The 115,520-nt window shown below is 35.6% G+C and overlaps 8 protein-coding genes and 1 non-coding gene across 9 annotated transcripts; 2 read left to right on the top strand and 7 right to left on the bottom strand.

The window, feature by feature from the left end:
• Positions 1–6,972: 6,972 nt before the first annotated feature.
• On the top strand, positions 6,973–19,030 carry LOC132555848 (prolyl 4-hydroxylase subunit alpha-3-like). The gene is made up of 13 exons (XM_060220208.1): positions 6,973–7,169; positions 10,903–11,057; positions 11,604–11,935; positions 12,740–12,791; positions 13,258–13,409; positions 14,459–14,626; positions 15,002–15,051; positions 15,744–15,846; positions 16,207–16,254; positions 16,520–16,558; positions 18,202–18,270; positions 18,680–18,749; positions 18,957–19,030. The coding sequence occupies exons 1-13, from the start codon at positions 6,973–6,975 to the stop codon at positions 19,028–19,030; spliced, it is 1,509 nt and encodes a 502-aa protein (XP_060076191.1).
• Positions 19,031–20,572: 1,542 nt separating this feature from the next.
• On the bottom strand, positions 20,573–45,008 carry LOC132555868 (fibronectin type III domain-containing protein 1-like). The gene is made up of 8 exons (XM_060220228.1): positions 44,681–45,008; positions 28,156–28,467; positions 25,915–26,199; positions 24,861–25,154; positions 23,848–24,045; positions 23,209–23,301; positions 21,742–22,497; positions 20,573–21,639 (listed from the first exon to the last, which is right to left on the bottom strand). The coding sequence occupies exons 1-8, from the start codon at positions 45,006–45,008 to the stop codon at positions 20,573–20,575; spliced, it is 3,333 nt and encodes a 1,110-aa protein (XP_060076211.1).
• A 2,263-nt stretch (positions 45,009–47,271) lies between these two features.
• LOC132555867 (seminal vesicle secretory protein 2-like) lies at positions 47,272–47,763 on the bottom strand. Its single transcript, XM_060220227.1, has one exon. It carries the CDS (start codon positions 47,761–47,763, stop codon positions 47,272–47,274), a length of 492 nt encoding a protein of 163 aa, XP_060076210.1.
• A 15-nt stretch (positions 47,764–47,778) lies between these two features.
• LOC132555866 (TATA-binding protein-associated factor 2N-like) lies at positions 47,779–48,726 on the bottom strand. The gene has a single exon (XM_060220226.1). The coding sequence runs from the start codon at positions 48,724–48,726 to the stop codon at positions 47,779–47,781; it is 948 nt and encodes a 315-aa protein (XP_060076209.1).
• Positions 48,727–48,738: 12 nt separating this feature from the next.
• Positions 48,739–49,788, bottom strand: LOC132555865 (RNA-binding protein EWS-like). The gene has a single exon (XM_060220225.1). The coding sequence runs from the start codon at positions 49,786–49,788 to the stop codon at positions 48,739–48,741; it is 1,050 nt and encodes a 349-aa protein (XP_060076208.1).
• A 6,814-nt stretch (positions 49,789–56,602) lies between these two features.
• LOC132555864 (uncharacterized) lies at positions 56,603–71,551 on the bottom strand. The gene is made up of 8 exons (XM_060220223.1): positions 71,495–71,551; positions 68,966–69,098; positions 61,443–62,972; positions 60,160–60,330; positions 58,861–59,033; positions 58,454–58,697; positions 57,677–57,773; positions 56,603–57,536 (listed from the first exon to the last, which is right to left on the bottom strand). The coding sequence occupies exons 1-8, from the start codon at positions 71,549–71,551 to the stop codon at positions 56,603–56,605; spliced, it is 3,339 nt and encodes a 1,112-aa protein (XP_060076206.1).
• Positions 71,552–73,904: 2,353 nt separating this feature from the next.
• LOC132555835 (uncharacterized) lies at positions 73,905–98,898 on the bottom strand. Its single transcript, XM_060220195.1, has 12 exons — positions 98,774–98,898; positions 87,241–87,388; positions 85,921–86,074; positions 84,153–84,514; positions 83,249–83,499; positions 82,300–82,388; positions 81,783–81,925; positions 80,647–80,814; positions 80,298–80,434; positions 79,995–80,101; positions 79,378–79,472; positions 73,905–78,407 (listed from the first exon to the last, which is right to left on the bottom strand). Exons 1-12 carry the CDS (start codon positions 98,883–98,885, stop codon positions 78,389–78,391), a joined length of 1,785 nt encoding a protein of 594 aa, XP_060076178.1. The 5' UTR covers positions 98,886–98,898; the 3' UTR covers positions 73,905–78,388.
• A 7,106-nt stretch (positions 98,899–106,004) lies between these two features.
• Trnad-guc (transfer RNA aspartic acid (anticodon GUC)) lies at positions 106,005–106,076 on the bottom strand. Its single transcript has one exon. It is a non-coding gene; the product is annotated as a tRNA-Asp (tRNA).
• Positions 106,077–111,716: 5,640 nt separating this feature from the next.
• Positions 111,717–112,352, top strand: LOC132555863 (putative uncharacterized protein DDB_G0286901). The gene has a single exon (XM_060220222.1). The coding sequence runs from the start codon at positions 111,717–111,719 to the stop codon at positions 112,350–112,352; it is 636 nt and encodes a 211-aa protein (XP_060076205.1).
• The last annotated feature ends 3,168 nt before the right edge of the window (positions 112,353–115,520 follow it).

The raw sequence follows: 115,520 nt of genomic DNA, 5'->3' as shown, positions 1-115,520 counted from the left end.
TCATACCGGTTTAAACAGAATTTGTGGATTCATCTGGTCCTGTATCGCTTTACATTCAAATCCGCTATGCACGAAATGTAGTTGATGTCATATCACTGTGGCAAGCCTACTTGTTAATGGTCATAATCATGAGAGAAAAAACAGTCGTTTTTGTGTGAACTTTTCTTTGACTTACTCAGTGTTTCTTTTATATCACTAATTCACCCAATCGTTTACTTTGATATATATACACTGTTGTTGTATTATTTATATTCTTACCCATAACCTTCTAATAAACAATTTACTGTCTTGTTTCGGTCAGTCTATCCACGTTGAATAACATAATAAATGATTGCTGATATTTTCATTTAAGTATTCTTCTAAGAAATTGTTGTAGGTAACTTTTGTTCTTTACAATAAATCAGTTCAGTTTTACACATGAATGATTCACTTAGAGCCGAATTGATATCATATGTATCGTACGAGTGAGATTAAAATGCAAACTAGAACAACCACATACATGTAATCTTGAGTTTGTCCATCAAACGTCTTTTATGTTTTGAGCAGTCCCTGTTTATACTAATATCGAAAGATATGCATACAAATGGCACAACTGTTAAACAGTGACAGCATCAGTAGAGAGGAGAACTCGAAATTTAAGTTAAGATAGATTGGCTATGATATTTTTAGATATAAATTATTGAAACATTCGTGCATATTCACCGATTGATATCATGCGTAGACTTAATATGTGATGCTAAATGCAGATTTTCTATGTTATAAAGTAGTAAATTAGGTAATTATGACAGCTGCATTTTAATTAATCTTTTCCGATAAGTACTAACTCATCTTTGTCATTTTAGACGTTTTCTTTGGATTTCTTTCTCACGTTAACACACTATGATATATGATAGCGTACTTTTGTATGGGTACATTTAAAGTTTGATACAGTTGAGAGTTTGTATGTATATCAGCGGATCTGCCTTGTGTGTAGGTATTGATATGTGCCATTTAATCTACTACCGTTGTCAAGGATCATTATAGATATAATTTAATAAATAGATAGATCAATAGATAGATACTATGTTGTTTCTTTTCAGCAAATATCATGTATACATCTGAAGTTATATCGGTTTTTTAGAAAGGTTAGTTTTAAAGTTTAATTGTAATACCATTTTGTCATATATCTCATTTGTAAATTATTTTCCACAATAGCCGCATCACCAGAGCCCGCGGAAAAAAAAGAGGATGTAGTGGAAGAAGAAACTCAACAAATAAAAGGTTTTTTCATCTGAATTACTTGCACGCCATCTTTAACTAAACCTTTGTGTATCAATGCATGCGTCTTGCCAGTTTCTTCTGCGTGTGATGTTATTAAGTCCTCCATACACTCTATACTCTGCTTAAATGGAAATATGTGTCCATTTATTCATGCCATCACATTTATACAACTATATAACCTGCCCGAGATGCTGCAAGAGTTGGGGTTGTAAATATATATTACATTATACAATGAAATTAAACTTACTATGAGAAACAGATGTAGGTATATATACTGTATCTCAATCGGAATAACATATTTTTTGAGAATGCATGCTTATAATTTTGTGTGTCTTACTTGATTAAAACTGTGACAATTACATTACAGAATTTCGCTGAAGGTCATTGTTTTATATATCATTACAAACTAATCTCTACTTTCAACTTGGTTTCTATGATTTTGACATTGCATGGGCAGAGTTGTACCAGCTCACAACAGCTTAATGAAAAAGTCAAGGTATATAGATTGGCACCAGCTTACAGAACCTGTGTGGGACAACAATACAAACATCGGGTTCAAAGCATTGTATTGAAGATGTTGATTAACTAGAATATATTCTCTTTCTCCAAACACACAGATTTTGCAAAGGCTGAACTGCCACTTCTTTCGGTTATTAATTTTCCCTATCACAGATCCAATCATTTCTGAGACTAATATTGGACCGGTTTTATAAATCCAATAATACATAAACCCTGGTGTAGGATTCTTTACATTACATAGCTGATCTTGATCAGAGAATGAGCGAAAATTCACTGCCAGGAGAATAATGATACGTCATGTATTTTTGACATCAACATATTGTTGTTGGTTTGTAAAACATACTATGAAATGTCAGCTGTACGATTAAGTACATGCAGTAAAGGAAATGATGCTTCAGTGTATATCGTGTCCATACGCTGCGCATAATACATGTATTTAACAGTAGCTTCCTTTTTCCTTTAATATGGTTTCGTTTTCAAAGTTATCCATGTACTACATGTAATTATATACATGTATATCAGCTAGGACATTTATGTGGATCACAGCTAGACAGAAACTATTATATTTGAAACCATATCCGCCTGTGTTGAGAGTCTTGAGTATTACATGTTGTATTTCCTTTGTCTTGAAGACTGGCACTCAACTTCCAAAATATGTCCTTGTTTTGTCCTTACCTGCTGGAGCACATATTCTGACTGCATGATGGAAATGTTCTTTCTCTTACGAATGCATCTGTGATCCTGTATACTCACATGGGTCGGAATATTTTAAAGATAAATGTCATTTATTTGACGATTAAACGATTGACGTCGATATAAATTCGACAATGGAACTTTTCATTCCTAATCTCTTAAAATCTTACATTAATAATGATCATTATCGTCTTAAAAAGTTCCTCATAATGCGCCGACTCAAAGTCGTACTCTTCTTCCATTTGCCAGGGTAATCCTGTTCCATTATCGCTATGACATCACCACACGGGATGTCTTTATGATGTACATTGTATGATTCTTTTTCTTGCATTTGTAAACAAGAATTAATTCTTCTGTACATGACGTTTGTGAATGCTTGTACTAACGGTGTTACGTGTAGGGTGTGGAAATTAACTGTTGATTCACAATTTATTTATATACTATATAACTTTCTCGTTGATTCTATCAGCGAAAATGGATTAAACACACTTCAGATACTGATTTCTTAATGAAACATTAATTCACTTGGTGAGTCAGAATGGGTTGTATACTATGATTTGTTCATATATGTATCTATCTACATATATATATTTGGGAAATACACGTTGCATAATAAATCCATTGTCGTACAAAAAGACAGATGTATTATTATAAGTGTCTTCTTGAATACACATGTATGTTCTTTACAACGTACAAACCAGAGGATAAGTGGAGTGCGTTATACAGTATCATGATACAAAATGTTTTTCATGTAAATTGTTGATAATTCTGTAATTATTTGTTGGTTTAGTATGTTCTTTAGATTAGGTAAATATGAACAGGTTGTCTTTTAAAATTCAGTTGATTATTTTGCATCATTTGCAGCATTCTACTCAGAATACCAACGTGATTAGTTTGGAAAATTACTTTAAGTAAAGCTCCGCTTCATTGTTCAAAATCTGATTAGCACAATATGAATTGTCTTAAGAGTTCCATTTTTCATCATTTTATTTGCTTTGATATTAAGCTAATAATTTTAATGTAATTTGCTGACGATAGTCAAATAATGCCCGATAAATGTTTATATATCATGAAGCTAATCAGAATTTGAAAAAAATGGCATTTTTGTAGCCCTTTCTGATAGATGTAAATAATTAATATTTGAAATCCAAACAAGTATCTTATGTGTTTCTCTATCATTTCAGGGCAAGATTAGAGGTACGGCGGTAGGCGAGTAATTGCTTGCTGACCAGTGTTGACAGGACCGCGAGTGAAAACTGTGATATAGACATTTATTACGCATACCTGGCGTCATGGGACATTAACAGGAAGACAATACATAGGCACTTTACGTGCTATTATATATCGTTAAAGAGAAAACAAATCTTCAGAAGAAAGGAAAGCGGAGTCATTAGTACATATAAAACAGATTTGTGTTTTTGAGTAAAGAATTCAGAAGATTCTGAAAAAATATGTACAAACAGCTATTTTTGGACAAGGTTTTCGTGATTGTGCGGAAAGATTCACTTTTGCCACTTCGACGGGAAGACTGAATGTGTGGAATGTTAATTAAGAAAGGTGAACATGTGCGTTGCGTGCTATTGGAAGGATGAATTTTATGTAATTGAAAAGGTTGAACTTCTATCATGTTCAATGGAAATGGCGAATGGTATTTATGTATTTTAACCTACGCAACTGCCAGTGTTTCTATATTTATTCATATATTGTATACATGTACGTATAAAAATGCGAAATAGGGAGAGAGAGAGAGAGGGAGGGAGCAGGAAAAAGGATGAAGGCAGTAATCTGAATTGTAATCGAATATGTCAGAATCTGATGTTTAACTTTATAGAAGTTTGTCTTTGATTTTAACAGCAATAATTCTAAATGTGATATGCACAAAACAACGCAGAATATACTGAATTTACAAATGTATTACGAAGTACTATCTTGACTAATTGAGTTTTTTTTAATATACATGTATACGCAAACTAATTTTGAATTTAAGCCGGTTGTTTTGTAAGATAATCATGCAACTGTGAAACACTGTTAAACGAGAACCGCAAGTTAATTGATAAAATAGGACATTTTATTAATCTTTCAAGAGAAGTTATATTAGAAGGCTACTCAAGGAAATGTTATTTCAGGTAACAGGCAATTAAAATGTTAGCAAATCTTTGAATATTACTTATTAGATGTTATTTTTTATCTCTTTTACTGAAATTAAATTAAGACACCATCGTATTCAAACTGCTTTTGTCGTCATTTAGCATTAGATAAACAAAATTAGAGAAAATTCAGATATAACCATTAATACCTACACATTAAATGAAATATTCGAAATATTTTAGTTTTTTTTTCGAAAAATACTGGTTGATGCAATCATTGCGATGCCGGCGCCCCTAGGCTATAGCTTATTGACCGGTTAAACATTACTATGAATTGTCTTGATACGGGGTTCAAAAGGGGTAAATCATAGTGTAGATTTTTGTTTTGTTTTTGTGTTTATTTCAATGACTTGTGTTATTGAAGTTTTGATACATTTCGGCAGCAATGAGTCAACTATTTTAATAATATATATATATAGCCCCGTCTTTGAAAGAGTGGTCGGGTGGTGCATTGGTAATGTATTCGCCTTTTAAATAAGTGTCCGAAGTTCAAACCCTCGAACGGTCGTGAAAAGGTATGGGAGCCATATGTCCGATCACGTGGGTTTTCACCGGGTACTCTGGTTTTCCACCACTGTAAAACCTCTAGAGTATAGATATAAGTTGGAATGACTTGTTTTGCAATTGTCGTAAAATAAATGCCGAACCAGATTTATGGTTCCAAAATTGGCTTAATTGGACATAATTAGTTTTTATGCAAGCGATAAATTTCCTTTTTTATAAATATGTTTGCAATTCATTTATTTTAGACTTGAAATTCTGATTTAATTTACAACTTGAATAAAAAGAAACAAAAGTTCTAACCCATGGTTATAAAGGCGGTGGAGAGCAAAAGTTTTGGTGGTTTGACAGGGAGTAGACATAAAAATAACGGAGATGGATAGACGTTTGAACGGTTTAGACCTAACCAAAACTTCATATCAACATGAAGTGATTTAGAAGCTGCGCTTTGCACAATTAAGAACGATGTTGGCGTTGCTCCACTTTGGGGTCACGTGAGTCAACGAGGACGTGATCTCAAATGACAGACATATACGTACAGCCATGCAGCTAATTACCACAACATTTACATCAACAGAATAAGTGTCTAGTCGACATTAAAGAACATACTGACCTGAATGGCATAATATGAAGAAAACTGACATACTAACAGCATCAACCTTAAGAATCGGCACTAGATGTATTTTCGGTTTCAAAGCACAATGTCACCTCGGCTTCAAAACATTTAAATCTCATGTCAAAATACAATTAATGAACCTTCTTAAAAATATAAGTAATGAATACACATACATATATGATAGGACAAATTATCTTAATTTTGATAAGGGACGTGTTTGAATGATACTTGTAGCAGCTGACATTAAGCGTTTATGGCCAAGAAGTGCGAAAATAAAGTACACTGTCTGATGATTACATGTATAACTGTACATTTGATCGAACTTATTGAAGAATCGGGTAATAGTGGAAAACGCCAGTATTACTATCTAAATCAATATCTATGTCTTATATCAATTAGAACATTCCGTGCATATAAGGTGATTTTCAAAACTACCGAGCAAAATTGCAGCAAAATCCGTCACACCCATCCTGGACCAAGGCGGTACGAAATCGTGACATGTTGCAGCCTGATTACCAAGAGGGTAAGAGGGGAAAGCCACCATCGAACGAAACGGCCAAACTTTGTTTGCAATCCCTTGAGATATCAGAACTTCTTTCAAAGTTGTGGAGCTCTATGAAATTTGTAAAATTCCAGGCCTACCCTGCCCCTGCTAATGTGAAACTCTGGTTTTTCTTGTCCCACGGTGCCACGTAGTGAGGGGGTAAACTTTACAATAGATTACATAGGAAATTGACATTTTTGATATTTGTACCACTGGCCACAAACATCCTTTTAGAAGATAGTTTAAAATAGCGAAACTCGGGACTGAACAGAATGGAACTCTAAAGGGACAAATAAGCCGAAATATTTGAAATCTTTACAAGACCTAGAAAATGTTAGAAAAAAATCATTACAATGAACCGACATTGATATCATTACTTAATTTAAAGCTGTAATTTAGTGTCGTTAAAGGCAATGAACCCCATTACTAAATCATTTACAGCAGTGCACCATCTGATGCTAAATATTGATTGAATACCGGTGAATACGGTTACTTCAATCACGTGGTCAGTTAACTACAGCTCTGCCGTGAGGAGATGTGTCGTGTGATCTATATAATACAGTGATGCGACATCTTGTCTTGTCCGATATGAGGTAAAGATTTAATCGATGGTTCAGCACAGATGTTACTTACCCATCCACGTTGTACCTGACAGCAAGTCTACGTTAACATCACATTTTATTTTGTTTAAAATGGCATTGTTTCTTTATATAATTTCTATATTTGTTGTCATACAAAATGTTTATGGATCAGATTTATTTTCCTATGTTAATATGGAAAAATACTACTTCATAGAGGAGGAACTAATAGGTCTAACCAATGCTATCGTTGAAATTGAAAGGAAAGGTCACAGTGAGGGAGATGTACACGACATTTTTCAGCATTCAAGGTAAGATACAGATATCTGTTCTAAAACAAAAAAGGCATTTTATAGCATAGTGTTTAAAAAAAAAACAAGCTATTAGGTAATCACTTCATGAATTGTCACGATTTAGATATAATTGTATAAGCGTCAGTGATTTGCAAATACCACTTATAGAACTGGCACCTGAATACATTTTGTAATATATTTGCTAACATTAAATAGTAAATAATGCATTTGATGCTTAAAAAACACGCTTTTGTCCCATTTATTTCATGGTAACGTCACGCGTCACAAGCGGTTAAATTTATCATACACGTCAGCAGTAGAATTATGCTCGCTGTATCTGATACAACATTAACTACAATACAGACGTTTGGGGACATTTGCTTAAACCAACTAGATAAAATCAGTCAGAACGTTCCCAAATAGATTTTGATTATAAAGTATATAAAGTTCGAATGTTTAAACACACTGAATAAAATCAGCTAGTACATTTTCAAAAAGTTGTTGATCATAACAAACATAGAATTATAATTAATGCAGGCTCTTCATCTGCGGTAGTCATTGACTGTTTAAAGGATATAATTATATTTATGAGAAGCTCTCTAAAAGTAAAAGAAAATAAACTTAACTATGCATGGATTTTGCACATTAGATACAAAGATAGGATAGCAAAATGATCAATCGGTTATTCCTCAATAATAGTGTTTTCCTTCATGTGCCGATACCCATGACATATATAGGTAAAATGAGAAGTAGCTGTTCATATAATACTGTAACTGCAAATCTGTCACTGACTGTAGATTTAAAACCCGAGCACGCACAATTATTAGAATTCAATTCATTTAAAATAGTATGAAACAAAGAAAGCCAATCATCGCCCTTTAAACATATATATATTTGAAAAAGGGATTGGGCAGAAGTTATTGAAATGGTGTTTAGCCCTCTCCGGCATTATTACAAACAAGCAGTTACAAGTGATCCGATAGCAAACTTACACATAAATAATTTACATATATATCAAAAGGCTACAACCATATATCAGATTAATTAAATTTAATTTACCACAAAACTTTCCTATAATTTGGCATGGTACATACGCCCGAGACTTTGGTAATTTAAGACGCTGTCAGAAGTATTAGGTCGATGTTGACACTGCATTGCACAAGTGAAACAACCATCAATATAAATGGTTCATAATTTAATGTTTCCTTTCGAAAAAACACCATGTTATCTCCCAAGCGTGAAACTGTTGGTAGGTACAGTTTAATCTGGCTCTGCTCTATCCAACTGTCTTATCTAAGAATATAGTGTCGGCCAAAGGCTTCTTTCTGGAAGTTGAGAAACGCCCACCATCCACCCTTTTGTGAATTTCTTTTATACGGCCCATCAAGTCGGCTGTGTAGGTAACGCTCATTTGCATATATAGTACACAGTTTTGTTCAAACTCCGATGCAACTAATAAAACCAACCTGTCGAAAGGTATTCATGTCTCATATAACAAATTATGTAGCAATATTTTCATGAAAAAAAATGAAATAGGGTGAGATATTGAAGCTATTTGGTTCCTTTTCAAATACATTAATTTCTACGCGATACCATAGGTTATGTCCCCTTATCGCTAGTCGAGTCGTGGACATGTGAGCGCACAGGTAGAATGGGATCAGTCATGGATGAATGATTTTATCAGGCTTAGACAATGAGACCCGTGCAGTCATGGTTATATAGGTATCTATTGTAGCCTACATAGAGGTTACACACCTAGTAGTCCGTACTATATCCATGTTAAAAATCACAGACAAAATATAACCACTTTCAATGATTATTATAAAAAAAAATAGGGTGTTTTAATTCAGTTCAACAATATCCGTTGCATGAATATATCACATTTTATTATATGAGTGCACATGATCACTTATTTCGAAGATGGTGCTAATGAAATCGAAACCGTCTTGAAATTAGATGATTTCTTTTTTTAATTATTTTTTTTTTCTGATAAAAAATGTTATCATGACGTAATTATTTTGATTTTAATGAAAACGATGTAGCATTACTATGATTGATCTGCCACTGAACATTACAACTAGCTGTTTAGAAAAATACCATGTGATCTCCCGTCCAAAAAAGACCCGATCGGAGCATTCAATCCCAGAACTTTGCAGCTGAGAATTTTAACACAAGGAACAATCGTGCAATGTCTTTTGATCACTTTTTGGATTTTCCTTAGTCGGCTCTTGGACTTAATAGTTTTAACCCCTAAAGGGCGGAACAGTTGCAAGGTACAGTTTATTTGGCTCTACTGTATCTAGCTTTCTTATCTAAGAATATAGTGACAGTTGAAGGCTTCTTTTTGGGAGGAGGACACTCCCACCATCCACCCTTTTGTGAATTTGTTATATCCGGACCGTAAAGTCGGCTGTGTGGGTAACACTCATTTGCATATATAGTACACAGTTTTGCTCAAACTCCGATGCAACTAATAAAACCAACTTGTCGAAAGGTATTCATGTCTCATATAACAAATTATGTAGCAATATTTTCACGAAAAGAATGAAATATGGTGAGATATTGAAGCTATTTGGTTCATTTGCAACTACATTAATTTCTACGCGATACCATGGGTTATGTCCCCTTATCGCTAGTCGAGTCGTGGTCATGTGAGCGCTCAGGTAGAATGGGATCAGTCATGGATGAATGATTTTATCAGGCTAAGACACGGAGACCCGTGCAGTCATGGTTATATAGGTATCTATTGTAGCGTACATAGAGGTTACACACCTAGTAGTCCGTACTATATCCATGCTCAAAATCACAGACAAAATATAACCACTTTCAATGATTATTATAAAAAAATAGAGTGTTACAATTCAGGTAAACAATATCTGTTACAAAAAAAAAAAAAATCACATTTCATTATATGAGTGCACTTGATCACTTATTTCGAAGATGGTGCGAATGAAATCGAAACCGTCTTGAAATTAGATGATTTTTTTTTAAATTACTTTTTTTTTCTGATAAAAACGGTTATCATGACGTAATTAATTTCACTTTAATGAAAACAATGTAAAATTGCTATGATTGCTCTGCCACTGAACATTACAACTAGCTGTTTAGAAAAATACCATGTGGGTATCAGTTGTAGCCTACATAGAGGTTACATACCTAGTAGTCCGTACTATATCCATGCTGAAAATCACAAACAAAACATATCCACTTTCAATGATTATTATTAATGATCAAATAAATGATTTTTACAAGTCAGTTCAACAATATATGTTGCATAAAAATATCACATTTTATTATATGAGTGCACATGGTCACTTATTTCGAAGGACGTGTTAGTAAAATTGAAAATCTTGAAATCGAATGATATTTGTTCATTTTTTTAAAAATTCTAATACAAAAGGTTATCATGACATAATTAATTTCACTCTAATGAAAACGATGTAACATTACTATGATTGCTATGCAACTGAACATTACAACTAGCTGTTGAGCAAAATGAGAGAGAATCCTGAAAATAGTCAGATAAGCCTAAAAATATGCCGTCATTACCCCATGAAATGTACTCGTATACTGTGTTAAATTGTACACCTCTTGACTGATCATTTCATAAAGTTGATACCTTTCAATCTATTTATTTCTTGTAGACATTATAATTTCATATTCAATTAGCTAATCTCCATTCATGTCCTTTATTTCTGTATATATCAATATAAATATATATATCTAATTTTATTCATTTGCTTTTTCCCAGAATAATTCAACACACGAAGCATATACATGTGGATGTAAGTCATTTAGAGGACTATTTGGCTCATCCTATCAACATATTCCATCTCACAAAGAGACTAGCGACAACCTGGAGAACCACTATAGAATCCCTTCTTGAGAGTTCTCTCTGTGTAAATGGTACTCTATTTATGTCATATAGAACACAAATCACCGAAAAAAACTTCAGCATTTTCAAAGCCCAATAAATACTCTCTATAAGAAACTTTGAAAGCTTGAAACCATCTGATATGATGTGCAAGTTTCGTAATCTAAAATTAATATGCATAATCCATGAGATATCATATAAATTAGTAATGATGAGAACTTTTATATTTATTTATTAATAAAATAAATAATTCTGTGCTTTCAAGTACAGATACAAAAGCGAATGCCTGATTTCATGTTCAGGTCTATGTAAAAAGATAATTTTACTTTGTTTGAAAGTATCGATTTTCATATCCAGCTGCCGTGCGGAAAATAGCGTCGTTTGATTTTACTGACATCAGTTTGCGTGTATACAACATGACCTCAACTTTTCGATAAATTATAGCTTATTAACTTGTCCTTGGCATATCCATCGATACAGTATGTTTGTTATTTCCAGTAAGGATTTTTTTTAATGATTATTCATTTTCATGCTTTTGATTTTATTGGCACGTTTTTTATCTTTCTTTTTCCTGTCAGATTTAAAATTTAAATTACTGGATATTGAAGACAATATTCCATCAGAAAGCCATTTCAACAATATAACATACGCAGTCCTGGGCCTACAAATTTTCCGTGGCTACTCCATCGTAGACATGATGAATGGCTCTGTTAACGGTGTCCAGCCACACGAGCCTGTAACTTTAGAAGATGCCGTGGACTTTGGAATGTCCGCATATGCAATCGGCGATCTTAAACGTTCGATAAGCTGGCTCGAATTCGTTATAAATGAAATTGGAAACAGCACGGACGATGTTGGAAGGCATTCCATAGGCAAGCTATACAGCAGCCTAGCCACAGTGTATTCACAGGTAATGTATAGATAGATAAATATATATAGTTGTTAAATGTATCATTCATTTACCACGGAAATACACAGCCCGATCAAATAGATACAGTTATTGATATGTTTAGGTCGCGTTCATGGTCAAAATGATACATCATGTCACATGATCGTTTTATTTGACAAAGCAGTAACTGGATCGAATACATATGTTGGCAAATGTTTCGGTATCTAAAGTACCGTTTTACTGATTAAATTGAAAAGGAAGTTTGCGTACATTTATGTAACATTTCTTCACCAGTTGTACTCAAGGTATGCTTATGTATTTAAAGCCTATTTGCGAGTTACAAAGCTTCCAGGCGGAGTAAAGGAAAAAAATAAAACAACAAAGTTTCCGTTTTCGCATGGGAGATTCCCCCTGTGAAGACGATTTATCCCGGTTATTGTACTTGAAATGTAATGTGAAAAAAAAACCCTGGCTTAGAAAAGAGTACGGGAATTCCAGAGTATAGAAGATATTCAAAATGTCAAAGTTGTTCGTACTAAAATGTCTGTCACTTTCTTAGATAAGTTTGTACGATGACCGAAAGATATCGTTAGCATAGGTAAAAGGATCTTCGAAGCATCTTTAAAAATAATATTTATATCTCAACATTTCGGTGTATTATTTTCCAAATTAAATGTCATATAATGAAATACTAGTACAAAGATATTATTTGAAATGTACTTTTTATTTCTAAAATGTTTCTTTAATTATAAATGGAGGCAATTGATTATTGTGCACATGTAGCCTATATATAGTGATTTTTTTCAATACTTATTATGATTACAGAATAACAATATTGATAAAGCGTTGGAAACTTTAGGCCGATATCTAAATTTAGGTATGTATTCAAATGGTTTTCTTCGGTGTGTGAGAACGATTGTTTATATATATATAGCGATCAGTATCCTAGCATCCTTTTATGTAATAATTCCTGTTTAAAGTTGCAGAGATATTTTGTTGTTCCATTCGTTTTTAATGTAAGGGTTGAAATATCCTTCCGGTGGTCACGTTAAAAATTAGAATGTGTAAGCATAGCGCGTTTATTACGTGAACATTTTGAAAGCGAGGCTGAAAACAGTAAAATACGTTGTCCCCGTCATATCTGTCGATGACAACACAAACTATGTTGGAAAAAAACTACTTACATGTATTGATATTCCTGTAGGAAAATTAAGTGTGGCTACAATAAGTACTGATTTCAATATTTTCGATGCAAGTACTGAAATAAATATACCTCTAAAGTTTTCTGCCAAACTGGTGAAATGTAGACAGATTATAAAAACAATTGTAAATACATATTTTAGTGCCTGACAGCGTAACCGCGAAACAGAGCGAAGAGTATTTTCGAATGAAGAAGTCCACAGGAAGCAGTAAAAAGAAAACACGGATCACAGCATCAAAGTTCAAACGGCTGAGAGAGGGCCTATGTTCAGGGAGCATCTCCATGACCAATCAGGTACATAACTTCCACGTGTTGACACCAGAAAGTAATGTTCTTACACATATCCTGAATGTTACTACGTATAGCGAATCTGCATATAAAAATAAATTGCATGTTGCTTGTAAACAGATTTTTATCTTTCCTGACAAAATATATTCATGACATGTTTATGTTTTGGTAGACATCCTTTACCTGTCAATTATGCACCAAGATCATAAAAGCAGGTGTTGTTTCTTTGTCTACATATAATGATTCATTGTTATTACTTTCTGAACATTTTAAATCGATGTAACTGTTTAGATTGAAATGCAGCTAATTGTGCAGTTGGCATGGTTTATCAAACTAATTTTGTAATCAAATGCATGTTTCCTAACAACTAAAATCTTTATACTAAGTGATATCTTCTATATGCTAAATGTATCGCCGATTAAAGCATCGAATATCTTTCATTAAAGGTTGAAATCACGAAAGGGTTATGACAATATAGCACTGTTTTGAATATGGTTGTGACTTTCATACCAAATAGCATATCTGATAATGTTATAACAAAGTTATTATTGACAATTCTTATTGTAAAATGTTAGTAATTATCGTATGGCTTAGAATATTGTACAATTTTGTACAGTCGTTAAGATAGCAGATGGTTTACACTGCCGGTGGTCTTTAAATCCCCGAGGTTTGCCGTTACCTGCTTCAGAAAATACAATTAAACTTGACGCTTTTTTAAAATTACCTGATGTATAAAAGTCCGACATTTATCTAATTATAGAACTGCTGCACCTCTCCGTCCAAACTTTTACTTTTCTTTTGATCACTTTGGATATTCCTTAGTCGCCTCCTAGGCTTTAAACATTAGACCTTTAGTTTCACTGACGACTCATAGAAGGACGAAACAGCTGTATGATGCAGTTTAATTCATTGTTTGGCTTATGTGTTTCTCATTCAAAATTATGAAAAGGTGCTATTCACTTGTGTGTCTTTTGTACAATTTTTAATTGTATGCCTGCCATCAATTGAAATCGCAATTTTAGATATGAATTTGTTTATTTATACCTATAACATAGAAAGCAAAAGGACGGACAGTTACGTTGAATACGTGGGACGAATCGTTCCTCACAAGAAAGGTGTATTTTGACGCCATCGTGATGAGACGACGGCCTTTGATAGTACTGATCCCCGGAATGATTGACAAAGACACTGCAACAAACATTACTAACCTGGGATATGACAAGGTATTCAATACACTGGTTAATTCATATTAATATCATGTCAATAAAAATGGATAACAGAATCAGAGAATATTTCAAAACTCTAAAATCAATAAGAGAGATTATTTGATTTCTAAAAATTGTCTTCGGGAAATTTAATCATTAAATTTTCAGATAAAGAGTGTGCTTAATTTTACTAGTCACAAAAAGATAAATTCTGTTTATTTATAAAGAAGGAAGTAGATTTTTTAAGTAGAAGTGAGAGATAGCAGGAACAACATTGTATTCCAACATCTTACTGAGATAAATGAAGTATGGGTAATATTAGTGAATCTTTCTGTTTTATATATCTACCAGCAACGTCCATGCAATGCAATTTACCACTTTTATCTGTTACAGATGTTTGATAAAATTATACCAGCTAACAAATACGGTAATCCAAAATACAGGTAAGTTTTATTCAATTATTAATTACTATTATTATTATTACGCGCGCCTTCATTTCAAAGGCATATTATTAGAATGATTCATTGCTGTCCTCAAAGGAATTTGTTCATAAAATGACAATAATCTTGCTTGCCATGTTATTAGCTCAGACTGTTTACTTTACATTGGAATATATTTCATTAAACTGTCGTAAACTTGCTTGAGACATTTAATGTATTTCTGAACGGAATGAATAACTTTAGGACACTATGGTGTGCTTTATATCCACAAGTATAGGATGTGGTTAAATCAGTAATATACAATGTGTTTGATAGATGATGTTTCGATATATATATAATATATTGCTTAACGCAAACTTGATCAAAACTTAGAAAGATGACACTTTTTACAGCTATAGAATGGTATAGGTATTGTACTAGATACAATGTATCGGCGATAATTATATCATACTTAGTGTTATTTATGCCACTGAATGCTGTAAAAGTCCTAATTCGTCAATTGGTCTTCATATATCGCAGTCTCTTCCTTTGTTTCAATCTTCTACATTTGATCCATAAACAAGCATAAATAATCTACCAATCGCGAAGTTGAAAAGTGTATCCAGTGTATGGATATGGTATACGAGAAGACATTGATTTCTGACAAAAAATTCTATCGATGTCTATTTTCAATAAGAGGAATTTATCTGCTTCAGAGTTAAAGTGAATGACACCTCTGGATCCTACACTATAGCAGTGCAAGAAGATCTGTCTCAGATCAAACTGACACGATACCCACCACAGAAAACCAGGTTTGAGGTTTGTGTACATTATATCTATATAGGTTTATAGCATTGCTATATTATGGATGTTTTGAAAGATGTAAAAAGATGATTTGAAAGAGTAGAATAATTGATAAAGTTGTTCCATCCTTTGATGTTTTAACGCCTTTATTAAAGGTCTAAGGTTTAGAACCTTGAGATCGGTTGAAAAATTCCAAGTTGTCCAAAAGAGATGTCACAAAAATAGAAGAAGTCAACATTAATGACGTCATCAAATTTGATTCATAACTTTCAGATACATGAATCTTTCTACAGAATTCCATGTAGTTCTGATTTTTGTTTCTCTACATACAATGTACATATATGTCACACTAATTGCTTATTACATTATATGTAGGTTTTTAACATTGGATTAGATGGAGTCCACTCTACACCTGCCAAAAAGGTAAGCTTTAGTTATTGGAAGAATTTAAGAACAGAAAGTTTTTTAATAAGTATGAAAAAGGTTCTATTTCAACAAGCAACAGATGCATCGAATGAATATGTGTCATATAAATATATAACCTTTTGCAGTCTTTTTATTTAGTTATGTCCTTTTGACTTAAATGCGTATATACAATATATACATAGACATATAATGTGAATATATAAGTTTTACTTAGATTGTTAGAAAATAAATAAAATTCTATGTTCTGTTTTCTCTGTTTCAGCGATCTGGTCCGTCGTTTTCAGGGACAATGTTGACTGCGGTATGTTCATACTCTTAAAATTACAAATTCATCTGTTAACAATTACAAAAATAAATTTGTTAAAAAGGGGGTTTCGATAATGCATAAATTCCGAGTATGTCGGTACGTATATTCATGTACAGTATTTTCTAAATCCGTCTCCTGAAACACATACTTAATTGACATACATATAGTGATCCACCTGTTGTTAATTTTCCTTTAAGCACCTATCACCATTTTTGTTAATCACTGGTCTTGTAAGATTAATTCATCAAACGTTTGGAAGCAGTGTTCTGTGTACAAGGTAGTAAGATATGATAATGTAATGCTAAGGTAACGTAGTCTTTCCTACGAACAAACAATCCTACATACTGTCATTGACAATACATCCAACATACTATCATCCACAATACATCCTACATACTATCATTGACATTAAGTCCTACAAACTGTCATTGGCATTATATCCTACATACTGTCATTGATAGTAAATCCTACATACTGTCATTGATAGTAAATCCTACATACTGTCCTTGATAGTAAATCCTACATACTGTGATTGATAGTAAATCCTACATACTGTCATTGATAGTAAATCCTACAAACTGTCATTGGCATTAAATCCAATAACTATCATTGACATTAAGTCCTACATACTATCATTGACAATACATCATACATACTATCATTGACAATACATCATACATACTATCATTGACATTAAATCTATCACATATCGTTGACATTAGCATTGACAATCATTACAATCATTAACGTCACATTTCGTTATCCAAGCTCAGTGGTCGGTTATATTCCTCCCTTACCGTTATAAGATAATAATTGGTATTCAACATCGAATCATTGATATCTTTCTTGTATGTAAATTTAGATCTATATGAATCATTATGAGTGACGTGACAAGTGTATATTTCGTTGATATGTTTTCATTCAGTGCCAATAACAGCCGAGATGTTATCATATTTGACATTACGTTCTTATCAAATATTATTCAACCTGTATGGCGTCTACTTGATATGTATTAATAAATCCAGAAAATGAATTTACATAATTCGTTAGTATCTTAAATTTATTGAGAATTCTACTTCATTGATATTTAGTAATATATGTAATCCACAAATTCTGACGTACTCATCTCAGTTTTATGGTCGCCATAGTGATTTAATTGAAAAAATATTCTATTTTTGTGTAATACAAAGCTGGACGTCTTTGATGCTCGTTAGTTTGCCTGTTGGTCCCGTTGTTGTATACCTTGTTTTCATTTGAGAACGTACCATTTTTACTTGGATTGACCAAGGTTTACATGGCGGTGTCGTCGTTGAAGCAGAAGACGCTTACTCTTCCGAAACTCCTGGTCTTATTCTCCCTGTACTGGTTTATGAGTCTCCGTGTAAATCTTCCTTTTGTTCATATTTTGCTCTACATTAATTTGGTTTTTAATTATGATTGCAATGTTGGTATTTTCTTGATGTTTCTATAGGCGTGAATTAACTTTTCATATACATGCAAGGCATATTAGTGCAACGATGCATCCCCGCATTCACAATAATTACTACATAAACAGCACATATAAGCGCAGTCATAAGATATTCGAGGTAATATATACGTTTACAGTATATAATTGTTTTATTGATACCTTTATGCAGCTATCTGATACCACAGCGGGCGGTGAGGTAGTATTCCCTTTATCCAAGACAAGAATGAAACTAAACAAGGTAATCCATTTTTCGTAATTATTCAAATGTATAATTCTATAGACATACTAATTGGGAGATAACTCATGATTTTGAAATCATTTATTTTTTTCAGAAATCTTTCAACTATATTATATCAATCTATAGACAGTCTAAATGGGAGATAACTCATGATTTTGAAATCACCTAATTTTTTTTAGAAATCATTCAACTATATTATATCACTCTATAGACAGTCTAAATGGGAGATAACTCATGTTTTTTGGATTATCTAATCTTTTAGGAATCATTCAAAAGTATCGTTCTATAGACAGACTAAATGGGAAATTATTAATGATTTCTAAATTTTGAATTATTTAAACTAAATCAAGTGACAGGTAGTTCAGAGATTCTCTCTCTTCTACACATATGTAATATACCTATTTTTCAGGGCGACGTTTTGTTTTATGAAGCTGGAGCATCCATGTCTATTTGTCCAGTACTGTTTGGTTCTCAGTGGTGTAAGTATCTTCTGTACTCCTGATTTATTTCCTTCACTTTTGATGTTGACTTTTGTAGTAGTGCCTATTATAATATAAACAATTTTAAAGCTCACAGTCCTGTTAAAACGTATAAAAAAATACTGCTTAGGTAAAATGAATCTATAAATCGAATTTCATATTAATTCATCAAATATTATTTGCTTATTTCTCCACTTTTTTCCACAGACGGTACAATGGATGTTTTTGAATCGTTACCAAACCGTGTATGTGGATTAAAACACAGAGTGATTGATGTATGAATGGTGAATATAAATTCCCGCCGGAAACAACTTCATGGACATAATATGAATATGTTTTTACTTCGTTCATACAGCTTTCGTTCATAAATCTGTATTGACATATATTTCCCAAAAGTTTGATTTTTCCTAAGCCATCCAAACGTTTTCGGTATTGAATTTGTATCAATCATCAATTTACAGCTTGGAAACAAAACTTAAAATTGCAAATTGGGTGACTTTTATCGAACATCCATCTGGTAGATGGCAAAAGTGGAAGGGACAAGTAACGAAAACGGAATTCATATAGGACGCGTAATATGGAAATAATGATAATGCTATATTTCATGACCTACAATAGCGATTGTACCTCCCATAAAATCTACAAACACTTAATACCTGTCGATAACTGATATCCATTAATACGGCGTCTATGTATACCACACTGTTCAAAGCACGTCCTAGAATTAAACGCTTTTAATAAATCTGATGACTGTGACAAAATATCATCTATATTGATGTACAAGGAAATCAGATGTATATATGTATATAATTGAGTCTGTATACGTAAATACATACATACACACACACACACACACACACACACACACACACACACACACACATATTTATATATATATATATATAATGGATTATACGCATGTGCTCAGGTCCTTCTGAGTGTCAATTAAATCATTTGTTGATAAGTTTTGCCACTAAATATTGAGAATGTGATTGATAATAAAAACACGAGTATACATAATAAAAAAACAACACTAACACGGTTTCCATATCTTTTTTTTTTATTTTAGAATGTAGGTCAATATTTGCGAAAACATGTTTTTCTTGCAATTATAACAGCATTATCATCACCACGTGACGTCATGTTTATAACACATAACGATACGTCATATTATGACGTCAAATGCCCACTGTCCTAATCATAACATCATAATAGATGTTATTACATGAGGTAATAAAATAATAAATGATTTAACTGCATGCATGTATAACGATTTTTATGTAATAGATTATTCTTTGTAAAATTTATTCTATTCGAGATTTCTTTAGTGCTTCTCATTTTGAGAGAATCTCCTTATTCCATCCATCAGTGGTACGATATATGATATATGATAAAGAAAGCTGTGACTAGTTGCATAGATACTTAAACACGAAGTAAGGAAAAGAATAACCAACGATACATTTTTGATCGACTACCTGTTTTGATTTGCCAACAAATTTGTACAATATTTGTACTAAGCATACGAGGAAACGAAAACCACTTAATAGCACTAGATTACTGATCACGTTATCTCGATAGTTGAACGAATAAATAACCATTATCCCTGTTGTTTTAAACATGTTTTTTTTTTTGTTTTCTATAAAAAAGCATTGGTAAAGCACCATTCGATTGTTTGATGGTACATAGAAACACTTCCTAACACAATGATAAGAAAGGAACACATGTTTGGGTCATTCGATACTGTGAAGTACCTTGTGTTTTGCCAATATCCTATGTTTTTATTGCCATATAGCCTCTGGAGACTGAATTTCTTTTTTCTCCCATCATTGTCCCATAAAACGCCTTGCGTTGCCTCTTTGCATTCTCCGTGTATTTTGTTGCATAGGCTGTTGTCTTCTTTGACTGTTCATATTTTGCGATGGACCTCCTTGGGTATTGCCCATTGGTCCACCCATTGGTCCACCCATTGGGTTGTTTTGAGGCATTCCTCCAAATTGTTGGTTTCCGCCCATTGGCGGTCTTTGAGTTGGTGGTCTTGCGATATCTGGGTTACCTCCCATCATACTATTGACTCCCTGAAAATTGCCGCCCATGCCACCCATTCCCTGTCTACTTCCCATATTCCCCATTCCCTGGCCACCGCCCATTCCCGGACCACTACTCATTCCCTGGCCACCGCCCATTCCCGGACCACTACTCATTCCCTGGCCACCACCCATTCCCGGACCACTACTCATTCCCTGGCCACCGCCCATTCCCGGACCACTACTCATTCCCTGGCCACCGCCCATTCCCGGACCACTACTCATTCCCTGGCCACCGCCCATTCCCGGACCACTACTCATTCCCTGGCCACCGCCCATTCCCTGGCCACCACCCATTCCTCCCATTCCTTGACTGCCACCCATTCTATCCATTCCTTGACCACCGCCCATTCTATCCATTCCTTGACCACCGCCCATTCCTCCCATTCCCTGACCGCCCATACCTCCCATTCCCTGGCCACCACTCATTCCCATTCCTTGACCACTGCCCATTCTATCCATTCCCGGGTTACTGCCCATCCCTCCCATTCCCTGGTTACCGCCCATACCTCCCATTCCTTGACCACCGCCCATTCTATCCATTCCTTGACCACCTCCCATTCTATCCATTCCTTGACCACCGCCCATTCCTCCCATTCCCTGGTTACCACCCATTCCTTGTTCACCACCCATTCCCGGTCCACTTCCCATGGCCCCCATACCCTGATTCATTCCCTGGCTACCTGTCATTCCTTGGTTACCTCCCATACCCTGACCACTTCCAATGCCACTCATTCCTTGGTTATTTCCCATTCCTGGGCCACCTCCCATGCTACTCATTCCCTGACCACCGCCCATTCCTTGGCCTCCACCACCCATACTGCCCCCTACACTCGGCATTCTCGTGGGAGGTGGTATTTCGTTGTTCATGCTACCACCCATCATACTATTCATACTCTGAAAAGAACTTCCCATTCCTTGTCCGCCACCCATACCCTGACCACCTGTCATGCCACCCATTCCCTGACCGCCTCCCATGCCACCCATTCCCTGACCATTTCCCATGCCACCCATTCCCTGACCATTTCCCATGCCGCCCATTCCCTGACCAACTCCAATGTCATTCATTCCTTGTCCTCCCATTCCCTGATTACCACCCATTCCCTGATTACCACCCATGCCGCCCATTCCTTGACCTCCCATGCCACCCATTCCTTGACCACCTCCCATGCCACCCATTCCTTGACCACCTCCCATGCCACCCATTCCCTGATTACCACCCATGCCACCCATGCCTGAATTACCACTCATCCCCATGTCGCCACCCATTCCTTGGTTTTCCATCCCTCCACCTACAGCCTCTTGCATCGGAGTATCAAGGGCACTCTTTGCACCGGCGTTTTTATCTTTGTGAACAACGATCGTGCATTTCATGACATCCTTTTTGTTTTTCTTTCTGCGCCCTTGTCGTCCGTGTAATAGTTTGGATCTTACCACTACAATATATGACAAAGTAGGATCTGTTATAGGAATAGTTGTGGACCTTGCATTTGGATCCGGGACTTCAGTGATTGTCCATCTTCCTTGATAGATCCACTGGAATACTCGATGTAACACACGGAATCCCATTACCGGGACCGGCATTGGATCCCAAGATACCGCTAACAGTGTTGTGTTGCCCTTCTTCATACGGCCAACTTTTATGTTCTTGGGAGTGTCAAACTCTGAAATGTATCAGCAGGGGATTATATCTATTTCATAGTAATGTACTCGGTCATAACCCGTTTAATCGTTATTGTTAGTTTGCAAGCTTTCATCAAAGGATCAAATAGTATATACAAGGTAAATTGTTTTCACTTTCGTTCTGTTATGGAATAGTTTAATACTGAATACCGCATAGAAATAGGACATCAAACTACCCTCCCCTACCGAAAGAATAAATTCGGACATTTTTTAATTCTAGCAGGGTGATAATAAACGGTAAGTATATGCTGGTATGAATAATTTTGTTAATATATTTTTAGGTTTTAAACCCCATCTTGAAAAAAGTCACACACAGGTAAAGGCGATGACTGATTTCGTCAGATAAACACTTACATATGTACGGAAGCGTATTCCGGCCACGTTGTGTTTTATTTTATCCCGAAATTTCTAGATAGCAACTCGAAATTTTGAGTTAGTAACTCGAAATTTCGAGTAAGTAATCCGAAATTTTGATTTAGTAAGTCGAACCCGAAATTTCGAGATAAAAACTCGAAATTTCGACTTGCTTACTCAAAACTTTGGATTACTAACTCGAAATTTCGAGTTGCTACCTCGAAATTTTGAGATAAAATAAAACTCAACGTGGCCGGAATACGCTTCCGTACATATGAACGAAATCGAATGAGATTGAGATTTTTAATATTCGTATAAATTCGTAATTGTTGTCTTACCTCTTTTAGGGGTTCTTAGCTGAACCTCAACCTCGTTTCCAATTCCTTTGTCGTTTTTAGCAGCAATAATGAATCTGTGAAGTAAGTTGTCATCTGAAAAAAGAGAACAAATATTGTATTTCAATATTTATATGTTAAATAACTATTTAACATTGATTAATTTCATAACAAGGAAATAGCCCGTTACATCTCAACAAAAGTCTTCAAACGATGTATACTTTAAAATTATTCACTTTTGAGAGGCCAAAATTTCGTGGTTTTCCAAGCATGTGCTTGTTTGCTGGTTCTTAATTTCATGATCTTGCCCACGAAATCCATTTGTACTATAATCCAGGTCAACTTTTATCTGTTTATGGTTCCATGGAAATCTGGATTTTAGGGTTCATGTTTTTGAGTTGAATAAACGCAAATAAATTATCAACAAAAATTTATTTCATTTCAAATAAAAAAACCAGAAGATATTGTGCAAGTATAGATGAACCTATGATTCCGATAGATAGGCAGACTTAGATCAAAGGAAACATTTGTACAGAGACATTTGAAAATGGTGACTGAATAAAGTTTTGTGGAAGAACGTCTGAATACAGGTGTAGTTGCTTTACTCAGGCCTGTTTTATATTAAGTAAATAAACTACATACCAAGATAGTCTGAATTCCACGACACGGACATGTTGGTGATAGTCTCGTTTCTGTAGACACCATCTTTGACTCCCCACATGATATGATATTCTGGTTTCTTGAGGGCGTACATGTGAAGAGGAGGTTCCCATCGGAGCTGGATCATTGGGGGATCTGTTCTTAATGTACGACAGCGCACGTTCCTCACTTGACTTGGCACTGTGAAAGATAAGAAACTTAATTTAAATATTAGTCAAATTTAGTCTATAATTGCAGTCTTGAACTTTGGTGTTCCTTGGTTGCTTTTAAAGGTGAATTTTGAAGACAAAAAATCAATTCAGATACTGATAGTATATAATAATGTCATGTAACACGCTATAGATCTGTAGGGAATTCTTTATTGTACAATGGTCAAATATGAGTTTACAAACATTTTACTGAATTATCAGTACACTGTCATGTTTCAGACTAATATATTTGGTGAAGTCGTTACATGTAATGTAAGGCCAAAGTTATTATACGAATTAAAATCCAATTTTATTATTATGATACGAAAGGGTGAAGTTGCTATAATACAAAGCAGTACACGCCTAGTGTTATGATATGGATAATCTGGTGTTTATGACACAATGAGAATTTTTACCGATAATCATTAAACTATAGTTCTATATGGATATACACCATTGTGATATTTTAATGTTAAAACCAGTACATATTCGGCGTTTATTATTAATTCATGATATTTATATAAAGTCTAGACCAACAACGGCAGTAATGAAATAGTGGGTTTGGAAGTGATTTGGAAGTGAATTTACAGCATGAAGTTAATGTGAAAAATTGTCTTAAATTTGTACTACACAGATCAATCCATATTCTGCCCAAAAGCAAGAAACATTACTTTTATGTCTTGTTTTTGTCTTCCGATATACTGCGCTGGAATCTCGTTCTCTACGAGATGTGCATTGGTCGGTATATGTTGTGTGTTATCGTGAACGGAACAGACATAAATATGTACAATTTCAATGTGTTTTTACCTGCAGCCTTAGATTTGGTAGCCACGTAGCTTGTAGGGAAACTCTCTGAACGTCTGGTGAATGCTGTGATAGCAAAGTAGTAATCCTTGTTGGGCTGAAGATTGTGTACCCACAATTCCGTAGCAGAAGGGTTAGTTGTCTCAACATCTCCCTCTTCCGGTTCAGCAAGGAAATCCGTGTAATGTACTCGATATCCTCGGATCTTACCCTCAACGCTTTGACGCGGAGTGAAGGTGACTCGAATAGTTGTTGTGTTGTAAGCCTCGGCATTTGGATTCTGCACTTCCGGCGGAACTGCAAGTTATAACAAAATGACTTATATACCGATGAAATAGTATTTCATATTAAAGTAACTGCTAGTCTAAACACTATATTTGTGGACTAAATACATATTTCTGTGGGTTAAATGGACATGTCTGTATTATGATTGTAGTAAAGTACATGGTAGTATAATATACATTGTCATAAAGAAAATATTTTTATTATAAAGCCAAGGAACAATATAAAATATTGGACCATAATGACTTTACCACATAACTGGTATGTTGTGCCATGTTTTACGACCGTGACACACACATAGCAAGACACTATTGTGACGTCATAAATAAGTCATACGTCCTTATGACGTGGCATGATTGTTTCGGTATTAAAAACGTCAGAGTCTGTCTTGTAAAGAAATAAACTTAAGATTTTTTTCCTGAAAAACCGGGTTATATGATAAATGAAATCATACATTCGTACCGATAAGATAAAATATTATCAGAGTCGTTAAGCATTTCCATATGTCTTTAAGCGAATAGTTGTAACCGTTTGATAAATTCCATATTATAGTAACACTTCCTCTATATAAAAGTATGTTTGTGTATAAATTGATACGTTTTGTTGTGTTTCTATCGAAATGCTATCTTCACACATTTTTGCCCTAGTTTTCATTATAAAGTTGATAAAGTTGTACCATTTACAACAGAAAACGTGTTTATTGCTTTAGATCACGTATTTGATTTTCTGTACAATTCAAACAGAGGTAAGAAATATGTAGTACACTACTACTCACTGAAACTTGCGGTTGATACCATTAAAGGTTCCGATTGTTCTGATTCTCCGTTATCAGAGAAGGCAGTTACAGCAAAATGATGTGTAGTTCCTTCTGTTAAGTCTAAAGCATTGAGGTAGTTGACGGCGGGTCGAATGTCTACAGTATGATTCTTCATTGTGAAGGAGTCGTGGATGATAACACTGTATTGAAGAATATCTCCTCGCACCACAGGCGGATCCCAGTCCAGTTTGATCGAGTTCGGTCCCAGTGCACTACCTCTTAAGTTCACAGGCGATGATGGAACTGTCACAATCAAGTATTACATTTCATTTCTAAAATACTCCATAAGACCATTTCCAGAATATTTTAAAGAATGTTCAAATGACAGTGTGTTTAAGACAGAAAAAGATAATGCACAATTTCAATAGTATCCTGGAAACCAAAGGTGTCATTTGCATATATACAGGGGTTGAAATTTCTACGCTAATTAGAAGTATGCAAATCCTGCACTCATTCTTACCTGCAGGTGTTATATGTCACGTTCATTGTTTTCACGTGTCCATTTATAAATGTTTTCACGTGTACAGTTATAAATGTTTTCACGCGTACAGTTATAAATGTTTTCACGCGTACAGTTATAAATGTTTTCACGCGTACAGTTATAAATGTTTTCACATGTTTTGTTTGATTTATAGCTCTCGAATACGATATTTCTGCGCATCTAGAAACTGATGAAACAAGCATTTATAGATGACAAAAATAGCAGCAGATGTCATTGTGCAGACGTTAAACCGAAGACGCACTGTACTGGATAAAATGATACACATGACTGCAATATCCTTTAAGTTAAGGAATCATTTTTCTGCAAAATTTTGGATGATATCTTAAATAGTTTTCTAGCAGAACAGTAAAGAACATAATTCACAAAAAATACTTGAATAATGATAATATACATTTGATTCAAACCTGATATCTGAAGTAGATTTTCTAATACTAACGATAAGTTGACGTTAATGTATAGAATTACAAGCAATTAAACAAAAAATAATCGGTTAAAACACATCCTATATAACACAGATATAAAATCTTACTACGCATCCTATATCATAAAGACATATAATCTTACTAAATGTTCTATATCACACCGATATATAAATTCACTACACCTCTACAAATACACCTCATATATCATATAGGCATAACATTATATCAACCGCTTCGGATACTCTTCCTATTTTATTCCCACAGACAAATAATTTTACAACACGGACTATCATTGTTTATGTACTATAAGGATAGTACATTTGTTTTGGAATTATGCAAATTGGCGGAAATCTTTTTTCCAGCTAAAACTATGGGCGGTCCATTTAAGATACATGGTTTTAATTCACTCGAATATAGGCACGGTTCCGATTATATCGGATTTTGTTCAGTCACCTCCTAGTTCTCAAAATTTGACCTATTGCACGAAAAACAAAAGAGCTGTCAATGCAGTTCTATTCACTGTTTGGCTCTGCTGTATTGTTTATTTCGTTTTGGTTACCGATGCTTTTTGCAAATGGATGCAAAATTAATTGTCTTCAATAATGATTCTAGCAAACTATAGAGTAGCAAAATTACTAATAGCGAGCGTAGCTCGAGCGACCCAGCAGGGGCCGCTTGCCAAGCAAGCCCTTAAGATAACACGCCTGAAAAAAAAAGGTGGGGGAAAATCATCCATACTATAAGTCATCAAATTGTAACACGGAAGTGGAAGACCTAGTAATACTTTGTGCCAACTGCGGATAGCAAAATGGCGGGCATAGCAACAAATATTCTTTTTCACCCAGACGCTTGGCCATATTGTAATTACTGACTTTGCGTGTGCAGATCAAACAAGGGTCTGTTTGAACAAGACAAAGCGATTAGTATCTTACCCGGAAACCCTGCCGAGGTTGTACGAAAGAATAAAACAAGAACAATGAAACGTCAAGAACTATTTGAATAAAGATTAAGATAAGAAATAAAGAAGGAAAAGTTTCTAAACTATAGGTCAATCAAATATTCTTGCAAAATATTTGGCATATTTGTTAATCACGCTAAAATATCGGATAATACTACGCTCGCTCCGCATGGCGCTGCCATTATTCATACAATGAATAGAAAAAAGACACGTGTTTCGATCAAACTTCACTTCAATTGTGATAACATTTAAGTTAATCATAAATGTAAATGAAAAAAAATTACTATAACCATTACGTCATAGTTAGCTCTACTTACTAACGTCAGGTGTGTGTATCACTTCCGGTATACTGTTGGACTCAACAACTTGGCCATCGACGGCAGCTACCCGAATCCTGTATCTAGATTTAGGTGTTAAATCTGTTATAGAAGCAGACGTCTGTGATGCGTCGCAAATTCTAAAAACAACTTCCGGTTGAGTTATTGATCCATCTAATTCCAGAGGTTGGAAATACACTTTGTATTGGAGATTTTCCGGAATTACTGGTAACGCGTCCCACTTGATTATTATAGTTGATATTCCGTCGATGGTTTGTGATTCTGTAATGACACTCTGTGGTTTCGGAGGAGCTGTAGGAGAAATAAAATATGCTGTTATCAACACAATAATACAAAATAAAGACGTACTTTTTCTTTGAGCATGCTCAAAATATAACAGAATATTTATCTGACATATATGATTGCAATTTAAAAACTAAGCAACATAACATTTATTTCGTCATTTTCAGACTATAAACTAAGAGTCGCAAAGAGTGGTATTATTCCCCGAGATGTGCTGTTTGCCACGGTTCCAAAAATATCTTGATGCTGACATTAAAATAACAATAACTATTTTGATGTAGATCTTACAGAAGAGTTTGATACCTTTATTCGGAATTAGGTCATTCTTACTATGTTGCCATGGTAGCAGAAACATATAAAAAGTTCTATCTTGTTGATGGCTTAAAACACAACTAGGGCAGACGCCTGACATGTTTACAATGTTTTTAAAAGCTGTTTTACACATTTTCAAGTCGTAGCACGTAAAATCTGCTTTAACGAACGAAAGGAGCCCAAGTGACATTCCACACAAAAGTGCTATTCTTAGAACAGATTGAAAGAGACTAGACTGAACGGCTTGCGAGTTGAAGACAAGCATGCAAATTGTAATGGTCGAAAAATTGTTATCTGAAATATAGATGTAATGAAGACACAACCTGCAGGGTACTCGTCTTATATAAGTAAAAGGTTATAATGTTAACGTTAATCTCATCGTTCACAGTTTATTATATAACAGGCGCATTCTATCAAAGTTGATGTTTATTAGTGGTATATAATTGACAAATTACTGCACAAATACAGACAGGTAAACAACAAAAGTTTCTTAATTTTTCAAGAAAGAAAAACGCTCGTTACAACAGACTACTGACTTATATTAGATACACTTTTTAAATAGTAAAATCCTCTTTATTGTAAGTGTCCATTTTGATTATTTATCATTTCTCTATAAAACTAACTGTGGTGTTTTTATGTATCAGCTGCATCACCTTTAATGGATGACACATAAAACTTGGACAAAAATGTAGTAGTTAATGATTTCTGAGAAAATAGATAAAGATATTGTATAGTGTTGAAGAGAGCTACTTATGTATACTTAACATATTACATGTTAAGCGCTATTTGTATTCTTAAGCAATTTCACCTTACAAATTCAAATACAAAAATAGAAAAGAACAGGTAAACAAGCTAAAAATGTAACACCAAGAAATACAGGGATGTGTATTTTACAGTAGAAAATATAACAACGTAAGCTGAAGTCATAATAAATAGTGGAGCATAACGATTCCACGTAACATTACTGTTAAATGTCATTAAGAATAATGAAATGCATGTAAGCTGACAAAACGTCATTTCCTGTGAAAAACGTCATCATTCATTGATGTGACAGGTCTCGTTTGAAATGGCATGATTGAGGGGCGCTAAGAGGGTGGCAGCTTCAAGATCGTCTCTGCCTAGCGAAGTGTTGTTGTTATTATTATTATTATCGTTATTAAGCGTGAAAGAAATTCTTAGCTTTAACTTGTACTTGATTAGAGCAAGTTTATGGTTTGCTAACACCGAAATATGAACATATTTTACACCTGAAAGTCAACCATTGTTTTAGTTTTGTTTTTATCTGACGTCATCCTAAGTATGCCAAGTGGGGATATGTAAATACGGTGACAGACGTGAACATTTGCATTATCAACCGTTAAAACTTTTATTAACAATAGCGTAATTAAGTGACCTGTTGATATATTTGCATGTGTTTTTGTTTTCAAGCGTATTAATCTTAATATATCTAAATGAGAATTCTGAAAAGCCATAGACCTGACTGATTTTTTCCGTAATTATAACGAATATGATTACATGGGTTACATAGATATTTCGTTTTCATTTGTAATGAAAAGGAAATGGCCAAAGTTTTATCGCGTAATTAAAATAAAGATTCCTAGAGCCCAATTACAATGCCTGTACATAAAATTATATCATATTGTATCATAAATAACGACCAATTAATACAGAGCCCAAATAGTATGTTTTTGCCAAGAGTTAAGCTCGTGAGGGAAGGAATGTTAAATCAATGTTGTTATAGGGTTCTAATCAAATGTTACTCACTCGTTTTTCCCTACCTTTTTTTACTGTCTTTGATTGAAATTAACTCTAGGCAATATAGTTACCCGCTTTTTTTAGGTAACCGATCGGGATCAAACTCCGATTGTCTCCTGACTTAGTGACAAATATTCATCGAAATCTAATAATAGTTTTCATACAAAAAGTGTTGATAATTATAAAAAAAAAATGACCTTAGAAGAAAAATATCAAACTATACAAAAATTCAAGTACACAACTACGTTATATGTAATATGTTAATGATTGAAATCGAAATAAAGTGTTTTTAAACTTTTTCATGACTTTTTTCTCTGTGAAAAAAAATAAAAATTCGATAATTACAATGATGGACACTGACGTTGAAAGTAATAAGATTTTTTTAATTATTAATCTCATTAACAATGACTATTATGTAAACAAAAAATATAAATTTACATTTTTTAATCTAATTCAAATGTATAACTTATATTTACATCATTTGAAATAATTGTATAGACGGTTTAATAACTGCAATAACACAAGGTTTGTCGTCGGTTTTCTCTGATTCTGAAGGAAATGTGTCTAAATCTTACTTATATACTGACATCATATAACAATAAAACATCGATAATTTAGAAGCGTAACAAGACAATAAAACAGTCTTATAGATGGGCACTAAATATAGTAACATATCAATTAAGCAATTTCTTCTTCACAAAAAACACTTCCGGTATCGTCATTTGTGGTTTGTCTCTTTGGTATTCTAACCTCAGGTATGCCAGGCCCTTTTAAGTGACCGATTTCATGACTTTTATGATCGGAACTGATGACGAATGCATCAAAATGTCACTCCAACCTGACTTGGCGTTCGAGGAAATTCCTCCTGTATATACAGTGTATATAATCGTGGTTTGTGTAATATGGTGTTATTAGCGACATTCAACATATCTGTTTCCATGATACTACGATCATAAAGAGGCTATAGATTTAATCTTCTTCTTGTTATCGTTATTTATTAGTAACCTTGCATGACACAGAAACACCTTACGATAGAAAATACAATGTGGTATCATAGAGTCAATAAGGATAATAGTTCCGGAAACATAACCCCGCATCTGCATATCAATATATCAATTCACATCGACAGAAAACATAACATACCAACACAAGGACAGAACACAGAACATATCAACACAAGGACAGAATATAAAGCATATGAACACACAAGGACAGAAAACACAACATACCAACACACAAGGACAGAACACAGAACATATCAACACAAGGACAGAATATAAAGCATATGAACACACAAGGACAGAAAACACAACATACCAACACACAAGGACAGAACACATAACATATCAACACACAAGGGCAGAACACAGAACATACCAACACACAAGGACAGAACACAGAACATACCAACACACAAGGACAGAACACAGAACATACCAACACACAAGGACAGAACACAGAACATACCAACACACAAGGACAGAACACATAACATATCAACACACAAGGGCAGAACACAGAACATACCAACACACAAGGACAGAACACAGAACATACCAACACACAAGGACAGAACACAGAACATACCAACACACAAGGACAGAACACAGAACATACCAACACACAAGGACAGAACACAGAACATACCAACACACAAGGACAGAACACAGAACATACCAACACACAAGGACAGAACACAGAACATACCAACACACAAGGACAGAAGACATAACATACCAACACACAAGGACAGAAGACATAACATACCAACACACAAGGACAGAAGACATAACATACCAACACACAAGGACAGAACACAGAACATACCAACACACAAGTACAGAACACAGAACATACCAACACACAAGGACAGAAGACATAACATACCAACACACAAGGACAGAACACAGAACATACCAACACACAAGGACAGAACACAGAACATACCAACACAAGGACAGAACACAGAACATACCAACACAAGGACAGAACACAGAACATACCAACACACAAGGACAGAACACATAACATACCAACACACAAGGACAGAACACAGAACATACCAACACACAAGTACAGAACACAGAACATACCAACACACAAGGACAGAAGACATAACATACCAACACACAAGGACAGAACACAGAACATACCAACACACAAGGACAGAACACAGAACATACCAACACACAAGGACAGAACACATAACATACCAACACACAAGGACAGAACACATAACATACCAACACACAAGGACAGAACACAGAACATACCAACACACAAGGACAGAAAACACAACATACCAACACACAAGGACAGAAAACACAACATACCAACACACAAGGACAGAAAACACAACATACCAACACACAAGGACAGAACACAGAACATACCAACACAAGGACAGAACACAGAACATACCAACACACAAGGACAGAAGACATAACATACCAACACACAAGGACAGAACACAGAACATACCAACACACAAGGACAGAAAACACAACATACCAACACACAAGGACAGAAAACATAACATACCAACACAAGGACAGAACATGTGACATACCAACACAAGGACAGAACACATAACATACCAACACACAAGGACAGAACATGTGACATACCAACACAAGGACAGAAGACATAACATACCAACACACAAGGACAGAACACATAACATACCAACACACAAGGACAGAACACATAACATACCAACACACAAGGACAGAACACATAACATACCAACACACAAGGACAGAACACAGAACATACCAACACACAAGGACAGAAAACACAACATACCAACACACAAGGACAGAACACAGAACATACCAACACACAAGGACAGAACACAGAACATACCAACACACAAGGACAGAACACAGAACATACCAACACACAAGGACAGAAGACATAGCATACCAACACACAAGGACAGAAAACATAACATACCAACACACAAGGACAGAAGACATAACATACCAACACAAGGACAGAACACAGAACATACCAACACACAAGGACAGAACACATAACATACCAACACACAAGGACAGAAGACAGAACATACCAACACACAAGGACAGAACACATAACATACCAACACACAAGGACAAAACACATAACATACCAACACACAAGGACAGAAAACATAACATACCAACACACAAGGACAGAAAACATAACATACCAACACACAAGGACAGAAAACATAACATACCAACACAAGGACAGAACACAGAACATACCAACACACAAGGACAGAAAACATAACATACCAACACACAAGGACAGAACACAGAACATACCAACACAAGGACAGAACACAGAACATACCAACACAAGGACAAAGTATGTATCAACACACACATTCATTACATTTGGAAAAAAACTTTAAAGTATGCACATGTCCAGATGATGTTTTTGTTTGTTTATATAGAACAACCGTAGCTGATTTGTATCAATGTCAAACATATCAAATTACGGTTCATGTGATATCATGTGTACACTACATGAGAAATATTATGTTTGTATTATAATATATACTTTGAATTAATGAGAAACGTGTCTTGGCTCGACATACCGGTGTCTAGTTGTAACAAACCCTATGACATTTGACCCCGAATTCGTGGAGCATCAATCATGATAATTATATAAAGTGTGGTGAGACATTTAATATGACCTGTCATAGAAACATACCGGATTTATCAACGTTTAACACATGCTCTAATCAAATGTCTTTCCCAAAGAAAACCAGCAAGAAATATACAAGGTTTGAACTTGTAAAAAATGACCTTAGGGTAAACAGATAATTGAAGTTTTTTTTTATAAAAAAAAATATTTAATTCCTTTAAATTCGATTCAAAAAGAAATTTGCTGAATTTCAATATCAAAAGCCCACCAATTTCATGCTGTTTACAACGAATTTTGGAGAAACGTAAGACGAGATAGGAAACATTAAAACAATAGGCATAAATCGTTATCTTGACGATCTTTCTTCAGAAACATATTGATTAATGAAATGTTTCAATCCTGATCCACATCTTGGAAATGTCTGATTGAAATTGACAAAAATTATCTAGGAAATATCTTATATAAAAAAAAATTGTTAAAATCGTAAACAACATTGTACAAATCAATTTAAAATGGATTGGAAAGATCTCCAGAAACTAATTGTTTGATTAAACTTGTAAACGTTAAGTCACATCTAGGTTAATTAGTGATGTATTTATTCAATCGTTTAACTGGCATTTTTCTGATATTGTACCATAACAAAAATGTATTAATGATGGTATATTTTTTACAGGAAAAAATGTATTTTTACACGTTGTGTGAGAAGTCATTTTTTATTTCATTTTTTTCACTGCCGTCTGCACATCCTTTGTTGACCATACACGATTTGTAAGTACTGTAGTTACGTATGTATTTTTTTTGTGGGAGGAGGGAAGGGGTGATTATGGTACAGTCGTCATTATTAAGTTGATTAAGACATTTTTCTAAACTATGTGACATTTTAATTACAATATAAAACAAATTAGTCTTGAATAATGACATTTGGGTACGTATACTTTTTTTTTTCTTTTGGACACTAAATACTTATGAAATGCCAACAAAATGCGACACTTTGCTTACAGAATGCCAGAAAAACCATGATGATTATACGAGAACAGATATGTACGGGGGAGGAGTGAGGGTGGGCATTTAAAACCAGTCCCTATTCACTGACTTACTCGCCTCTACCAAACACAGATACCTATACTATCAGCAAAGCAATATTTTACACTGAATTCAATGAAACTGATGTCAACAGCAATGAATATGACGTCATCAATGGCAAGTAATATATTTAAGCAATAAATCAACGATTCGTTCCGGAAAATTAAGATTTCGAAATATGAAAATCGTGGGTCCGATTAATGAGTAATGTTGTGTATGATTGACAAAAACTTTTTTTTTCCGAAATGCTGAATCAATTTTAGAAATAATTCCTCGATACATTCATCGCCACTTTTCAACATTTAATCATACTTGATATTTCCTAGAATGCCTTGAAAATTGCAACCGAGTCAAAGCTGGTGTAGATACAGCAGTATCAGGTCTACTAGAATGTAAATGGTAGTGATCATATCTGATTCATATTCAGTTAATGCAGTATGGTAACACTTCGTCTTTACTGTGAGTTTTATATCCTCAGAGATCATAAATCGAATGTGCAGAATTTCGTACATCATTAGCATCGTTGCTCAAAGCTGCATAGTTTCATTTTATAGATAGTTGATTAAGCTTTTGTTGGTTTCCCACAAAAATTTGGACTTAAAAACACAAACGACGAAGAAAAAGAACAAAAAGCAAAAATAAGACAAAAACTCGACAAAAAAAACAACAAATAAATAAACAAAAACAAAAAACGAAAATAAACAAGAAAAAAGCATATATAAATGTATGGCTCTCATCACAATTTATAAGTTTCAAAATTGGGATTTCTATTCTGGAAACAGCACGAAAATTGACAAATATGATTATGACACGTTACACAATGTAATGTTGAAGGTTTACTCTATATTTGGTCGACCTTTGTCACGGATAATGGTCATGAATGGTTCAAAATAGTCACATTACGTATGTCAAACCATCTTATTTATGGGTTTGATGTTGGATGCATTAGGGTCTATAGAAAGGTTAAAGGTCAATGACATCCTTGGGGCTCAATAGATGTCTAAATGGTTGGTGTATGTCAAAACGTCGTTCTACACGTAAGTTATAGCAAATTATAGACTGGCGCTTCTGATTAATGTCAGGATATAGCGTAACCAAGGCAACATACAAAGTCAGCAGAGAATGATGTACATTTGTACATTTTCTAATGACGTATACACAGGTAATAATTTAAGTGAACCAACGAAACACATATAATAACCATAGCGATGAAATAAATAACCACATTAGCACAGGGAATTACTAAACTACACAAGGAATAGTCCAATCAACACAGGGAATTACCAAACCTACACAAGGAATAGTCCAATCAACACAGGGAATTACCAAACCTACACAAGGAATAGTCCAATCAACTCAGGGAATTACCAAACCTACACAAGGAATAGCCCAATCAACACAGGGAATTACCAAACCTACACAAGGAATAGCCCAATCAACACAGGGAATTACCAAACCTACACAAGGAATAGTCCAATCAACACAGGGAATTACCAAACCTACACAAGGAATAGCCCAATCAACACAGGGAATTACCAAACCTACACAAGGAATAGCCCAATCAACACAGGGAATTACCAAACCTACACAAGGAATAGCCAATCAACACAGGGAATTACCAAACCTACACAAGGAATAGCCAATCAACACAGGGAATTACCAAACCTACACAAGGAATAGTCCAATCAACACAGGGAATTACCAAACCTACACAAGGAATAGCCCAATCAACACAGGGAATTACCAAACCTACACAAGGAATAGTCCAATCAACACAGGGAATTACCAAACCTACACAAGGAATAGTCCAATCAACACAGGGAATTACCAAACCTACACAAGGAATAGTCCAATCAACACAGGGAATTACCAAACCTACACAAGGAATAGTCCAATCAACACAGGGAATTACCAAACCTACACAAGGAATAGCCAATCAACACAGGGAATTACCAAACCTACACAAGGAATATTCCAATCAACACAGGGAATTACCAAACCTACACAAGGAATAGTCCAATCAACACAGGGAATTACCAAACCTACACAAGGAATAGCCCAATCAACACAGGGAATTACCAAACCTACACAAGGAATAGCCCAATCAACGCAGGGAATTACCAAACCTACACAAGGAATAATCCAATCAACACAGGGAATTACTAAACCTACACAAGGAATAGTCCAATCAACACAGGGAATTACCAAACCTACACAAGGAATAGTCCAATCAACACAGGGAATTACCAAACCTACACAAGGAATAGTCCAATCAACACAGGGAATTACCAAACCTACACAAGGAATAGCCAATCAATACAGGGAATTACCAAACCTACACAAGGAATAATCCAATCAACACAGGGAATTACCAAACCTACACAAGGAATAGTCCAATCAATACAGGGAATTACCAAACCTACACCAGGAATAGTCCAATCAATACAGGGAATTACCAAACCTACACAAGGAATAATCCAATCAACACAGGGAATTACCAAACCTACACAAGGAATAGTCCAATCAACACAGGGAATTACCAAACCTACACAAGGAATAGTCCAATCAACGCAGGGAATTACCAAACCTACACAAGGAATAGTCCAATCAACACAGGGAATTACCAAACCTACACAAGGAATAGTCCAATCAACGCAGGGAATTACCAAACCTACACAAGGAATAGCCCAATCAACACAGGGAATTACCAAACCTACACAAGGAATAGTCCAATCAACGCAGGGAATTACCAAACCTACACAAGGAATAGTCCAATCAACGCAGGGAATTACCAAACCTACACAAGGAATAGCCCAATCAACACAGGGAATTACCAAACCTACACAAGGAATAGCCCAATCAACACAGGGAATTACCAAACCTACACAAGGAATAGTCCAATCAACGCAGGGAATTACCAAACCTACACAAGGAATAGTCCAATCAACACAGGGAATTACCAAACCTACACAAGGAATAGTCCAATCAACACAGGGAATTACCAAACCTACACAAGGAATAGTCCAATCAACACAGGGAATTACCAAACCTACACAAGGAATAGTCCAATCAACACAGGGAATTACCAAACCTACACAAGGAATAGTCCAATCAACACAGGGAATTACCAAACCTACACAAGGAATAGCCCAATCAACACAGGGAATTACCAAACCTACACAAGGAATAGTCCAATCAACACAGGGAATTACCAAACCTACACAAGGAATAGTCCAATCAACACAGGGAATTACCACCTACACAAGGAATAGCCCAATCAACACAGGGAATTACCAAACCTACACAAGGAATAGTCCAATCAACACAGGGAATTACCAAACCTACACAAGGAATAGTCCAATCAACACAGGGAATTACCAAACCTACACAAGGAATAGTCCAATCAACGCAGGGAATTACCAAACCTACACTAGGAATAGTCCAATCAACACATAAAAATTACCAAACCTACACAAGGAATAGCCCAATCAACACAGGGAATTACCAAACCTACACAAGGAATAGCCCAATCAACACAGGGAATTACCAAACCTACACAAGGAATAGCCCAATTACCACACAAGGAATAGCCCAATCAACACAAGGAATAGCCCAATCAACACAGGGAATTACCAAACCTACACAAGGAATAGCCCAATCAACACAGGGAATTACCAAACCTACACAAGGAATAGCCCAATCAACACATAAAAATTACCAAACCTACACAAGGAATAGCCCAATCAACACAGGGAATTACCAAACCTACACAAGGAATAGTTCAATCAACACAGGGAATTACCAAACCTACACAAGGAATAGCCCAATCAACGCAGGGAATTACCAAACCTACACAAGGAATAGCCCAATCAACACATAAAAATTACCAAACCTACACAAGGAATAGCCCAATCAACACAGGGAATTACCAAACCTACACAAGGAATAGCCCAATCAACACATAAAAATTACCAAACCTACACAAGGAATAGTTCAATCAACACAGGGAATTACCAAACCTACACAAGGAATAGCCCAATCAACACAGGGAATTACCAAACCTACACAAGGAATAGTTCAATCAACACAGGGAATTACCAAACCTACACAAGGAATAGCCCAATCAACGCAGGGAATTACCAAACCTACACAAGGAATAATCCAATCAACACAGGGAATTACCAAAACTACACAAGGAATAGCCCAATCAACACAGGGAATTACCAAACCTACACAAGGAATAGCCCAATCAACACATAAAAATTACCAAACCTACACAAGGAATAGCCCAATCAACACAGGGAATTACCAAAACTACACAAGGAATAGTCCAATCAACACAGGGAATTACCAAACCTACACAAGGAATAGTCCAATCAACACAGGGAATTACCAAACCTACACAAGGAATAGCCCAATCAACACAGGGAATTACCAAACCTACACAAGGAATAGCCCAATCAACACATAAAAATTACCAAACCTACACAAGGAATAGTCCAATCAATACAGGGAATTACCAAACCTACACCAGGAATAGTCCAATCAATACAGGGAATTACCAAACCTACACAAGGAATAGCCCAATCAACACAGGGAATTACCAAACCTACACAAGGAATAGCCCAATCAACACAGGGAATTACCAAACCTACACAAGGAATAGCCCAATCAACACAGGGAATTACCCTACACAAGGAATAGCCCAACACAAGGAATAGCCCAATCAACACAGGGAATTACCAAACCTACACAAGGAATAGCCCAATCAACGCAGGGAATTACCAAACCTACACAAGGAATAGTCCAATCAACGCAGGGAATTACCAAACCTACACAAGGAATAGCCCAATCAACACAGGGAATTACCAAACCTACACAAGGAATAGCCCAATCAACACATAAAAATTACCAAACCTACACAAGGAATAGCACAATCAACACAGGGAATTACCAAACCTACACAAGGAATAGCCCAATCAACACAGGGAATTACCAAACCTACACAAGGAATAGTCCAATCAACACAGGGAATTACCAAACCTACACAAAGAATAGTCCAATCAACGCAGGGAATTACCAAACCTATACAAGGAATAGCACAATCAACGCAGGGAATTACCAAACCTACAAAAGGAATAGCCCAATCAACACAGGGAATTACCAAACCTACACAAGGAATAGTCCAATCAACACAGGGAATTACCAAACCTACACAAGGAATAGCACAATCAACGCAGGGAATTACCAAACCTACACAAGGAATAGCCCAATCAACACAGGGAATTACCAAACCTACACAAGGAATAATCCAATCAACACAGGGAATTACCAAACCTACACAAAGAATAGTCCAATCAACGCAGGGAATTACCAAACCTACATCAGGAATAGTCCAATCATCACAGGGAATTACCAAACCTACAAAAGGAATAGCCCAATCAACGCAGGGAATAACCATTGCAACGTATGTAAGAACCATAACAACACAGTGAGTGACCATGACAACACGTGGAAAAGCCAAAACCAAACCATTGAGACTCATAGCAATAACGAGAAGAACCGTAGCAACAGATGTGAGAACTATAACAACACGGGTAAGAACCATATGGAACGAATATGGCGACACAGGGATTAACCACAGCGACACCAGTGAGAACCGTAGCAACACAGGGAAGAAGTATAGAAACCGAGGGAGGAACGATAGAAACATAGGAAAGAACCATAGAAACACAGGGAAGAACCATAGGGAAGAACCATAGAAACACAGAGAAAAACCATATAAACACAGAGAAGAACCATATAAACACAGAGAAGAACCATATAAACACAGGAAAGAACCATAGAAACACAAGGATGAACCATAGATACAGAGGGAAGAATCATAGAAACAGAGGGAAGAATCATAGAAACACAGGGAGGAACCATAGATACAGAGGGAAGAACCATAGAAACACAGGGAAGAACCATAGATACAGAGGGAAGAACCATAGAAACAGAGGGAAGAATCATAGAAACACAGGGAAGAACCATAGAAACACAGGGAAGAACCATAGATACAAAGGGAAGAACCATAGAAACACAGGGAAGAACCATAGATACAGAAGGAAGAACCATAGAAACACAGGGAAGAACCATAGATACAGAGGGAAGAACCATAGATACAGAGGGAAGAACCATAGAAACACAGGGAAGAACCATAGATACAGAAGGAAGAACCATAGAAACACAGGGAAGAACCATAGATACAGAGGGAAGAACCATAGATACAGAGGGAAGAACCATAGAAACACAGGGAAGAAGCAAAGATACAGAGGGAAGAACCATAGAAACACAGGGAAGAACCATAGAAACACAGGGAAGAACCATAGATACAGAGGAAAGAACCATAGAAACACAGGGAAGAACCATAGAAACACAGGGATTAGCCATTCAACCAAATCAACGCAAGGAAATGATTAAGAGTCGATATTATTCATTTAAATTTGAACTCGCACAAAAGCTGTATTTTTTATAAGAGATTCGTGATTTATTTTGAATTGATTGACTGGTCATTTGCATAATCCCTTTCAACCTTTTACATTTGTTGTCACAGCAAGTGCATAAACCACAGTGTCTTAGACTACGTGACATATTCTGCAAAATTATTCCCTAAAAGACTGATACAGTCACGTTACTGGTGATAAATGTTTAACAATGTTTTATGTAGTAACAATGTATATTGTTACGCCCTTCAATACAATTAGCATACTGACAACGAAATCAGTCAGCATTTCATTAAATAAACAATTCGATTGTATTGTAACCTAGATGTATTGAAAATATATTGCACAATAACTCAGGTGCGTTTCGTGGCTATATTGATATACAATGTACATGTATACTTTAATGACATATCAAAATGTCCCATCAAAGCGTAGATCAAAGCACTACTAGATGTATCTTTACATAACATATTGCATAATAATATCTCCGGAAGGTTTATCGTGTAATCTGACTAGCAGGCCCATTTTATAATGATCACTCAATATTCTTCATTCGGCTACTATAAAGAGTGGAATTGAAGAAGGAAATCTTGTCCTAGGCAATGATTGTAATTATGGTATGTCTGTGTGTCTGTCTGTCCGTCTTTGTGACCTTCTTTTTTTTGAGACTGTCTCGTCAAACATTCATCTCTTTGACCACATATGTTACATGTAGGGTTATAAATAAAAAAAAATGTGAATATAAAAATGAATTAATTATCGACTCTCGAGATTCATCTGTAATTTGTCCAGAAGGTCATTAACGATTATCTTTATCATGAGTTCACAAAGGGCTGTCACGACTTGGCAGCGATTTACGATATTGAATCTTTCTGTACATATTACATACATATTTCAACATCTCAAATATTTAATTACGTCTAGACGTCAGTAATTTACATAATTTTTATTAAATTGATAAATTTGTGAGGAAAACTTGACATAACTGTTTATTTCCTGTAATGAATAATAAGAAAAGTCGGCTTGTTTCTTACTAATGAGATGCATCCACTGGTGTCATGTTAATTTATAGTTCCGGAAGAAAGAAAGCAAAAGTAATTGAACAAACCAACAGATGTCATTCAAACTCGGATCATAGTCGTCGTAATAGTTGGGAATAATAGTCTATTGTTCAGGTGTTGATGAGGGGAACCAGACATGAGCTGCATTTATAATCACAAAGTCAGCCGATTGCTGCGGTGTATGAACACATGACATTTAACAAACTACTCTTTAACCATTTTCTATTTTCATTTTTATCAGCTGCATGTCCAGAATGAAATGATAATCAACGTTAAAAAAAGATGACTTGATAGGAATTTTCAAATACAAACGAATAGTCATTAACGATGAACTATTTGTAATGCCAAGTCGTCAGCTCTTTGGAGCAGGTTTTGTTTGTGATACAAAATTATGTCGTTTTCGTATAAAATTATGACGTCACTTACAACAACAAAAAAACACGTACCAACGAATGCTTAGTCACAAGGATAGATAACTTTGAAAATAGTCTTTGCAGTATTTGCTAGTCGTTTGTATCAAAAAGTTTAAAGTAGTTTAGAGTTTGGAAACTTACTAAACATTTTGTATTTAACATATTTCCTCCGATATGTTACGGGATAGAAAATTGTTAAATAAGAAAATTATTGATACGAACGTGTACACGTTTTTTTATGACAGGGGATTGTAGTAGATCAGTCAACATATTGACAGGTGTTTCAGGTAACACATATATTAGGTAAACCTATCAATGCGTGGGTAGAAGGTCACACCATTGGATAGCATGGTTAAGGGTTTACCTGTTAATCACAGGTAAGCACAGTAAACATTGTAAGATGCGCGTGGTGTTATTGTAATATAGGTGTAATCCAAAAAACTACGTAAGCATGAACTATTCTGATGATTAAGTCACTACTGCGTCATAACCTGGGGCATGTGATGTCACGATGACGTAACATAAACGTGAAGTTTGATTGACGGCTTACATGTGTTCACAAACACAAACCACGTCTTATTGTCAAATCAGCTGTGTTGTCAAGTGTAACCCTGGTACTATCTGACCTACATTGACTCTGTCAGGGAGAAATTAGCGTTAGTTTATTCGGTTGTATGCCACTTTAGAGAACTACGGGTTCAGGGTTCGATCCCTATCGGCATTGACCACTGTTGCACTAAATGCAATTGAGAATAAATGGACAATTGAATTGAAAATAATTCATTAGAGGAGAAAATAAGCTGTGGGAATTTGTAAAAAAAATATATAGCAAGCTGTCGGTATTAATGGACGATTACATCGGGAAGAGAATTAAAATATTTCCAAAGTACATTGTATATAAAGAAAGGGAAAGAGTTTGGGGAGAAGAGGGGAATGGATAAAAATAAATTGATTATCACGTCACCAGCTATAGCAAAGTTTAGTTCTGATAAACAATTAATGACAAAAACGTTAATCAATATTACCACAAGAACAGATTTTGTTTCGAAAAGTATCTACAGAACGAAAATTCAAAAATAATATTTCCTGGATTTCAATACACAACGTCAATTCGGTACCATCTAGTACCTGGCATTCATTTCTTATCCACAACCATACGCCTGAACAATGAAAGTCATATACAGTCCTGTGCATAAAATTAGCGAATATGACATAGGAAATGTCTTTTCATTCATAACTGTCACGCGTGATCTGTGTTTCAAAGGAAACTAAAATTCACTCAACCGCAACCGTTATTATCTTTGCAGAAATAATTCTCGATAGATGACATAAAATAGACAAAAGACACAAATTAGAGACAATGAAATTTAAGATAAAGATATAAAATGTCCTTGAAACAGGTGACTACATACAAGGTTTTATTTATCTATTTATCTATTTATTTATTCATTTATTCCGTTATTTAAACAAAACTTACCCATTGGTGCATCTGGACATACGCGCATATAGATGCTAAGTTCTTTTGTGGAGTTCTCAATGTCGGCTAATCGCCTCTCGACGTCCTCGAAGAACGAGCCGTAAGCTAGTGCCATTCCGCCACCCGCAGGAATAGATCCATTTAGAGTGTTTGTACCATACATTTTTACTTTTTCTTTCTGAATAATATCAAATAATCGTTTGATGTTTGCTTGTGTTGAAATAAGATATGTCTCTACCTTTACAAAATCGTACGTTGTCCATTGTGCAGTTACACACGTTATAAAAAATATGGCACATACAAGTAACCGTTCCTGTCCGGAAAACATTGTCTCTGTGATGTTAAACCAAGTAACTGAAAAAAAGTAATCAGTTTGGTTTTCCCCTAGAAAAGGAAATTATTGCGTTTCCTTCATCGGTACTAAACTTCCCTCTACGGAAGTCCCTGGCGAAAAGACCTTTTAGTTCTTCATGCGGCCGCTGTTCCAGCAGTTTCGTTGCCGTTCGTACCTTCCGAAGTTTCTCGACTGACTTGCTTAGCTTAGAAACATATATTATATAAAGAGTGTTGACACAGAGAAGATGTCCCCAGGCACAGCATGAGGACAAAGCCTCAGGTCTGTCAATCTTCTCCACGGCAAACCGTAATGAATTCATACTTCGTGCTTGTAATAAAACTGACGTATCCCTGCACGCTGATTAGCATTACTAAGATAGCTCGCTGACTGTCATGGTGTATATGTGTTTATCAGCGTAGGTTCCACAATGTTTCTTTGATTCAACATTTGATTTGTTAGTCATTCTAGGTTTTTTTTCTTTGTTCACCGATTGGTATTAGCTGAAATAGCTCTGAATACCATCGTGTACGTTCACAATATATATGGTCTCATTATTTAGGTTGTCAAGAACTTCTTACGATATTTTCATAATTGTTTTTAGATTTTTAACTTTGGAGATATATGAAGGTTTTTGTTAATTTTTTTGATGTTAACACGCATTAATCCAAGGATCATTGAGCTTATGCTACAATGTATGTCGCTGCATCCGTCGTCTGTCCGTCGTCTGTCCGTCCCGGACGCAACTTGTGTTATGCAATCTTTGGTCTAATCAACCTCTCCTCAATATCAATAATATTCTATGAAAAATCGTGGAATGTTTGCTCATTCCGTCACTTGAAAATATATGTGAACTGAAATTTCATTATGAATCATGCGTCAAAAACCCTATTAAGAGTAGATTTAGGGAATATTTAAGGCATACACCATGGATAATTTCCACGGGTACAACTGAGTAGGGTCGAAATAAATTGAGTGATGTCATGTTACACTTCTCCTTTGTGGAATTTTGTGAATTTTTTTTTTATTGTAGGTGACAGACACGGCTGGTGAACTTTTAGATTCCGTGGTTTGCCCTAACCTGCCTTCCTCGTTTCTATCCATACTTTTACACACGTAATTGACGATCTTCTGAAATTATCAGTTCTATGTAAAATACGAAAGTATTGACTTGTGAAAACGACAGGAAAATACCAACATACCGACACTATAACTCAAATTCAATAAAACTGGGGCAAAATAAGAAGGGAAAAAAAGATTTGAAAAAGTGCAAGAACAAGACCGAGTATTCCGGAATAGTAAGCGTCTTCTACTTCATCGTCATTACTCGCTATATAAATATTAGTCAATACAAATAAGTAATGTGACGTTCTCAAAAGAAGATATGTTGTACAACAATGGAACCAATAGGCAAAATAACGAACATTCAATACGCCCATCTAAATATCACACAAAGAAATAGAATATTTCTCAATGAGATCACTATGACGACCCTACCTACCCCATATTTTTTCTAATCCTACAATTCTTGAATCCCAGTGTTTGAAGTTTGTTCGTCATTAGACGACTTCTTGTACAAAAATCGAGAAAATGGGTATAGGCCCTTGAATATCGAATCAGCTGTGTAAGTACCATAGTTTGGGAATACAGAAGGGTTGTTATCGAGAAAGGGAAAATTGACAATACGAAAATTCAAATCATTACGTTTTTATACCGCTTGATTGAAAACTATCCAAGATGGTTTCGTTGTAAGAAAAGATCGAGATTAGCAGCTGATGTAGAATATTCTGTCGTGTCCTTGACTAACAATACCGGTGGATGTATTGAATAAATGTGGTCAATAAATCTCTTTTTATTTAAAGACAAGACGTCATAGATACATCTGAAAGTGAAGTTAGATGACTTTGCAAGGTCTTTGTGACCTGTTTCTATATACTTTTTGATAAATCAAGCCACATCTAAAAACAAAACAAGTTAATGCACCTCCCCATCTAGAGTTTGACATATCTCTCGATCAATTTTTCCCTCGGTCACCTCACAGTACCAAAATTTAGTCCCATAGCATCACTGACAAACCCTCAAACTATGAATATTAAAATTGGCGCTATGCCATATTACTCTCAATTTTATTGAAATATGCTATTCAAATGTGCGTTTTATGCACATTTATCAGGTTTGTACGACTTTTTACTATTTCACGAGACTTTTTTCAACTCTTTCGTAAGACTTTTTTTTACTCTTTCCTAAGAGTATTCAACTATTTCATACAACCTTTACTTCTGTTTGGAAGATTTTTTATTTCATTTGAACGGCTTTTTCTGTTGTTCAGGTGATTATCTAGTTCGTTCTTATGACTTTTATTTCTTTCATGCAACTTTTTTAAAATCGGTTTAACAACTATTGTGAAACATGCCTTTTTAACTTGTCCGTACGATCTTTTATCTTGTCCGTACGACGTTTTATCTTGTCCGTACGACATTTTATCTTGTCCGTACGACGTTTTATCTTGATTATACGACATTTTATCTTGTCCATACGACATTTTATCTTGTCCATACGACATTTTATCTTGTCCATACGACATTTTATCTTGTCCATACGATCTTTTATCTTGTCCATACGACATTTTATCTTGTCCATACGACATTTTTGCTTGTCCATACGACATTTTAACTTGACCGTACGACATTTTATCTTGTCCATACGACATTTTATCTTGTCCATACGACATTTTATCTCCGTACGACATTTTATCCTGATCGTGTCACATTTTATCTTGTCCATACGACATTTTATCTTGTCCATACGACATTTTATCTTGTCCATACGACATTTCATCTTGATCGTACGACATTTTGTCTTGATCGTGCGACATTTTATCTTGTCCATACGACATTTTAGCTTGTCCATACGATCTTTTATCTTGTCCATACGACATTTTGTCTTGTCCATACGACATTTTAGCTTGTCCATACGACATTTTAACTTGACCGTACGACATTTTATCTTGTCCGTACGACATTTTATCTTGTCCACACGACATTTTATCTTGTTCATACGACATTTTATCTTGTCCGTACGACATTTTATCTTGTCCGTACGACATTTTGTCTTGTCCGTACGACATTTTATTTTGTCCGTCCGACATTTTGTCTTGTCCGTACGAAGTCTTATCTTGATCGTACGACATTTTATCTTGTCCATCCGACATTTTATCTTGTCCGTACGACATTTTATCTTGTCCATACGACATTTTATCTCCGTACGACATTTTATCCTGATCGTATGACATTTTATCTTGACCGTACGACATTTTATCTTGTCCATACGACATTTTATCTTGTCCGTACGACATTTTATCTTGTCCGTACGACATTTTATCTTGTCCGTACGACATTTTATTTTGTCCGTACGACATTTTGTCTTGTCCGTACGACATCTTGTCTTGATCGTACGACATTTTATCTTGTCCATACGACATTTTATCTTGTCCGTACGACATTTTATCTTGTCCGTACGACATTTTATCTTGTCCGTACGACATTTTATCTTGTCCGTACGACATTTTATCTTGTCCGTACGACATTTTATCTTGTCCGTACGATCTTTTATCTTGTCCATACGACATTTTATCTTGTCCGTACGACATTTTATCTTGTCCATACGACATTTTAGCTTGTCCATACGATCTTTTATCTTGTCCATACGACATTTTGTCTTGTCCCTACGACATTTTAGCTTGTCCATACGACATTTTAACTTGACCGTACGACATTTTATCTTGTCCATACGACATTTTATCTTGTCCATACGACATTTTATCTTGTCCATACGACATTTTATCTCCGTACGACATTTTATCCTGATCGTTCGACATTTTATCTTGTCCATACGACATTTTATCTTGTCCACACGACATTTTATCTTGTCCGTACGATCTTTTATCTTGTCCATACGACATTTTATCTTGTCCATACGACATTTTGTCTTGTCCATACGACATTTTAGCTTGTCCATACGACATTTTATCTTGATCGTACGACATTTTATCTTGTCCATACGACATTTTATCTTCTCCGTACGATCTTTTATCTTGTCCGTACGACATTTTAGCTTGTCCATACGACATTTTATCTTCTCCGTACGATCTTTTATCTTGTCCGTACGACATTTTAGCTTGTCCATACGATCTTTTATCTTGTCCATACGACATTTTATCTTGTCCATACGACATTTTTGCTTGTCCATACGACATTTTAACTTGACCGTACGACATTTTATCTTGTCCATACGACATTTTATCTCCGTACGACATTTTATCCTGATCGTATGACATTTTATCTTGACCATACGACATTTTATCTTGTCCATACGACATTTTGTCTTGTCCATACGACATTTTAGCTTGTCCATACGACATTTTATCTTGATCGTACGACATTTTATCTTGTCCATACGACATTTTATCTTCTCCGTACGATCTTTTATCTTGTCCATACGACATTTTAGCTTGTCCATACGATCTTTTTTCTTGTCCATACGACATTTTATCTTGTCCATACGACATTTTATCTTGACCGTACGACATTTTATCTTGTCCGTACGATCTTTTATCTTGTCCGTACGACGTTTTTTCTTGATTGTACGACATTTTATCTTGTCCACACGACATTTTATCTTGTCCATACGACATTTTATTTTGTCCATACGACATTTTGTCTTGTCCATACGACATTTTAGCTTGTCCGTACGACATTTTATCTCCGTACGACATTTTATCCTGATCGTATCACACTTTATCTTGACCGTACGACAGTTTATCTTGTCCATACGACATTTTATCTTGTCCGTACGACATTTTGTCTTGTCCATACGACATTTTATCTTGATCGTATGACATTTTATCTTGTCCATACGACATTTTATCTTCTCCGTACGATCTTTTATCTTGTCCATGCGACATTTTAGCTTGTCCATACGACATTTTATCTTGTCCATACGACATTTCATCTTGATCGTACGACATTTTGTCTTGTTATGTCTTTCTAACGACTTTTTACCTTATACACGTGACTATCACTTTTTTGTCAATTCGTAATTTATTTCAATGTAAGATTTTCTCTCTCTTTTTATCTCGTTTCTTCGAAGGTTTTTTTTTCATTGTATTACACGTTCCAACGCCCTACACGCACTCTCTCGTGCATGCACATAGGCGTTCCAACGCCCTACTCGAAATCTCTCATGCATGCGCATACACATTCCAACACCCTACACACACTCTCTCGTGCATGCACATACACGTTCCAACACCTTAATACGCACTCTCTCATGCATGCACATACACATTCCAACGCCCTACTCGAAATCTCTCATACATGCACATACACGTTCCAACACCTTAATACGCACTCTCTCATGCATGCACATACGCGTTCCAACGCCCTACTCGAAATCTCTCATGCATGCACATACACGTTCCAACACCTTAATACGCACTCTCTCATGCATGCACATACATATTCCAACACCTTAACACGCACTCTCTCATGCATGCACATACATTCCAAACACCATAGCACGTATTCTCTCATGCATGCACATACATATCATATCGTATTAGTATAAAAAAAAACCAAACAACCAAAAATATATATATAAAAAAAGAAAATTTTATTAAATATCATTTGAACTTTCAATATCTTGTGCCGTCGGAGATCTGATTAAAGTGTCGCACCTTGATCGTTTTGTTTGATGATGCCAGCTACTCACCTGTGCATACATCATTATTGGCATCACGAATCGTGTTTAATTAAAACTACTATTGATAATTTTAGATGTAGAGCTGTCAACAGTCGACAATCATTAATGTACACGTGTGTACTTCCTCCTCAAGTACGTTTGTTACTGCAAACCCAGTAAATATATGTGAGCTTGTTTTTCGTTAGTTTTGTTGACATTCATAACATGAAGTATTTGTCGATAAGATTCAGCAACACATACATACATACGTAGATTTGTTTGGTATTGGATTAATCCACAAACACATTGTATCATAACCTCGTGTCCCATTATCATAAAATACGAATATTTTTTCTTTATAATTAAAATGTCTAAGCCATGATTATGATAATTATATGTGAAGTTTCGTTATAAATTAAACTCCGTTTCCACTTCGTGATTTTAAACCTGGCATCGCCTACTGTACGTTTTGCATATCTATGAGGGACATTTATTTAAACTGTCTAAGTCAACTTCTACAAGTCAAAAATTAATCGTTTCCGTAAATACCAAATATCTTCTGATACACCTGAATATTTAATTTTCTATTGTATTACTCAATTGATTGTAATGCATCTCTTGAAATTTTGGCCAGAACTAATCTGATGTCTACATTGGCTAGAAGAAATCTGGTGTCAACATTGACTAGATGGGATCTGGTGTCTATACTGACTAGATGGGGTCTGATGTCTACACTGACTAGAAGGGATCTGATGTCTACACTGACTAGATGGGATCTGATGTCTACACTGACTAGATGGGATCTGGTGTCTACACTGACTAGATGGGGTCTGATGTCTACACTGACTAGAAGGGATCTGATGTCTACACTGACTAGATGGGATCTGGTGTCTACACTGACTAGGTGGGATCTGATGTCTACACTAACTAGATGGGATCTGGTGTCTACACTGACTAGGTGGGATCTGGTGTCTACATTGACAAGGGGGATCTGATGTCTACACTGACTAGAAGTTATCTGATGTCTACACTGACTAGATGGAATCTGGTGTCTACGCTGACTAGATGGAATCTGATGTCTACACTAACTAGATGGGATCTGGTGTCCACATTGACTAGATGGGATCTGGTGTCTACACTGACTAGGTGGGATCTGGTGTCTACATTGACAAGGGGGATCTGATGTCTACACTGACTAGAAGTTATCTGATGTCTACACTGACTAGATGGAATCTGGTGTCTACGCTGACTAGATGGAATCTGATGTCTACACTAACTAGATGGGATCTGGTGTCTACACTAACTAGATAGGATCTGATGTCTACACTGACTAGATGGGATCTGGTGTCTACGCTGACTAGATGGGATCTGATGTCTACCTTAATTGAGTGTTATAGTAAGCCAGCACATGTATAATTGAAGATATATTCAGTAAACCACTGCAGTATTGTCTCCTAATTGCAGTTACACGTATCAATCAATGTTGAAATTAATGACAATGTTTAGCATTTTTTATACAGATATATATTGGTTGGGTTCATTAATTTAGGTATATGATGTCATCAGGAATCAATTTCAAACTTATGAATATGTATATGTATAAAAAGGGATGCGTTGCAACATTAAAATATGTATCCTATATTTATTTTCAATAACTGTGGTTTATCTCAGACAGAAGACATTCATCATTTACGCGTGCATTGCACAGGCGATATTGAAAAACGTATTTTTTTTTCTATTGCGTTTGTTAAACGTGTCTAATATTCTGTGACGTCACGGGAAAAAGTTATATACCGTGATGTCGGCCTTATCTCCAAACAATGACGCATTTATATAAACTTACTTTGACAGCTTAAATACGATCTTTGTAGTAAATAGATCAACACTCTGTTTCACAATTAACCATGATATATGAGAGACTGACATAATTTTTTTCCTCATCACCAAATGATATGTTGCATAGAGATTTGTTGACAACACAAATTTTGAAACGTATTGGTCCGTAATAATTTGTTTCAATTCCCTATTGTATTTTTTAACAAATTGGCAGGACCAAGAAACCATTCGGGACTAAACGCTGGTAATGTTCTCTAATATTTATGATACAGATCGCGTGGATTGTATTATAGACACAGTGAATAGAACCATTTAATGAGAATTTAGAATAACATACAGTAGAGCCAATCAATGAATTAACTTTATCATACTGCTATTTCGGCCTTCTGGGACTCGTTGGTGATGCTAATGGTCAAAGTTTGAAACCTCTGAGGTAATTGAAGAATATTTGATATCATTTTTAATTTTCCAAATTTAAAGTATTGAATAAATAAATAAATCAATCAATCAATAAATCAATCAATCAAGGATAACAATTAATAATGATTATATAATTACAGAGAGTGAGAAAAATAGAAATTGGAATTTCCGATGATCGATTGGAGGTATTTATAGAAAATAACGGTAAACAGATAAAACCTACATATATATACTTGATGTATGTGTATGTGTAAGTTCACGGCAATCCTATTGTTTTATGGTATAGATTTATCAGTCATACCACAAGACTTGTACACGTCAGGACAGCCATTTTATGTCGGCCATATTAATTTTCAGAGAGCACCGATACTTGTCGTTGCTTAGTTACGTAAATATTACGATGTGTATTTCTTATCTGTGTTAAACTATTGCTCGCGCCCGTTTATGTCACATCGCAATACAGCAAGGTCAAAGAGGTCGTTTGGTGGTCAAAGTACAAACTATGATTGGTTTTATGAGGTCACGTTGTTCAGGTGCCAGTAGAATGATAAGTCGCTGTTCGGATGTCCATGTAAGAAAGCATAGCTAGTTCAGTTATATAAGTTAAGATGTATTCGACAGGCAGAGAGTCGTGAGGAATAATATTACCATATAATATCGTCCTAGTGAGATACACTACATATATATATACCAAAATAAAACCGATATACCAATAGAATATTGGTTCAAACTCAAAACTGAAGAAACTTGAATGAAATATGAACAAAAAGAAGATTTACACGAAAAATTAAGCGTCTTTTTCTTCATCGAGGACAAGTCACACAATCACAAGGCTACACCTGGTTAAACTGATATAAATAGTACATCTCGATACATATATTTATGTAAAACTCCTCACCCTTCGAGGAAAGATTGTTATCAATGTTTTCGAACACGCGTATCTACAACTTTCCCGGGGGTTAATATCCGCGTGTCTCGTCCTGAACGTAATGAGTGATTGATTTTTTCTCTGGCGCTGCTGCTATTCTGATGTATGTGAAATGATTGCCATTTTTTAAAAATTATTTGATGACATCGTCAAGTTATATAAATTTTTCTTAGAACATCATTTTAACATTCAGATCAATTATTTTTTTATGTATACATTTATCTTCGTATCAAACTAAACTAAGTTGAGTTGGCAAAGAGATTATCTATCATTTATATAGATTACGGAAAGTACAGAACGTATCGCACTTCCTTGTTATATCTCAGTGGTGACAGGTTGTTGATGAAGCAAAAGATGCTTAACCATTCGGAACGCCTGGTCTTATTCTCCTTATACTTTTTCATGGGTTTCCATGCCAATTCTTGTTCATATTTTGCACCTTTAGATTATTTTGAGTTTGAATTTAGTATCTAACATGTAAAGTATTTCCTTATGACGTTTGACGACTTGTCGTTACGTTTTACCCTCTGTTCTCATGGAGAGAAAGAATTACTGTTACCAATGATCTTTACGTCATGATCAACCATTATGGCTAGTGGCTACACGCCCCGACGATCTGTAAATAGCCGTTATTGTTTTCTACAACTGTCGGAGAAGGATAGGTCCAAATTCACCATGACTGTTACCAATATGACTGAATCATGATTCATCAGTAAGGTCACGTCAAGTTGAGGCTACTTGACAAAAACATGATACATCATTGTGTTGTAATATTTGTACGATTCATTTTTTGAATTAATGATCTAGATTCTAAAAATAAACAAAACAACTGAAATTGATTTTTTAACAAAAACAATAAAACAATGGACTATAACTATAATATTGACTCGGGTTGGAGTGATATAGAACCCTCATTTCTATCGTAAACATCATCATTGATAACGTTTAATTAGCATGCTTTAAATTTTGTTTAAAACAAAGCACTGCTATCAATGAAGTATTTACTTTTTTACGTATAAACATCTAAAGTGTATGTCTATTTCAAGTATTGCAGAAAGAAATAGCTGTTGTGTTGATGTTTTGTGTAAGGAAGACGCTTATCTGTCGTATGTACAATGTTTGTACCTTCCATAAATTGTCATTATGTTAATTAAATTATTATGTTAATTTGTGTAATAACTTACCTGGCTACCTGTCAGAAAGTATATTTATACACTTATAATACAGATTCGAGCGCTATTCTCGAAGCATTCAGGAAGGAAGAAACTAAATATGACAAAACCTGACACATGGTTTGATAACATTGTACATATTTTGTACATTAAGGATATCAATAATTTTGTTTTCATTGTGATGTATTGAATAACCCGTCATAACCTCTGTACATCATTATCAAAGTTTTTAGAGGCTGCAATAAGCAAACAACTGTAAAAAATCAAACATTACGAAGAATTTTGGAAAAAAAAACGGAAACTTTATTATTCTTTTTTTCCCCTTATTTCAACCTGACAGTTTTAACTTTCATAGTTTAAAGTTAAAGTTCTGGTATAAATCTAATTGACATAAAATAAAAATGGTTTTATGTTAATTTGTTCAAGGGACTATACTCTTGATAGCCTGATTCATATACTGTTTACTAAATACCGTCCTATCGTTTTGTTAAACTGTAGCCATAGGAATTCAATTAAACGTCTTTCTATCACTTTCCAGTATAAAATCATACTACTGACACTAATGTGCACGTGTAGTTACGTATTAACGATGACCATGTACGTGTATGTTTAAATTTAAAAAAGAAAAGAAAAAGTTAAAAAAAAACGGGGGAAAACGGCACCGTCACTATTGCGTGGCACGGGTATAAAACTATGAAAAATTAAGGCCCTGCATTTGACCTGATAATAGACGCACAATCTCTATACTTATCATCGCAAAATCTTAAAATGTTTGAAATACATCTTAACGCCATTTAAAGTTTATTTATTTATTCATAACATTCCTGAATACATGAAGTCTTTTTTCCTGAAAATCAGCATGTATACAGCTACAAATGCTCTAAATTTTGACAGCACATATCTTAACGGGATGGGTAACTTATGACGTCATCCATGTGTGTAGCACTGATAAAGACTAACCAGACATGCACCAGTACAGAGTGTATCTCCTACAGAGCTTTCCGGTAACCTAAGACACGTGTTTTATAGGATACTGCTATGCACTCTGGGAGACGTTGCATGCATATTTAACACATTTTCTTTAAGTTATCGAGCATAAAATATATTTCTTGACAAATATTTTTAGATATGTGAGAGACGTGCTGGTCAAGGCGCCTTCACACGCGCCATTACTGAATACACAAACATGTATAGATGAACTCGATGTTAGATATTTAACGTTTGTTCATAGAGACGAAGGTAAATCGGGACCAGGGGATAGAACCATACTGAAATACGCTATGAATCTATATATGATTTCACACATTTTTATTCAACTGTTTTTCTCTGTGATATTTCCTCAAGGGCGGATCAGATTTCGGATTTGGAATTTGTTTTAAACATAGTATATATATATACTAGTACTTCAAAGCTCAACAAACGAAACAAAACATACTATACCATTCTCAACATAAAAAGTATTTAATAAATAGTGGGTTTTTTTCATATTTTGTTTAAGGGTTAGTAAAACTAGAAAGTCCTACTTGATTTTCCACGCGTAAAAGGCCATCGGGGGATATAACGACAATGCTTATAGGAACAGACCGGAAATGATCCTGCACGAGTCTTATAATCGTAGATTGAACACTTTCTTCCTCGTTGTTTCTATTTATAGGTATAACTTTCACTCTTGTATCGCCAGTTTTTCGTACTACAGCCTCGTTTTCGCCTGATTTTTTCTCAGTTCGGAGTACTTGTTTTGTCGTTGACTGCGGTGGCGGAAGTGGTGTTGGTAGCGGGGAAATTACAGGTGCAGGTGGCGCTGTAACTACGGGTGATAAAGTCGGTTTCTGTACATTTAACGGCAGAAATGGGCTGTTCATTTTTTCATTATGCATCATGTTTTCCACAGTTTGCACGTCCGGCAATAAATTCACTGGTATATGATTATTTGAAATTGGAATGGCCGCCTCGTTTCCATGAATTCCTGAGTGACATATTTTTAAAGTTTCAAACAGTACAGAAAGTCTTTCGTCTGGGGATATATCGACACTTGACTCAAGCAATTTAAAGTTATCTCCCTTTAAACATGGATGTGATTGCGCTGCTTTCGCCAATGAATGACAGTCATCATTACACATACGACGTACGGTACAGTTTGCTAAAACCGCAGCTGTTTGAAAATCACGCCGAAGAGTGCCGAAGAAGCGGTTAAAGTCACAGTCATTAACAATTCCAGTTGTCTCCAGCTTACACAGAGGTATACTACGGAAACTCGTACAGGAAGTCGTCTCCCAGCTCTCCTTGGGATAGTAGAAGAGCGTAGCAAGGCAAATCTCGTCAGTTTCGCCGAAACCCCACGACACGTTACCTTGCATGTTCATAGAGTTGTATACACACGACATGCGCAGACTATCTCCTGGCAATACCTGAATTGGGGTCTGGTGCCTGTAGAAAGCAATTTTATTTTTATAGTAAGGCACAACAGCATGTGGTACATGAAATGTATGCGACAGTGTAAAAACAGACCAAATCGATAAGGGGATCATTTATAGTTTAAACTATTTGTCATTATACATTATACATACCAATATGCTTTCGGATCATCATAACTGAACGCATCTTCCTCAGTGATCAGATCCACGACCTCTCCATTTCGTACAAGTTCTACCTTTTCTTTTCTGCCTGCAAAACGGAATCAACCTTTCATAGTTGATAATCGTTATCTCCAGAATCCACACATAACCGCTCCCTCAATCACATGTTTACGTATTGTATTTCAAAGATATTTAACTATTTCAATTTATATCAAGCCGATGTTTTAGAGGAACAAATTTTGTGTATGAATAATTTCAGTTTTCATTATGGATTTTTTTTCTCCTTTTCCTTAATTTATGTTTATTATTTTCGCAATGCATCTCTTTGAGTGTGGAGAACGTAGCGCACATCCTTGTTATATCTCAGTGGTGACAGGTTGTTCATGAAGCAAAAGATGCTTAACCATTCGGAACGCCTGGTCTTATTCTCCTTATACTTTTTCATGGGTTTCCATGCCAATTCCTGTTCAATTCAAGTCCTGTGACTTTTGTGACTTTACTGTCGCAAATTTAGTGAACGAATGTGCTTAAAACATAGCTCACAGTAAACCGCCACATTCCACCTATTAAAATACAGTTTTCCACAAACCGCAAAACACATCCCTGAAACCAACACGACCTATGCTGAAACTAAGTTTTATGAAATCGCAATAGACCCAATGTATTTTGTGTACAATACGTATATATCAAGGTACCACTGAATATATCAGAAAACATATTTCAATAATTAAACAATTATCATTGTTTTATATTAAGGCGATACCTTACCTAGCAAGTGCATGTGGTTGAACGCCATACTTATGTAGATGGGAGACCTTATCTGCATGACCGTGCATTCTCCCGGGCACGTGCTCGACACGGTGTGTGCCGGTTGACCAGGAGGAATGGTGAAGTGTGTTGCTCGTAGTACCTTGGTCCCAATATCATATTGACGTAAGATGTTTGTGTAGTAAATAGTCATACCGGAACTGTCAGTCGTTCCGAATCTCCCGAACAAGTTTGTCCAACGAACCTACAAATAAGTAATAACACGCTACAGTAATGAAATATTCAACTTATCCATGACGTTCATGATGTCGTAACTAATATGAATAGAATTTATTGCGATAATCTCTTAAATAAAAACGATATTTTAATAACCCAAGGTTATATTTTATATTTTAATATACATGTACCTGAAGGATAATTTGCTTGAAACCAGTTCGACCGATTCGAATCCCTCCTGATCGAGGGAAACATATTCCAGGTATCGATCCGGCGTATCCACCAATGATGTTCTGACATTCTCTCCTCGGCATCCCGTCGCAGGCGTACGGACGTGACGTCACTGGAACGGTGGTGCCCTCGTCTGAGGAAAGATGAAGTACGCCGTCAGACATGAAAAGTAATTGCCAAGGGCTCTCAGAGCTCTATTATTGCTTTAGTGTTGAATATCTAATAAACTTGGTCCGTTGATCTCATTTTCGGTGAAAACAGTCTCGATACTCAGGGTTTCGGTTATTTTTCGTTCTCTGCACCCATAGATTATGTCATTGCTCAATTGAAGGCACAAGCGAAGTAATTTGATTGGTTCCAGGACAAAACAAACAAAAAACAAAAAAAAAACTGACCAATCACAGACTGATTCGATTCTTTGAAGATTACAAAGCTTAAAAAATAGAAACAAAATACCGTAATGTGATCTCGAGATTCGTTTGATGTTTATAAAACCAGTCATCTCGTCTTATCAACAAGGTGTCGCACGTGGAACCTTCAATTGTGACATGAAATGTTCCAGGGGTGCAGAAAGCGAAAGTAGTCATAACCTCCGGAGTATCGAGGATGCGGTGAAAGTCGCGAACGGTATATGCTGCAGAATGCACCAGTGATGTGTTGGGTAGGAGTCCGTGTTTCTATCGACATCGTCATATTTCATTATACATACATTAACTTAAAATAACAATTCACTATTTTTTTATGCAATGTAGCATATCTAGATTTACAAATGTGTCTACTATTCAAAGTATATACAGTACATATTTACATATAAACAGGAGACAGACACATAAACATATCATAAATGTACAAGCAATATCACAGATCTGTGACACAACTTTTCCAGTTCATGGATGTTGTAACACATGACATTTGAATTATCTAAAAATTGCAGGAGAGACTCGACACTAGGTAATCAATGCTGGGAACTTTTTGAGGTGATCATAAAAACGTAGCTAAATCGTCTCTTAAAATGTCCCACATTTCTATTCTACATATCATTTTCTACTGTAAAAAAAACGTGCATTCACAGTAGAAACCTGATTTGCATAGGTAACTAACTGACCGAGAACAGGTGCGACATTGCACATTTTCCAAGTCATAGACTATCATGACTACTATATCTGAACTCAGAAACGGTGCGAAATTGTCACTGATGAACTTTATAATCCCGCGGTTACCATCAGTTTCTCAATATATACATCGACCGTGACACTTACCACAACCATAGACAAACATCTGTTGGACAGCGTCTCTGTTGTCGATCATAGGAGTTCCCCCTATCAAATGGAATTCTCCATTGGTCGGGAGATTAAAGACCATACAGACTCCGGACTGGAAACGTCTAGGGATCTGGACCCGAGGCAGGCGGAGCATCCACGTATATATATCTAATACATACAAAGTACAGTTACCATTTATATCATAGAATTACTGACGAGACAAATGCGGTTTTCACTCGTTCAAAATTTACTAAGTATTGATAGAGTAGCATTTAATTAGGTTGTGTCTATAATATTTAGAATTACATGTTAAAACTCTGCTGGTGAACATTCGTCCCCGAATTTTGCTTTGCAGTAACTATGCATGTCATTCTTAAATTCACACAAATATGAATATATTCATGTCTTTAATGTTCTTTTTAAAATCAACAAATGTGTGTTATTACTTAATTGATTATTAAGTCACTGCAGCTTCCTATCTAAAGATTAATATTTGTTCCAACCCACTTGAATATCCCTATCTGACCATTTATGTTTCACCACTGTATGACACTGACATCACAGTGGAGACCTAAAACACTGAAACAACTGTATGATGCATTTTAACTCATGGTTATAATATTGAGTTTCTATGGGTTAATGACATCAGAAATGACACGAGAAAAATATGTATAACCGTGGTAAACTCTATACAGTGTTATCTTAACTGTATAACATTTGTACATGTTGTTTATATACATCAATATAGAAACATTTCTGTTCACTGCGCTGTCTTAAATCGATGTAACATGTGTTTCCGAATCCAGTTAGATTGATTGAATTATCCTTGTTATGTAATGAAAGTATTGTATAGATCGTACAAAAGACAAGTGAATAATATTTTTTATTACAAATTTATAGTTAGACACGACAGAGCAAGATAATGAATTAAACTGTATCATACAGCTGTTTCGTCCTGCTAGGGCTCGTCAGTGACGATAAGGGCCTAAATATTGAAGCCTTAGAGGTGACTGAAGAAAAACCAAAGTGAAAAGTCAAAATCAATTGATTTAAGAAAATCCAACGTGATCGAAAGAAAGGTGAAATCAGGTGACTGAAGAAAAACTAACGTGATCGAAAGAAAAGTCAAAATCACGTGACTTAAGAAAATCTAACGTGATCGAAAGAAAAGTCAAAAGCGAGATCGGAGGTATATATGGATGAAATAAATTATATAATTGATATGTTCAGACAAATGATAAACCTAATGTGTTACTACCACTCCGAATATGACTACTTACTTGGTCCAGTTAGTCCAGGGCAGGTAAAATTTGGTCTCATGACTTGTCTCAGTGTCCTAATAACAAACAGAGAAGGGTCCTCACGTTTAGGTTCCCTCTGAGAATTAGCCCGTACTTGTTGAACTGTAAATCGTGGTCTTTGATTGGCTATATTCGACACAGGCCGTTGTTGATTTGAATTTTGAATCTGTTGAGTGTTAGAACTTGTTCCAAAATTTTGATTTCGCGCAGGAAATCTTTGGAAAGGATTCTGTCGTGGAAACGTGTTTCGTCGAGGTAAACGCATGACTGCACTTTGGTTTCTTGGAATCATTGGAAATGGAAATTGAGGTACAGTATTTGAGAAACCAGTTTGACTTTGGGGAGTATTTGGATTTTGTCTAGGGAAAGTAGTTCGTGAAAAAGGTGTTCTTGGATTTTGACGAGCAGTTAACAGTGGATTTCGGGCACTTGTTGTTTGACCGGGAAACGTAGAAAACGGATTTAAATTTTGAGAAGTGAAAGGTTGTCTAGAAAATGGGTTATGGTTTTGTGTTTGTAATTGTAAATTGTTTTGATTTCGAAGAGGAAACCGGCCTCGGCGTAACATGAGTGGGATGTTATTATTATTACGTGGTACAACCCGAGAATTCCCAATATTCACTGGATTTTGAGGGAATGTGTTTGTACCTTGTCCTGGCCTGGATGGTACTGTACCTCTCTCTTGGGTGTTGCTTGCGCTATTGCTGTTCATTCGTGGTTGGGAACTAATCGTGTTCCCCTGTCTGTTTTGAGAAGGTGTGTTTACATTAGGATTAGGTTGAGGAATAATAACCGGATTGACATTGGAATTTATAGTCTGGATGTTTGGGCTAGGTTGAATAGGGTTTGCATCTGGCAAATTCCCTGAAAGGCTAAAGGGCGAAGAAACACCTGATTGAGGCATATCCTGCCTCTGCGTTGGGTTCAGATTTGAGTTTGATTCACTTCCAGATCTATCTGGTTGACCTATTGGAGGATTATTAGTTAAACTAAATGGAGATGTTGGTTCTGAGGTTTTTCTTTGTGGCGGTTTCCGGGGAGATACGACATCCGGTGGTTTAGGAGTTGGTGGTGGATCATGAGATTTGGGTTCATTCGGGGGGAGGTTGGAAAGACTGAATGGACTAAATAAACCTGCTGGACTTTCATTCTCAGACTTGTCCGTATTGGATTGCTCGGGAGGTACTGATTCCACAGGGGGCATACGAATCCGTTTGTGTATAACGGATGGTATTGGAGGTGGTGGGGTTGGTGGTGGTGGTGTGGGTGCAGGGTTTACTTCCGGTTGTCGATTCGGTCTTTGGTTGTGACGCAATGTTCTTCCAAGGAATTGAAAATTCGGTATATTATCCAACTCTCCGAAATTTCGTTCTTGGTCGGGTAATGGAGGAGGCTCAAACACCAAGTTATTGAAGGGATCATGATTAGGTGGATTTTGTTGCCTAGGACATACGAAATGTGTCACAACTCCATTAGTACACTGTCGTATTGCAGGTGAATCACAGATACCTGAAATAGAAAATAAAATATTAAAAATGGATGAAATTTCACTAGAAATGCTTAATGCTTTGGCCACAATTGGCTGTTGTCTTTAAATAAGTATACGTTGAAATTTGGAGGTATTGTATACAAATTTATATATAAAATGTGGAATATAAATATATGCTGAAATAATATGAAATTGGTCTGCCAAAGAGAATAAATTTATGCCCTATATATTTGACAGTCAAACACTTCGTTGCATTACCAAAATAAAGCTGTAACTTTTTTCAAATTCAATGTTTCGCCGAGAAACAAGAACCTTGAGTGTTTTTTAATCTATTTGCTTCATATCATCGTTATGACACATGAGTAATTTATGGCATTTAACTTCTGCCAGTATAGATGTTGCTAAATAATTTGATATCATCTTTTAAGTTCAAGTTCTGTAAGGCAAATGTAAAACTAAAACAATACAAGTACACCATCAACTTATCTGCTTTACAAACTAACACGACGACGATTTTAACTTACTACAATTTTGTGGTGTGTGTGAGGGTTTGTGTGTGTGTGTGTGTGTGTGTGTGTGTGTGTGTGTGTGTTGTGATGGGTTTGTAGGAGAAGGGAGAGGCAGGAGATTAACTTTACCCTCCACTTTTTGGAGCGGGAGAAGGCAAATATATTTTTGTCCCTCCATTTTTTGTCATCCTACATATACATATATGTATAACAAATCATTTTACCACTAAAAGATGTGTAGTTTTAGCCAGATTTTATCTACATTGTATCTACTTCAAATATTAGAGATTATCAAATGTTGATTAATGAGGAAATAGCATCTTCCATTCAGATGCAGTCTTAGGATGCAAGGGCAGCTGCAAAATTATATATCAAGTTGCTAGGCACTTTGGTGTTAAATGTTCTCCACCATAGAATTTCATCTTTTAACACAAACAAGAAAAACTGTCTGCATAACCATATTCCAAACTCAAATTCAATAAATCTAGGACACAATATGAACAAAAGACAGGCTTACACGGATAAACCTTGAAAAGTACTCTCATGTGCGTAATCGGCGCCTTACTGCCATGAAAACCTTGAGAATTCACTTAATGTTCGTTCTCAAATGGAAATCAACAGAACCAACAAGAAAAATAGCAAGCATTATACACGCCCAGTCCCACATCACAAAAAGAAAAAGAATGAGATCACTATGACGACTGTGAATTTTCTCCGCATCGTTTTCATAGATCTGCATCTTTTGAAGAGTTACAAATTTTCCCGTCAGTTGACGACTTCTTGCAAGAAAATCGTGATAATTTGAACACACCCTAAAATATCGCATCAACTGCGACACGTATGCACCACAGGTTCGGATACATGAATATTGCTACACAGAAATGGAAAATTGATGATAGGAAAATTAAATTATCGTGCTTATCATACAGCTTGGTGGGAAGCTGTCCACGTAGAAAATGATCGATATACACGGCTGACTGATTTCCAATTTTGTTATATATGTATATACGGTGGGAGTGATCAATAATTTTCTTGTTATTTTTATATCTGAAAGTGAAATAAAATGACTTTGCAAAGTCTTTGTGGACTGTTTTGACAAGTTCTTCGATAAATTCAGCTGAGTATGAAACCAGAAGCAAGTCAGCCAACAGAGGGGCATGTTTGGGGGCGGTTACAGTAATGGTGTGGGGAGGAATCTCACCACCAAAGTAAAATCACAATTGGTTGTTATTAATGGCAATTTAACAGCAGCTATGTAAAAGATGAGATTTTCCGACCCCGTTATCCCTTTCTTACAGCAGCATAATCTAACCCTCCAGCAGGATAATGCTAGGCCCCACGTAGCAAGGATTTGCCAAGTCTTTCTGGCCAACAACAACATTGGAGATTGGTCTAAAGGTTCTTTAAAATCCACATTCTATTAATTTCACTTCTTCAGAAATCAGTATCACAATAATACTGCAAGCCAAATTTGATATAGCTAAAAATGATGGTTAGTAGTTTTGATAAAGATTTAGTTGAACAGCTAGTTTCGTTTGAGGCTAATGAATCCAACATAAACAGAAGCATTATTAGCCAGTATTTCGTCTTTGGAAAGATTGTTAATGCAAAGGTGGACTTTATCGTTATCAACCAAGCCTAGTTATTTTGTTTACATGAAATGTAATGATGTATGCAGCCAGGTATCGTGTTATTGGACGCCTAATCTACAGGCACCATAACACAACTGTCATGTGAATCTGAAAGTGTGGATTTAACATCAGAATTAAGGAAAGCTGACCTATGTTTTGTTGTCAATTAAGATTCATTTTGGAATGATGGAAAGAGATATAACACAGAATGTTCTCGTTTCATCCATTTTCTGGTATATTTTTCCACGATCTTAAGATCGTATTCAAATTAATGGACGGGGTTTCACGATACCTTATACCCTTCATTAAAAGTTCTCGCAGCTTAATGTTTTGAATAATGCTTAGATCACCAGTTACATTGTAGAAGTAGAACAAGTACAAGCTTACGGATGACTAGTTCTAAGGTCACTCACGCGGTCATTGCAGTCATATGGGGCAGCAGTGCCAAGGTGACTTATATATGTAGTGTTCCTTCTGTTGTCGATGGTACGGTATTGTCAGTGTTCCATATGGTATATGTACATGTCTTATTGAAATATATCGTCAATGAAAAACCAAACTGAAATATTCGGTGTGTTAAGTTAAAAAGTAAATGACAACATAAATGGAACGAAAATGTAAATAATATGAAACTTGAAATATCAACACCTGTTCATTAACCAGCACGTTTAACCTGAATGTCCTGTTTTAAAAAAAATATGTTAAGAGTAACGCCCTTAGTAACAAAAAAAAACTGTTTTGAATTTATTAAAAAAAAGTTCCGTTTAAAATCTATTGTTCAACGTTACGCTTCACACGTATGCTAAAATATATGTATAAAAGTGTCTACATTGTAAGGGTATGATGCTTGTATTAAATATCAAACTTTAGCAAACGTATTAGCTTTCAAATGTTGATAGTACTGGGAGATAAATCTAACAATACTTTTTATGGCTAACTGGTGTTAGAACACCTGACTGAATAATGATGATGTGCAGTTTCAACGCTAATGTTAATTTTGACATTTTAACCAACTGCGGCTTCAGTTTTATTGCTTAGGTCAATCAGGCTTGCCTGAGGCCTTGTATAAAATATTACTTTAACGCGCCGATAGCTGGTGAATTTCTCTTGCAAAACACGAGTAAAAACTATCCACAATTCTCGGTTTGAATTGTATTTTTTTTAAAATCTGCATAATAGCATGTTATAGGGGCATATTGCGTATATACAGGAGCTCTCGAGTAGATGTATTGCACGTGATTTAGTGATATTTCAAATAGATATAAACGTCAAACGCACCAGTAAGTATTTATGAGCTAATTATAGGTTCATAAATGTTAACAAATTAGTTTGACCTTCATAAGATAAGTATGTGTGATAAATCAGGAAATATGTGTCACCTAACCACGTAAATCACGTAATGTAATGACTTCTCTCTAAGTAAGCACGTGTTTTATGTCAATTCGTGTACGTGAAAATATATTCTATTTTATTGTACACATTAATATGACATTGACTTCCATCGCACATGAAAATTATTTTAAGTATTTCCTTATAAATCTAAGCTATCCGTTAATGAAATGAACATAAAAATGAAGCATAGTGGAGTGATATTCTTTGAAATAGTTCAGATTTCGGAGGATTAGCAGATTTTCACTCACAAGTGTGTAGCACCTTTAGATATAAATTTAGATAAGATACAGTAGACACAATAATGAATTAAACTGCATCATTCAGCAGTTGCGTCCTTCTAGGACCTGTCAGTGATATTCCGTACAGTTAATACATCCTTGCACGGAAGTATTTTAATACAATCTATTACTATATATAGTATATCAACAAAACTGAATTAATAATATGCTTAAGTTAATAAGTTGTATTGCCAAGATAAAATTTTGATGACAAAAAAAAGGAAAGCTTTAAAAACAAATAATATAATTTAAAGTGCGTTTGAGTAAAAGCTTCAGCAGCATTCTAAGGCAGGATTTTTTTTTTCATTAAATCTTGTAAAGGCCACAGTTTTTGCCGTTAATGTATGTGCTGTTGGCAGCCTCTGTAATCGTACTTTTACAAATAGGCATTTAAGTCCAAATATGTACATAGGCATGAATATAGCGCTCTTGTTGTGCAAAAATATTATTAGTTTGGGAGGGATGCTACATTTGTTTTATGTAACTTAACATAAACATGATGGAAATAACATGTTAGATATTATACATGCAAAGCACGAAGGCACAGTTTTGAGAACATTGCGAACAGTGGATAAAAAATGTGAAGGATTTTGAGAAAAAAAACATGCTCTTTTCACATTAAGCGAACTTTTCTGAAAATCAAACGTTCAACTTCCTGTTGGAGTCCATTTGTAATTATGTCATAAAACATCTTCAAACACTATGAGATAAATTTCCAAAAAATAGTAATTAGTAATTTTATGCAAAGTAATTAAAATTGAAGGGAAGCTTGCATGTCGTCATGTTGAATCTGCCAGGTTTTAGATCAGTCGGTATATTTGGTGTGAAATATAAGATAGAAATTTTGGAAACTGTAATTTGTCCATCAAGTCCAGGCTTTACAATCTACATCATCCAGGAGAGGAATTGCAGACTCCTGCTTTGATAGCTTATGTGATTTATCCAAAATATCATGAATTGATTCCTTTGATCTGGAAATAGCTTGGAAGTTAATATTTCTCTTTCATCAGTGCAGATTTCAACTTAAGGGTTAAGATCTTTCCCTATGAAATGATGTGAGCAGATACGTCTGGACCATGAACACGACAGCTTGTGAAGAAAAGTGAGTTGGTATTTTGCACGCTTGGGCAATAAAATTCTCCGACTTGGTAGAAAGCGTAGAGTGTAATCTCAAATAAAAATTAATGATATTGGGATATAAGGGGTATACATTTTTATAATATATTGTTAGAATATTTGGATTGTAACTATCGGTCATACATATTGTATTTAACGTTCTAATTGTAATTTACAGATATAAGCATTCAAGGCAATGTCAATGAATGTGTTCTATGGTTTGTTATATGCTAGGAAGGGCACATGTGTGCATGGAGGTTTGGAATGTAACAGGGTGGTCTCCTAGGCCCGCTATCGTTCCAAAAGCCATTGGGATAATACACGCAAAACCAAACATTAACATTTTGCACAAATGGTGAAGTTTCGATCTTTGGTTAAGGTTAGGGTAAGAGATAAAGGTATCTATTTGCTAAACAATTTTGAATGGACTGTATAGGGAAGACGTTCAAAATATCATTTGTTCACAAAAATAATTGACTTTTTCCCCACAAAATACTTGAAAAAATCCAATAATATTCAAATTAATCAAATTTGAAAGCAGTGTATCGGTGAGTTGTCCCGGAGGATTAAAATTTCAGGCCGACCTCTATGGGAAAGGAGTGTGACTTAATTAGTAATTAGGGCACTTAATTACCGTACCTACTTTTTAACAATGGCATATGTATTGGTCATTTTTTCTAATGAAGGTTTTGAAATATATCTCCAAATGACATTTAAGAGAAAAAAAACTAAAACAAAATATTTTAGTTTGACAATCATTGCAATAATTATGAATTTGATCCCCCACACTCGTCCCCTCTATAACAACTGAACAGCCTTGGGCTGACCTTAAATTAATGTCATGTCATTACCGCCTGACCTCAAGTTTTTAATAACAAAAAATAAAAAAAGTATTGGTCATGGCCACCAGAAGGCCCAAACTGGCATTCCTCCTTTGTATTGTTGAAAATCCCAATAAAAGATGTAAACAGTGACTTCTGAAAAAATACAATGGAAGTAAGACCAGGAATTAGAAAACAGTGAGCGTTTTCCATTTCATCGTCGGCACCCGCCATGTAATGATTTTCTCCACAAGAAAATTACTTACCCGGATGTGATCTTGGAAGAGGTAAATTGTCAGCACTTCCAGGAGTCCATTCACACCATGGATCTCCTAGCTCCTCCCCGTTTTTCTGTCCGTCATTGTCAGAGTCCAACTGACATAATCCGTGTGTCCAATTCTGGAAAACGCAAAATGTAAACTACATTGCATATACATACAAAAAATGTCTGATGATTAAACGTTTTCATATCTCGTTTAATTGTAACATGTAAGGGAAATCTAGTATTCTGTATTAATGTTTTCTTCCATATCATGTCGTTATTGTGTAAATACCAGATATCCGCAGTGACTCCCAACAAAAATTGAGTTGGTAAAACGTGCAAGAAAATGCCGACATTTTAACAGAATCTTTATTCAAAGTCAAATTCGTTGAATGATACGACTCCTCAAAAAGTACAAAGAGATTAAGACCAGGTGTTTCGTCAGAGTAAACGACTTCTGCTTCAACCGACATGTAAATCCTGGCCGATCCAAATAATGTCACGTTCCTAAATGAGAACAAGGTATACAACAACGGAACCACGTGGCATACTAACGAGTATCATACACGCCCAGCTTCATCAAAAATGTGGTTATCATATAAAGCACCACCGCCATTTCAATCTAACGAACCATTGCCTTCAAGCTTACCTCATCTTCTTATTGTAGTTTGCTAAAGTAAAGAGATGTCCTTAATTTGATGACTTGTATTAAAAAGTTTCCATGATAAACATCGTTGACTTTTGATTCATTGAAAATGTTTTATGAACAGTGTTTGTCCAAGTAATGAAGATACAAATAAATATACTTTTTATTTCTTTATTGATCTAATTTTATCAAATACTTAGTCCTGTTATATTTCAAATTCCAAATGACAATATCTATATATCAATATACATAAATATATATCGTTTCTTTTGTCTAGTTGATATTTCCTGGTAACATATTTGGACGATACACACTGTTAAGAGGTTTAATCATATCTTATAGTCTATGTCGTCCACTGGACATGTAAATATTACGTCAGCAAGATACATGTTTGTAATAGTTGCTTTCTGAATTCAATAATTAGGGTTAAGTCTTGACTTTAATTCATACACAAAGCAAAAACAACACAAAACAAAAAAAAAAACCCAAACAAACAGATTATCATTCGTCTCCTTCATTTATTAAAGCAATCCAATGACCTAAGTAGTGTTTTTTCAGTGGTGGTTTTAACTCGGTAAAAGGTTATACAACACTGATACTGACGAATTTTGTTAATTACAAAATTTTAACAATTAAAGTGTTGATGTGTATTAACAATCTGTTGAAACATGTTTGAAATTTAAAGTAATATTTAAAATAAAATAGGGTATTTCAGTATGACCTATCATGGAAATAAGAAATATCCTTACAATATAAAGTCTAGTATATCATAACATACATTCTTTTGAAACTGAGTGACTACCATTCTTCTCTATATCACGATATTGTTATCACAAAGCACGTCTATATTTGATGTATGTTAGATGATATATCGGTATAAAAACCTATTACAAAAATGGTTTAAAGGTCACGACCACTTATATTTCCTTCTGGTCATTGAAAATGTTATTTTCGTTCCGCTTTCAGCAGTTTTTAATTTATCATTTTATGTATATGTTTTTGTTCTTTTTTGAAAAGGTGCATGTCTGTTATTTGAACATTAGAAACCATCATCTATGCTTCTCCCTAATGTGATAACTACTAGTAATGTTGTATTTCTTACAGTTGAACTTACGCTTTTTCTACGAACGAGGATGTTGAACACTGTAAATATTAACTGAAACAAAATATTTGCAATATGAGCTGACGTCGTATCGTATTATTTTACTGGTCTTCCAATGTAAACCCAATTGTATACCTACTAAGTATGTTACGTAAATGTTAGCTAGACTGTATTTTGTTGAATTGTTGAGCAAAGTCTTTTACAAGCAGGCTTAAAATTTACTTCTTACTACATGGTGGGTCTTATCAATGAAACATAAAACGCTTACTCTTCCGGAATACCTGATTTGTATGCCTTGTACTCTTGCAATGGTCTTTAAGTACATGAACCACTCTTTGGTTCATATTTTCCGCATCTGTTTTAAGACTATCTTAACATGTCTGAATTTTCTTTGCAGTTTATGTCTGTACAGTTTGTTGATTGCGATGAATCAACATAACAAATACTTTTATTTGTTTTATTATTTTGGTGCCAATACGAGTGTATAATTTTAGTAACATGCGTAAGTGTATATATATCTTTAACAATGCCTAAAGATCCTGATTATAATCATCTTTTAACAAATTTAAACCGAACTCCTTTGTATAATATAGTAATCAAAATATATCCCTCGGTACATCATTAATAATTTTTGTTTGTTTTTCCTTTTAATGCTATCCGAAATGTGATGACAATGGTCTTATTTGAACTGATTCAATGATATTTTTTACAGAAATGCAAGTGCAAATGCAAGTCTTGAAAGATAGGTGTACCGTTAATGTCGTGCATTAAGATAAAAACCTTACCTTGCCATGTCTTAGGAAATCTTTACCAAACTGATTGAGAGGACCAGCCCCATACATGTTTTCATGTCCAACACCATCCCAGGACAAAGAGGGGTTGCACGGATTCAAAACATGACGTCCATTTGGTATCGAATCTTTAAACGAAGGAAATAATAATCCGTGCTGAATCTGAGTGATGAAAACTAAGGTCTGGAGAAATTTGATTAAATCCATTGTAAAAAATCTGGGATTAAAATATCCCAAGAAATAAGATGAAAATTAATATCTTGCGAAAGGCAGCCATGGTGTTGTATAGGGTCTTTGCCGAATCACAACACGAAAGTTAAATGTCACACCGTATGATTTATTAGTAGATAGTCACTCGCTCCCACCTTACGATATGTAAATTATCGTAATTAGATTATAACTCGCCTTAATTGCCTATCATAGGCTAGGGAGGTACGCATGCTGATATCAAAAGAATCCTTTTACATGTAGGTTTGTTCACGAAAAATGTGTTATTACAAAAATGTTTGGTTTAAAACGAAAACACAAAATGCTGGTTTGTTCAGCAAAACGTGAAATAACAAATAAAACGTTTGACACATCAGGTAACACAGAGATGTAGTTTTAGTATTTGTAAGCATTGATTAATAGCTTCATCACAAGAAAACAGACGTGATTATTATCCACCGTGTCGAATTGATGCTTAATATACAATGTTGAACTATAGTACTGACACATATCAGGAAGAACTCGGTAATCTATCGGACACTGGAGTGATACATTGCTATTTATTTTTGTTTACTGCAAATATTCAGCTGTGAAATATGTTTCAGATATCGCCTTGACCTTTGAACTGATGACTTTGTCCTCTGATCAGATGACTTGCTTCATTACGTAAAATAGAATCACTTGACGAACAGTTCTAATGACACTTGACCCCTGACCACAAGGAATAATTGAGAGCTAACACTTCCTGTGAAGAAGCGATGAAGAAAATTAAATCATTCAAACAATTTAAGATATTTTAGAGGAACCGATTTTCTATTTACAGGGACGTTGATATTTGTCCTTAGTATCGTACCGACAATCACTCCCTCTTGACCGCATTTGCTTCCAAGAGTCATTGATTAAAGTTTAAGTGTTATTGCTCATTAAACGATATTTTGATGAATGCGCAGATAAGAGTGTACAGCCAATGCTCAGTATGCAGATTCACCGATTGATGAAGCAGTTCTAAGTACACTGAGAATTAATTTCATTTAAATAAAACACTAAATGGTGTTTAATGTTGAGTGAGCTCTCAGGGACCATTTAATTTTCTTTGAGTATTCGGGAATGATTTATTCCCAAAAAGACCTTTCGGTGAATGACAGTCCCCAACCATCGTCACACCAAAGACAAACTTTTTCTTTGATGTAGTCCTAAAGGTCAATATGTCGGTCAGAAGGACTTACTTTGATACCATATACACCGACTCACTTAAAACATACCTCAATGATAGAGATAGTGGGAGGACGGATGAAAAAAAAAAAAAAAAAAAACAGAATGCTAACCCTTTTCACCTCGGTCGGAGGTCTAAGTATTCGGTAGGTCATAAACTTTGAATGATGATTTCACTGAAGCCAACAATGGGTACGTTGTTTTATAATTGGCGAACATTGATAATTAACATTACTTTGTAAACGTTTTTATATCATAAAAAAGCAGAAATTGAGGTGTAGCTGTGCCTTGCAGGTAAATGTAGATCACACATTACATCGATGCAAGAAAGTTTTTTTTTTCAGATGCGGTATGGTTTTCAAGTCGAACGATAAAATGGTTGAATTCTAGACAATAAGAGGTCCATGAGCCTTAACGGTCTCCTGAGGTCTTCGGGCCTTTGGACAGTTAAAGAACCTGTCCATCAGGCCCTGAATGGAGGTCAAGGTCATTTATTGAAACAAACATGATAGCCCTTCATCCCAGCATGCTACTAGCCAAATATCATGACCCTCGGCCATTTGGTTAAGAAGTCGTTAAAAGATTTCAACCCACTCTTGTGACCTTAAAAGTAGGTAATTGAAAATAAGTGCTTTAAAGATTATAACATATTTGACACTCGTGACCTTGAAAGTTGGTCAAGGTCAATCATTTGAACAAATTTGATAGCGATTCATCCCAGTATGCTACTGGCCTCCATGACCCTTGGCTTTGGCCTTTCAAAATTAAAATGACCTTCAGATGAATATTAAGTGTCTAATACAGGGACTTCACCACAGATTGTTCAACATATTCTTACACTAGCTTATCTCCCCCTAGACTCAACCTCTAAAATCAAACATAATCTTATATCTTAGAGACAGGCTCCAATCACGAACTATTCCCGTAAACGACATTGCAGAAAGGACATATACAGACACTGATGAATTAAAACAAGACAAGGAAACTGGTGTAATGTTTTTAATGATACAACTTAAATTACAGCAAGCCTAGGCTTTCGACCTTATATACTGTAAATCAAATATATTTCGCGAGGTACATTTTCTCAACGCAAATGCGTGGATAATATGTCGTAAATGAAATCCGCAAGAATCCCCATGACGTTTCCGAACTTAAGTTTGTACTTTAATCGATACAAAACAAATACGAATACAAGAAAAATACAAGAAAATATAAATTCGCGAAATATAAATGGGTTAAAAAGTTTTCTGTTTGTGTTTTGGTTTATGTATGTATATTTACATAATTCTTATGTGGTGACATGGTTTGATTCAGACCAACATGGTCTTCGTTTGTATGTTGTACATCTGACTAGTCCCTACGTACACATCAATGGTTTGTCATAGATGCTTCAAATCATTCACAGCACCAAGTAATCACTGTTACCATATGTTCAACTTTTTAACATACCGTACTTTTTGACACAACGATATTTTCCCCTCCGATCTGTATGATGTTCCCTGAGGGCAAAGACATAGGGACACAATGGACAAGGAAAGTTAACAAACATTTATAGATGTACTAGTATCATCACATTGTACAATAATACCATGATACAATAGGCCAACAGGATTGATTTCCGAAACAGGAAGTGTACATTTCCGGAAACATCACGATTTACAATAGTCATACGGCCTATTAAATCAAGCACCTGACACCAGTATGCTACATAAACGAATAAAGATAACGGTAACTTAAAACCACCATCATTAAAGGTAATACTTGAACAAGACTTCATGCAATCTGGATATTGCAAATTCTCTTTTAGTTGGTAAGAAAAATAACCTGCCGGCCACCAGCAACATCAGAGTTGCTAATAGTACTTAAAACTTGTAACGTTGAGAAGAGTCAGATGTGCAATATATAATACATCACCATCTTCTTGTGTACCTACATATAGTGTTATTCTCCCTCCAGTAAACGTTGCCAAACAATACTTAGACGGTCGTTAACAAGGTATGTAGAATATGCATGATAGTCAAGTGATTCGAATGTCACGTACTGAAAAGGTCTTTACCAAGGTATGCAGATGTCACGTACAGAAAAGGTCTTTACCAAGGTATGCAGATGTCACGTACAGAAAAGGTCTTTACCAAGGTATGCAGATATCACGTACAGAAAAGGTCTTTACCAAGGTATGCAGATATCACGTACTGAAAAGGTCTTTACCAAGGTATGCAGATGTCATGAGCTTAGAAGGTCGTTACCAAGGTATGTAGGATATGCATGTTAATCAAGTGATTCTAATGTCACGTACTGAAAAGGTCTTTACCAAGGTATGTAGATAAAGATGTACAATCACTAAACGATTCTGACGTCACGTAATGAGGACGTCGTCACTAAAGATGTAGATCAACTTGTGATTTTAATGTAACATTTTTTCTGTTCCTTAATGATTTCAGTGCAACCTAATTTTTTTATGTATCACTAGTCAGGTTCATTATTGTCTAAATGATATATGTCATAGCGTTGATCTTGTTAACGAGTGTCTAAGCAGAGTCTGGCTCGTAATATAGAAGGTCGTCTTTTGTATTGCATATAGCCTATTAAAACAAACAGGTGAAAACACATAAAACACATTATTACCGTACATTACATAGGAAAAACAATAAAGAAAAACATAATGAGCTACATGGTCAAATGGAATAGCAAAGCACAACTACTATTGGGCAAATATAGACTAGTCGGTACAATTCCATTTCAAAAGATTAAAATTTTCACTTGCGAGCAAAAACTCCTTTCGCCGATATAATGTTTTTTTCGTATGTAAGAGAACAAAGTTAAGACTAAACTTTGTTTTCAAACTCAAAAACTTTTTTTCTTACTAAAGCATACTTTTAACACAATTATTACTTTCATATTTTCATTGTTGACAAACTAAATCACTGCCATTAGTTGATCACCAATCTCCGTTTAATTATTAAGTTTTCTATTATTCTTTTTACCCGTTAAGAGAAACTGGAAAAGCGCTGTTGCCAATAGATAAAGCATTTGAAAAAAAGTTTTAAAGTGTTAATTTCCACTCATAAAAAAAAATCAAAAGAATTCATCTTAAAGTGTGATATACGGCTACCTCCTGACTTCTGAATTGTGCATATAGAACATATATATGATAAATATATGCTTCATTACGAGTAACAATTCAAATATATATTGGATTCATTCTGGACCAGTCTAAAGTGTTCTCCTTACGGCTGACATATTTAAATGACTCTGTTTCCATTTTTTAAGTAATCTTTATACTGTTTAAAAGTCATTTACAAAACATTGATGTAGAAATGGATCACATTGACTATGATACCAAGTCATATGTCAAATTAGAACTTATATAAACAATTACAAAAAAACAAAACAAAACCTACCATTAGATCTTCCACTATGCTACTTTCAATTAGTTGTGATATTTCAAAATATCACAATATATAATTATATGCGCAATACCTAACGATACAATTTTTGAATGGACGATTTATAAAAAATCATTATCCGGAAACTGACATCACTACATGATAACTCAGTCCAGAAACTGACATCACTTCTTAATGGCTCAATACAGAAATTGACATGATTTCATGATGTTTCAATCCGTAATTGACATCACTTCATGATTGCTCAATCCGGAAATTGACATCACTACATGATAACTCAGTCCAGAAACTGACATCACTTCTTAATGGCTCAATACAGAAATTGACATGATTTCATGATGTTTCAATCCGTAATTGACATCACTTCATGATGGCTCAATACGGAAATCGACATCACTGCATGGTGCTTCAATGTGACCTTGTTACTTCTTGACAAGTCAAAATAATATATGAGTGCGTTAAATTTAAATTTTGCATAAAAAGGAATCAATTGTTCCAAAGAATCAAAAATCATTTGGTTGAAAAGTTTGTGAACAACAAAATGATGTTTCCAGGAATGTGTGAACATATAACACTACAAGTCAAGCATTTACTTCTTAAATTTGAAATCATGATATTTTAAAAATCGTCCATTTATCAAAAGAAAAAATTTCGCGAATGTAAAATATGAAAATTCTAATGATAGGATGGTGACATGAAATGCATGTGCATTAATTTATTACAATGTATATATACATGTAGCTTTATGTCATATATATGGATGGAATGAGCTGTGGTAAAGATGAAATTCTACTAATATAGTTGTAACATACAGGATTTTGTCATTGCAATTTCATTTTTGAAGTTGAAGTGTTTTGTTTTAACAATAAGATTTCAATTTCAATTATATGTAAGATAGAGCAAATTTATGTTTGTTTGGAAAAAAGGATCAACTGATTATATTACAGGTCTGCATGCATGGAAGTAAACCAGATAAAACAGGTACACTGTAGCAGGGCAGGTGACCCAATATACTGTGACATATCCAATCTGGAAATCAAACTGATTATCCTCATAATATGCTAGTTCAATATCACTTAAGTGCTCAAATTCTAAAACAATTTGTCATTTGATGTAGTTACTAAAAGTTTTCTCTACATTTCAATATGAAGTAATATCATTGAAATGTTATCAGATTGAAAATGACCTACAAAATAACCCTTTATCGCAGTCTAACAATGCTCCTAATTATCCACTCACGTCTTGAAGCATAAGAAATGATCTCTTTGAACATGAGAAATAATGTTTCTAATTTGAAATTGATAATACAGGAACATGCTTCCAACAGACTAAAACTAAGAAAAATAGTGACTGTTGGAGCAGGCAATTGTTTATATCATACTACCTTTGTAACCACTTGATTAAACACTAAGCCGAGTAGTCAACGATTACTGCAATGACAAAAACCTATAAAGTTTTTAATTATCTTTCATCCTTTCAGGAAAAATTCTGGACCCCTATGTTATTTCCTTCCAAAGCTGATCTGGTTTCTATTATCACAAAAATCCGAGCAAGTATTACTGATTTGAAAAGTATATAAATAGTATCACTGGTTAAGCACTTTATACCATAAGCATTTAGTTTTTGCGGTGAAGTGAACAACTGGTCTAGTTCTCCTAATACTTTTTCAGGATTTTCATTACAAACCCTTATTTTGTTGATGTATTTTCCCTTGTGACATTGACTTTGGGTTTGCGACAAGATATTGTTTTCATTTCTTGTGGTTTTTTTTTTTATTTACAGTTTTTTCTCCTATAAACTACTGTTCTTGAAAAAGAAAACGGGCATAACATCACTACCATAATCAAATACACAAAGCAGTTATCAGACCTGAAAGAAATTAGCAGAGGAGTCCAGTTTTTAGAAATTGCATTGTTTCTCTTGCACTCAATAAATGATTATTTGAAACTGTTAATATATTCGCATGAGACAAGATCTCAGTCGTTCATATCAGTCACCGGGGCTACCATAACCTTCATCAGCAATACACTCACATCAGGCACCGGGGCAGCCATAACCTTCATCAGGAAAACACATTATCTCTACAAAGATAACAAAACATGGAATTGTAAAATAGAAAACCTTCTATACATTCCTTACCCTGCCCTAATGAAAACCTTGGGGGAGGGGGAGGATGGGTGTTGGAAGATGGGTGGGGAGATTAGGGCTTGTCAGAACAATAAAATGCAATTTGTTGGCAATTTTACTAAAAGGAAACAGCTGTAGTAGATTTATGATCAGACATGGGTGAACTACAGAATCTATTTCAGTACAATAGATACTTTCATGTAGATAAATAATAGCCTCTTTTTGGATTTATTGTCTTTTTTCTATCATTAATTTTCAGTTGTCAAATTGAATAATAAAGACATATATTTAAAATACACTTAATGTAAGATGTTAAACACCTAAATGTATTGACAGTGATAAAACTATACATGAACTAAAACTTATGATAAACCAACACAATGTAAATGCAAAATAAGAGCCCTGGGGGACATTCGTAAACAAAAAGGTTCTATCAAATAGAGAATAATGAATTAATTTTGGGTGTAAAAGCAAATGTCAAATTATGTTATGTCATCATTATATTTACAAAACCCAAAGGTTCTAACCTCATAGGCATGGCTGTGTATTATCAATATTTGGTAGTTATGTACAAAAATGTTGGGGAATCTTTCTTTTTTTTCTTTTTTTTTTTTGTCAAGTAGATCTAGTGGTGTTATTATGCATGGCTGTATTTTTTTCAATATTTGGGATGGTATATGTCTGAAAATGTTGAAGACTCCTCTGTATTTTTTCCACTCTATTTAATTTTGCCAAGTATAGATCTAGTGGTGTTATTCAATATGTGATGCATCCATCCGTTACCTCTTTGATTAATGACAAAAGTATCACAAAGAAACAAAAGGACATTAAACAATTTGAGATTGATATTTTCCTTTTCCACTTTTGAATCAACATTATTTTCGTTTCCAAAGTGACCTCACAAAGTATGATAAAAACATTTACCTGTCTGTATCATCATATTTGGGAAATTCCGGATTGCTTTTGTTTCTTTTACTATTTGTGTCTGAACCATCATATAAGGATACCTTCCTTGAAATCTGTAAAATATTGCGAAAAATTTATAGATAAACAAGATCATACACAACATTTCAACATGTAACAACAATTATTTCAGAATATTTTCTTAGATTAGTAAAAGAACTGACCAACACTGCTAACATCATATGTACTTTGTTTTTTCTTTCTTAAATCTGTTTATCATTTCCTCACATTATTTTCAACCTTAGTGTACTCAAATCATCTACTGGTTGTGTTGTAAGATAAAGATGACCTGTGTAGTCATTGAAACGTCACACTCAAATCTTCTATTTTAATAAATTACACAGCTGTTATATAATGACAAATATGGTAATTTTATCACATTTCTGGCAAATATTTTACCTTCCCCAGAGAACAGGTAAATAATTTTGTATTACTTTATTTTTTTTTCTTCTAAATATACCTGGCTATTACATAATCTTGACTTAATTTATTAATTTATTTACCAAATTAGCTTTCGTAATCAGCAAATGATTTCAAACAGGTGACAACGGACCAGTGACTTTCCTAACAGGACTCACCTTCTTATTTACTTTACAAAGAATCTCTTGAAGAGGGACAAATACTCCATGGTTTTTCTTACAGTAGAAGTATCGCTTTCCACTGATGTAGCCATCATGTTGACCGCCTGATCAAACAAAATGAAAAATGATTCCCCAAAAGAACAATTATTACAGACAGAAATACCACTGAATCATTTTTTTCTAATAATTCAATATCACTTTTATTTATTAAAAATACTTTTCAGAACTATTACAATATAATGATATAAAATGTCTAGAAATTTTCATCCCCACTTCACACAGAAAGAAAAAGCTCGGTACCTGGCGAGTCCAGTTCTAGTCCAACAAACAACATGTTAGGGTGTCCAATTCCGTCCAAGTGACCAAGGTATCGTATAAATCCTGTGCGATCCCCCTTAGCAATCACATGGTCATTCATCTGGACTTGTAATCTGTGACTGTGGCAAAACATTTTGTATTTTATTCTATTTTATTTTTTGACAAAAACAACAAGAAAAGTTTTTCTCTTTTATATTACACTAATTTGTCCTAATTACAAAAATAGGGTTAAATTAATGCCAATCAGTTATAACTCTTTTTTTACAAATCACAGAAATGTTATGTTTCACATCCATCCATACAAAATATGACTTTATCACATCAGTATTACCTGACAGAGAACTTTCTGTGGTTTTCTGGAAATCCTTCAGCTGGATTTTGTGTGAATTCATCATCACTGCCAAATGCTTCACTGCAGGCAGCACATTTACAACCATGGAGAGGCTCGCAGAACAATGGAGAAATGGGCTGGACTTTCTTCACTCCAAACTTTGGTAAACTTCAATACACAAGTAATGCCAATGAACATCAGAAATAAACTAGAGTTAGGAAAGACATGGTTAACATTCAATATAAACAAACACATTAGCATTAGTAAATCACAAAGTGTCGTTCTTTTATTGTTGATTTGATGTCTGGGTTATTGCCCCTTAAGTAGTCAGAATCACTTTGAGGCAGTGTCTCCTCATCACAGTTGCAGGGGGCCTTTACCATGATATTCTGAGAATCAGGGTAAAGTCTTTTACCTAAGAACATAACACTGCTGCATAGAACAATGTGTGATTCCAGTTTCCTGAGAAACAAAAACCACCCAGAGTAAAGGGATCAAAACTATGAAAACCTCCAATCTTAAACTGAGGATGTATCAAGTCAATGCTATATTGACCAACCTATGGATGTCTTTCCATATCTTAGATGAAATAAATCAGAACATATATTCATTGAGTGATCTATAATTAACCTAGTGTGAAGATCTCCAGACACATTTTATTATTGAATTGACCATTGAACAAACACCTTGATTCTGCTATAATCCCTCTAATTTTTATTGTGAGGTATATAATTTCACATATAAGTGTATGTGCTATGTGGGTTTAGCTATTCTTATCAATACATTTTGAAATATTTTTCATAAATGTTTAGTCTCAACTTTTGGACAGGATCCTCTGGTTTATTTCATTTAGTTTATTCTGAAAATCTCAAGCGTAAAATTTTGGTGACAAATTTGAGTTTTTATAAAAATCATTATTTTTTTTCATTTTTTAAAAATTTTAAATGCATTTTGTTCTTAAACAGTTAATTAACCGTACAGGCATGAGGATATAAATAGCTTGCTTGAACACAATCTGATTGAATTAAACTTTTCAGTTATGATAAAGACATTCAAATTGGAAATAAACAGAAACACATTCTCCAATTTGACAGATAATCAGATACCTCTAATACATCACCATTTTGTTTGCTCACCTGTAGTGTTTAGATTTTTTACTGTTGTGGCTGTTGTTGTTGTTTACCCAAGACATACGATCCTCAAGGTAACGCAGACCAGAGCTATCACATTCATTTTCAATATAAAACTCTCCAGCACAATCAGATGATAAATGTTTCTTCTGTAAAGTAAATAGAGAAATCTCACATAAGTGAACAACATAAACAAACATGTGTCATATTAAAAACAGGCCGAATACCAGAAAAAAACTAAGAAGTTGCTAAACCATAACATGAGCAAACTTTTCTGACTTACTCTCTTTACCTAATAGTGTACATGTAATGACGTAAAAAATTATATGTAAAACTACACCAAACTCTAACTTATGTTGTGTTGGCAATTCTTTTTTTTCTATTCAGATTTAAAATTTGAGACATTCAAGTAGGTATCAGTTGTAACTTTGTGTACAAAATTTCAGAAAATTCATCCATTACTTCTCCAGAAATACCAATAACAAGAATGATTGAAGGACAAACCACATTCTAAACAACTTGCCTCTAATTCCTGCAGTCGGCATTTTAAATCTGCAATCTCCTTGTGAGCAGCACCAAGGTCATCTGCAAGCTTCGAATTGATCCGGACAGCTATGAGAAAAATATTTCTATTTAAAAACTGGAGCACAACATTGCTTTAGAAAACAATTCTACAGCTTGTAAAATGTTAAAACCTATATGACTATACATGTACCACTGAATGAACTGGGTGCCAGGTCATGCAAGTCGGTTGTGCATGTGAACCATCTCGACCAAATGGACATTCCGAAATACATAACAGTCTGGAACTAATGTCCAGACGATGCACTGCTTCATTTTGTTTTTGTTTTTATTCTGTCATTTTGTCCACATGAAAGCCACACCGATATATAAGCCGCATGCCCGACCACCAGGGAAAAGAGCCGCGGCTTATAATCCAGAAAATATGGTAGATAGAAATATTATATATTAAAGGAGTGTAATAACTCGAGTTCACATTATTACATTGTACAATTACATTTTTATCTAAAGGATCATGGTTTTGGTAATGAATAACTTGGTGTTTATAGCGAATTGGAATGACACGGATTTGCAGGCAAATGTAATGTATTATTTTGAAATATTTTCTTCAGGTTAGAAATGTCAATAGAATAAAAGTTCTTATAACACAACCAAGACAGTGTGACATTTGGATGACTAATGGACAATCTTCTATTCGTTGTGTTATAAGAACTTCTAATCTACTGACCTTACTAACCTGAAAAAAATGTTCCAATCCCTGACATCGAAGTCCTGTCAAAAACCATTCAGAGGATTTACCATGATCATGGTATTGCTACAGCCATGTAACCACACAAGACTCCCCCTCCTCCCCTCTAAAATCAGATGCAAGAACTGCAACTTGATGCATCATATATATCAGAGAAACATGGAATTTTGGTTAACCAGAATACCTTAAAAATTAAACATACTTTCCATAAACTGGTCCTCTAGATCATCATGGTCCAATGTATTCTTTGAGAGACCTTTTAATTCTGGAGTTTCCTGGCATGACACTAAGTTCGTAGTCACTGTAGAGTCAATGGCCTCCACAGAGTCTGGAGACATCACTGGATCAGAGTTCTTCGGAGTGTCTGTGGTCATCTGTGGGTCGAGGGTAACCTTGGCTAATGAGGTTTTGGTGCAAATGTCCTCACAGGGATCAGTGTTACAGACAGCAGGACTGCAAAGAATAGTCATAAAGAATAAACACACAAATGTTTAATGTGAATATAATTTTTCTTTATTTACATAAAAAGGGTGTGGTGGTAAGGCAGATTTAGAACAGGTTTTGTTTCTCTTTGTATAAACTTACATATCAACACTGATCCTGCTTTTAACAATAAATACTTTTTATGTACATGCATATAACAAGGAATATTGCAGTAGGAAGGAGTAATGAAAGTCACCCTTATTTTTGAAGGCTATGTCCAGATATTTGATGACTATAGATTGGTGACACTGAATTATCCCCTCATCACACCGTCATAACAGGACTGTGTATACCTTAACTATCCGCTAAACTTTAATTTGATACAAATCCACTATAAAAAGGCCAGTAACTGTGTAAATATCAATATCAGGGTTCAGGAAACACAAATATCAACGTGTATACAAATTGGATGAAGTGGAATTTTCCAATATGATGTAATAATATATATTTTTTTATGAATAAAACTAAAAAACTTTTATGATTATAAAACATAACATAAACTTTAGCATTAAATGATAGTGTCTAATTGGAGAAGTATGTGAGTGTGTGGGTGTGGTTGGGAATGTGTGGTTAAGGGGGGAGGGGGGGGGACTGTGGGGTGGGGATGATCATAACAAGTTTACCTCACTCTCTTGACATCGCCACTTGGTTCTGATACTATCTCAGGCAGGGAGTTCTTTCTTGCCTTCTTCACTGAAGATTTACTGTCAAGACAGTCAGTCAACTTTGGTGAGGGGACCATTTTGTTGGGATGATGCACCAGAGCCTTTGTAGTTATCCCCTCTTGTGTTCGGTTACATGACCTTGACCTTCTGAACTTTGGTGAGCTGTGTCGCCGAGCCTTGGAGTCTAGGGTATCCTGGAGACTGGCTGGAGAACTTTGCAGACTGGTAAGTCTTTGTCGGTTGTTTTTTTCATGAAACTGTGGCGAGTTACTTATAGTACTGGAGCTCTGACTGCACCGGGAACAAGGTCGGCATCGCTCCTAAAATGTAAAACAAATAAATAATTTCTTGGACTAAAAAAGACAGTAATGTTATTTCTAGAAACTAATGAATGTTTCACCGTACTACAAGTAGAACAAGGTCCTGCACAAAAGAAACCATAAATGGACGGTAATGATGTAGGGTGAACATATCGCCAGCTGGTTCAAATTGGAGGAATGATAACTAAGGAACTCTAAACCAGACTTTAGAAACACAAAACTGTTTGAGACATTCTCATATCTACTGTCTGAAGTTTGAGCAAAATCTGCCTGGCCTCTGTTTTAGTTTTGCCTCATAAATTTAAACGTACACCTGTATAATCTTTCCAACCTCTATTTAGTTTTACCCCATCAATTCAAATAACTGTACACCTGTAAAATCTGTCCAACCTCTGTTTAGTTTTACCCCATCAATTCAAATAACTGTACACCTGTAAAATCTGTCCAACCTCTGTTTAGTTTTACCCCATCAATTCAAATAACTGTACACCTGTAAAATCTGTCCAACCTCTGTTTAGTTTTACCCCATCAATTCAAATAACTGTAATTCTGTAAAATCACATATTTTCATGGAACTCAGTTTTTGTTGACACTTGGTTTTGCGGATATATAAAATTAATAAGGTTATCTGCATCTATTTTAACACATCCCATGGACACATGAATTCATGGATTAAGAGTAGCCACAAAATTGAGGAAAATGAATCCCAAACAAAAATTTTAGACTTAACAGTTAAAAGATTCTGTGGGCTATGATAATTATTGATATAAAGCTGGCCTTTCTTTTAGTGAAAGATAAACTCTCGTAAGCTCTAACATTTTAACAGGAAATTTTGCACCTCATCTAGAGCCCTTGATCCAGACTACAGGATATAGGGGGGTGACACATACGAAATGGTATGTCGAATTAAAGTTTTGCACAACTGTAAAACAGGCACAGGAAACATGAAATGACATGCTTCATTCTTATTAATCAGACATGCCTGCAACTAAAATCTGTTCTTGATTTTGTTTCTTTAATTATTTCAGCCTTGTGATGGGTTGGAGAAGGAGAGTCCGTATTTTTTTGTTCTGTTCTCAGTGGTTAATCTGACTTAAAGCTGATCATAGAGCAGTGTTCGGTAAAATTCCCTTGTTTTAAGGTTTACAGAAGAGTGGAGTCCAGAAGAACTGACTTGTTTTGTGCTCCCTGAATAAGCTCACCTGAAGGTGGAAGCTGTGTGCTGTACAGCCCTCTATTTTTTAAAGATGACAGAGAGGAGGGGGGTATAAAGCTGACTCCTTTTGTGATCCCTCATTAAACTTACCTAAAAGTGAAAGCTGTGATCGGTAAAGTCACATATTTCAGTGACAGAGGTTTGGGGGTAAGGAAAACTGACTTGTTCTGAGCTCCCTCATTAAACTTACCTGAAGTTGAAAGCTGTGCTCTGTAAAGCTCCCTTTTTCTGAGCTAAGGGAGGCAGGGGTTGGGCTCGTGGAATGGCTTGTTCTGACACTCAATGATGCAGCTGATCTCAACACATCATTTTCTTTCTTCAATTTAAACACTTTTTTCTCCAAACTGAAATTCATGTTAATAAATTACCATCACTTTCCAAGTCTCATTTCAGATGCATTGCATCAAGTTTCTGACATTTAATGTTTCTTGTAAAAAATAGAGAAACCAAATTTTTATGAAATTTCTTAATCATATTCACTATTTTAACTAATATCTTAAAAATAAAAAGGAAATGTTTATAAGACCTGAATGAATTTGCTCCTATGGAAATTAATAAGATATTTTGACAACTCTATATATAGAGTAACGATGACCTTGACCTTGGCACCCTGAACATAGACTTATTACAGTTAAAACAATATATCTTGATCAAATCCATTAGGAAAGAAAGCTGTCCTGGAATACATATATGGCTGATGATTTTCTATTAAAAGTGTATGTAGATGCAGTGACCTTGACCTTGGAACCAGTAATCAATCCATGTATGATATACATCACCTTTGCATACAGTCTGATTTGAATTTAACTGAGTGATGTTGATCACCAAATCATTTAACAGTTTTCAATCAGTAGTAAAGGTGACGTTAGCCATATTAAATTCATGAGCAAAAGTATTGCCTTTTATGTCAAAAAACCAATAGGGATGTATGGTACATTTCAGTGGAGTCAGATTCTAGTGTCACATATTACTCCAAATGAGGTCTTTAAAAATTCCTTACATTCATTCCAAAATACTATTTGTGAATCATTTTTGTGCAATTTCAAATCAATAGCATATTAAAACCAGACTGTTCATGTAGAGAAGACTTTGTTTGAAAGTTTAAGTAAACATTCAAATCCCATACTTATTATTCTTCTTTCCAGTACGTTTCAAGTGTCTTTTGCTTATTCACGAGTCATTTGTAAATTTCAACATCCTTTTTGACCCCATGACCATGAAAGTAAGTCAGGGTTATTCATCAAAACAAATACAAAGCTCAAAATATCACAACCTTGTGTTTTTGGTTTATTAAGAATTCATCTTTACATTCAATTAATGTGACCTTGAAATTCAAAAGGGTGAAGGTCATTTATCAGAAGAAACAGCCCACTGTGTTTCTATTCAATCTTCATGATCATGGAGTTTTTAGAATCTCACAAAAAATATTTCATACGTTGACGATCTGAAATTTACATGCTCAATCAGCTATTGATTAGTTAGGTTGGATTTACCGTCGTGACAGACTTACCTCCTCTTGGTTCGCAGTAGGTTAGCAACATCAGCACACAGAGGCACTATCCCTTTACGTGTACTGTTGACAACAAAAGCCACTGCCTTGGCTGCTATCTCTTTGTCCTCGACCAGACTGTTTAGTTCTCCAAGCTCGGTGCTACTGCCTGGAATATAACAGTCACATACAGGCGTGTGCATTGTAAGTCTCAGACATGTTAGGTCATCAATACAATTCTCTCATGAAGCAAAAAGATAAAAGTTATCTCCCTTGTAACTACAATAAAAGGCTTTCATTATAATACCATTCACAAAACTTTTCAGTTCCACAAGCAAACAGATAAAAGTTGTCTCCCTTGAAACAACAATTAAGGTCTTTCATTATAGTACCAATCACAAAAAATTTCAGTTCCACAAGCAAACAGATAAAAGTTGTCTCCCTTGTATCTACAATTAAGGGCATTCATTGTAGTATCAATCACAAAATTTTCCAGTTCCACAAGTTATTAAAAATTGAAAATTTTTTGCACATATCAAACTCTTGCAAATTAAGTGGCCATTTAAAAAGCGAGAAAAAAAAGTAAATTTCCAAGAAATTGTGAGAAACATCAGATAGATTTTGTAAAAAGAAGCCCATGGGCCTTTTCACCTTACTAAAAAGCTGTTTTCCATGATGCAGATGGAATTTTTTGTTAGGAGTAGGTAATTGTAACAAGTGTTACCTATTTTTTGACAGTAAAGTTGGAACTCAATCCAACTGGTGAAACTTGAGAAGAAGTTTGAAATAGGTGTTGCACTGGAAAATCATGATTGCACAATCATGTTTTAAAATGGCCTCCCTGAATGCAGTTTTGAAGTTTTGACAAGGTTGAAAAATAACAATACTTTGTTGGCTACCTTTCCTTAACATTCCCACCAATTTTTAGCTCAATGGCACCAGTGGAACTGAACAAGAGGTTTTTTCAAGATGACGGCCATCTTGGATTTCAGAAAAATAATAACACTTGGTCAGAACCATCTCAGGATCATTTCATGCAAGTTGGAGCTCAATTCATGCCAAGTTATTATCTATTGTAACTTAGTGTTGTCACCTATGGACAGAAAAACATGGGTCTATCACTTCAGTCACATTAATGTCACTTATGGGGTCAACACTGATCTAATACCAAAACATGTAAACTTACAAACTTGAACCATTCACTCTTGCACTCACATTCAAGCATTGAAAAATGTACTATTAAAATCTGCACAGTAGTCTATGTTTTACCTGATATTTCTTATTTTCATATCATCTCATTTTTTAAATTTTCAAATAGTATTTCTTTTTTTTTCAATTTGCACTAAATTTTTATGAGTTTGAACAATTTTTATTTAATTTTTCTGCCAAATACATCTACTATGTTGACATAACTATACATGCACCTGAACATTGTCTAGTCTTAAATAATTTCATAACAAATAAACACTGAACAGTATGTAAATCTCAGATGTAGTGTGAGTGGTCAGTTATATCTTCAATTGATGTTCAAATCTACACTGGCATAAATCCAATGTCCATTCTCAAGTATTCAAATACTTCAAAAGAATCCTTGCAAATTTCTAAGACGAAGTCACAATAAAGAAAATATGCAAAATTGCAAAAGTGCAAATTTATCCTGATATATGGTACTGCCTGAAACAGAATACAAACTGGTATGTTTGTGGAATTTTGTTGAGTTTATTTGATATTTGGACATGAATCACTCAACTGTTCTACAGCTTATAAAGAATGCTTTATTTGTTAAGTCAAACTTGAAAGCCTATTCCCAAAGAATGTTACAACACAAATACATTTACCATAACCCAGAGCCAATTTGTTATTGACAGGATGTTTAATGTTCTTAAAGTATTTGATCTCTGTGATCTTACAAGTACATTAGGGTCCTGAATATGACCACACATGGTAGCCTTAAATCTCAGCATTCAACTGGCCCACCATCATGACCCTAGGTCTCATGGTTATTGAGAAAGAATTCTTTGATGACTGTAGCCCTTTATTACCCTAGCCCTTTTGGTTACTGAGAAGAAGCCAAATGAAGATTTTAAAACATTTGACCCCTGTGACCCTGAAAATTTGCCAAGGTCATTTATTTCAATAAATATGGTAATCTTTCACCCTAATATGAATAAAAGACTGTATATCTTTTATTTCAACCTAATCAGGACTCAATAGGCTATTGAGCCCAAGATCAATAACCTGGGGCTAGTGAGCCTAAGATCAATAACCTGGGGCAACTGACCTATAAAAATCAATATCCTGGGCCTATTGAGCCTAAAATCAATATCCTGGGGCTATCAGGGTTTTCCATAAGAGCCGGTCGGCGGCCAATTTGACCGGCTACTTTGATCATTTGGCCGCCTACACCAATCCAGTTCCGTATAATGTTCGGTACACGACTACCTACTTTCACTACACAGCCTACTACTAACAAAATTATGGAAAACCCTGGGCGACTACACGTACACAGCAGGCCAGCCTCCTACTTTCACTACACAGCCTACTACTAACAAAATTATGGAAAACCCTGGGCTATTGAGCCTAAGATCAATATCCTTTACCTATTGAGCCTAAGATCAATATCCTTGGGCTATTGAGCCTGAGATCAATATCCTGGAGCTATTGAGCCTGAGATCAATATCCTGGAGCTATTGAGCCTAAGATCAATATCCTTTACCTATTGAGCCTGAGATCAATATCCTGGAGCTATTGAGCCTAAGATCAATATCCTGGGCCTATTGAGCCTAAGACAATATCCTGGGCCTATTGAGCCTAAGACAATATTCTGGGCCTATTGAGCCTAAGACAATATCCTGGGCCTATTGAGCCTAAGATCAATATACTGGGGCTATTGAGCCTGAGATCAATATCCTTTACCTATTGAGCCTAAGATCAATATCCTGGAGCTATTGAGCCTGAGATCAATATCCTGGAGCTATTGAGCCTAAGATCAATATCCTGGGCCTATTGAGCCTGAGATCAATATCCTTGGGCTATTGAGCCTGAGATCAATATCCTGGAGCTATTGAGCCTAAGATCAATATCCTTTACCTATTGAGCCTAAGATCAATATACTGGGGCTATTGAGCCTATGATCAATATCCTAGGCCTATTGAGCCTATGATCAATATCCTAGGCCTATTGAGCCTGAGATCATTATCCTAGGCCTATTGAGTGTGGGATCAATGTCATCAGCCTATTGAGTCTGAGATGAATATCCTAGGCCTATTGAGCCTATGATCAATATCCTAGGCCTATTGAGTCTGAGATCATTATCCTAGGCCTATTGAGTGTGGGATCAATGTCATCAGCCTATTGAGTCTGAGATGAATATCCTGGGGCTATTGAGCCTAAGATCAATATCCTTGGCCTATTGAGTGTGGGATCAATACCATCAGCCTATTGAGTCTGAGATGAATATCCTGGGCCTATTGAGCCTAAGATGAATATCCTGGGTCTATTGAGTCTGAGATGAATATCCTGGGCCTATTGAGCCTAAGATGAATATCCTGGGTCTATTGAGCCTGAGATGAATATCCTGGGCCTATTGAGCCTGAGATGAATATCCTGGGCCTATTGAGCCTGAGATCATTATCCTAGGCCTATTGAGTGTGGGATCAATATCATCAGCCTATTGAGTCTGAGATGAATATACTGGGGCTACTGAGCCTGAGATGTATATCCTGGGCCTATTGAGCCTGAGATCAATATTCTGGGGCTGTTGGTTTTTGAGAAGTTGTTTGAAGATTTTAACAAATTTGTCCCCTGCAATATTTGAATAAACTTCCTAACTCTTTCTCCCAGCATGCTATAAACACAATATCACAAGCCTTAACCTTTTGGTTATTGAGATAAATCTTTTAACACCAATCACCAGAGACACGGCACTATGGTATAAGCCTTGTTGCCATTCAGGCAGATGAGCTGAAAACACATACTTATGCCAAGTGATGTAAATTCACAAAACTACGGACAGAGCCAAAGAGGCATTCTCCATCACATGATATACTGCATTTAATACTTAATGCAAATCCTATCAACTAACTTCTTTTACATATAAATCTTAATAATTATATCAATCAGATTCACAACCCCAGTTATATATAGGTACATCCATGCTTTTACATCAATATTTTTTTCAATTAGTTTTTGTGAAAGTAATCATTTTTGTGTCATTAACAAAACTGTAATAAATTCTTTCTTTATCTTTGTAGAAATGATGCTAGGGACTAACAGTGTAGGACATCAAAATCAAACTTTAATCAAATTTAATAAAAACATTCTTAAGTTTTATTTTCTAACAAACTATCATATGTTAGAAGTAAATGAAAAGACTATTTTGGAATTCTAAATAAATAATATTCAAAGAATGGTACATCATAAGAATAAATCATATCATAGACTTCAAAGAACTCATCTGTAAACAGTTTTTGCACACAAGAGGTACCTGAGGTTCTGGCAATTAGTCTGGAAATATGATATGTAGAAATAACACTAGATGTCTGATGAGACTATACATACATATATATATATCACCCAATCATTCTTCAGTATATCATTCAGGAAGTTCAATTTCTATTCAAAACATAATTCCACATCATTTTGAGTATGTTCCAGTGAAATTGATAGGTACAAACATATCAGACAACAAGTGACCTTGAAAATGGGCCTAGGTAATTGATTTTAACAATTTGAAAGTGCTTTGTTCCAGCATGCTACCTTTATAATAATATTACTGGCCAAATATTCAGAGGTTATGTGATGTTTTTCACTCTTTAAATTCCTGTCAACTTTAAAATGGGTCAAGATCATTCACTTAAATTTTGATTTTTAACTCTTTATCATAAGTCATTTATCCAATATTGTAACCCTCTACTTCTTCATAACCAAGAAGAAAGTTGTCTGAATATTTTAACACATTTAACTCCTGTGACCTTGAGCGTTTCAAGGTCATTTATTTGAACAAACATGAAAGACTGTTATCCATGCAAGCTTCTGATCTCATTCAGAAGAGATTATTATGTATAATTGTCCCCTGTGGTCTTGAAAGTGTCTTAAGGTCTTTCATTTGAGTAAACTTATAGCTAATCCCTTGCATCTATGCCACTTGGTTATTGAAACATAGTAGTCTAAATCATCTTTAAAGAATTTAAGATATGCTTGACAAAGTCTGAATCAATAAAGATACTCTTAACAAAATCTAAAATAACTAAGACACTCTAGACAGACTCTGAATTAAGTAAGACATGAAAGATAAAGAGTAATTAACTAAGACATTCTGGACTACGTCTGAATTAACTATGAATTTAAGACCACCTGAACAGTCTAAATTACTTTTATTTAAGACATTCTGGACAAAAAATGAATTAATTACGACATTCTTGACAAAGTCTTATATACCTAAGGCATTCTAGTGTGGACAGTGTCTGAAGTAAGCAAGCTTTCTGGAAAAAGTCTGAATTAACTAAGATAATCTTGATCAATAGAAACATTCTGGACATAAGCAAGACATTCTGAATGAAATGTTAATTAACTAAGACATTCTGGACTAAGCATACTTTATTAAGACATTCTTGACTAAATCTTAATTATGACATTTCAGACATAAGTAAGACATTCTGGTCAGTGGCTGGATTAATTAAGACATTGTGGACATAGATAAGACACTTTGAACTATGTCATAATTTATTAAGATATTCTTAACTAAATCTTAATTAATTATGACATTTTAGACGCAAGTTAGACATTCTGGACAGGGTCTGGATTATTTAATATAATCTGGACAAGGTCTTGATTATTTAAGACATTATAGACAAAATCTGAATTTATTAAGACAATCTAGGCAATGTCTATATGAAGTAAGACATTATAGACAAAGTATTAATTAAACTGGGCAAGTTTGACATAAGTAAGACATTCTGGACAAAGTCTGACTTAAATAAGATATTCCTGAGAAAGTCTGTATTACCTAAGACATACTGGACAAAGTATGACATAAGTAAGACATTGTTGACGAAGTCTGTATTACCTAAGACATAAGTAAGATGTTCTTGACAATGTCTGTATTGCCTAAGACATACTGGACAAAGTCTAAATTAAGTAAGATATTTCTGACAAAGTCTGTATTACCTAAGACATACTGGACAAAGTAAGATATTGTTGACAAAGTCTGTATTACCTAAGACATACTGGACAAAGTAAGATATTGTTGACAAAGTTTGTATTACCTATGACATACTGGACAAAGTAAGATGTTCTTGACAAAGTCTGTATTACCTAAGACATACTGGACAAATTAAGATATTGTTGACAAAGTCTGTATTACCTAAGACATACTGGACAAAGTCTGAATTAAGTAAGATATTACTGACAAAGTCTGTATTACCTAAGACATACTGGACAAAGTAAGATATTGTTGACAAAGTCTGTATTACCTAAGACATACTGGACAAAGTAAGATATTGTTGACAAAGTCTGTATTACCTAAGACATACTGGACAAAGTCTGAATTAAGTAAGATATTACAAAAGTCTGAATTAAGTAAGATATTGTTGACAAAGTCTGTATTACCTAAGACATACTGAACAAAGTAAGATATTGTTGACAAAGTTTGTATTACCTATGACATACTGGACAAAGTAAGATATTGTTGACAAAGTCTGTATTACCTAAGACATACTGGACAAAGTAAGATATTGTTGACAAAGTTTTTATTACCTATGACATACTGGACAAAGTAAGATGTTCTTGACAAAGTCTGTATTACCTAAGACATATTGGACAAAGTAAGATATTGTTGACAAAGTCTGTATTACCTAAGACATACTGGACAAAGTAAGATATTGTTGACAAAGTTTGTATTACCTATGACATACTGGACAAAGTCTGAATTAAGTAAGATATTGTTGACAAAGTCTGTATTACCTAAGACACACTGGACAAAGTCTTAATTAAGTGAGGTATTTCTGACAAAGTCTGTATTACCTAAGACATACTTGACAAAGTCTTAATTAAGTAAGATATTACTGACAAAGTCTGTATTACCTAAGACATACTGGACAAAGTAAGATATTGTTGACAAAGTCTGTATTACCTAAGACATACTGGACAAAGTAAGATATTGTTGACAATGTCTGTATTACCTAAGACATACTGGACAAAGTCTTAGTTAAGTAAGATATTACTGACAAAGTCTGTATTACCTAAGACATACTGGACAAAGTAAGATATTGTTGACAAAGTCTGTATTACCTAAGACATACTGGACAAAGTAAGATATTGTTGACAAAGTTTGTATTACCTATGACATACTGGACAAAGTAAGATATTGTTGACAAAGTCTGTATTACCTAAGACATACTGGACAAAGTAAGATATTGTTGACAAAGTTTTTATTACCTATGACATACTGGACAAAGTAAGATGTTCTTGACAAAGTCTGTATGTTCTTGACAAAGTCTGTATTACCTAAGACATACTGGACAAAGTAAGATATTGTTGACAAAGTTTGTATTACCTATGACATACTGGACAAAGTCTGAATTAAGTAAGATATTGTTGACAAAGTCTGTATTACCTAAGACACACTGGACAAAGTCTTAATTAAGTGAGGTATTTCTGACAAAGTCTGTATTACCTAAGACATACTTTACAAAGTCTTAATTAAGTAAGATATTACTGACAAAGTTTGTATTACCTAAGACATACTGGACAAAGTAAGATATTGTTGACAAAGTCTGTATTACCTAAGACATACTGGACAAAGTCTTAGTTAAGTAAGATATTACTGACAAAGTCTGTATTACCTAAGACATACTGGACAAAGTAAGATATTGTTGACAAAGTCTGTATTACCTAAGACATACTGGACAAAGTCTTAATTAAGTAAGATATTACTGACAAAGTCTGTATTACCTAAGACACACTGGACAAAGTCTTAATTAAGTGAGGTATTTCTGACAAAGTCTGTATTACCTAAGACATACTTGACAAAGTCTTAATTAAGTAAGATATTACTGACAAAGTTTGTATTACCTAAGACATACTGGACAAAGTAAGATATTGTTGACAAAGTCTGTATTACCTAAGACATACTGGACAAAGTCTTAGTTAAGTAAGATATTACTGACAAAGTTTGTATTACCTAAGACATACTGGACAAAGTAAGATATTGTTGACAAAGTCTGTATTACCTAAGACATACTGGACAAAGTCTTAATTAAGTAAGATATTACTGACAAAGTCTGTATTACCTAAGACATACTGGACAAAGTAAGATATTGTTGACAAAGTCTGTATTACCTAAGACATACTGGACAAAGTAAGATATTGTTGACAAAGTTTGTATTACCTAAGACATACTGGACAAAGTAAGATATTGTTGACAAAGTCTGTATTACCTAAGACATACTGGACAAAGTAAGATATTGTTGACAAAATCTGTATTACCTATGACATACTGGACAAAGTAAGATGTTCTTGACAAAGTCTGTATTACCTAAGACATACTGGACAAAGTAAGATATTGTTGACAAAGTCTGTATTACCTAAGACATACTGGACAAAGTCTAAATTAAGTAAGATATTTCTGACAAAGTCTGTATTACCTAAGACATACTGGACAAAGTCTGAATTAAGTAAGATGTTCTTGACAAAGTCTGTATTACATAAGACATATTGGACAAAGTCTAAATTAAGTGAGATATTCTTGACAATGTCTGTATTACCTAAGACATACTGGACAAAGTCTGAATTAAGTAAGATATTACTGACAAAGTCTGTATTACCTATGACATACTGGACAAAGTAAGATATTGTTGACAATGTCTGTATTACCTATGACATACTGGACAAAGTAAGATATTGTTGACAAAGTTTGTATTACCTATGACATACTGGACAAAGTAAGATGTTCTTGACAAAGTCTGTATTACCTAAGACATACTGGACAAAGTCTTGTTGAAATTAAGTACTGGACAAAGTAAGATATTGTTGACAAAGTCTGTATTACCTAAGACACACTGGACAAAGTCTTAATTAAGTAAGATATTATTGAAAAAGTCTGTTTTACCTAAGACATACTGGACAAAGTAAGACAAAGTAAGATATTGTTGACAAAGTTTGTATTACCTATGACATACTGGACAAAGTAAGATGTTCTTGACAAAGTCTGTATTACCTAAGACATACTGGACAAAGTAAGATATTGTTGACAAAGTCTGTATTACCTAAGACATACTGGACAAAGTCTAAATTAAGTAAGATATTTCTGACTTCTGTATTACCTAAGACATACTGGACAAAGTCTGAATTAAGTAAGATGTTCTTGACAAAGTCTGTATTACATAAGACATACTGGACAAAGTACAATGTCTGTATTACCTAAGACATACTGGACAAAGTCTGAATTAAGTAAGATATTTCTGACAAAGTCTGTATTACCTATGACATACTGGACAAAGTAAGATATTGTTGACAATGTCTGTATTACCTAAGACATACTGGACAAAGTAAGATGTTCTTGACAATGTCTGTATTACATAAGACAAACTGGACAAAGTCTGAATTAAGTAAGATATAACTGACAAAGTCTGTATTACCTATGACATAAGATGTTCTGGAATGTCAAAGACACACTGGACAAAGTCTTAATTAAGTAAGATATTGTTTTACCTAAGACATAACAAAGTAAGATATTGTTGACTGTTTTACCTAAGACATACTGGACAAAGTAAGACATTGTTGACAAAGTCTGTATTACCTATGATATCCTGAATAAAATCTGAATGAAGTCAGAATTATTAAGACATTCCTGATTCAGCCTGAACTTAGAATGTTTATATTCAAAATCATTTGATCTGTTTGTTTTTGTTTTTAAGGGTTAAAGATCCTAGTGATGTCACGATAACGTAAGTATTTTTTGTAATAGGTAATTAAAACCAATAAATTAGCATAAAAGATCAATTATAGGATATGTCTATGTGTATACATTTAGAAAACACTCTACATGTTAAGTCAAAGAAATAAAACAACATAAAGAGGTGTGATCCCCTCCACCCATTTATTTTTATATTCAAAGTGAGAAATTTCTGTTATTTGTCTTCACAACTTGCCATCATTTCCATCAACATTATCCGAATTCTTCAATACATATCTAACTTACATGACTTCAGAATAAGTCAAGGTCCTTCCTATAAGAGAACCTAAATGCACAAGGTTGCTACTTCTTATGAGACATGGTTCTATGTCTTTAAGATTTTCAGATGAAAACATGTTTTTATTAACTGAACTTATTCCTGACATCAAAGCTGAAATCTGACCTTTGACACAAAGGTCACATAGTTTGTACTTCAGAAAATATTAAAATAAGGTTTTAAATCTCAAACCTTCTAAGATTAATTATGGTGTTTGAAAGCTGACTCTTAAAGACCAAGTTCATATTATTAGCAAACTTTAAAAAGCACCAAATTCCTGGTAATAGGAACTGCCTGAATGTAACCTTGACCAGCTCAAAATCTGATATAACAGACCTGTTTAAACTAGTTCTTTCACTTGTTTTCTAATTTGCAAAACAAAATACAAAAACATATAGACTTTCTCATAACTTAACTACTTGTTTACAATTAACAATTAAAATTAAGGTTTAAAACCAGAACAAATTCATTGGAGGAATTTGAAAAAAAAAAGTTTCTAAACATATATCTAAGTTTTGTGAAAAGCCTTCTAGTGTTATTTTCAAGTGAAATACATGCTAACAATTTCTGCCATCTTACAGCAGATTTTTTTCATATTTTTATTCAAAATAAAAGTGTTTTTCCCTGTTTAAAACAGTGATATTTTCCCGATTTTTTGGAAAATCAAGAATGCCATTCGAGTCTCCAACTACAAACACACAGATCTTTAAAATTTAGCTTTGAGATATTGTTGCCAATGTAAAGTATTTCACTTGTAGTATGGTCTTTACATTGTCATAAATTTATGTCATACGGTGTCCTATATAGTTGAGTTAAACCAGTCTGATCACCTGGACACCAATGTTTAAGGGGCGTCACGTCATTTGAAGCAGACATATTAAGTTACATGAAGATGACGTGCAAAATATCTGATGAAACATATTTGTTTCGTTAACAGACTGCAGACCTCGAACACGTTATAGAAATGTAACAAGTAGGTCGAGATATTCTCAAACAAAATTCCTGACAAGACATCTGAAATTGTTGTGCAGCGTTTTTATCTCAAACCTCTATCAAAATACGGCATAAAAAGAATTCGGTCACCCATCAAAATATTCCAAATATTATGTAATATTTTATTGTTTCAGTCTTTATAGTTACAGCGTACGTCACTGTGCACGTGGATGCTTAATTTCATTATAAAATGGACATCGATCTCAGTGTTTTGCTTGTTGTAAATTTCTACACACTTTGCAGTGTATTTCAAAATATCTGTAATCAAAGGGAAAAAAAGAGTTTGGAGAGAACTATCTTCCAAGACTTCACCGATTTTGTCTACTTACCTTGAAGATTTAAACCAGAGATAGAATTAATCTCGTTTTCCCAGCATTGTAGCCAAGATTCACCCGGAAGGAGACTTCCTGATGGACTATGGTCTGCAGAATGGCCATCCATTTCGGCTCCGTAATCGCAGCCAAACTTCCCTTCAACAAAACGCCATTTTGTGTTGACTAGAAAAGTATTTGAGGCTAGTAGAAGGGTTGACTTATTAAATCACATATGATTGGAGATATTTGCTTTAAAAGAAAGTAAATCAACATTCAGATGAGGGATGGAACGTATTTGTATTAAAGTACGTCCTAAGTTTCTTCATAATAGCATTGCCCAATATGTTATTGTCCGTTTTCAACGCATTTATGTAATTACAAACCGTTTCCCCGTGAGAGGCCTCATCCAGACGCTGTACCATAGGGAGTATGTTTGGAAAACGTACTCACTCCCCACTGGGAATCGGTAATCGGAACATATCTTTCTCATGTGTACACATGTTAATTTAGCACTAATGTATTCCTACCAAGAGGCCGCTATCGTCAAAACGACTAATGTCTTTGCTTCGTGACCGATTTCATAACATATATCAATAAAATTGGGGAGGGAAAATGAACAGCATTAACCAAAAAGTGCGAGCCCTGCAACGAGAGTGTTGGAATGGCAGGAATTTTCATTTTATGCGCACCCATAAACTGATAAAGTGATTTCCAATGCCATGTTTCAAAACCAGGAAAATGAAGCTTCTCGGGTATTGATAGAAAAGACCTGTTTTCCCTTCCTCGGTCTTTTCATATCACATGTACATTTATACCATGTAAATGAGTTTCCAAATAGCATGGATCGGTCTGCTTAAGATTTTAATTTAAGTATATGTTAAAAATAATTCGTAATTCATTTCATATTTAAACGAGTTTCTAGGTAACAGGATCCGGGGTATAAGGCCGTGCTTGTTCTCGTAAGGAGCAAGTTTGGTTTGCGATCTTGCGATAGTGGGCACGTTTCTACATCAAAGTGAAAGTAAATAACTATTAATTGAATGTCATTACGCACATATACCAGTTGTTGTCACGTGATCGATTCATATCTCATTCCATCTTCAACCCATTTATCCATGCAACGCCTGTTTCTATCTTTCCATCCATATTTCCTTTTTGCCTTTAGACACTTTTTTATATGAGTATTTATTTTGGAATACTCACATTCTCGATCTGTAATGGATAGGTGGAGAGTATTCCAAATTCTCATAAAATATTTCCTTGGTTTCTTTAACGTTGTGGTTCTTTTAAACTTTTCCTTGAGAAAATTAAGACAAAAGATATCCTCTACATAATTAAAATGAAAATCAGACAAAGTTTCGCGATAAGAGATTTAATTGCCCAGTCTGTTATATAATTGTATATGTAACACAAACACACAGGATTTGGTCTTAAATGACTGATTTTTTAAAAGATAAACAAATTTATTTATTTGTTGATTTGTTTTGTCTTTTCCGTATCTCACTACCTCATCCTATCCCCCACCTCTATCTCCGCAATCGCACGCGGGACAGCAGCATTGGGGCACTTTATCCTTTAGATTGATCCCGGATGATTGAAACAGTTGCTACCTGGAATTTTCCTGCTTTTGACACAACCGTTTTCATTAATAAAGCCTACTTGTACATTTCCTGTCCATATCCTCCTTGTCGATTCCTCGTTGATATGTAAGGAAGCACATACTTCTCTTCCACCGTCAGGCGTCAGAACATTTTTTAAACTAAATTGAAATGTAATAAATTCTAAAAAAAAGTTTGCAATTACACTCAAACTATTCGTGACTCAACCAGCAGGTCCAAAAGTTCTCAACACAGAAATTATGTTGTAATTATGTAACAGAGCCAGCAGTCTCGACTAAGTCTACGTATTTCGGAGATAGACTTCTGCTGCCTTATGTCACATGACCTCACTTTGAACGGTGACTCAGTGTTTCGCCTTATGTCACCTGCTATTTATGTTCTCAATATATACAGAGCCTACGTCTTATTTCATTGTAATTTGAATAAAGTACATTTATACATCGGGTCTTCATTCCTTTCATTGTTTTTTCACTTAAGGCTGATCACACTCTTTTTTATTTTTGTAACTACAGTACTTGGGCTCACCTTTCACCTCTTTAAATTGTTTCTTCCGTATCTCGGTTTACTTCTGAATATCAAAATCATACAAAAAACTAGAGTTTTATCATTTTGAACTCTTGGATATATTTCAAACTAGGTAGAGATAAGCTTTTGTAACAATTAAGCTAAGTATTTCTTTACAAAAACTTAGGATCTGGCAGCCATGCCATTTTACTTTAAAGTCACCCTCTTTGACAAAAGGGCGGGTTGTTTTTTATTGAAATATCTCAGTTACCTCGACTTTCTTTATAATTTCACTGTAGAACGGGTCACTTGTTACTTCTTTGTACTGTGATTGAAGACCTCGGATCACAACTCCCATCTTTCGAATAGCTCAAACAATTACTCCTTTTATAAATTTCAGGTTATCTCCCTTCTCTATATGCTGTGACTACCAAAGGCCACCCCCTTACTTTATACTGTGACTACCCCAGGTCACTTCTCCTCTCCATATACTGTGACTACCCAGGGTTACCCCCTCCCTCTCTATTTACTGTGACTACTTCAGGTCACCCCTCCTCTCTATATACTGTGACTACCCCAGGTCACCCCCTCCTTCTCTATTTACTGTGACTACTCCAGGTCACCCCTCCTCTCTATTTACTGTGGATACCTCAGGTCACCCCTCCTCTCTATATACTGTGACTACCCCAGGTCACCTCTCCTCTCTATATACTGTGACTACTCCAGGTCACCTTTCCCCTCTATATACTGTGACTTCGTTAGATCACCCCTCCTCTCTATGTACTGTGACTACCCCGGGTCACCTCTCCTCTCTATATACTGTGACAACCTCAGGTCACCTGTCCTCTCTATCTACTCTGACTACTCCAGGTCATCCCCTCCTCTCTATTTACTGTGACTACTCCAGGTTACCCCTCCCTCTCTATATACTGTGAATACCCCGGGTCATCCCCTCCTCTCTATATACTGTGACTACCCCAGGTCATCCCCTCCTCTCTATTTACTGTGACTACTCCAGGTCACCTCTCCTCTCTATATAGTGTGACTATTCCAGGTCACCCCTCCTCTCTATATACTGTGACTGCTCCAGGTCACCCCTACTCTCTATTTACTGTGACTACTCTAGGTCAACCCTCCCTCTCTATATACTGTGACTACCCCGGGTCATCCCCTCCTCTCTATATACTGTGACTACTCCAGGTCACCCCTACTCTCTATTTACTGTGACTACTCCAGGTCATCTCTCACTCTCTATATACTGTGACTACTCCAGGTCACCCTCCTCTCTATTTACTGTGACTACTCCAGGTCACCCTCTCCCTCTCTATTTACTTTGACTACTCCAGGTCACCCTCTCCCTCTCTATTTACTGTGACTACTCCAGGTCATCCCCTCCTCTTTAAATACTGTGACTACTCCAGGTTACCCCTCCCTCTCTATATACTGTGACTACTCCAGGTCACCCCTCCCTCTCTATATACTGTGACTACCCCAGGTCACCCCCTCCCTCTCTATTTACTGTGACTACCCCAGGTCATCCCCTCCTCTCTATTTACTGTGGATACCTCAGGTCACCCCTCCTCTCTATATACTGTGACTACCCCAGGTCACTACTCCAGGTCACCCCTCTCTCTATATACTGTGACTACTGTGACTACTCCAGGTCACCCCCTCCCTCTCTATTTACTGTGACTACCCCAGGTCATCCCCTCCTCTCTATTTACTGTGGATACCTCAGGTCACCCTTCCTCTCTATATACTGTGACTACCCCAGGTCACCTCTCCTCTCTATATACTGTGACTACTCCAGGTCACCTTTCCCCTCTATATACTGTGACTTCGTTAGATCACCCCTCCTCTCTATATACTGTGACTACCCCGGGTCACCTCTCCTCTCTATATACTGTGACAACCCCAGGTCACCTCTCCTCTCTATCTACTCTGACTACTCCAGGTCATCCCCTCCTCTCTATTTACTGTGACTACTCCAGGTTACCCTACCTCTCTATATACTGTGAATACCCCGGGTCATCCCCTCCTCTCTATATACTGTGACTACCCCAGGTCATCCCCTCCTCTCTATTTACTGTGACTACTCCAGGTCACCTCTCCTCTCTATATAGTGTGACTATTCCAGGTCATCCCTCCTCTCTATATACTGTGACTACTCCAGGTCACCCCTACTCTCTATTTACTGTGACTACTCTAGGTCAACCCTCCCTCTCTATATACTGTGACTACCCCGGGTCATCCCCTCCTCTCTATATACTGTGACTACTCCAGGTCACCCCTACTCTCTATTTACTGTGACTACTCCAGGTCACCCTCCTCTCTATTTACTGTGACTACTCCAGGTCACCCTCTCCCTCTCTATTTACTGTGACTACTCCAGGTCATCCCCTCCTCTTTAAATACTGTCACTACTCCAGGTCACCCCTCTCTCTCTCTTTATACTGTGACTACGACGGGTCATCCCCTCCTCTCTATATACTGTGACTACTCCAGGTTACCCCTCCCTCTCTATATACTGTGACTACTCCAGGTCACCCCTCCCTCTCTATATACTGTGACTACCCCGGATCATCCCCTCCTCTCTATATACTGTGACTACTCCAGGTCACCCCTCCCTCTTTATATGCTGTGACTACCCCAGGTCACCCCTCCTCTCTATGTACTGTGACTACCCCAGGTCACCCCTCCTCTCTACTTACTGTGACTACTCCAGGTCACCTCTCCTCCCTTTATACTGTGACTACTCCTGGTCACCCCCTCCCTCTCTATTTACTGTGACTACTTCAGGTCACCTCTTCTCTCTATGTACTATGACTACCCAAGGTCACCTCTCCTCTCTATGTACTGACTACTCCAGGCCACCTCTCCTCTCTATGTACTTTGACTACCCCAGGTCACCCCTCCTCTCTACTTACTGTGACTACTCCAGGTCACCTCTCCTATCTTTATACTGTGACTACTCCTGGTCAACCCCTCCCTCTCTATTTACTGTGACTACTTCAGGTCACCTCTCCTCTCTATAAACTTTGACTACTCCAGGTCACCCCCTCCCTCTCTATTTACTGTGACTATTCCAGGTCACCCCTCCTCGCTATATACTGTGATTAATCCAGGTCACCCCTCCCTCTCTATATACTGTGACTGCTCCAGGCCACCCCTACTCTCTATTTACTGTGACTACTCCAGGTCATCTCTCACTCTCTATATACTGTGACTACTCCAGGTCACCCTCCTCTCTATATACTGTGACAACCTCAGGTCACCTCTCCTCTCTATCTACTCTGACTACTCCAGGTCATCCCCTCCTCTCTATTTACTGTGACTACTCCAGGTTACCCCTCCCTCTCTATATACTGTCACTACCCCGGGTCATCCCCTCCTCTCTATATACTGTGACTACCCCAGGTCATCCCCTCCTCTCTATTTACTGTGACTACTCCAGGTCACCCTCTCCCTCTCTATTTACTGTGACTACTCCAGGTCATCCCCTCCTCTTTAAATACTGTCACTACTCCAGGTCACCCCTCTCTCTCTCTTATACTCTCTATATATATACTGTGACTACTCCAGGTCACCCCTCATCTCTCTATTTACTGTGACTACCTCTCTCTCTATTTACTGTGACTACTCCAGGTCACCCCTCCCTCTCTATATACTGTGACTACCCCGGATCATCCCCTCCTCTCTATATACTGTGACTACTCCAGGTTACCCCTCCCTCTCTATATACTGTGACTACTCCAGGTCATATACTGTGACCTCACCCTCCTCTATTTACTCTATATACTGACTACTCCACTCCTCTCTATATACTGTGACTACTCCAGGTCACCCCCTCTCTCTCTATCCTCTCTACTGTGACTACTCCAGGTCACCCCTCCTCTCTATTTACTGTGACTACTCCAGGTCACCCCTCCTCTCTATGTGACTACTCCGGGTCACCCCTCCTCTCTATATACTGTGATTAATCCAGGTCACCCCTCCCTCTCTATATACTGTGACTGCTCCAGGCCACCCCTCCTCTCTATTTACTGTGACTACATGCCACCCCTCCTCTCTATTTACTGTGACTACTCCGGGTCACCCCCTCCTTCTCTATTTACTGTGACTACTCCAGGTCAACCCTTCCCTCTCTATTTACTGTGACTACTCCAGGTCACCCCCTCCCTCTCTATTTACTGTGATTACTCCAGGTCATCCCCTCCTATCTATTTACTGTGACTACTCAAGGTCACCCCTCCCTCTCTATATACGGTGACTACCCCGGGTCATCCCCTCCTCTCTATATGCTGTGACTACTCCAGGTCACCCTTTCCTCTCTATATACTGTGACTACTCCAGGTCACCCCTCCCTCTTTATATACTGTGACTACCCCGGATCATCCCCTCCTCTCTATATACTGTGACTACTCCTGGTCACCCCTCCCTCTCTATATACTGTGACTACTCCAGGTCACCACTCTTCTCTATTTACTGTGACTACTCCAGGTCACCCCTCCTCTCTATATACTGTGACTACTCAAGGTCACCCCTCTCTCTATATATACTGTGACTACTTCAGGTCACCCTTCCCTCTCTATATACTGTGACTACTCCAGGTCACCCCTCCCTCTTTATATACTGTGACTACCCCGGATCATCCCCTACTCTCTATATACTGTGACTACCCCAGGTCACCCCTCCTCTCTATATACTTTGAAAACTCCAAGCCACCTCCCCTCTCCATAAACTGCGACTATATGTGGTCACTTTTCTCCTCTATTGACTGTGACTAATGACCATCGCAGGTTACTTCTCCTTATATATACATATATATGTCACATCCCCTTTTTATAAACTTAAATTTAATTTCATTTCTTGTTCTAATTTAATACTTCATGAAATGCAGCGGGGTACCTCTATTTTAAAAAGTAGTGGGGAGACCTGTCACTTATAGCCGGCTGAGCATATGTCGGTAGACTTATATGTATAATGAAAAACAAAACATCTCAGCTTGTTTTTCTGTCCGAATAGAAATGTTTGAAGTCAGTAAATTTTTCTAAGAAACATTTTTCAAATAAGGCACATTAGAAAATACAAAATTTTAAAATATGAAAAAAAAAAAAACAATCTTCTCCGGCGGGGAATTGAACCCCGGTCTCCCGCGTGACAGGCGGGGATACTTACCACTATACTACCGAGGATTGATACTATAGCGTTTTCAGTTATAATACATGAAGGCAGTATGAGAGAAACTGTTCCCATCGCAGCATGGTCCGATGTAATTCACTGATTTTACTCAAATATGTCAGGTCTGTTTGATATGAAATCTAACGCGACTTCCCCACGCCATAAATTAAAACAATATAATTAATGAAGGGGAGTAATGGGTACCTACGAGGAGTACGGCATTTAAACTTGGCTGCTAACATTTGGTTTGTGCACGTGCGAGAGGATGTGATGGCACGTGTCATCAGGGTGGTGTGTCAATGCTGCTGCTTTCCTTAGTAATACTACAGAATGACACATGCAGTGCCAAATAAGTTAATTAATTAGAAAATCCATATGCATTGAAAGACACCTTCGAACCTATGTATTGAGTAAATCATTTATCACGGTCACCAGTAAGAGTTACGTCCCTTAGGCCACTCCACCGTTCACGAAGTGATCCACTTTCTCCACATCAAGTAAATGTGTCATTTGTGTGTTTATGTTATTTGAGATACGTGGTGAAGAAAGATCCTGATAAATAAACGTCAAAAATGCTTGGATGAACTGTCATTTACTTAAAGTTGAATACAAGTTGCAAAGTGTTCCGTGACTAACTCATTCATCCGTGCTTTTGTAATATAATACTATAACACGTGTCTCTTTTCCTCGCCTCCGGGATTTAAGCACAACGGAATTTAATTAGCCGTCACTGCTGAATTGATCTCGTGGGGTCATCTACACACGTTTAGGAGATTAAATTCTATGGGTCATTCTAACAGCATGCACGTGTGGTATAGCACGCTTCAGTGACTCACATAACACTTCTTGGACAATGAGATAGGTCACTATTTCAGATAATTTCTCACTTTCCTTTGTCCAGTTTATATCCCCGCTTTGTCCAATTACTGAATTAGCTAGACGAAACTTGTACCGATATTTTCAAAATCCGAGTATCCTGTCCTCAATTAACAATAATTTTGTTCAGGGTTTTTATTGAGAGCCTTTTAAAGAAATCGAGTCAAGTACAACTCGGCTAACTTCATCGTCCACTGGAAGGTACATGAAATTATCGTCTGAGAAGGTGTCTTTGCAAAGCTATATAATTAGAATCTAGACATTGAGTTAGGTTTCATATTCTATCCATACCCTAAACCTTCGCAACCTCTTCTAAAAACCAGTTAAACCGTTATCTTGATAAGAAGATTTATATCTAAGCATTTAAATTATTGGTATAATGTATGGTAATTATTGTTATGTAAACTTCACATTCAGTGACAAAGCTTTACAGACAAAAACAGTTTTGCTCGAAAACTTCCACTCCATAAAGAAACTAAGAGAAACCGCGCCATTTTTACGAAGATCCGTCTCTGCTGCCGTGCCCCAAAATGATGTTTATGTTTAATGTTGACCTATTACCATATGCCATAGCATTTTTTACCAAAATTCTGGATTTCAAGACCCAGGGTCTCACATTTCCTTCACGGAGGGAATATGCTTACAATAGTTTACATTGAAGCATTTGTTTATTTCTATTGGAAATATTTCAAACTTTGTTAGAATTATAATTTGTGGAAAAATACCTGACGGTTTTCACATATTGATCCTGGCCGACCCCCAAGGCCTGACAGGAGGGGTCAAACATGTTCAAATTGGCTAAAATTTCAAAAATCTCCTTCTCAACACCAAAATATGGCAGAATCAAATATTCTTTATGTATGGAATTGTCTTAAATTACTCTCTCAAAAATGTGAATTTCATGACTCCAAGGATCTACAGTTTTCCCCCGGGAAGGGGTTAAAGTTTACCGTAGTTTTTATGGAAAAAAATCAAAATTTGAGCTTAATTTGTTTTTTCATTGGAATACTTCAAACTTGGCAAAAATTCTTATTATAGGCTGGTGGCTTGATAGCATGCACACAATGGTCTTGGTTGACCCTCAGGAGATGATGGCCGGGGCCAAAGGGTCAAACTGCTTCAAAAATCTTCCTATCAACACCTTGTGTAGAATCAAATGCTCTTCATCGATGGAAGGGTCGTGCTTTACAAAAAAATGTAAATTTCATGACCCTAGAATGGTACATTTCTCCATGGGCAGGGGTGAAGTTTACAACACTTTATATAATTATTTCAATCTCTGAAACGACTGACAACAACAATGCCTTTCGTCAAGTTTCATTTTGTTACATAAACCATATCTTTACCACACCTAGTATATTTTGTGGTATGTTTACCTCCCTAGTATATTTTGTGGAATGTTTACCTCCCTAGTATAGTGTGTGGTATGTTTACCTCCCCTAGTATAGTGTGTGGTATGTTTACCTCCCTAGTATAGTGTGTGGTATGTTTACCTCCCTAGTACAGTGTGTGGTATGTTTACATCCCCTAGTATAGTGTGTGGTATGTTTACCTCCCTAGTATAGTGTGTGGTATGTTTACATCCCCTAGTATAGTGTGTGGTATGTTTACCTCCCTAGTATAGTGTGTGGTATGTTTACCTCCCTAGTATAGTGTGTGGTATGTTTACCTCTCTTGTATAGTGTGTGGTATGTTTACCTCCCTAGTATAGTGTGTGGTATGTTTACCTCCCCTAGTATAGTGTGTGGTATGTTTACCTCCCCTAGTATAGTGTGTGGTATGTTTACCTCCCTAGTATAGTGTGTGGTATGTTTACCTCCCTAGTATAGTGTGTGGTATGTTTACCTCCCCTAGTATAGTGTGTGGTATGTTTACCTCCCTAGTAGTGTGTGGTATGTTTACCTCCCTAGTATAGTGTGTGGTATGTTTACATCCCCTAGTATAGTGTGTGGTATGTTTACCTCCCCTAGTATAGTGTGTGGTATGTTTACCTCCCCTAGTATAGTGTGTGACACGATTCGAAAGTCGTCGTATGTTGTGTTATATAAGATAAAGGTGACCGTGTGGTCATTGAAACATTACACTCAGATATTCTACTGGTTGTGTTATATAAGATAAAGGTGACCGTGTGGTCATTGAAACATTACACTCAGATATTCTACTGGTTGTGTTATATAAGATAAAGGTGACCGTGTGGTCATTGAAACATTACACTCAGATATTCTACTGGTTGTGTTATATAAGATAAAGGTGACCGTGTAGTCATTGAAACATCACACTCAGATATTCTACTGGTTGTATTATATAAGATAAAGGTGACCGTATAGTCATTGGAACATCACACTCAAATCTTCAACTGGTTGTGTTATATAAGATGAAGGTGACCGTGTAGTAATTTAAACGTCACACTTATTCTTAATATTTTTGCTATACTGTCCGATTTTATTTCCTGACCTATAGAATAAGCTTTTGTGACCTTAAGTACAATGTTTGTTCCCTTTTTGTAAGGCGTTGTATAAAGCGTTATTAAACACAGAATAATTAATAGTTTTTACGTTAGCCATGTAGAAATAACTTGAATCATGATTATTGGATTCTATTACATTTTCCCCAGGGAAACATAGGAATTTATCATTCAAATTAAAACCTTCATATCATATTCAAAATGATATGGTATTATTATCAATGATGTTATCCCAGTAATGATACATGTATAATTTCCGTTCTTTTAACCAATCAGAGCGGTGATTTCTAGTCACCTTGAAACATATAGAGGATATTTAATGATTTCACGTTTGATATCGTATGTCAACAGTTTAACATTGCCCATTAACCATATTTAATGGAGGATTGGGCACAAGTTATTGAAATTATGTAAAGCCCTCTCCCGCATTATTACAAACAGTTACAACTGATTAGATAGCAACTTACACATAAATAATATATTAATATGCTGCAATCATATATCAGATAGTAAATTTAAGGATAATCCCTTACCTCACAATTTTTCTATATTTACAATTTCGTATCCTACATACGCCCGAGACGTTTCAAAGATTGGGGACGTTGTAAGAATTATTAGACTAATATGGAAACTTCATTTCACAACTCAACCAACCAACGATTTAATTGTTTCATAATTAAATGTTTCCTTTCGAAACAGAATACCATGTGATCTCCCTTAAAACAAACCCGATAGGAGCACTCGATCAAAGAACTTTGCAGCTGAGAGCAGGGATCTTACCACTGTGCTAGCGTTACGGCATTGATTGTAGACTTATTAACAGTAGAGTTTGAAATGTTAATATTTCTTTCAAAAAAGGACATTGAACCCTGTTTTGTCTGTTATTATTTATGCTAATAGAATTTACACTGATATTTTTAACAGAAGGAAGAAATGTCCAGTGTCTTTCGATCACCTGAGGATCGTCCTTGGTCGCCTCTCAGACTTCAAAGTTTCAACCCCTGAAAGGCGAAACTGTCTAACTACATTGACGGTTGAACGTTTCCTTTTGGGAGTAGACGAACTCCCTCCATCCACTCTTTTGCGCATTTACTATATTGGGCCCATAAAGTCTGCTTTGTGGGTAAACGTCATTTGCATATATAGTACACGGTTTCACTCAAATTCCAATGCAACTTTAAAAACAACCTGCCGAGAGGTATTAATGTTAAAATAACAAATTACGTAGCAATATTTTCACGAAAAAACTGAAATATGGTGAGATGTTGAAGCTATTTGGTTCATTTGCAACTACTTTAACGTCTACAGGATACCATGGGTTATGTCCCCTTATTGCTAGTCAAGTCGTGTGTACGTGAGCGGACAGGTAGAATGGTCTCAGTCATGGATGAATGATTTTATCAGGCTTAGACACGGAGACCCGTGCAGTCATGGTCATATAGGTATCTGTTGTAGCGTACATAGAGGTTACACACCTAGTAGTCCGTACTATATCCGTGCTCAAAATTACACACCCAAAAAAACTTATTGTATATCGTTGTGCGATCCCACAACTGTTAAGGAAAATACTTGTCTCCAACACTGAGAAATAAATAATTCACATATTATGACATTTGATGCTGAACGGATGTCTACATGGCTAAAATCCGCTAATTTGCCGAATATTGGAGCGATATGGGTCTGTTTAGATAAAAACATAATAGACGTTTTGATGAAGCTTGCCATTATTGTAGTTTTCGACAGTATTTACAAAGTCAGATGAGTGTAGTATCTGGGGAGATTCTAGCAATCCTAACGTATTAATGGGGATTTCTTCTTCATACGTTATCGACTGTAAACTTATACACAGGATACTTATCACCTACATGTACCAAGAGAAAAACAGACTTTTTACACCGGTGTGAAGCCACTCACTGGTACTGAAATATGTGGAAAAAATAAACATTTTCATGAAGACAAGTACTATTAGATTTCTTTTGTGAGAAAAATTGTCACTGATTGTAGATTTAAAACCCCGAGTACGCAAAATTATTGAAATTTGATTTATTTTAAATAGTATGAAACAAAAGAAGCCAATCAAATATGACAGAATATTGTTTGTGAATTGTAAAATGTCTGTGAATCTGTCGTATGTGACTGACGATCACAAAAATCTGAAAGTTTTCTACAGAGTAAAGAACGTAGATCAATATTGGGCTGCAAGATATATAAGAATGTAAAGCAACATCTGGTAAAAACTGAAACAAATGTGTCCCTTTACCAAATAGTGATTGGATCCTGCAGTGTCTATACAGAAATCTAGACCGACCAGGGAATGTCAAATAACAGTCTGGCAGGTCCCTGTGACAGTGACCAGAAAAGGTCCAATAATGAACTGTCAGGTCCCTGTGACACAGACCTGAAAAGGTCCAATAACAATCTGTCAGGTCCCTGTGACATAGACCTGAAAAGGTCCAATAACGAACTGTCAGGTCTCTGTGACATAGACATGAAAAGGTCCAATAACGAACTGTCAGGTCTCTGTGACATAGACCAAGGAATGTCCAATAACAATCTGTCAGGTCCCTGTGACAGAGACCAGGGAATGTCCAATAACAATCTGTCAGGTCCCTGTGACACAGACCTGAAAAGGTCCAATAACAATCTGTCAGGTCCCTGTGACATAGACCAAGGAATGTCCAATAACAATCTGTCAGGTCCCTGTGACACAGACCTGAAAAGGTCCAATAACAATCTGTCAGGTCCCTGTGACATAGACCTGAAAAGGTCCAATAACGAACTGTCAGGTCTCTGTGACATAGACATGAAAAGGTCCAATAACGAACTGTCAGGTCTCTGTGACATAGACCAAGGAATGTCCAATAACAATCTGTCAGGTCCCTGTGACAGAGACCAGGGAATGTCAAATAACAATCTGTCAGGTCCCTGTGACAGAGACCAGGAAAGGTAAAATAACAATCTGTCAGGTCCCTGTGACAGAGACCAGGAAAGGTAAAATAACAATCTGTCAGGTCCCTGTGACAGAGACCAGGAAAGGTAAAATAACAATCTGTCAGGTCCCTGTGACAGAGATCAGGAAAGGTAAAATAACAATCTGTCAGGTCCCTGTGACGCAGTCAGGACTGAATAAATTCACTTAGCCTAATAAAAGTAAGGATAATCCCAAATTTCACATAGACTCCTGTGATACAGACCAGGATAAGTCCACATTCACGTAGACTGTAACTAGTTTTCAGGTGCTTGTTATACACACCAGGGTAGATCAAAGTTCACTGAGACTAACAAATTATCAGGTCCCTGTGTCATCAAGACTGTTAAAAATTCTCACGTCCCAATGATCGCGATCATTTAGTGCCGAAAGAAAGTAGGTCATGCATGCTGACTCGGTCCACATTAACATACCAAATATCAAATATGATGTAATTTCCCGAATATGATCCCTTCAGAAATATGATAACCATTTATGTCGTAATGTACTTACGTCCGGTACCCATCGTTTGAATGTTTTGATTTCATCTCAATGGCTGGTTAGCTTGACGGAGTATTGCATTAATTTTTAAATCTATAATATTTTTTCATATAAATGTAAAAACAATCAACTTAAACATTAAAAATGGTGACAAAGGTGAACTGTTTGAAATAACAGACATACATTTCTTTTTCAGAATTTTGGCAGAATACATGCATTTGTGTTTACGCCAGATTTAAGCTAACAAATCATAAAAAAATACCACTTCTCAAATAGTAAATGGTATTTTTTGTACCTTGTTGAAAATATCTAATATCAAATTTGACAATACTGTTGTTTTTTTCCAACTACTGTGTAGTTAATAATGATTAAAAGATATTTTATTTATTAAATAATAATATGATGACAAACTATAAACTTTGAGAGATGGTAAATTTTATTTACTTATTTCATTTATGAAGAGGTTTTATGTCTGCTATTGTGACCTTCCACAGACAAATTAGTCTGTTTGAAAGTCGAACCCAAACAATATAGCTTATGATTGAAAGTGATAATTGGAGATTAATCGGCTTCGTAATGCTTTGGTATGTATTTCAAAGAATATATCACAGGCCTATCACAATTCTCCCCATTATAACACCATCTTTATTTTTTTCATTTATCGTTTCATTCCGCACTATTCCTGTGTCATTATACCGACGATAGATATCTTCCATCTAATTGTAATGAAAGAAGAAATTAAATTGAATTAGGACGAGTAAAGTACAAAGAAAGAAAATAAATCAAGCAAATTAAAGGCTTCTGTTATTTTCAGTTTTTTATCTTGTCCTTTCAGTAGACACGAAGCGTTACAAAGTTTCTGGAAACTTTTCAGAACATGTTGGGACTTTCGTCCGTAGTTAAACTGACGAGGAAATGTTACCGATGCTAAACATATGCCGTTACAAACATCTGTAAGAAATCCGTATATTCACAGAAAACCTACCAGATGTTCTCGACCGCTGATAGTACATATGTGATGACTTAAACCAGTGAAATGTGTATCTTACGTGTGTATTCGTTAGCTTTGGATAGAGATGATAGTATATTTGATGTTTGGTACCGCGATGTAACATATACCATTCTTAACCATTTACCCTCAGCTTAAAAGTCATGAAAAGGTCATGATATTTTGAAAAGAATTTTCTTGAAATGCCATTCAACATTAGAACGTTTCGTCCTGAAATACCACGTACTATGACTAGTCCCGTGCTATAGGCTTAGAAGGTCATGATATTTTGGTTATCATGCGTTTAAATGTCAGTATTTTTGTAGGTCTTATAAATAGAAAGGGCGAAAATACTCACCACTTTGACCATTGCTGGTTGTACCGGCCAACAGCGATAAAAGTGTATCCCGAGTGAAAAAATCAGGAAAGTTGTGAAATTCTTTGGATTTTACGTCATTTGGATTTGCATTGATTTTTTCATTTAGTTCAAGGTCAATACCTATTTGTCAGGTTCCATTTGGTCATAATCCTTTAAAGAACATTCAACAGATTGTAAAAGTTATTTCAGTTTAAAATGACAACTCGTATTAAAAAAAGTTGAACTTTCTACTTTTTACATTTCGCAATCAAGATCTGAATAGTGTGAAGAAAATCGAAAAAATAGTCAAATTAGGTTCATTGTTTATTAGAATGATAAGAAATGACAAAATGGTTTAATGCACCGTTCATAACGACGATGACAAAATTTTGGGTTAATCGTTTCGAAATTATTATATTTAAATGATACAATTATTTGATTACGTCACCAATCGGTTTTAGATTACGTCATACTAGACAGGTAAACAAATAATAGTGGTTTTTATATATATTGCTAGATTTAGGTAATGTTTTAAGGATGGTATGTGGAGAAAGCCACACAATAGATGGTCATGGCCTTGGACGTATTGAAAACTACAGTAATGTGCATTCTTATATTTCGTAAATAAATCAAAACGGACTCCAAAAATCGGAATTTAAAACGGGGTCCATTATTTCAGGTGCTCGGAGGATTGTACCATGGTTAAATAGATTAAACATCTCTAATTAAAAACATATATATACTAAATATATATATATATATATTTGGCTCATAGACTGACCTCAATTGTGATTCTCCAAGTCACCATGAAAATGATAATGGGATTTAATGTGCGCTTAAAGTATTGGAAAGTATAGAAGAGGATGTTACTTTAATTCATAAGACCCAACATGGATTATATACACGCTTGATCAGCAGATAGTTCGTCGTCAAAACGTTGGATTACAAATTTATTTAAGAACCAGGGATTAAGCTCAGTGTATCTTTCTAGTCAATATTAAGATGTGATAACAATGAATGACGCGGCCAGATGTTATGAGACAGGAAGTGACGTGGCCAGTCAATATATGACAGGAAGTGACGTGGCCAGTCGTTATGAAACAGGATGTGTCCAACCATAAGACCACCATTCTGCACACCATCCACACGTACGTAACATTAATATTCATGAGTGTACAGACAGCTGAGAGACAAGTAACAAGTCTCTGTTCTAACGTGTTGTGTCCATACTGCTATTATGTGTACAGTGGATCACAGGCTTTCGTTAATCAGATTAGTTTCGTTTCAGAATATGTTTAAAAAA

This window comes from Ylistrum balloti, unplaced genomic scaffold (assembly GCF_031769215.1).
Source record: "Ylistrum balloti isolate Yb309-2 unplaced genomic scaffold, AGI_CSIRO_Ybal_v1 Utg370520, whole genome shotgun sequence".
Classification (NCBI taxonomy): Eukaryota; Metazoa; Mollusca; class Bivalvia; order Pectinida; family Pectinidae; genus Ylistrum; species Ylistrum balloti.
The sequence above is the reverse complement of the archived record's forward strand: the minus strand, read 5'-3'. Positions and strand labels throughout refer to the sequence as shown.

What these genes read in the sequence shown, in the direction of transcription:
- LOC132555848 (XM_060220208.1), top strand. Translation starts at nt 6,973, where the DNA reads ATGGCATTGTTTCTTTATATAATTTCTATATTTGTTGTCATACAAAAT. An exon ending in AGGCCGATATCTAAATTTAG is followed by an intron (nt 12,792 to 13,257) that starts GTATGTATTCAA and finishes TACATATTTTAG; the next exon opens with TGCCTGACAGCGTAACCGCG. An exon ending in ACTGTTTGGTTCTCAGTGGT is followed by an intron (nt 18,750 to 18,956) that starts GTAAGTATCTTC and finishes TTTTTTCCACAG; the next exon opens with ACGGTACAATGGATGTTTTT.
- LOC132555868 (XM_060220228.1), bottom strand. Translation starts at nt 45,008, where the DNA reads ATGTTTTCCGGACAGGAACGGTTACTTGTATGTGCCATATTTTTTATA. An exon ending in GCTAAGAACCCCTAAAAGAG is followed by an intron (nt 22,498 to 23,208) that starts GTAAGACAACAA and finishes GATACATTTCAG; the next exon opens with AGTTTGACACTCCCAAGAAC. An exon ending in TGGCGGACAAGGAATGGGAA is followed by an intron (nt 21,640 to 21,741) that starts GTTCTTTTCAGA and finishes TGGGTGGTGGAG; the next exon opens with GCCAAGGAATGGGCGGTGGT.
- LOC132555867 (XM_060220227.1), bottom strand. Translation starts at nt 47,763, where the DNA reads ATGTCGTACGGAGATAAAATGTCGTATGGACAAGATAAAATGTCGTAT.
- LOC132555866 (XM_060220226.1), bottom strand. Translation starts at nt 48,726, where the DNA reads ATGTCGTATGGACAAGATAAAAGATCGTATGGACAAGCTAAAATGTCG.
- LOC132555865 (XM_060220225.1), bottom strand. Translation starts at nt 49,788, where the DNA reads ATGTCGTACGGAGATAAAATGTCGTACGGACAAGCTAAAATGTCGTAT.
- LOC132555864 (XM_060220223.1), bottom strand. Translation starts at nt 71,551, where the DNA reads ATGTATGGGGCTGGTCCTCTCAATCAGTTTGGTAAAGATTTCCTAAGA. An exon ending in TCTTCCAAGATCACATCCGG is followed by an intron (nt 62,973 to 68,965) that starts GTAAGTAATTTT and finishes TTTCTATTTCAG; the next exon opens with GTATCTGTGATTCACCTGCA. An exon ending in TCAAGCAAATTATCCTTCAG is followed by an intron (nt 58,698 to 58,860) that starts GTACATGTATAT and finishes ACTTATTTGTAG; the next exon opens with GTTCGTTGGACAAACTTGTT.
- LOC132555835 (XM_060220195.1), bottom strand. Translation starts at nt 98,885, where the DNA reads ATGGATGGCCATTCTGCAGACCATAGTCCATCAGGAAGTCTCCTTCCG. An exon ending in AGCACAGCTTTCAACTTCAG is followed by an intron (nt 84,515 to 85,920) that starts GTAAGTTTAATG and finishes TTTACATTTTAG; the next exon opens with GAGCGATGCCGACCTTGTTC. An exon ending in GGCGATGTCAAGAGAGTGAG is followed by an intron (nt 83,500 to 84,152) that starts GTAAACTTGTTA and finishes TATTCTTTGCAG; the next exon opens with TCCTGCTGTCTGTAACACTG.
- LOC132555863 (XM_060220222.1), top strand. Translation starts at nt 111,717, where the DNA reads ATGTCAAATAACAGTCTGGCAGGTCCCTGTGACAGTGACCAGAAAAGG.